Here is a 123,076-nt window from a genome sequence, read left to right as displayed (position 1 = left end):
CACGAGGTCAAGAGATCGAGACCATCCTGGCTACCACAGTGAAACCCCGTCTCTACTAAAAATACAAAAAATTAGCCGGGCGTGCTGGCGGGCGCCTGTAGTTCCAGCTACTCAGGAGGCTGAGGTAGGAGAATAGCGTGAACCTGGGAGGCAGAGCTTGCGGTCAGCCGAGATCGCGCCACTGCACTCCAGTCTGCAGCCTGGGTGACAGAGCGAGACTCCATCTCAAAAAAAAAAAAAAAAAAAAAAAATCATCGTGACTGAAAACTGCAATCCAGTAGAGACAATAGCAACAGTTTGGAAGAGATGATACTGATTGGGACCAGGAAGGAGCGATGGAGGTGAGAAGCAGGCAGGTTATAAATATAACTCAGTGATGTACGGGAGCAGGCTTGGGCTGGTTCAAGAGAGCCAACTGTCAAACTTTCAGGAATTTTGCAATCTGGTTGTTAAACTGTTGGAAGCTTGAAATTGGCCACATTGGGAGTATTTACACTACCAAAATTGACAAGCGCTATAAATCAGCCTTCTTTATCCTTTTGAAGAGTCAACTGTTATATATTTATCACCTCACCAGTGGACATAAGCACTTTGAAGGCATAATTGAATATTGCATGTAAATGAAAAAGAAATCAAGGAGGACTCCAAAGCTTTTGGACTGTCACAGCATTCCTGCCATGAGCAACAGGGTTAGGAAAGTTGCAGATTGTCAGAAACAACTAGTGTTTCCATCCCAGAGAGAGGAGGGAGAACTGCTTTCTTTTTAGGTGTGAGGAGTAGGACACTGTCTTAGTCCACGTGTGTTGCTATAAAGAAATACCTGAGGCTGGGTAATTTATAAATAAGAGGTTTATTTGGCTTGTGGTTCTGCAGACTGTACAAGAGCATGGTGTCAGCATCTGCTTCTGATGAGGCCCTTGGACTGCTTCTCCTCATGGTGAGAGACAAAGAGGAGCTGGCATCACATGGTGAGAGAGGAAGGAAGAGAGAGAGAGAAGAGGGAGGTGCTAGGCTCTTTGTAACAATCAAACCTTGTGAATACTAATCGAGCAAGAACTCAATTATTACTGCAGACAGCACCAAGTCATTCATGCTGTATCTGCCCCCATGACTCAAACACCTCCCATCAGGCCCTGCCTCTAACATAGGGGATCAAATTTCAACATGGGATTTAGATAGAACAAATATTCAAACTATCTTGGATGCTTAAACGAAGAAGAAAGAGAACTATTTTTTTTCCTTAAAACTGGGATGGGGGTTCATTTGTATTCAGGAGGCAATAGAGAACCTCAAAAAGGCTGGGGAGATGGAGTAGGCAGGAATCCAGAAGACAGAATAACTACTGAAAAGCTGGAGAGAGTCTGTGGTTTATGGCCTGTCTCAAATTGATGGATGCGAGGAATCCTGGTGTGTTCAGATTTGATGTGTTTCTCACATTCTAGGGGGATGCTATGAGTCATTGCCCAGAGCCCCATTCCTTGGCCCCTGCTCAGGACCATGTGTGAAGATTCCACTCTGGGGCATCAAGGTGGCAGAGACTGAGGGTTCCACATGGCAGGGGAGGAAGGAAGGAGCTATGGGAAAACACGTCCAGGTTTAATCATCTGCTCATCCTTCAAGAAATGTTTCCGAAGAGTCTGTTATGTTCCCGGTGCTGATCTCCTCCTGAAATGTCTGTGGTGGTTGGACAGGCAGCTCTGAGATAGGACTGTGCCAGCTCAGCCCTCCTCCTGAGTCCTGGCACCCTTTCCCGCATCCCTTCCACTCAGGCACTCAGAGGATCAGAGTGGGAACAGCTTTCAGAGTTGCCTATCTGGGGCTTCTCAGCATTACTCTACAGTGGGGATTCCTTAGAATGGAGTCCAGCATCAAATAATCTAGAGATGGCCTGTGAGGGACCACCTACAGAGTTGCCCCTCACTTAGCACCCTCTTCTCACCTCCCCAAGGCAACTAAGGCACCGTGGACACCTTTGAACAGCCTTGCTGTAACCCACTTCCTGCAGCACCCACATGCTTCCTGGGGCTGGGAGCCTCTTAGAGAGTTTCCTGAGACTCCCAAGGGTGCAGAGGGAGCTTGGTTACCTTCTCTAAACTCCACTGAGCCTGATGCTGCATGGCGTGTGAGCTGGGCCCTCCGGCTGGCCTTGCCCTTCGGCGGCAACCCTTGGCCAGCCCTTCTATCCCCACACTTACAGTCAGGCCTCCGCTTCAGTGGATGTTAGATGGCAGAGACATCAACCCCCAGCAGCACCCTGGGGCCCAGGAGGAGAGCTACAAGGAGTGGGGCAGTAGGAGCTGGCATGAGCCCTAGAAATCATGAGACTCCAGGAGGAGCCATGAGAGGGGCCACCTGGGATGGGCCTCCACTCACCCCATCCAAGGCTACCTGGGCCCAACAAGGCTCCAAAACTTTTGAATCTGAGTCCTTCCCTCGATGCCCTGGATCCAACCCAAGGCAGAAACCAGGGAAAGAGGCTCCTTCTGTCCAGTCACCCCATCTCCCGGTGCCAGGCTTTCCTACTGGAAGGAGGGTGTTGAGAGAGCTTGTACTCAGGTATTCATACATTGCAAGGAAGCCATGGACTTGTTTCTGAAAGGAGTGATGCCTCCTCAAGAAGAGCCTCAGGCACGTCCTTCAGGAGGGATTCCAGAAGAAGGCATTGTTCTCCTAGATGACAGCTCTAGGCCGGTTATGGCCCCCGAAGGCCTTCCAGTGGGACAAGATGCAAAGGTGGAAGACAGCACTATTGCTGATCCTGACCGTGTGTAGGCACAGGCTAATGTGTGTGGGATGTCTTCGTTTTTAACAAAGAAAGTTTAAAAAAGAAAAAAAAGAAGACAAAATTCTAAACTAGCAAAAACCTCATAGAATAAAGATGTAAAGAAAAAAAAGTTTTTGTACAGCTATAAAATGTGTTTGTTTTAAGCTGAGTGTTGTTACTAACAAGTAAAGTTAAAAAATTAAAAACTTTATAACATAAAAATGTTACAGCAAGCTAAGGTTAATATATTATTGAACAAGGCAAAATATTTTAAAAATCAATTTAGCATAGCCTAGACCAGGCATTGTGTCCCGTGTGTGTAGTCCCATCTACTCAGGAGGCTGAGGCAGGAGGATTGCTTGAGCCCAGAAGTTCTGGATTGAGTGTGTGCACTAAGTTCAGAATCAATGTGCTAACCTCCTGCAAGAGGAGGGACCACCAGGTTGCCTAAGGTAGAGTGAACCAGCCCAGGTCAAAAATGGAGCAGGTGAAAACTATCACACTGATCAGCAGTGGGATCATACCTGTGAATGGTCACTGCACTCCAGCCTGGGCAACACAGTGAGACCCCAGCTCTTTAAGAAAATTAAAAATAAAAAATGTATATACATTTGGTGTGGCCAAGGTGTATGGTGTTTATAAAGTCTACATAGGGTAGTTTCCTAGGACTTCACATGCATGCACCACTAACTCACTGACTTACCAAGAGCAACCAGTTCTGCTAGCTCCATTCATGAGAAGTGCCCAATACATGTGTACCATTTTAAAAAATATTTTTAAAAAAATTATTAAAAAATATTTTATATCATACATTTACTGCACCTTTTAATGTTTAGAAATGTTTATTTACTTACTTTTTTCTTTTTGACACAGAGACTTGCTCTGTTGCCCAGACTGGAGTGCAGTGGTGTGATCGTGGCTCACCACACCCTTTAACTTCCGAGCTCAAGTGATACTCCCACTTCAGCCTTCCAAGTAACTGAGATGACAGGTGTGCATCACCACACCTAGTTAATTTTTAATTTTTTTTTGTAGAGACAGGGTCTCACCATGTTGCCCAGGCTGATCTTGAACTCTTGGGCTCAGGTGATACCCCTTCCTTGGCCTCTCAAAGTGCTGGGATTACAGGTGTGAGCCACAATATCTGGCTAGAAATGTTTAGATACTACTGTGTTCTAATTGCCTACAGTATTCAATACAGTAAAATGCTCTACTGGTTTGTGGCCTAGGAGCAAGAGGCCATACCATATGGCTTAGGTGTGTAGTAGGCCATCCCTTCCAGGTTTGTGTAAGTACACTTTGTGATGGTCACGCCAAAACCAAATTAGCTTGTTGATAGCTGTTGTGAGACCTTGATTCTTGTCTTCTTGGTTTAAAAGAATTTAAACAAGAGACACACAGCAAAGAAGATGCAGCATAGAGTAATTTGTTGCAAAAGGAAAAGAATATTTTGAAAGTTAGGTGCAGAATAGACAGTACCTCCTGAGAGAGAGAGATAGGATTCAAGACGGGCTGTTCATAAGCATAAGACAGCAAAGACTGGCACTAGCGAGGCTCCCTCTATGGGAGTCTTCAATGATTATTCATAAGGAGGTGGAAAGAGGTGTTGCAAGTAAGCATGTTCTGGGCAGTCCTCTGGGTGCACCTGAGCAGTAGCTGTATGTGCTTGTTCATACATTGCATAGCTCATTAGCATCTTAACTCTCCACCCAAGGATGTGTTTTTTGCTATTATAATGAGCAAAGGGTCAGTTTGAGGACAGGTGAAGTCAAAATGCACAGAGAGGAAGTCCCTACTATAGATAGCTTTGCTTTAATCAGCTCAATTAAAATGCCAGTGCTGAGTCTTATTGTATTCGCTGTTCTGCCACCACTGTTGCTGCATCCTGAGAACAGGGTCACTTCCTTGACTACCTATCCTCCCTCAAGCTAATGACACATCTCTCAGGATGTATCCCCTTCATTATGAAATATATGAACATGTGAAGGAAATTGAATTGATAATTTTAACACTTCTGAAAATATTTCTTGAAGACCAGATACTTTCACAGGAATCTTTCTTTTTTTCTTTTCTTTTCTTTCTTTCTTCCCTTCTTTCTTTCTTTCTTTCTTTCTTTCTTTCTTTCTTTCTTTCTTTCTTTCTTTCTTTCTTTCTTTCTTTCTTTCTTTCTTTCTTTCTTTCTTTCTTTCTTTCTTTCTTTCTTTCTTTCTTTCTTTCTTTCCTTCCTTCCTTCCTCCCTCCCTCCCTCCCTTCCTCCCTCCCTCCCTCCCTCCCTTCCTCCCTCTTTCTTTCTTTCTTTCTTTCTTTCTTTCTTTCTTCCTTTCTTTCTTTCTCTCTTTCTTTCTTCTTTCTTTTTTTAACAGAGTCTTGCTCTGTTGCCCAGGCTGGAGTGTAGTGGCATGATCTCAGCTCACTGCAACCTCTGCCTCCTGGGTTCAAGCGATTCTCCTGCCTCAGCTTCCGGAGTAGCTGAGACTACAGGCACGTGCCCACCATGCCCAGCTAATTTTTGTATTTTTAGTAGAGATGAGGTTTCACCGTGTTGGCCAGGCTGGTCTCGATCTCTTGACCTCATGATCCACCCGCCTCGGCCACCCAAAGTGCTGGGATTACAGGCGTGAGCCACTGTACCGAGCCTTTCACAGGAATATTTTACCAAAAAATTAAAGAGGAATTAAAATCAATTTTAGCTCACACACACCACACAAAAAATAGCCATGAAAGAGATTTGAGAAAATTGTAAAATATACCCAATTTAGATGATATGAGGAAATTTTTGTTAATTTTATTAACTGTGATAACAATATTGATCTTGTAGAAAAACGTCCTCAATCATCAGATCACCCAGGATGGACTCCATTTGCTACTGCAGGCGCATGCATGACTGCGTGAGCAGTGGACGTGACTATGCACCTTCCATGCATCTCTGATTATAGGGGAAATTGTCCTTCACTTCCTGTCTTCACTCTTCCAGCAGGCAGGGACATGGACAAATCAGTGACCCAGCACAGACCCAGCAGATGAGGCTAATGTCTTAGGGCATGCAGGAGGAATCCGAGCCTTTGAAAAGTCTTCTGGAGCAGAGACCCCTCCTGGTATTGTATGAGAGGGAAACAGGACATATTTTGGTCAAAGAGAGGGGACTATCGGCCAACTTCAGATCCTTGGGACAACGTCTAGCAAAAGCGAATATTTCTCTAATTAGCACAAATTTGCCATATAGGCTGATAGTGGCCCTGTCTTCAGGGCCTCAGATTTACCTTGATTCATTTAGACTAATCACCTTGTCTAATGACAAGACATCTTCAACAACATCCCAACATCTCCCATTGTTCCTTAAGTTCTGAGTTTCCCTTCTGTAAAACTCCAAACTACTAGATGTTTGAAGCAGGAAAGGAGAGTATAGATGAACAGAAATTTGCACGTAGTAAATGTGCAGAGGGATGTTGTGGTTATTATTGGTCAAATATCAGCATCAGGACACAGAAGAGGCTCATGCTGTGACCAGTCACGGTCTCCAGGGGGCCTGGTCCAGTCTTAAATGCCTTTTCTGATTTTCCCACAGCAGATGCCAGAGTCTGCTGGGATGAGGTCGCAGATGTGATGGAAAAGTTTAGGACAGAACAAAAATGAGTCAGAGAAAGAATAGCAGGAGGGCTGTTCTGACAAGGAATGGAGAACATAAATAACCGTCTGAGACAGAAGGCAAAACACAGGACTCCATAAACAGATGATCTCCCTGCATCCCTCTTCTCCCTTTAATATATATTTGTGTCAAAAGATCTACCAAGTTGTGCATCAAACTCTTAGTAATGGTGACTCTTGGAGTGTGGGATTTGGGGTAGACAGCTGACTTTAAAAATCTACTCTATATTTATAGATTTCTAGGTTATTTTATAACAAGCATGACTATTACTATTAACATTACGGAAAAAGACAAAATTTTAAAATCGGGAGTAACCTCACCAAGGGTGGCCTCTGAGCTCTGCTCCTTCTGGTGGGCTGAGACCTCTAGGGCAAGGCTTTTGCTGACCACCAGCTGCCCATCATGCTCCACCTGGTAGGTAAGCACATCATCCCTGTGAGCAGATACATTCACCAGGAGCCAGCTTGTCCAGTTGTAGGTGCCATCCTTGTTCTCAATGAGGATGGAGGCTGTTTCTATCTGGGACACATTTCTGTTCTCCAACCAGGTCAGCTGTAGGTTCTAGGAGTAGAAATTCTTCACCTGGCAGGTGACGTTCACCTGGTTCCCTGCCTTTATGGGCTGTTGAGAAACCTCCAAGAAGGGTGAAACTGAAACAGCACAGGGCAGAAGCTCTGACCTTGTGGCACAGATAGATCACAGGGAGGGCTCCATAACTTAGCTCCCACCACCATGGTGAGGGCATCACCAGGACAGTGCTAGGCAGGCAGCAGGTGCTCAGACATTGAGGGTGCTCTTTGCATATGAGTGAAATTATTAAGCACAACACCTAGCACATAGTAGGTGCTCAAAGACTGGTAGCTCCTACTAGGCTAAGAATGAGTGAAATCTGCAAGCACAACCCCTGGCATGCAGTTGAAATGTCATAACTGCAGCAAAATCAATGAAATCACTAGGCACACAGGGGCTTGGCTCATGGTAGGTGCTCATTAATTGTAGTTGCTCTTGGTGAAATAAATGAAACTATCTAGCACAGAGCTTGGCACCTGGTGGGTAGACATCTAGCTGCTGCCATGAAAATGATAGTAAGTGACCAGTACATCTAGGTTCATGGAAGGTGGGCAGCACAGTTAGGAATCAGATTCCAGGAAATCCAAGCCCTGGAGTAAAAGCCAGAGAGGAGGAGCAGGCTTGGCAGCCAGATATGGGATTGGGCTGGGAGTGAGAATTCTGTACCTTGAATGGCTTCAGACAAGTTTTCAGCCCCACAAAGAGGGCCCCCCTGTAAAGTGATGTGGGCCACCTCACAGATGACCTGAGGACAAAGGTCTCTAGAGGCCAGCACCATCCTGGCTGTGCTGCAGTTGCTATAGGGCATTCTTTCTCCTGCAGGGTCCACGTTGATTTGGAAGCCTGAGAGCTCATTCCTATTTTTGGACCATTTCAGGGTGATGTTTCAGGGGGAGAAGCCGTGGGACTCACAGGTGAAGCTCACTGTGTGCTCAGCTGTGGTCCTCACTGCAGTGCATGATACCACAGGGGCAGAGGGTTTGGCTACAAAAGGAGCATCGATAAACAGGAGACATGACTGAGATGACCATCACTAATGATGAGTGTGTGACATGTTAAGAACCTTCATGGACATTAGTTTTTAATCCTTCTAATAATGTGGAGAGGGTGGTGTCCTCATTTTACAGACCAGGCTGGAAAGGCTCTGAGAGGTGAGGAAGTCCAGACCTGAGTTCAAAGTTCTCCTCTCTAAACAGGGTGACTTCCACCAATCTGGGCACAGGAACAAAGTTACTGATTGGTCTCCCTCTGTGTATTGACTGGTCCTAGCCTGCCTCCCCTGAAGAGTTCACCAATCTCAGAGAGTGCCGAGACCAGCTCGGTCGGGCAGACCCTAACCCAGCAGCGCTAGAGGAATTAAAGATACACAGAAAATATAGAGCTGTGGAGTGGGAAATCAGGGGTGTCACAGCCTTCAGAGCCGAGAGCATTGATTTACCCACATATGTATTGACAGCAAGCCAGTGATAAGCATTGTTTCTATAGATTATAGATTAACTAAAAGTATTCCTTATGGGAAATAAAGGGATGGGCTGAAGTAAAGGGATGGGTCTGGCAAGTCATCTGCAGCAGGAGCATGTCCTTAAGGCGCAGATCGCTCATGTTATTGTTTGTGGTTTAAGAACGCCTTTAAGCGGTTTTCCACCCTGGGTGGGCCAGGTGTTCCTTGCCCTCATTCGGGTAAACCCACAACCTTCTGGCATGGGCATCATGGCCATCACGAACATGTCACAGTGCTGCAGAGATTTTGTTTATGGCCAGTTTTGGGGCCAGTTTATGGCCAGATTTTAGGGGTTCTGTTCCCAACAAGAGAGGGCATTTACAGAAGCCAATACAGGGAACAATGGCAAAGTGGTGCCATTGTGAGAGCTGGAACCAGGCTGCTCAGCCCAGGAGACGGGTGGCCTGACACACCCAGCTCCTCATCTGTAAAATAGGACAGCATTTCTGCTTCCCAAGATGCAGTGAGGATTAAATGGGGCACTGTTTTCTTTGGATCAAACACAGAGGATGCTTCATACAAGTGAACACAGTTCTATCTTTAACCCAAATTTCATGAATACACAGAGATCTCTCCTAGGTATTTATGAATTTGTTCCATATAGTTCATTCTTTTCACAAATATTCCAGCAGGATCTGTGAAAGAAAATGAAGTAATTAAGGCTAAAGCTTTAACGTAGAGCCAAGAGTTTGTAAGAGCATTGCACCCACACCTGCTAAAGGTCAAGCCACAGGATGTTGCTGCAGATCTGAATAACAACTGAAGTCAAGGTACGTGGGATTTTGATCTCTCTCATCCTGGAGTACTTTAAGTAACCAATGAAAACAGGTTTGCAGTTTAGAATTTTTGCCCAGCCAATGAACTGTCTCCAAAACCAACTTTTTTCAAAATCCCCTATACAAAACCTTCCCTGCACTGTTGTATGAGACTCTATTCAGCGCTTCTCTGACTCTGTGTACTCAAAGTACAATTCTTTATTTCCCAAATAAATGCTATTTCTTTTGGCCTTTCTGCCAGTCATTTTGTTGTTGTTGTTGTTGTTGTTAGCAGGCCTAATCTGTGCCAAGTGCTGCCTTTCAAAAGAGTGAACGTTTTTGGAATCTGGGTCTTCAGTTGGGTCAGGTTTGGGTTTGGGTTGACAAACAAGATCACTGAGTACTGAGAAAGCCAAAGGTGGTTAATTTTTTCATCATTAGTTAATTACAAGAAACACAGACCCAGGCCATCTAAGCAGGCAGATGCTCATCCTGCGTCCTGAAAGTACACAGATTATAGAATCAGAAAAATGAAGGCAGTTTCTTTCCACAGAGAGGTCCTACAGGGCACCTCCAAATTGCGAATTACTACCCTATATCTTCTACAACAATCACCAGGAAGCATATATCACACATATTTGCCTTTGTACATATTAACCTGCTTCCTAACATGTGTCAGACATTTTGAGGGCACAGTAAAGAGGGTGTCACTTAAAGAAGAGAAGTTATCAAGACATCACCAGCATGGGGACCCTAACAGGATGAGAGGATGTAATCAATTTCCATTTATGGGAGCCTGGTGCTGCCTGCTCCCTCTATACCTCTCTTTAATCTTTTTAACCCCCCTCCGTCCCTGTGAGGGGGTCCTAATGTGAGCCCCTTTATAGGATGAGGCTCAGAGAGGAGGCCTGGCTGGCCAAGGGCCAAAAGTGGACACAAACCCCACCCTGGTAAGATAAGAGAAGACAAATGAAAAGCACAGAGCCTGGCAAGTAGTAGGTGCTTAACAAATGACACCTGTGACTGTTATCAGGCGGTTTGGTCATTACTGCTTCTGAATCTACACATTTATCCTTTAGGCAGCAGAACAAAGAGGAGCAAAAACACCAAAAAAATACTCAAACCCTGCTCCCTGAGGCTCATGACAAACCCAAATGACAAAAGGAGCAGAAACCACCAAGTGAGGATTCTCTTCCCTTTTCTGAACAATCCCCTCAGGAAACAAGTTTGGCAAATTGGCTTTCAAAACACAAACAAGATCACAGATGCCTCCCTCCAGAGGAGCTATTTGCAGAAGCTGGAGCATTTTGGAAGGAATAGGAAACAGACTCCTCCATGACATCTTGGTGTGTGGAGGCAGGGAGGCTCCTGGGGCTGAGGAGTGAGGATTTGCTGGGATTCCAGTGCTTGTTTAAACGCCAACATGTTAAAGTTGTTCCCAACACTGAGGCTGGGATCTGAGCAGGACTTAGACCAGGCTTCTCCTCCTCGGCCCCTAAGGCCTGCTCCATGGGAGGGGTCCTGGCCAGGCCACTGGGGCCTTCTGAGATGTCTCTGGCCCATGTTGTTCTGAAGCATTCACACCCAGAAAAGCTGCTCTCAATGCTCAACACAATGGGGGACCACTTTTGCTAGGGGGCTGTGTATTAGAATCTTCTGGAGTCATTGAGAACTTTGCATGCCCAGGCTCATGTCAGACCAATTAAACTGGCATTTTTTTAGGAGGGAGCCTTGGGCTGGATTTAAATTTTTTTTCAAATTTCCCAGATGATTCTAATGAGCAGCCAAGATCGAAAGCCACCAGACCCCACCCCAAACCCCATGTATCCTTGAGGCCTGGAGAAGCACTGACCCATCTGAGGTCTCGTAGCTTCGGCATCACATAGTTCACATTTATGGAATATTTACTGCACTCCAGGTGCTGCTCTGAGCATTTAACAGGATTTAACTCCTTCAGTTTCTGTTCCCAGTCTGTGAGGTCAGTGTTATCATCAACAGGTGCGGACACTGAGACTCACTGTGGTAGAGCACCTTGTCCCAGGTCACAGAGCCAGGAAGTACCAGAGCCCGGAAGTGGCCCAGGCAGTTGGGCTCCTGCCTGCCCCACACTAACCACTGTTCTGCGGAAGCTCAGTAATAACCTGAACACCACCACCATTCAGGACTCTGTGCACATCCTCTCCCATCCTCACAGAACCCACAGTGGGTTTGGTGCGTGATTATCAGCATTGCACAGATAGGGAAACTGAGGACTCAAGGGAAGGCAAGACTGGCCCAAGATCACAAGAAGTAACAGCTTGATTTAGGGGTGCCTACAATGTGCTAGGTGATTTACAGAGAGAACCTCAAGTCCTATCCGCTCTCCTAAAGGAGTCGCGATGATCACCATTTTACAGATGAGGAAACTGAGGCTGGGGAAATGAAGGCACTGCCTCCTTGTCCTCCATGTGTCCCAGTGGGCACTTCCTGTGTCCTACCAAGCACTCATGTCCATTAACAGAGCAGGTCCTCTGAATTCTTGAGCTCCAACACTGACCGCACACCCAGTTGTCCCTTTGAGATTCTTGACTTCATGCAATTCTAGAGAGAAGCCTCCCTCCTGGGTGCCCAGGCCCAGATACCCTGTAGCCATAAAACACTATGGGCTCCTGACAGCCCAAGGGGAGAATGGAAACTCTTGCTCACAGTGGCCCCACTCACCCACTATGAAATACCTCATCTCCTCATCCTTAGTCTTCAGCACCAAGAAGGGGTGGGTATGTGGTCTGCTGGGCTGCAGGAGGCCCGACTTTGCTCCATAGATGCTGCTGAGTGAAGGAGAAACAGCACAACACGGGAGAAGAGTCCTAAATGCTTCATGTGTGCTGAGACCTGTCCTTTAGGAACAGGCTTGACATACAATGAGCCATCTGCAGAATCTTTCTAAAGAGAGTGTAAAGACAGCCCCTCCTACCCCTACAGGAGTTTTTTTGTTTGTTTTGTGTTGAATGCTTTTTGCTGTAGAACAGAGCAACGCAAGAGTTTAGAATGAGGTTGGAGCATTTCTTCACACTTTAAAAAGCATAGCTGAGGGTTGCAGAGACAGGGGCTGTGAGTCAGGCTGGTGGGGATCAGACCTTAGCTCCCTGATCTGCTCACCACTCAGGTCTCCTCTCTGAGCTTTAGTGCCTCATCTTTAACCCATACCCTGTTTGCCCCAAGAATACTTTTGTCTCTAATTCTAATGTAACATCATATACATTTCTGTTACATTAGGATTAGAGACAAGTTCTGTTTAGAAATAACTCCAAGAACAGTTTTTATATTTTATTTTCACATTGAAAATCAGTAAGATTTGCTTCAACCTCAAAGAGCATGTTTATGTAAAATTAAATGAACTCTGGCAGTGAGCTGCACTTTTTTTTTTCTTTCTAAATGGGTTAAAAGAGGCAACAAATGGCTCCTCCTTCCTAGCACTGGTTATAAGGAGACTCTGGCACAGCTGCTGCTCCCTGCCTCCCTCCCTGCCTCCCTCCTTTCTCATCCAGGGCATCAATTAGGCTGATAATATGGCAAAGAGGAGTGAGCACTTCACTAGGAGGTAGCAGATTGGGGTCACACCTGAGCCACTTACTCGATATGATTGCCTAGGGTGGGAACACATCAGCTGGGAACTTGTGTCTTTATCTGTAATAACTGCAAAATCAGGATAAAGCCACCTTCTCCATCTATGTTTAATGGTTGTTAGGAGACTTGATTGCTAATCATCTAGGAAGGAAATTAGGCAGTATTCTTATATATGAGAACACACACACCCTCTGACCTCGCAATGCCACTTCCAGTGGGCATTTGTCACCTGAGTAGGATAACACACGTACAAGGTCACCCACTGCAGGGTTCTTTCAATAGTTCAACATTGGGAGCAACTTACATATTTATCAACAGAATACTGTAAAACAAATTTGATATTTTCATAAATTGGACTATTCTGCAGCTGTCAAAGAGTGGAACAGCTCTCTATGTCCTGATGTGGAATCTCGATAAGGAATGATAAGGCTTATGTTTGGAAGGGTTTTTCCAATCACCAATGGGCTTTAGTGTCTGAATGTGAGGTGCATTCTGAGCCTTTGGGAAACTGATGAAAAGGAGAATTGCTGGCTCTCTGGTCAGTGGTTTTGTTTGAGGAGCTTTTATTTAGCTCCTCGAACATAGTCCGTGTTGTTTCTCTTTGTCTAGTCTGAAATAGTTGTTACCTGGGGGAAGTAGCCTTCTCTTGGACTGTAGATTAATTCGTGGCCGGGTCCAGCTCCTCTGAACCATTGGACAGGCCCCACAGGGAAGAGGGAGGTCGCAGTGCAGTGCAGAGTGGACATCTCTCCAGCTGCGACTGACATGAACTTCTCAGGCTGAATCACCTGCAACTCCTCCTTAGCTTTCACTTTCATGACAAAGCAGTCATTTATTCATCCTTATGTGATCCTGTGTGTTTCCTCGTGTGTATCAAAGACTTTCATTGATCGGGTGCACATCAGGAGCAGAGCTTGAGCTCAGCACATTGCATATATTATCTCATTTAACCTTCACAACAAGCTTGTAGCTTGTTGTGACATGAGACTGTATTAGAAGTCTCATGAGACTGTATTAGAAGTGAGGACAATGAGGCACAGAGAGGTTCAATTTTAAGATAGAGCTTAAACACGAGACTGTATTAGAACATGAGACTATTAGAAGTGAGGACAATGAGGCACAGAGAGGTTCAATTTTAAGATACAGCTTTGGGTTGAGGACCTGAATGGAGCTCCTGAACCCTCCTTGGAAGTGTCATACTTTGCTAAATATTTTTGCCTTCACTTTCTGGCCATATGGAGTATTGCACTTTCTGGACCATTTCATTGACTGAGGTCATGTAACTGCTTTAGACCATTGAGTTGTGAGTAGAAATGATGAGTATAATACGTGGACTGTGCATTCAAATGCAAGAACCTCTATGGATCACCTTCTCCCTTCCACAGAGACCCACAAGGCTCTGATGGGGTCTGCGCCATCAGCCTGGATTCCTGAGCGACAGTGACATGCAGAATCCCCAACACACCATGAAGATGCAGCTTAAAAAGAAATAACATTGTTTTAAGCCCCTGGGAATTTTTCACCCATAGCATAAGTTTCCTAATGCTGATGTGACTAATTACCAAAACTTGGTGTCTTACAACAAAAGAAATATATCATATTGTAGTTCTGGAATTCAGAAGCCCAAAATTATGTGACTGCGTTACAATCAAGAAGAAAAGTCAAGTATGTAAAGGTGAAGAATAAAATGGTACTGACCAGGGTGAAGTGCAGGGAGGTAACGGTGAGATACAGGTCAAAAAATACAAAATTGAAGATAGGTCGGATGAGGAAGTCCAGAGATCGAACATGCCATATATCGACGACTAGAGTTAATAATATTGTATTGAATTTAGTATTTTTGCTTAAAGAGTATATTTCATGGGCTCTTGACACACACCCACATGCAGGGTAACTATGTGAGATGATGGATATGTTCGTTTGCTTGACTATAATAATCATTACACTATGTATGTGTATAGGAAAGCATCATGTGGTACACCTTACATATATACAATTTAAAAAAAAAACAGCTATGTTTTCTGGAGTCTCTGTTCTTTGCCTTTACTAATTCTGGAAGCCGGTAACATTTCTTTTCTCATAGTTACATCTTCCCATCACTCCAGCCTCTGGCTTGCATCCTCACATGTGCTTGTCTAACTCCTAATTTCCTGCCTCCTCCTTCTTATAAGGACTCATGTGATACATTGGGCCCACCTTGATACTAGACCAAGATGTTAAAACCGCTGTCTTCAACACGTTCAAAGAGCTAAAGGAAACAATAGACAAACAACTAAAATAATTCAGGATTATGATGCAGTAACAAAATAAGAACTGTAACAAAGAGAAATTATAAAAAGAAATCAAACGAGAACTTTAGAGTTGAAAGTATTACAACTAAAAGTTCATTAAAGGGGTTCTCTAACAAGTGAACAGGTGGGAAAAAAATCAAGAAACTGGAAGATGAAATCATTGAAATTATTGAGAGTGAGGTATAGATACAACAAAAATGAAAGATAATAGAATCTAAGGGAATGGTGGTACATTATCAAATTGATAAAAATACACATTACTAGAGTTCTAGGGGGGAAAAGAGAAAAAGAGAAAGGGGCAGAAGATTATTGGAAGAAATCATGAACAAAATTTTCCCAAACTTGATAAAATACATGAATCTACAAGCTTAAGGTGCCAAGGAAACCCAAATTTAACTCAGCGATAAAGTCAAAGAGACCCACATTAAGACACATTATAATCCAACTGTCGACAATTAAAGTCAAAGAAAGAATTCTGAAAGCAGCAAAAGAGAAGCGATTCCTCTCATGCGAGAGATCCTTGTAAGATTATCAGCTGAGTTATCAGAAGCATTGGAGGCCACAAGACAGAGGAATGATATGTAAAATGCTGAAAGAGGAAAAACCTAACAACCAAGAATTCTAAACCTGGCAAACATCCTTCAAACACAAGGGAGAAATTAAGATATTCTCAGATAAATCCTCAGCCATGGATCCTTGAGTGAATAGCACGATGTCTCCAGGCCCAAACTTCCCTGATCTGTAGAAGGGGTGGCATCAGGCCATGAAAATGAGCACCCACCACCACACCCAATTGGTGTGGTGAGAGTTTATGACCACTAAACCTTACCTATAAGAAACGCTAAAAGGAGTGCTTTGGGTGGAAATGAAAGGATGCTACATGGCACTCAAAGTTGTATGAAGAAATAAAGATGTCCAGTTAGGTGTACATTTAAAAAATTCATATTTTCCTGATGCCTCAACATCCCTGAAACAAGCTGTGAGCACCCTACCAAGTGACCAGGTACAGCAGTGTGATAAAGCTGGTCCCTGCCACAATTCCCCTTTTTGTCCTCCTCTGCTGTGACCTAGTAGAGTAGTGGCATTAAAACATACCAGTAAATCCGTCATGGTTTTTGTTTGTGTCCTCCACCCTAACTCCCAGTAAGACACTTGCCTGGGATTCCAATCTCTCTTGCTTCCCCATCTGCTTGGTTGAGCCTGCTTCACGGAAGCTCCTTCCATATGGCTTCCTACCTGGCATGCCATACCCCGCTCTCTGGGAACTATGAGTAGAATAAATTGTTCATCTTCATATGCCTCTCCAAATGAAATTTTCACAGCCATGTTAGAGTGTTCTTTATAGACCCAAGCAGCAGGACTTACTCTACCATTTTCAACACTAATGGCAATGAGAATGGGATCATTCTAAACTAGGGTGGAAAGTTCCTAGGAGATGCCCTTTGAATGCTCATGGCTTGCTAATTTGCTACTCTGATTGGCTCTACCATTTGAGAGAGCTATTACCCTGATGGCTTTCTTGTACTCTGCTTTCTTCAGCTTTGTGTTGCCTTTTGGGAGTGTTACCAAAACTCTCCATCCTAAAGTGGGGATCATGTCTCAATATCAATAATGGCATCCACCTTTCTTCAGGAGTGCAGAGATGACATTACATTGAAAACAACATCTTTAAAACAGATTCATTTGTCACACTGATTAATGTCACATAATCCAACACCTTTAAGTTTCTGTTAAATGCTAGTGGCAACATATTCTTTTACACATCATCAAAAACAATACTCTTGTTAGTGCCTTCAAACAGACAAACAAACAAAAATACCTCTTCTCTATAAAAATTTTGTCAACTTCTTTCATGCCTGTTGGAGTCTCTTCACCACTCATGTTGGCCATGAATTTCCCCAGGGCTTTTGATGCAAAAACAATGCCCCTCTTGGCCTCATGCTATACTCTATTAAAACAACAAATGACTGGTTACCTACTGGGATCTCCTGGTCTGGCGTACAGATCTACAAGGCATACTTTCCTGTTGCAATCATTAACCATAAATTGTCACACATCCAGGCTTTGCTCACCTGATATGAAGCACATTGGAAACTAAGCTTCCACTAGAACACAAAATTAAAATCACTGCCAGGTCCAGCTGCACACCATTCTGTTGACAGTTGGCATTATTACTACTAGGTTTGTTAATGCAACAATACTCAACCAAATACTAGCAAACTGAATTGAATAGCATAGTAGAAGGATGATACACCATGAGCAGATAATAGTTATTCCTGAAATCCAAGGATGTTTCAGTAAACAAATGACAACAATGTAATATACCATATTTATGGAATAAAGGGAAAAACACATGATTATCCATTTGATGCAGAAAAGCATTTGACAGATGTGGCTATCTTTCTATGACAAAAATAATCAATAAAAGAAATATATGTAAACATTCAAAATTATAAAAGTCATATACTCATACTTTCTTATTTTTTTTTGCACTATCTAATTTACTATTCGCTGTCTAATTTACTATTTTATTTACCTCCTTATCATGGGTATTGGTTACTGTCATTCTCCAGTGGATATAAGGAACAAAAGGGAAACTACTTTTTCTATTTCATTCACCAGTGCACCCAACATTTCTATGTCAGGTCCTGGAACATAGTAGATATCCAATAAATATGTGTATAATGTGTGAATTGCTCAGTGGGATACTTTCTTAAGAGACTGAAATCTTTCATTTTAAATGGATTGTTTCTGTTGAATTTGGAGCAAATAAATTTCCCATGTAGATGAGTTGGTGAAGAAAAAATCAATTTGCAATCACACAGAAAGCAGAAGAGCCCAGGAGAAGAAAACTACTCATCCTCTTCCTCGTACCACACCCCTGCACACACTCACACTAGCAGCAGTTGCAGAAATCTCATGGAATAGAATCAGGGCCAGAAGTATTTGGGAAGAGTAACAGTGAAACCTGTGATCTATAGATTAAGAGTGCCTGAGCTCAAATCATAGCTCTACCAGTTACCAATGAATGATCTTGGAATGCTTTGTGCTTCTGTTTCCTTATCTATGTGTGTGTGTGTGGTGGGGGGCAGGGGGTGATAAGAATCTCTACCTTGGATATAATGATCATCCAAAGTAAGAGCTGTAAGATGTTTCCAACAGTGTCTGCCACGTGGAGGGTGTTCAAAAATTGTAAAGTTGGCCAGGCACAGTGGCTCAAGCCTGTAATCCCAGTACTTTGGAAGCCTGAGGTGGGCAGATACCTGAGGTCAGGAGTTTCAGACCAGCCTGGCCAACATGGCAAAACCCTGTCTCTACTAAAAATAAAAATAAAAAAATAGCTGAGGGTGGTGGCACACCCCTGTGGTCCCAGCTATTCAGGAGGCAGAAACATGGCAATTGCTTGAACCCAGGAGGCAGAGGTTGCAGTGAGCTGAGATCGCAACACTGCACTCCAGCCTGGGTGACAGAGTGAGACCTTGACTCAAAAAAGTAAATAAATAAACAAAATAAAATTTTTACTCAGTAGATTTCCTGAAGCTTGGAGGCTTCAATGGACATTAGATGATGAGGATATAGATATGACTATGGATATAGATATAACTATAGATATAGTTACTATACAGATATAGATGCTATAGGCAGAAGTTTCTGTAACTTTATCCACTTCTTTCTTCCTCACACCTACCCTTCATGAAAGTGGGAACACTAATACAGCAATGCACAGAAGTTCTATTTTGAGGGACTATGCATTTTACCAAGAAGTTTGCTTATCTATTGCTTACTTTAACAGATTGGGGGACTTTGAGGGGTAAGATCAGAGAAGTAAAAAAGAAGAGAGAGTGTGGGCAACAGGGAAAACCAAACATCTTTTTAATGTGCATTTCATATAGACTAAAAAATGGTTAGAAGGGAATAATAAGAAAAGTCTTTAAAAAATCCTGTGTGTGTTTCACATAGTCAAGTGAGATTTATCCCAGGAATGTAAGGATGGTTCAACACTCAGTGATCTCTCCATGTGATACACTACATAAACAGAATGAGGGACAAAAACCATATGACCATCTCAACACAGGCCCCAAAAATGCATATGAGAAAATTCAACATTTTTAAATGATAAAAACTGTCAATGAATTACGTATAGGATGATTGTTCCTCAACATAATAAATGCCATATGGGACAACTCCATAAAAATGAACTCACATATTTACACTTAATTGACCTTTGATAAAAATTTCAAGGACACACAATAGGGAAAAGTCAATCTCTTCAAAAATGTTATTGAGTAAACTGGATATCCATGTATAGAGAAATAAAATTGGACCTTCGTCTCATACCACATACAAAAATCAACTCAAAATGGATTAAAGACTTAAATGTAAGATCTGAAACTGTAAAGTACTAGAAGAAAAGTTCTGTAACATTGGTCTAGGCAATCAGTTTCTAGATATGAGCCCAAAAGCACACACAACAAAAGCAAAAATAGACAAATTGAATTACAACAAACTAAAAAAGCTTCTACATGTGCATTTCTCATGGATATAGAAATGAATGTGTGATTACATACATAGCCAAAAAAACAATCAACAGAGTGAAGACACAACAAACAGAATGGGAAAATATATTTGCAAATTATACATTTGATAAGGAGTCAATACACAAAACGTATAAAGAACTCAAACAACTCAATTATAAGACAACAACTCAATTAATATATGGGCCAAAGATCTGAATAGACATTTCTCAAAAGAAGACATTAAAATGGCCAGCAGGCATATAAAAAATACCCAATCTTACTATTAATCAGAGAAATGCAAATTAAATCCACAGTGAGGTATCATCTCATACCTGTTAGAATGGTTATTATCAAAATAAGGAAATTTAACTAGCATTGGAGAGTATGTGGAGAAAAGAGAATCCATCCCACTGCTGGTGAGAATGTAAATTAGTACAGCCATTATTGAAAACAGTATGGAGTTTCCTCCAAAAATTAAAAATAGAACTATCATTAGATCCAGCAATCTCACTTCTGGGTGTATATCCAAAGGAAGTAACATCAGCATGTCACAGTGATATCTGCACCCATGTCCATTGCAGCATTATTTACAGTAGCAAAGATGGAATCAACCTAAGTGTCTATCAACAGATGAATGGAGAAAGAAAATGTGGTATATATACACAATGAAATTCTAATCAGCCTTACAAAAGAAGGAAATTCTGTCATTTCCAACCTGGAGGATATTATGCTAAGTGAAATAAGCCAGGCACAGAAAGACAAATACCACATGGTCTCACTCATACACTGAATCTAAAAAAGTTGAACTCATACAAGTAGAGAGTAGAGCCTATAATCACAGCAATTTGAGAGGCTGAGGCAGGTGGATCACCTGAGGTCAGGAGTTTGAGACCAGCCTGGCCAACATGGTGAAACCCCGTCGCTACTAAAAATACAAAAAATTAGCCGGGCCTGGTGATGGGCGTCTGTAATCCCAGCTACTCGGGAGGCTGAAGCAGGAGAATCGCTTGAACCCAGGAGGCGGAGGTTGCAGTGAGCCAAGATCTCACCATTGCACTCCAGCCTGGGCAACAACAGTGAAACTCCGTCTCAAAAAAAAAAGAAGTAGAGAGTAGAGTGGTGGTTACCAGGGGCAGGGGAGGGGGTGTAGTTGGGAGATACTGATCAAAGGATACAACATTTTAGTTTAGATAAGAGAAATAAGTTTAAGAGATGTATTGTACAATATGGTTTCTAGAGTGAATAACATGAATTGCATTGTTGAAAATTGCTAAGAGAGCAGAGTTTATAAGTTCTCACCACAAAAAGTGATATATATGTAAGGTAATGCATAATTACCTCATAATTAGCTCAAATTAGTCATGTACACATATTTTATAGTATGTTGTACATGATAAGTATACATGCTTTTTTCAAACAAAAATAAAATACATTTCTTTTCTGAAAAATTTCATTGCAAATAAAAAGATAACGATATCTTATGTACGTGTATGTACACTTATAGTCACTTATACACACATGTGTATATATGTATACTTATATATACACATGCATTCACAAATATATATAAAAGTTTGTTCTGTCAGTATGCTATATAAAGATGTTTTGTGCATTAAATAAAATTATGAAACCTGTTAAAATCTCAGTAAAATATTTGGCACATAGAAGTCATCCAACACATTTATAACAAATGTTGGGAGTATATACACCAGCGTTTTAACTCTGTGTTTCTCTTCTGTGACTGGTGTGATGGGTGATGATTATTCCTATGCTTGCTTCCCTGCATGTTCTAATATTTCTGCAAGTAGCATAACACGGCTGAAAGAATGAACTCTGGAGCTGGTCGACCTGGACTTGAATCCCAGCTGCTCCACTGACTGATGTAGGGGACAATGGACAAGTTCCTCCGTCTGCCTGACTCCCCGTTTGCAAATAGGAGTTAATAGGTGTAGCTTTCAAATAGGGATGTTGTGAGGATTAGTAGAGTTAAAATACACAAAATACTAAGAACTGTGTCTACTTTGTAGGAAGAGCTCAATTGCTGAACTCTTACCACTGTCATTTGGGTAAAGTGTATATGTAAGAAAAATAATTTGAAAAGTGAGAACCCTGTCTTCTAGGACCTGTGAAGTGACTTACAGCAGGGGCCAGTGGGGAGCAGGGAGGCTGCTGTGCCCAGCCCTGTGATTCTGGGGTCAGCTCCCCGGCCTGACTGGGGCGTGAGGACAGGCAGCCTGTCTATGGGCTGTGAGCAGGGCTCTCCCAGGCTGCACCAGGAAAGGTCCTCCAATCCTGCCTGTCCTGGGGAAGGGAAAACAAATTCTCCATGGTAAAATCGAAAGAACCAAGGTAGATTGTGGTACTTGTATGGACTGAATGTGTCCCCCAAAATGCATGTGTTGAAGCCCCCATCCCCAGAACCTCAGAATTTGACTGTATTTGGAGACAGGGTCTTTAAGAAGCAATTTAGTTACATGAGTTCATTGCGGGGGTCTTAATCTAACATGACTGGCGATCTCAGAAGAAGAGGAGATGAGGACACAGACACACTGAGGGAAGACCACATAATAAGGCACAGAGCAGAGATGGCCATCTACGAGCCAGTAAGAAAGACCTCAGTACAGACTAACCCTGCCAACACCTTGATCTTGCATTCAGCCTCCAAAAGTGCAAGGAAGTAAATGTCTGTAATTTTAGCTGCCCAGTCTGTAGTACTTTGTTATGCAAGCCCTAGGAAAGGATTACAGGGCCCAGAAAGCAGCAAATTCCTTCTTAAAGACGAAGAGGGCATAAAAAGAGGGTGGTAACACTGAGATTACAGAGGAGTGGGAAGCAGGGGGAACAGAGGACAAAGTGTGCAGCATCCTGAAGAGGGACAGTAGCTGAACATCCCCGGGAAACACTGCTCCCCTGCCCAATTCAGGCACTGTTTCAGACTTCACATCCTCAGGGTGCTGAACAGAGGGCTGGGCCTGGAGCCACACACCCTGTCAGGCTGTCTCTCAGCTCACTCTGTGGACTTGGGTAGATGGCTTTGCCTCCTGGAGCCTCAAGGCTCCAGGCTCAAGGCTCCTGCTACTCAGTTCGGGGCAGCAGTAGGGTTCACAAAACCTACTGCTCAATATTTGACAGGAACCAGGTCTGCTTCTGGTAAGGATTTAAATAATGATTCTTCTGTGTTTGTCAAATGAAATATTATTTTAAAAATGTAACTAATTATAGTGCTGGTTGAAGGATCACCTGATTCCATCCCTTGGTAGCCAGCTGCAGATCCACAGAGAAAGTGCTCAGCTCCCTGATCTTCTGCTCTCAGACAATGCCCAGTCCTTGGCCTACCTTGGGAGCACTTGTGTTTGTCTGGAATCCCTGAAAGCCCAGGGGCAGGGATTTCAGGGCTGCAAGCAGAGAGAAAGGGTTCTAGCCCAAGACAGTGCTCACCTGTGCATCCCAGCAGCAGAATCAGCAGCAGGAAAGGACCAGGAGGGTGGGGCCAGGAGGCTGGGATGGGTATCCTGGAGACCTCAGGAGCCTGCTCTGTCCAAATGTCTGTGCTGTGGAGATCTCAAACTTCTCTGAGGAGAGAAGACAAGCACTGCCTCCCTTGATTCAAGAGGAAGTGGCAGTGATAGAGTACAACAATGAAATAGAAATCAGGCACAGTAGGCAGTTACAACGCAAACAGTTACTCATGCTCCATTCTCAGGAGAATCAGACAGGCTTAGCAGAAATAGTGCTTCCTGCACACCTTGACCATATGTTCTCTCCACATGGCCCCTAACACCATCTTCAGGTCTTCTTGGTGATTCACCATTTGGGGCTATTAGTCCAAGAAGGACCTGTGATTAAGAACTGTTTTCTAAACTTTCCATCTCAAGACCCTAGGATGTTGCTGGCTTGTTGTCTTCTTCTGCACCAAGCCTCAACCAAGTGCTACTCAATTCGGGGCAGGAGAAGAGTTCACAAAATCTACTGCTCAATATTTGAGAGGAACCAGGTCTGCTTCTGAAATTGTTCCCTATTCCAAACTTTTATCAATATAACTGGCAAAACTTAGCCCAAATTCAGTCTAATCTGGGACCTTAGCAGCACTTTCATGTGGCTGCATCCAGCAGAAGGAATCATCTCCTGACTTCCTCCAGGAGAGGAAGTGGGTTTAGGTTAATAAGGATATGCTTTGTGGGCTGAGGTGGGAATTACGGGTTATGGGTTATGGAGAGGGGATAGGGTTATGATGGGGGGAGAATATGGTATGCAATTTCCTGGGGCAGTCACATCAATAGTCTTTGTTTTGCACACGGAGCACCTATTCCATCCACCACCTTCAGATTGGAGGTGAGGAGAGAGAAAGAATAAATACTCCAACCAAGAGGGTGTGTTAAGGATTTGAGGAAGTCACTGGGCCCTCCTAGGCTGTTTTGCTCTCCAAATTGCAAATAATAAGTCTTTCACTGCTGTGTTTTTGTGGATGTTAAAGGAGATAATAATTGTACCATACCTAAAACCCAGTAGGTCATTATTGATACCATGGTGCCAGGTGATGAGAAGGAACTCAAAATTTTTTCAATGGATCCCTACTGCAGGCTGAGTTTCCCACCAGTGGCTTTCTCCGAGATTTCCAGGCCCCTGAGACCCAGCTTATATGGTGTACTTGAAATATCCCTGCCACTCTGAGATCAGTTGCTCCCTCTGGATTCTCTGCACCCTGCTTCTTGTCAATGCATAAATGAATTCCTCTCTCACAATATTGAGCTGTGTGACTTTAAACAAGACACCTAAGTTCTCTGAGCCTTAGCTTGATTATATGTAAATAGAGGTTATAACATGTACCTTGTAAAGATATGGTAGGAATAATATAAACCATACTGAATGCTCAACTCATAGTTAATTATAACTAAAACATGGTGGCTATATTAATATTTTGTGTACAGCAAGCATTCACTGCTTCCCTGTCACACTTGTGCTTTAGAAAAATTACCCTGTTAGGAGAAATGGTTTCTCCTTCATCATGTGTGATTAAGAAAGTCCTGCGTGGAACACTCCCTGTCACGTGCTGGGGTTGAAGTCCTTCATCTCTCAGAAGTAACTGTCAAATGAAATTATAAAAATTATCATATTTCCATCCAAATTTCTTTTTCTATGTGGCAGATGTGCAGACAGTGAAATCTTCACCTCCTGCTCCATACTCACAGAAACGAAAATAAAAAATGATAAAATTATCTTAATCAATGTCTACACTTTAAAACAAGAAAGTAGTCTCTATATGCCACGAAGGAATAGTAGCAGCTATTATTTTTTGCAGATGTCCTGGACACCAGATATGGTATCCAGCATGTTATGTCAGTTATCTCATTAATTCAACACTCTGACCCTGAGCTAAGTGCTACCATTAACCTTCATTTAAAGGTGAGAAAATCTGAAGCACACAGAGAGTAGCAAGTTTGCTCAAGATCACTCAGCTTTTAGATTGAGATATAGGCTGTCACAGTCCACAGCCTTCGCTTTCAATGTTTGCACTATGACCACCTCTCATAAGAAAGGAAGGACATCCCTCTAGAAGTAAGCAGTGAAGAAGCCATAGACTCAGTTAGGAGCAGCCCCCACAGTGAGGTTGGGGCAGGTGCCATGCTTCACAAGGCCCTGACAACCCATGATCACATGGGGCATTATTCCTGCAAAGATGGCAGTGCAAGCAGAAATCACTAAAGATTTGGGGAACAGCAGCACTGCAAGAGATAGCTAACCAATCTAAGAACAATAACTTAAAAACAATAAAACAGTAATAAAAAGAACTTCATCCCTGAGAACATATTAAAAATTAAATATGAGAAGGTGTTCAAGATTAGAATATTTAATAACCTATAAACATAACAAAAAAAGCAAATTCACAGAACAAAACCAACCATGTATAAAACAACGATAGGCAGACATGAAGTACAACAGGTATCTTGGCAATGTAACAAAGCAGAGGATTTTTAAAATATATATAGGTTTTTAAAAATAACTAGGTTGACGTATTAGTTTGTTCTTGCATTGCTATACAGAAGTACCTGAGACTGGGTGATCTATAAAGAACAGGGGTTTAGTTGGCTTGCTGTTCCACAGGCTCTGCAGGAAGCATGATGCTTGTACCTTCTCGGCTTTAGAGGAAGTCTCAGGAAACTTACAAACATGGCAGAAGGCGAAGGGGAAGTAGGCTTATCTTAATGATCACAGCAGAAGGGATAGGGAGAGTAGGGAGGTACCACACACTTTTAAACAACCAGATCTCATGAGAACTTGCTTACTATCATGAGAACAGCACCAAGAGGGAAATCCACACCCAAGATCCAATCACCTCCCACCAGGCCCACCTCCAACATTGGAGATTACAATTCTACATGAGATTTGGTGGGGATACAGATCCAAACCATATCAGTTAAGTAAGCTGACTATACATAAATGAGTAGTAAGTAGTGAGCTGGGTCATCACATAGGGGCCATCTCCTAGGACACAGCACAAAGAGACACACCCAAACAAAGTAATGTAAACAGGTATAAATATAGCAATAACAAAGAAATACCATAACATACTTTGCAAAATTTTGTGCTAGAAATATTAATATCTTAAGAAGTATAATTTAAGGCAAAAAGCACAAATGGTTGAAAGAGGAATATTTCCTTTTATGAAAGTAATAACTACCCGGAAGATATGAGTCACAAAATATTATACCTCCAAAACTGTAATTTGGAATATATGACTCAACTATTGATAGAATAGTTTCAATAATTTGGCAGAATCTTTACTTGGAGCAGCAAAGTGACTTCCTGTGAACTCCAGTCCTTCAGTAAAGATGTATTAGATGCATAGCTGCTTATGTGAGTGAAAAAATTTTGTGGAAATCACGTGGAGAATTGAGTTTCAAATTTAAGTTGACTTCGTGCAGTACAGATACAGCCTGAATGTTTGAGAGAAGCAGGAGCCTGGGAAACCATAAGCTAAAATTCTCCTGCTAAATTTAGCCCTGCACTCATGACACAAGGTGCAGATAATGAGATATGGCTATGGGACAAGTGAGGAGTCAGTGGATGTTTGAGAAGAGCACAGTTTAAGCTTGTGGGCTTAGGAATCAGAACTTCTAGGTTTGAATTTAGTTCTACCAGTCCTAGCTGTGTGACCTAGGGGAACTTGTTTAACATCTCTGTTTCTTCAGTTCCCTAAAATGGAAATAATAATCATATCAACTTCATAGGTTTGTTAAGGCTGTAAAATTGATTAATATATGCAAATTACTTAATAACAGCTGACTGTGTTTCAAAAGTTAGATATGATTCTTATTAGGTGGTGTTTTGGTAATAGTAATAGTTTTAAAAAACAGACTCTCTGCCCTCAAGGATTTATGATGCAGTGCAACAACCCTGGCCAATGGCTGGGGGATGTGCAGGTACCACCACATGATGAGTGTGGGTCATGTGTCCAGCCTTATAATCACAAAGTCGTTACTAGCACCAGGGTCGTGGTGTAGGCTTGGCCTCAGGGGGAATCACTATGACTAGGGCAAGGCACATCCCAGTAAGTGTCTACACAGACGTTTATGGAAAAGGAGCTCCAAGTCTTGTCTCGTGCAGGGATGGGAGAGAAGAAAGCGCTCCCTGAGAATGTGACACCGGCAAAAATCTTCACATGAAAGGAACTTTTGCAGAGATTTCACCACTTTGAAAGTACAAAGGCGAAGAGCTGGCAAGATGGTCGAATAGCAACAGTGCCAGTCTGCAGCTCCCAGTGAGACCAACACAGAAGGTGGGTGATTTCTGCATTTCCAACTGAGGTACCCAGCTCATCTCACTGGGATGGGTTAGACAGTGGGTGTGGCCCATAGAGGGTGAGCAGAAGCATGGTGCGGCATCGCCTCACCTGGGAAGTACAAGGGGTTGGGGAACTCCCTCCCCTAGCCAAGGGAAGCCGTGAGGGACTATGCTGTGAGGGACAGTGCTATCCTGTCCAGATACTATGCTTTTCCCATGGTTTTCGCAACCTGAAGACCAGGAGATTCCCTTGGGTGCCTAGACCACCAGGGCCCTGGGTTTCAAGTACAAAACTGGGCGGCCACTTGGGCAGACACAGAGCTAGCTCCAGGAATTTTTTTTTGTACCCCAGTGGCACCTGGAATGCCAGTGAGACTGGAAAGGGGGCTGAGTAGTTTGTGCTGTTTCTCTTTCTCTGGTCTGAAATAGTTGTTACCCGGGGACAGTGGCATCCCTTTGGACTGTAGATTAATTTCTGGCCTGGACCAGCTCCTCTGAACCACTGGACAGGTCCCACAGGGAGCAGGGAGGTCACAGTGCAGTTCAGAGTGGCCATCTCTCCAGCTGCAACTGACACAAATGCCTCAGGCTGAATCACCTGCAGCTCCTCACCTGCCACCCCTAGAAAGTAACAGAGCAGTCATTTATTCATCCTTACGTGATCTCGAATGTTTCCTCAAGTGTTTATCAACGAACTTCAATGACTGGGTGCATACTAGGAGCAGGCCTTGAGCTCAGCACACTGCGTGTATTATCTCATTTAACCCTCACAACAAGTCCGTAACATAAGACTGTATTACAAGTGAGGACACTGAGACACAGAGAGGTTCAGTTTCATGGAAGAGCATGGGGTTGCTAACCTAAGTGGAGCTCCTGAGCCCCCTTTGGAAGTGTCATGCTTTGCTAAATATTTGTGCCTCCACTTTCTGGCCATATGGAATGTTGCACTTTCTTTTTTTTTTTTTTTTTTTTTTTGAGATGGAGTTTTGCTCTTGTTGCCCAGGCTGGAGTGCAATGGCATGATCTCAGCTCACCACAACCTCTGCCTCCTGGATTCAGGGGATTCTCCTGCCTCAGCCTCCCAAGTAGCTGGGATTACAGGCAAGCACCACTATGCCCAGCTAATTTTGTATTTTTAATAGAGACGGGGTTTCTCCATGTTGGTCTGGCTGGTCTCGAACTACCGACCTCAGTTGATCTGCCCACCTTGGCCTCCCAAAGTGCTGGGATTACAGGCATGAGCCACGCACCTGGCCACACTTTCTGAATCATTGCATTGGGTGGGACCATGTGACTGCTTTAGGCCACTGAGTCGTGAGCAGAAGTGATGGGTATAATTTGTGGGCTGTGCATTTAACTTCAAGAGCCTCTATGGATTAACTTCTCCCTTCCACAGAGATCTACAAGGCTCTGATGAGGTCTGCTCCATCAGCCTGGATGCCTGAACGACCATGAATTCTCCACACACACCGAACATGCAGCTTAACTAACAAGTACAACATTGTTTTAAGCCCCTGAGAATTTCTCACCCATAGCATAATTACATTACCTTAGGTTCCTAATGTTGATGTGACAAATTATCAGAACTTAGCGTCTTAAAACAAAAGAAATGTATCATCTTATAGTTCTGGAGGTCAGAAGTCCAAAATCATGTTACTGGATAGAATCAAGGAGAAAAATCTTCAAATATACAAAGATAGAGGATGACATGTTGGTGACCAGGAGTGAAGTCGGAGAGGTAATGGGGAGATGCAGGCCAAAAGATACAAAACTGCAGATAGGTAGGATGAAGAAATCCAGAGATCTAATGTGCAATATGAGGACTAGAGTTAATAGCATTGTATTGAACCTTCAGTATTTTTGCTCAAAGAGTCTATCTTAGATGCCCTACACACACACACACACACACACACACACACACACACACACACACATACACGGTAACTATGTGAGAGGGTGGATATGTTCATTTGCTTGACTGTAATAACCATTACACTATGTCTATGTATATGAAAGCACCATGTTTTACCCCTTAGATAAGAGGTGTCAGCAAAGCTGTGTGTATTCTAGAGGCTCTGTTCCTTGCTGCCACATTCCTTTCCTCACAGTTATATCTTCCCATCACTCCAACTTCTTGCTTCCATTGTCATATGTCCTACAAAGACCCTCGTCATATATTGGGCCCATTCTGACACTAGACCAAAATGTTAAATCACTGTCTTAAACATGCTCAAACAGCTAAAGAAAACAATGGACAAACAACTAAAGAAACATTGGAATATGATGCATTAATAAAATAAGAACAACAGCAAAGAGAAATTATAAAAAATAATCAAACAGAAACCTAAGAGTTAAACAGTACAATAACTGAAAAATCCACTAGAGGTGTTCTCCAACTGGTGTGAGCAGTCAGAAGAGAGATTCAGGAAACTGGAATATGGAATAATTGAAATTATTGTGACTGGGGAATAGAAAGAAAAAGGAATAAAGAAAAACAAGCAGAACCTGAGAACATTGTGGGACATTATCAAATGGATCAACACAACATTGTTAGAGTTCTAGAAGAAGAAAAGAGGAAGAGAGAAAGGAACAGATTATTCGAAGACATAATATCCCAAAACCTTTTGAAACTTGATAAAATACATGAATCCTCAAATTTAAGATTCTGAAGAAACTCAAGTTTAACTCAAGGAAAAACTCAGAGACCCACACTAAGACACATTATAATCCAACTGTTGAAAACTAAAGTCAGGGAAAGAATCCTGAAAGCAGCAATAGAGAATGGATTCCTCACATACAAGCGTTCTTCAATGAGATGATCAGCCGATTTCTTGTAGAAGCATTGGAAGCCAGAAGACAGAGGAGTGATATGCTGAAAATGCCGAAAGAGGAAAAACCTATCAACCAAGAATCTTACACCTGGGAAAACTATCCTCTAAACATGAGGGAGAAATTAAGATATTCTCAGATGAACAAAAACTGAGAGAGTTTCATTAAACCTTACCTACAAGAGTGGTTTCAGGTAGAAATAAAAGGATGCTACATGGCAACTCCAAGTTGTATAAATAAAAATGCCCAGGCTGGGCACGGTGGCTCACACCTATAATCCTAGCACTTTGGGAGGCCAGGGCAGGTGGATCCAAGGTCAGGAGATCAAGACCATCCTAGCCAACATGATGAAACCCTGTCTCTACCAAAAACACAAAAGTTAGCTGAACATGGTGGTGCATGCCTATAATCCCAGCTACTCGGGAGACTGAGGCAGGAGAATAGCTTCAACCAGGGAGTCAGAGGTTGCAGTGAGCCGAGATCGTGTAGCTTGAACCAGGGAGTCAGAGGTTGCAGTGAACAACCTCCACTGCACGCCAGCCTGGTGACAGAGTGAGACTCTGTCTAAAAAAATTAAAAAGTCCTGCTACATGTAAATTTATTTTAGTTCATATTTTTCTGATGCTTCAACATCCCGCAATCATGCTGTGAGTACCCTGCCCAGGTGACCAGGTGCACCAGTGTGATAAGGCTGGTCCCTGGCACAAATTCCCTTTCTTGCCCTCCCATATTGTGACCTAATCCCATAAAAAGACACCAGTAAATCCCATCATGCTCTTTGCTTGTACCCTCTACCCTGACTCCCAGTAAAGGCACTTGCTGAGGAATTCTTTCTCTCTTGCTTCCCCATCTGCTTGATTGAAGCTGCTTCCTAGGAGCTCTTCTCATATGGCTTTCTATGTGGCATGCCCTACTTCCCTCTCTAGGACCAGTGAGTAAAATAAATCATATTCCATATGCCTTTCCAAGTGAAATTTTCATGACCATCTTAGAGTGATTCATAAAGACCCAATAGCCTGACTTTAGCATTTTCAATACTAATGGCAATAAGAATGGGATCATTCTAAACTGGGGTGGAAAGTTCCTAGGAGATGCTCTTTAACTATTCATGGCTTACTAATTTGCTACTCTGATTGGCTCCACAACTTGAGAAGGCTTTTTACACTGATGGCTTTCTTTTGCTGTGCTATGTGCAGCTTCATGTTACCTTTTGGAGTTCTGCCAAGACTCTCTATCCTGAAGTGAGGATCCTGTTTAAATATCGATAATGACATCCACATTTCTTCAAGAGCATGGGATGGCATAACATTGATAACAACCTCTTCAAAGGAGATTCATGTGATGTGCATATTAACATCACATTATCCAGCATCTCTAAGTTGTTTTGAAGCGCCAGTGGCAACATATTCTTCTTTTACAAAGTTTATTTACAAATTAAAATCAATAGGCACCCCTGTTAGTGCCTATAAACAAAGAAACAAAAATATCTCTTCTCTATGGAGACTTTAGCAATTTCTTTCATGCTTTTTGGAGTTTCTAGACCATTCATGATGGCCATACATCTCCCCAGGGCCTTTGATGCAAAAAGAATGCCCCTCTCACCCTTGTGCTATATTCCATTAAAACAACAAATGCCTGGTTACCTACTGGGATCTCCTATCCTGGAGTCCAGATGTAGGAACAATACTCTCCTGTTGCAATCATGAATCATAGGTTGTCCCACATGCAACACTCTGCTCATCTGAAATGGGGTCCATTGGAACCTAAACTTCCACTGAAATGCAAAATTAAAATTTCCGTCAGGAGCAGCTGCACATCATTTTGTGGACTGTTGGTCTTATAATTTGTTGATGCAACAATTCTCAACCAAATACTAACAAACTGAATTTAACAGCATATTAGAAGGTTTCTACACCATGAGTAAGTGGAATTTATTCCTAGAATACAAAGATGTTTCAATATACAAATGATAATGTAATATATCATATTTATACAATGAAGAGAAAAAGACACGATTATCTCATTTGATGTAGAAAAGCATTTGACAAATTCGAACATCTTTTTATGAGAAAAATAATCAATAAAAGGAATACATGGATATTTCCACAACATGATAAAATCATATACTAATACTACACTATTTTATTTATCTACTTATCATGTGTATTGGTTATTATCATTTCTCCAGTAGAATATAAGCTCCAAAAGGTCAACCACTTTTGCTCTTTTATTCACCAATGCATGCCATGTTCTATGTCAGGTCCTGGCACATAGTAGCTATCCAATATATAGGTGTATAAGGTGTGAATTACTCATTAGGACACTTCCCTGTGACACTGAAATCTGTTTTAAGTGGATTGCATCTGTGATATTTGCTAGAAACTGAGTTTCCCATGTAGATGACTTGGTTTAAAAAGCATTCATTTGCATACACAAAGAAAGCAAAAGAGCCCAGGAGGAGAAAACCACAAACCTTCTTCCCTACACCACACCCCCCCTCACTCCCAGGAGCAGTAGCTGCAGAAGTCTCATGGCATAGCATCAAGGCCACAAGTATTTGACAAGAGCAACAGTAAAACCTGTGATCTCTGGAGTCAGAGTGCCTGAGTTCAAATCATAGCTCTACCAGTTACCAATGAGCATCCTCACAGCACTTTGTGCTTCTGTTTTCTTATCTGTGAGCAGTGGGAGGAGGTTAAGGGGAATATCTATTTTGGGCATAATGACCATCTGAGGTAACAGCTATAAGGCATTTCCAACAGTGTCTAGCACATGGTGAGTATTCAAAAATTGTAAATTATTACTTTTTAGGTTTTCTAAGTCATGGAGGCTTCAATCGACGTTACATGATATGCATATGGATACAGCTATTGATATAACTATAGATGTAGATAACATAGACAGAGCTCTCTGTTTTATCCCTTTCTTTCTTCCTCACCCCTACCCTTTATGAAAGAAGGAACTCTAAGACCGTAATGCACAGAAGTTCTGCTTTAAGATAAAACTCATTTTACCAAGAGAGAAGTTGCTTACCTATTGCTTATCTTAACAGATTGGGAGACTTTCAGTGGTAATATCAGACGGTAGAAAAGAGAAGAGAGTGGCTAGGCAACAGAGAAAACCAAACATCTCTTCAATGTGCATTTCATGTAGACTAAAATATGAGTTGAAGAGAATGTCTTTTTAAAATTCTGTGTGTTTCAGCATGATTAAGTGAGATTTTTCTCAGGAATACAAGGATGCTTCAATAAACATAAATCTATAAATGCAATACACTACATGAGCAGAATGAAGGACAAAAACCATAGGACCACATCAACAGTGACAAAAAAAACATATGACAAAATTTAACATTTTTTTATTATAAAAATGCTCAAAAAATTAGATGTAAAATGAATGGTCCTCAGTACAATGAAATCCATATAGGACAAATCCACAGCTTACATGATATCCAGTGAAGAAAAGTGAAAAGCTTTTTCTCTAAGATCAGGAACAAGACAAGGACATCCTGTCTCACTGATTCTATTCAACATAGTATCAGAAGTCCTATCCAGAATAATTATCAAGAGAAAGAAATGAAAGTCATACAAATCAGAAAGGAAGAATTTAAATTGTTGCTGTTTTCAGAAGACACTATCTTATATATAGAAAATCCTAAAATGTCTAAAAACAATTAGAGCAAAAAAGCAAATAAAGTTGCAAAATAGAAAATTAGCATGCAAAATCAGTGCATTTCTATACACTTATGACAAATTAGCATAAAAAGATTAATAGAATAATCTCATTTACCATTGCTTCAAAAAACTAAAATATCTAGGAGTAAATTTAATCAAGTAAGTGAAAGATCTGCCCACTGAAAACTATGAATCACTGATGAAAGAAATAGAAGACACACAATGAAAAGATATGTGTGTTTAGGGATTGGAGAATTAATACTGTTTAAATGTATAATACATATTTCCCAAAGAGATCTACAAATTCAGTTCAATCCTAAAAAATTTCAATGATATTTTCCACAGAAATTGACAAAACAACCTGAAATTAACATTAACTACAGAAAACCATGAATAGGTGAAGCCATCTTGAGCAAAAGAAGAAAGCTGGAGGCACAAGACTGCCTTATTTCAAAATCTGGTACAATGCTATAATAATTAAAATAGCATGGCATTGGCATAAGAATAGACACATAGATCAATGGTGCAGAATAGAGAGTCCAGAAACAAACTTACATATTTATGCTTAATTGACTTTTGACAAAACCGTTAGACATACAATGAGGAAAGACCAGTCTTCAAAAACTGGTGTTGGCAAAACTGGATGTGCACATGTAAAGGAATAAAATTGGACCTTTATCTTATACCACATAAAAAAACAACTAAAATGGATTAAAGACATAAATGTAAGATCCAAAACTGTAAAAGTACTAGAAGAAAAGTGCCATGACATTGGTCTGGGCAGTTAATTTTGGGATATAAACCCAGAAGGACAGACAACAAAAGCAAAATAGATACATGGGATTCCAACAAACTAAAAACTGTCTACACAGGCAAGAAAACAATCAACATGGTGAAGAGACAATCTTAGAATGGGAGAATATTTGCAAACCATACATCTGATAAAGAGTCAATATATAAAATATAGAAGGAAGTCAAACAACTCAATAGTGAGAAAACAACCCAAAATATAAAATACAGGCCAAATATCTGAACAGACATTTCTCAAAAGAAGACATTCAAATGGCTGTAGGCATATGAAAAAATATCCAACATTACTATTCTCCAGAGAAATGCAAATTAAAACCACAGTGAGATATCATCTCACACCAGTTAGAATGGCTATTATAAAAACAATGATATTTAACTAGTGTTGGAGAGGGTGTGCAGAGAAGGAAACTCTTGCATACTGTTGGTGAGAATTTAAATTAGTTCAGCCATGATAGAAACAGTATGGAGATTCCCCAAAAATTAAAATAGAACTACTATGATCCAGCAATCTCACTACTGGGTATACAATCAATGGAAAAGAAGTCAACATGTTACAGAAATATCTGCACTCCCATGTTCACTGCAGCACTATTTAGAATAGCTGAGATATGGGATCAGTCTAAGTGTCCATCATCAACAGACAAATTGATAAGGAAAGTACACAATGGAATTCTAATCAGCCTTACCAAAGAAGGAAATCTTGCAATTTTTGACAACATACATAAACTTGGGGGACTTTATGCTAAATGAAGTAAGCCAGGTGCAGAAAGACAAATACCACATGATCTCACTCATATGTGGAATCTAAAAAAGTTGAACACATAGAAATAGACAGTAGAATGGTGGTTACCAGGGGCTAGGGAGGAGGTGTGGCTGGGGAGAGATTGGTCAAAGGATACAAAATTTCAGTTAGATAGGAGAAATATGTTTAAGCGATTACTTGTACAATACAGAGTCCATATTTAATAACATCCATTATACTAAGAGAGCAGATTTTATGAGTTCTCTCTGGAAAAAAATGATATGTATGTAAGATCATGCATATGTTAATTAGCTCAATCTAGTCATTTCAAAAGGTATACATATTTCATAATATGTTGTACATATGTATAATTTTGACAAATAGAAAATAAAACTACGATTTTTTGTTAAAAATTTAATTTAAAATAGAAAGAGAAATAATAAAAAATAAAAACTCCCGTGTGTGTATTCTTACACTCATATACACAAATGTGTATACACACACCCACACATACACGCATTCATAAATACATATAAAAGCATGGCCTATCATGCTAATATACAAGGTTGTTTTGTGCATCGAATAAAATTGTAACACTTTTTTTTTTCGAGACAGTCTCACTGTCCCTCTGCCGCCCAGGCTGGAGTGCAGTGGCATGATCTTGGCTTACGGTAACCTCCACCTCCTGGGTTCAAACAGTTCTCGTGCCTCAGCCTCCCAAGAAGCTGAGATTATAGACGTGCACCACCATGCACAGCTAATTTTTTTTGTATTTTTAGTAGAGACAGGGTTTTTCCATGCTGGCCAGGCTGGTCTTGAACTCCTGGCTTCAAGCAATCCACTTGCCTAGGCCTCCCAAAGTGCTGGGATTACAGGCATCCCGCCCGACCTAAATTATAACACATTTTACAGCCATCCCGCCCGACCTAAATTATAACACATTTTAAAAGCTCAGTAAAATATCTGGCACATAGAAAGCATCCAACACATTATTAACAAAAGGTTGGAGTGCATACAACAGGGTTTTAACTCTGGTTGTCTCTGACTGGTGTGATGGGTGGTGATTGTTCCTCTGTTTTCCTCCCTGCACTTTCTAATTTTTCTGCAATTAACATAAACTGGCTTAAAGAAGGAACTCTGGAGCTGCTCCATTGACTGAGCTAGGAGACAATGAACAAGTTCCTCCCTCTGCCTGACTCCCCTTTTGCAAGTAGAGGATAACAACTGTAGCTTTCACACAGTGATATTGTGAGGATTAGTCAAATTAATACAAAATGCTAAGAAATGTGTCTGATCAGAAGAGTTTAATTGGTGAACTATTATGGTGGTAATTTCACTACAGTGTATGTGTAAGAAAAATACTTCTAAAAGTGGGACCCCTGCCCTTTAGGATCTGTGAGGGGACATCACAGCAGGGCCCAGTGGGGAGCTGAGAAGGCACTATGCCCAGCCCTGTGACCATGGGGTCAGCTCTATGATTGAGAAAGGGGTGAGGACAAGCAGCCTGGCTCTCGAAGGCTGCAGCAGGTAAGGCCCTCCAATCCTGCCTGTCTTGGGGAAGGGGAAATAAAATCTCCACAGAAAAGTCTAGAGAACCAAATAATGTTATGGGGAACTGTTACGGGCTGAATGTGTCCCCCAAAATGAATGTGTTGAAGTCCCAATCCCTAATAGCTCAAAATGTGACTGTATTTGGAGATAGGGTCTTTAGGAAGTAATTCAGTTAAATGAGGTCATTGCGGATAGGTCTTAACACAATATAACCCGTTTTCACTACAAGAGGAGCTGAGAATACAGACACACACAGAGGGAAGACCACGTGCTAAGACACAGGGAAGAGATGGCCTTTTACAGCCAAGGAGAGACCTCATTAGAAAGTAACCCAGCCGGGCACGGTGGCTCACGCCTGTAACCCCAGCATTTGGGAGGCCGAGGTGGGTGGATCATTTGAGGTCAGGAGTTCGAGACCAGCTTGATCTACATAGTGAAATCCTATCTCTACTAAAATACAAAAATTAGCCGGGCATAGTGGCGGGTGCCTGTAATCCCAGCGACTCGGGAGGCTGAGGTAGGAGAATCGCTTGAACCCAGGAGGTGGAGGTTGCAGTGAGCTGAGATTGCGCCACTGTACTCCAGCCTGGGTGACACAGCGAGACTCCATCTCAAAACAAACAAAGAAACAAACAAACAAAAACCAAAAAACAAAAAAACTAACCCAACTGACACCTTGATATTGGACTTCAGACTCCAGAACAGCGAGGAAGTATTAGCCTCCCAGTCTGTAGTAATTTGTTATGGAAGCCCTTGCTAACAAACATAGGACCCAGTAAGCTGAAGATGTGGAATTTCTTAAAAAGGAACTGGCCACAGAGAAATGGGTGGTAACACTCAGATCGCAGAGGAGGGAGGAATGGTGGGAACACAGGGCAAAGGGAGGAGCACCCTTAGGGAGGATGGTGGATGGAGGACATCCCCAGGAAACACTGCACCCCTGCCCAACTCAAGCAGGCACCATTTCAGACTTCACATCTTCAGGACGGTGCACAGAGAGGGCTGGGCTTGGAGCCACACAGCCTTTTCAGGCTGTCTCTGAGCTCACTCTGTGGCCTTCAGCGGGTTGCTTTGCCTCTGGAGCCTCAAGAGTTGCAAGGATTTAAATAATGATTCTTTTGAATGTGTTGTGTAAACTGAACTATTAAAAAATGTAAGTAATTGTTTTGGTGGTGGTTGAAGCATCATGTGGTTTGATGCTTCTGGTAGCCAGCTGCAGATCCACAGAGGAAGTATGCACCTCCCTGATCTTCTGCTCTTAGACAATGCCCAGCCCTTGACTTTCCTTGGCAGCGCTTGTGGTTGTCTGGAATCCCTGGAAGCCCAGGGGCAGGCCATGGCTCAGTGGCGAAGAAGAAAGCGTTCTAGCCCAAGGCAATGCTCACCTGTGAGTCCCAGCAGGAGAGTCAGCAGCAGGAAAGGACCAGGAGGGTGGGGCCAGGAGGCTAGGATGGCCATCCTGGAGACATCAGGAGCCTGCTCTGTTCAAACGTCTGTGCTGGGGAGATCTCAGGCTCTGCTCTAAGTAGATAAGACAAGCGCTGGCTCCCTCGATTCAAGAGGAAGTAGCTGTGATGAAGTGAGACAGTAACCTGCTTCTAGATTGTGACATAGAAACCCAGGCACAGCAGGCAGCTACAAAGCAGAGTTCTCATGCTCCATTTTCAGGAGAATCAGACACACTTCGCAGAAATAATGCTTCCTGCACACCTTGGCCATGTTCTCTCTCCCCACATTGCCCCTATCTCCATCTCAGATATTTTTGGTGATTCCCCAGTTAGGGGTTTTAGGCCAAGAAAGATCTGTGATTGTGAGCTATGCCCTAAACTGTCCATGTCAAGACCATAAGATGTGGCTGGCTTGCTGCCTTAGTCTGCACCAGCTTCAAACAAGCGCTCCTCAGCTGGAGGCAGGAGGAACATTTACAGGACTTGCTCAGCATTGGAGAGGAACCAGATCTGCTCCTGAAATGATTCCTTATTCCAAAAGTTTGTTGATGTAACTGGCCAAACTTAGCCCAAATTCAGTCTAATCTGGGACCTTAGCATTTTCATGTGCCTGCATCCAGCAGAAGGAATCATTTCATGACTTCCTCCAGGAGATGAAGTGGGTTTAGAGTAATAAGGATCTGCCTTAAGAGGTAGGTGGGGATTATGGATTCCAGAGATGGGACAGGGTTATGATGGGAGGAGAATAGGTGGACATGTTCCTGGGGCCATCACATCAATTTCAATACCCTTTGTTCTGTAAACAGAGCACCTATTTCATTCACTACTGTGTTTAGATAAGACCTGAGGAGGGAGGAAGAATAAATGCTTCAACCAAGAGGGTGTGCTAAGGAGTTTGGCAAGCTACTGGGCCCTCCTAGGCTCAGTTTTGCTAAACTGTGGACAATAAGTTCAGGATAATATCTCCTAAATGTGGATAATAAGGCTTTCCCTGCAGATGTTATGGTGGAGACTAAAAGAGATGTTATAACTATACCATGCCTGAAACACAGTTGGGCATTATTGACACTCATGATGCCATGTAAACAGAGGGAACTCAGGTATTGATTTTGAATGGATCCTTACTGCCTGGCAAGTTGCAGTGACTTTCTCCTATCTAACTCCCTGGTCCTCCTGGGACCCAGCTTACATGAAGCACTTGGACTACCCCTGCCATCCTGAGATCAATGGCTCCCTCTGGGATTTTCTTCATCCTGCTCCCTGTCAATCCATACATTAATCCCTTCACTTATAATTTCCAACTGTGTGGCTTTCAACAAGACACTTTACTTCTCTGAGCCTTAGTTTGATTGTATGTTAATGGAGGTTATAACATGCACCTTGTAGAGATAAGGTAAAATAATATAAGCTATACAAAATGCTAGACTTCTACTTAATTATAGCCAAAAAACTGTGGCAATAATTATTTTTTTGTGTAGAAGAAGTATTCACTGCTTCCCTGCCACAGCTGTACTTTAGAAAAACCACTTTATTGGGAGAAATGGTTTCTCTTCCATCATCTATGACTAACAAAGGCCTGTACAAAAACATTTCTGTTGCATGCTGGGCTTTCGATTCTTCATCTGTCATGAGAAATTGTCAAATAAAATTGTAAAATTTATCATATTTTCATTCAAATGTTTCAATGTGGCAGATATGCACATGGTGAAATCTTCCCCTCTCTGTGATTCCACACTCACAGAAATGAAAATGAAAAATTATATAATTATATTAATCAATGTCTAATTACACTTATGAACAAGAAATGAGTCTCCACATAACATGAAGGAATAGCGGCCTCATCATTTATTGAAGATGTGTTATGCTCCAGATACTGCATCAAATATGGTATGTCAGATCTTATTAAATCATTACTCCAAACCCATGAGGTAAGTGCTACCATTAACCTCCTTTTACAGGTGAGGACACCTAAGGCAGATAGAGAGTAATGAATTTGCTCAAGATCACCCAGCTTTCAGAATTAGAACATAGACTGTCACACTCCACCGCCTTCACTTTTAATGTTTGCTCTATGACACTTCTCATAGGGAGGTAGAGTCTGTTAGTCTGTTCTCATACTGCTATAATGACAAACTTGAGACTGCGTAATTTATAAAGGAAAGAGGTTTAATTGACTCACAGTTCTGCAGGGCTGGGGAGGCCTCAGGAAACTTACAGTCATGGTAGAAGCGGAAGCAAACACATTGCTCTTCACATATGGTGGTGCAAGAAGTGCTGAGCAAAGGGAGAAAAGCCCCTTATAAAACCATCAGATCTCATGAGAACTCACTCACTATCATGAGAACAGCATGGGGGTAACGGCCTCCATGATTCAATTATCTCTCACCAGGTCCCTCCCATAACATGGAGGGATTATGGAAACTACAATACAAGATGAGATTTGGGTGGGGACACAGCCAAACCGTATCAGAGAGACATCTTTCAGGAAGTAAGCAGAGAAGAAGCCATAGCCTCAATTAGAAGTAGCCACCGCAGTGAGGTTGGGGCAGGTGCCATGCTTCATGAGACCCTGACAACCTCTAATCACTTGGGGCATTATTCCTGGAAAGATAACAGTGCATGCAGGAATCTCCAAAGATTTGGAGAACAGCAGCACCATGAGAGATAGCTAACCAATCCAAGAACAACAATAACTAAAAGCAAAAACAGCAATAAAGAGAACTTCTCCACGGAGAAAACATTAAAAAAAGTCAATGTGAAAAGGTCTTTAAAATTAGCATATTCAATAACCTTATAAAAAAAACTGAAGTAAATCCATAAAACATCAGGTATTTATGAAACAAGAATAGGCAGGCATGAAATAAAAACAGGCATCTAGGGAAAATACCAAAACACAGACTGGAAATGAAAACATAATTAGTGCTGAATTTTTTTAATTAATAGGTTTAGTAGCTGAGATATATGAATAAGTAGGAAGTTGATGAGCTGGGTGATCATGTGAGGGAAATCTCCAAGCATCCAGCACAAAGAGACACACCCAAACAAAGTAATATAAATAGGTAAAAATATAGGAATAGCAAAAGATATACCACAAAAGCTTTTCAAGATGGCAGATTAGAGGCATTGCTAGCATACTTCTCCCACTTGGAAGGACAAAATAGTGTGTAGAGATTCATACTGAGAACTTATTTCCAAGAAGCGACACAGGAACTGAATAGGAAAACCGAAGGACTCGACAGACCTTTTGAAGGAAGCAGGAGGCTGCCGCCTACACTGTGAGTCAGGCAAGGGCTGCGAGTCCCCAGAGTGAGAGGAAGGGAGAGACTGCCTTGGGGATAGACACCCCCACCAGGGACCCTGAAAGTCCAGGCAACGGGGGAAGGGTCTAACCCCAACCAGCGCAGGAACCGACTTGGGGAGGCCTGTGGAATATAAAAGTAGGAGCAACGGCGGGAAGACCCGTGAATGCACTTCCAGATCCTCGTGTGGACCGATGGAAGAGATTCCCTACTGTTCCACACAGGGGACTCTGCGGAGGACAGCTGAAAATTTCAAGCAGCTGGTCTAAGGTTGAAGGAAGCCCCCAAGGGGGTTTCACAATAGAACCTTGGGTGGGGATGAACTCCCTTGGCCAGGACCAGGGCAGGGGAGAGTGAAAAGTGGGCTGCAACCGCTAGTGCGAGTGCAGGAGCCAGGCACCAGGCTTTGCAGTGGATGGGGAGGGGCGTGGTCTGAAAGCGGCTGTTATTTTCACACGGGCAATTGGAGTTCTGAGTGCAGGCTGACTGGAACTTTGCTCACTGCTGCCAGTGTAACACTGTGGGAGTGGATCTGCCTCACCAAGTGCGTGGGAACTGTGTGGGGGCTTACTGCTGCCTGCTACTCACCATTCCATGTGCGAACCCTTCTGTGCAGCACAGGCAGCAATACTCCCCTCCGGAAGGTCAACCCCGTGACCTGAGACCTGCTCCCATCCCCCCAACACCCACAGGGGCTGCTGTGTGCCCTGCCAGCAAAGACTCAGAGTGCAAACCCACCTGACCCAGCTCCCACCTGGCTTTGCTCTGCCACTTGCCCTGGTAGCTTCACACAAAGGACGGAAAATCTTGAGAACTATATGCCTCTCCCCTTTGCCTGAGAAACCAAAGTACCCCCACTGGGCAACATAAGGCAAGCAAAAATCCTACTGCTACTACAGCAGCTGGTGCTCTTTTGCAAGCGTCACTTCCTGGCTGGAAGTCAACCAACACAGTCAGTCCATGATAGCATCTCCTGGTGGAATAACACTGCACCCAAGAAGGAGAAGACAGCTGTAAAATCTCAGCTATCACTACTGCCTGCACCACTCTGGCTAACCAGGAGGTCCTGAGCCTGTCCGTATGATCAGATCATTCCACTCTAACTGGTATTCAAGAAAGTGAGCACACTAAGGCTATCAATAAACAAGGAATCTCACACAGTCTACATCACTCACCTGCTACCCCCATTAGAGCTAGTGCTGCTACCCACTGCTGGGAGACTTGAGGACAGGTTGTATCACCAGATCCCTTGCAGACATTCCCCAACATGAGCCTGGAGTGTGGCAACTTCACTGGATGGCTAGACCCAGAGGAACAATAACACTTACAGTAGCCTGGCTCCCAGGGATCCCCACTCCTAGGAGAAGGGGGAGTGCACCACATCAAGGGAACATCCTGTGAGACAAAGGAATCCAGACAACAGGCCTTGAGCATCAGATATTTCCACTGGTGGGAAGTTTAGCAGAGGCACAATTGCAGTGCTGGCCTCAGCAGGGAAAATCTTCAGCTCTAGCCCAACAGTCAGACAGCCTTGGTGCACATGAAGGGCTTTGGATAAGGAAATATCTTTTCTCCCTCGTCTACCACCACAGGCACGGTTGGGGCTTCTACCATGGGAGCTAAGTGTGGGTTAAACTATAGACACCCTTTCTGGAACATGTCAGGGTGATGGCATCCTCACAGGAGGAGCATCCTCCAGGTGCCGGCTTGCACGAGAGACAGAGTCACAATTCCTCTCTACTTGAACATCAACACTCCTACCCATGAAAAGAGGTGCCTGTCTGATCTGAATGCTGGAGTACTGGGACGGGAGTGTGTCTGAGAGGTGAATAAATTTCCTGCTGACCTGGCAGGGGAGCTAAGGTGGCTTTAACCCTTCCTTCTGATAAGACCTCAGTGCAACTCACTGAGAGCTCCTTCAAGAACCTCTGTCAAAACTGGGACCTCTGCCCACCATTGGGTATCACATTTGCCCATCTGCTGTAGCCACAACTAGTTCCTACCCAGGGACATCTCCCCTATTGGCCCCTACTACAACTAGCATGTGGGAAAGCCATTATACAAAGACTTTATAACCAAAGAACTCTTACAGTCTTCATCCCTGGAAGCACCAAGAACCAAATTAGGCTGTAACTAACTATAAGTATTAAAGCCTCATCCTTAAGGGGAAAAAGAAATTAAAACAAACAAACATAGTCAAATCAAATGTAAATTCAAGAATAGTTAGAAGAAATAGCCTACCCAAATAAGAAGGAACCAGAATATAAACTCTGGTAATATGACAAAATATGGTTCTATAACACCTGCAAAGGATCACACTAGCCCTACAGCAATGGATGCAAACCAAGATGAAATATTTAAAAATACCAGATAAGGAATTATTAAGCTACTCAAGGAGATATCAGAGAAAGGTGAAAACCATCATAAATTTTTTTTTAAGTTTAGGATATGAATGAAAAATTTTCTAGACAGATAGATATCATCGAGAAAAACCAATTTGAATTTCTGGAAATGAAAGACACACTTAGGGAATTACAAAATGCAGTAGAAACTTTTAACAATACACTAAAACAAGTAGAAGAAAGAATTTCAGAGCTTGGAGACAAGGCTTTTGAATTAATTCTACTAGGCAAAAATTTTTTTTAAAAGGGTCAAAAGAAATGAACAAAGTCTCCAAGAAATACAGGATTATGTAAAATGGCCAAATCTAAGAATAATTGATGTTCCTGAGGGAGAAATGAAAATAACAAGTCTGGAAAAGATATTTGAGGGAATAATTGAGGAAAATGTCCCTGGCCTAGCTAGAGATCTAGATATCCAAATCCAAGAAGCTCAAAGAACTCCTGGGAAATTCATTGCAAAAACATCTTCACCAAGGCATATAGTCATTAGGCTATCTAACGTCAACATGAAGGAAAGCATTCTAAAAGCAGTAAGACAAAAGTATCAGGAAACCTACAAAGGAAAACCTATCAAACTAACAGCAGACTTCTCAGCAGACACCTTACAAGCTAGAAGGGATTGGGGTCCTCTCTCCAACCTCCTTAAACAGAACAATTTTCAGCCAAGAATTTTGTACCCTGCAAAACTAAGTTTAATAAGTAAAGAAGAAATAAAGTAATTTTCAGACAAACAAATGTTGAGGGAATTTGTTACTACCATACCAGCACTACAATAAATGCTAAAAGGTGTTCTAAACCTTGAAACAAAAACCCAGTATGCACCAAAATAGAATCTCTTGGAAGCCTAAAACTCACAGGGCCTACAAAACAATAACACAATGAAAAAAAAAACTATCTAGGTAACATTTAACATGATGAAGAGAACAGTACCTCACTTCTCAATATTAATGTTGAATGTAAATGGCCTAAGTGCTCCATTTAAAAGATACAGAATGGCAGAATGGGTAAAAAATCACAATCCAAATATCTACTGTCTTCATGAGACTCACCTAACATAGAGGGATTCATATAAACTCAAGGTAACATGGTGGAAAAAGATATTCCACACAAATGGAAGCCAAAAGCAAGCAGGAGTAGCTTTTCTTATATCAGACAAAACAGACTTTAAAGCAACAACAGTTATAAAAGGACAAAGATGGTCACTATATAATTATAAAAGGATCAATCCAACAAGAAGATATTACAATCCTAAATTTATAAGCACCTAACACTGGATCTCCCAGATTCATAAAACCACTACTAATAGATCTAAGAAATGAGACAGACAGCAACACAATAATAGTAGAAGACTTTAATATACCACTGACAGCACTGGGCAGATCATCAAGATAGAAAGTCAACAGAGAAATAATGGACTTAAATTACACCCTAGAACGAATGGACTTAACAGATATTTACAGAACATTCTACCGCCAAACTGCAGAATATACATTCTTTTCATCAGCACAAAATAGACCATATGCTAGGTCACAAAACAAGTCTCAATACATTTTTAAAAATCAAAATCATATCAAGTATCATCTCAGACTACAGTGGAATAAAACTAGAAAATAACTCCAAAAGAAGCCCTCCAAACTACACAAATACATAGAAATTAAATAATCCCCTCCTGAATGATAACTGGGTTAATAATGAAATCAAGATGGAAATTAAAAAATTATTTGAATTGAATGATAATAATGACACAGGTTATCAAAACCTCTGGGAAACAGCAAAAGCAGTGTTAAAAGGAAAGTTTACAGCACTAAAAGCCTACATCAAAAAGTCTGACAGAGCACAAATTGACAACCTAATATCATGTCTCAAGGAACTAAAGAAACAAGACCAAACCAAACCCAAAGCTAGAAGAAGGAAAGAAATAACAAAGCTCAGAGCAGAACTAAATGAAATTCAAACAACAATAACAAAATACAAAAGATCAATAAAACAAGAAGCTGGCTCTTTGAAAAAATAAACAGAATAGATAGACCATTAGCTGGATTAACCAAGAGGAGAAAAGATACAAATAAGCCCAATTAGAAATGAAACTGGAGCCATTACCACTGATACCACAGAAATGCAAAAGTTCATCTGAGACTACTATGAACACCTTTATGTACATAAACTAGAAAACCTAGAGGAAATGGATGAATTCCTGGAAACATACTACCCTCCTATATTAAATCCAGAAGAAACTCTGAACAGACCAATAACAAGTAGCGAGATTGAATTGGTAATCAAAAAAATGGCAAACAAAAAAAAGGTCCAGGACCAGATGGATTCACAACTGAATTCTATCAGACATTCAAAGCAGAATTGGTATCAATCCTACTGAAACTATTTCAAAAGTTAGAGAAAGAGGGAATCCTCCCTGAATCAGTCTGTGAAGCCAGTATCACCCTATTATCAAAACCAGAAAAGGACATAACAAAAGAAGAAAACTACAGACCAATTTCCCTGATGAACATAGATGCAAAAATCCTTAACAAAATACTGACTAACCAAATTCAACAGCACGACAAAAAGATAGTTCATCATGATCAAATGGATTTCAACCCAGGGATGCAGGGATGGTTTAACATACACAAGTCAATAAATGTGATACATCACATAAACAGAATTAAAAACAAAAGCCATGTGATCATCTCTATAGATGCAGAAAAAGCATTCAACAAAATCCAGCATTCGTTTATGATAAAAACTCTCAACAAACTAGGCATAGAAGAGTCCTACCTCAAAAAAATAAAAGCCATAGATGACAAACCTATGCCAATATCCTACTGAATGGGAAAAAGTTGAAAGCATTCCCCCAAGAACAAGAACAAGACAGGGATGCCCACTTTCACTACTTCTATTCAACATAGTTCTGGAAATCCTAGCCAGAGAAATTAGGCAAGAGAAAGAAATAAAGGGCATTCAAATGGGAAAAGAGGAAGTCAAACTATTGCTCTTTGCCGATAGTATGATTATATACCTAGAAAATCCTAAAGACTCCTCCAAAAGACTCCTAGATTTGATAAATGAATTAGATAAAGTCTCGGGTTACAAAATCAACGTACACAACTCAGCAGCACTGCTGTACACCAACAACCACCAAACTGAGAATCAAATGAAGAACTCAGTCCCAAACAACTGCAAAATAAAATATCTAGGAAAAAAAACAACAGTTACAAAATAAATAAAATACATAGGAATATACTTAACCAAGAAAGTGAAAAATCTCTACAACAAGAACTACAAAACACTGCTAAAAGATATCATAGGTGACACAAACAAATGGAAACACATCCCATGCTCATGGATTGGAAGAATCAATATTAAGGAAATGACCATACTGCCCAAAGCAATCTACAGATTCAATGCAATTCCCATAAAAACTCTAGCAGCATTTTTCACAGAATTAGAAAAAACAATCCTAAAATTCATATAGAAGAACAACAAAAAAAAAACAGCCTGCATAGCCAAAGCAATACTAAGCAAAAAGAACAGATCTGAAGGCATCATATTACCAAACTTCAAATTATACTACAAGGCTATAGTTACCAAAATAGCATGGTAGAAGTATAAAAGTAGGCACATAGACCAATAGAACAGAATAAAGAACCAAGAAATAGAGCCCAATATGTGCAGCCAATTGATCTTCAACAAAACATGCAGAAATATAAGTTGGGAGATGGACACCCTATTTAATAAGTGGTGCCAGGAAAACTGGCAAGCTACATGTAGAAGAATGAAACTGGATTCTTATCTCTCACTTCATACAAAAATCAATTCAAGATGAATCAATGACTTAAATATAAACCTAGAACTATAAAAATTCTGGAAGACAAGGTTGGAAAAACTTCTAGGCATCAGCCTCAGCAAAGAATTCATGACTAAGACCCCAAAAGCAAATGCAACAAAAACAAAAATGAATAAATGGGACCTAATTAAACTAAAAAGCTTCTGAACAGCAAAATAAATAATCAGCAAGTAAACAAACAACACATAGAGTTTGAGAAAATATTCCCAAGTTGAGTTACAATTGACTGGTAAGGATACTGAGGCCCACGATGGTGGAGTGCCTTGTCCCAGATCACAGAGCTGGGAAATGGCAGAGCTGAGATGTGGCACAGGTGATGGGGTTCCAACCCATGCTCTCCTAATCACTGTGCTACTGACACTCAGTAATAACCCTAACACCACCACCATCCAGAACTCTGTGCACATCCTCTCCGATCCCCACGGAGTCCATAATGGTGACCATGATCATCACCATTTCACAAATGGGAAAACTGAGGACTCAAGGGTAGCCAAGACTTTACCAAGATCACACAACCTTGGGAAAACAACCCCATCATTTACTGAAGTCTATTCTCTCCCCAGGTTCGCTGTATCCTCTTAACATCCTGGAATGGTTGGTATAATTATCTACACCCTACATATGAAGAAACAGGCTCAGCAAAGGGAACTGGGTTGCCTGAGATCACACAGCCTTGAAATAACACGTGATTTGGGAGAGTGCCTACAATGTGTTAGGTGATTTACAGAGAGAACCTTAAGTCCTTTCCACTCTCCTAAAGGAGTCCAAGATTGTCATAATTTTACAGATGAAAAAACTGAGACTAAGAGAAATGAAGGCACTGTCTTCTCATCCCCCATGCGTGACTTGGGCATTTCCTGTGTTTTGCCAAGCTTTCCTGTTCATCAAAGAGTAAGCACCAGAACTTCAACATCCCCAACAATGACTGCCACCTCCCTTGTCCCTTTCAGATTCTTGACTTAATGCAATTCTAGGGAGAAGTATCCCTCCTGGGTGCCCAGGGCTGGTTACTCTGTAGTTCTCCCCTTGGGCTCCCTATGGTTACTCTGTACCCACAAACAGAAGACCTTGGGTTCCTAATAGCCCAAAAGAGAATGTAAACTCTTGCTCCCATGGGGCACAAGAACTCTAGGAAATGTCGCATTCCCACATCCTTAGTCTTCAGCTCCATGAGTGGGTGGGCACGTTGTAATGGCCCAAGTGGCACACCTTGCCCATTGCCTAGACAGAGTCGATTTATTAAGACAGGGGAATTGCTTGAAAGAGTAATTCACACAATTCTGGCTGTGCAGGAGACCAGAGCTTTATTATTACTCAAATCAGTCTCTCCGAGCATTTGGGGAGCAGAGTTTTTAAGGATAAGTTGGTGGGTAAGGAGAAGCCAGTGAGCCAGGAAGTCTGATTGGTCAGGGATGAAATCATAGGGAGTCGAAGCTGTCTTCCTGAGCTGAGTCAGTTCCTGGGCAGGGGGCCATAAGATCAGATGAGCCAGTTTTTTGATCTGGGTGGTGCTGGCTGATCCATCAAGTTCAGGGTCTGCCAAATATCTCAAGCACTGATCTTAGGAGCAGTTTAGGGAGGGTCAGAATCTGATAGCCTCCAGCTGCATGACTCCTAAACCATAATTTCTCATCTTGTGGGTAATGTTAGTCCTACAAAGGCATTCTAGTCTCCAGGCAAGAAGGTCTGCTTTGGGAAAGGGCTGTTACTGTCTTTGTTTAAACTATAAACTAAGTTTCTCCCAAAGTTAGTTCAGCCTACATCCAGGAATGAACGAGGACAGCTTGGAGGTTAGAAGCAAGATGGAGTCAGTTAAGTTAGATCTGTTTCACTGTCTCTCATAATTTTGTAAAGGTGGTTTTAGTGTGGTCTGCTGAAAGGCAGGAGGCTGGACTCAGCTCCATGGATGCTGCTCGATGAAGGAGAAATGGCACATGTAAGAAGAGTCCTAAATGCCAAGACATATCTTTTAGGACAGGTTCAACATTACATATAATGCCTGCAGGATCTTTCTGATGGGGGTTGTCAAGCCAGCCCCTCCTACCCATACAAGAAGAAGCCTTTTTTTGGTCTTTTTTTAATGTCTTTTTTTTTAATGAACAGAACAATACAACAGTTTAGAACGAGAAGGTTGAAGCATTTCCCTACACTTCAGCAAGCACAGCTGGGTGTTGCGGAGAAAAGGGCTGTGTGTCAGATAGCTGGGGGTCAATTGGCTCTTCTACCTGCTCACAAGTCAGGTCCCCTCTTTAAACCTGTGTCCTCATCTATAAATGAGGCAGCAAATGGTCTCCCTCTCATAGCACTGGTTATAAGAAGAAAATGCCAGATGAAGACACAGCATCTGGGACAGCTGCCACTCTTTGGTCCCCTCCTCACTTTTCTCCAATCTCATCCAGGGCATTGTTTAGGTTAATGGCTTGGAAAAGAGGAATGAGCACTCTACTAGGAGTTAGCACATCTGAGTTACTCCTGAGCCTTAATAAGGGCTACACCCTTAATAAGGGTGCCTGCCTAGGCACAATATGAACCATCATGGAATTTCAATGCCTTTGTAATATCTGCAAAATCAGGGTAAAACCACCTTCCCTACCTATGTTCAAGGGATGTAAGGTGGTGGTGGTAGGGGGGTGCTGATTATTTCAACATCAAGAAGAAAACATTAGCAATAGCTACATACCTTAAAACACACATACCCTCTGACCCAGCAATGCCACTTCCAGTGGGTATCTTCCACCTGAGCAGGATGATGCATGTACATGTACAAGGCCATCCACTACAGCGTTGTTTTAGTAGCCCAAGGTTGGGGACAACTTACATATCCATTAACAGAAGACTGTAAAATAAGTTTGATAGCTCCATAAGTTGGAGTACTCTACAGGTATTAATTGAGCAGCTGTCTATGTCCTGATATAGGATCTTTATATAAAATGAAATGGGTCAGATGTGGTGCCTCATGCCTGTAATCCCAGCACTTTGGAAGACTGAGGTGGGTGGATCACCTGAGGTCAGGAGTTCGTGACCAGCCTGGCCAACATGGTGAAACCTTGTCTCTACTAAAAATACAAAAATTAGCCAGGCACAGTGGCAGGCACCTGTAGTCCCAGCTACTCAGGAGGCTGAGGCAGGAGAATCACTTGAATCTCGGAGGTAGAGGTCGCAGTGAGCCGAAATGGTGCCACTGCACTGCAGCCTAGGTGACAGAGGGAGACTCCATCTCAAAATAAAAATAAAATAAAATAAAATACTTACTGTTTTCCAGTCAGGCTCAGGGTCTGAATGTCAGGGGTATTCTGAACCTTGGGAAGGTGATGAAAAGGGGAAGTGCTGGCTGCCTCTCAGTGGTTATGTTCAAGGAACATCTATTCAGCACCTAGGATGCACCAGGTTCTTCTGTGGAGACGGTGTCTAACACCAGGGCAAGAAGGACCTGCCTGGAATTGGATCCGAGCTCTAATTTGGATCCCATCACTAACTGGTCCTGTGACTGTGGGCAAGACCCATGTCATTTCCTGGCCTCAGGCTCTTGTCTGTCAACAAGGGGTTGGACTGGCTGGTCTGAAGATCCCTCCTGTGCTAACATCCCAGGATCAGGAGTTAGATTGTGAATCTAGATCTTTGGCAGGAAACCCAAAGTGAGTATCTTTGTTAACTCCACTGGGGAAATTCTAAGTCACTCACATGGGAGGCCTCTTTCCTGGAGTGAGGGATATTCTGAGATGATCCATCTCTGACTGCAGCCTACAGTACCTGTGTAAGTCAATGCCTGAATCACACGAGAGTTTCTCTAACAGACCCACAAACACCAAAGCTCATGGCATCTATGCCCACCAGGGCCATCAGATTAAACAATGAATCTGTGCCTCTCAGAAATCTTCCCAATGTGATGTTTTTTGAAGATTAAACTAAGAAAAACACAATCCCCCTCCCATCCTGAACAAATTCCTTCTCATTGGAAGGAAAGAGAGGGTAAGTTTTGTGAGAGAAGAGTTTTTCCGTGTTTTGTTCGTTGCAGCTTACACAGCAACCAGGGCAGAGCCTGGCACATAGTAGGTTTTCAGTGAGTACCAGTTATATAAAAAGGAGACACCGCCACCCAGAGGGGGAAAATGCTCCATGGAGGCAGAAGGCAAGATCTGGCCTTGTGCCTGGACAAGTCACCCAATCTTTCAGTTCCCTCATCTGTAGAAACCAAAGGCTGGGCCAGATGAGAAGAGACAAGTTGTGGAGAAGGCAGACAAGTGTTACAGACTTTACCCACCATTTACAGGCCATGGGTGCCTGAGTGAATAGCATGATGCATCAGGCTTTAACTTAACTGATCTGTAGAAGGGGGTGACACCAGATCATGAAAATGAGCACCCACCACCACACCTGATTGTTGCTCAATGAATGGAAGGTGTTACTATTGACTTATTGTCACACACCGGGGGACGAAGGAGGCCCACACTGTACTCACTATGCACAGACAACTCAGTGCCTGGTCCAGATTTAAGCTCCATGTCAGGGCCCCCTTTCCAGAACTTCACACAGTTGTAGGTGCCAGTGTTGGCTCTTGTGATGCTAGTGATGCACATGGAAAAGTCTGTATTGTTTCTCTTTGTGATGTCTAAAATGCAAGCTATCTTGGGAAAGTGGCCTTCTTTTGAACTGTAGATTAGTTCCTGCCCTGTTTCAGTTCCTTTGAACCACCTGATGGGCCCCACAGGGCAAAGGGAAGTCACAGAGTGGTCAAACCTCCATCTGTGACCGACACTGACTTCTCAGGCTGAATCACCTGCAGCTCCTCCTCACCTGCCGCTCCTGCAGGGAAACACAAAACAGTCATTTATTCATCCTTATGTGATGCTTATGTTTTCTAAAGTGTTTATCAATGACTTTCATTGACTGAGTATACACCAGGAGTGGGCCTTGAGCTCAGCACACTGCATGTATTATCTCATTTAACCCTCACAACAAGCCTGTAACATGAGACTGTATTACAAGTGAGAACACTGTGGCAGAGTCAGGTCCAGTTTAATGGTAGAGCATGAGGTTGAGGACCTGAGTAGAACTCCTGAACCCTCCTTGGAAATGTCATGCTTTGCCAAATATTTGTCTCTCTACTTTTTGGCCACATGGAGTGTTGCTTTTTCTGAATCATTGCATTGGGTAGGGCCATGTGACTTCTTTAGACCATTGAGTTGCGAGCAGAAGTGATGGGTATAATTGTGGTCTGTGCATTTAACGGCAAAAGCCTCTGTGGATCAACTGCTCCCTTCCACAAAGACCCACAAGGCTCTGATGGAAGCTACTTCCTCACTTTGGATTTCTGAGCGACTATGAAATACGTGACTCTCAATGCACAATGAACATATGGCTTAAATAAGAAATAAAACATTTTTTAAGCCCTGAAATTTTTTAGCCATAGCATAATCACATTACATTAGATTCCTAACAATGCTGTGACAAATTACTACTAAATTTATGTACCACAACAATAGAAATGTATTATTGTACACTTCTGGTGGTCACAAGTACAAAATTGGAATTGTTGAGCTGTAACAAAGAAAAAAGAAAAGAACTCAAATATGCAAAGGTGGAGAATAAAACTTTGGTTTCCTGGAGTAGGGTTGGGGAAGGTTATGGGGAGATGTAGGTCGAAAGATACAAAATTGCAGATAGTTAGGATGAAAAACTCTACAGATGTTATGTACAACATGAAGACCCTAGTTAATAATATTGAATTGTTCTCACAATTTTTACTAAAAGATAAGATTTTAGATGCACTTGGCATACACACAAAACAAGGTAACTATTTGAGATGATGGTTATGTTCATTTGCTTGACTGTAACAATATCTATCTACCTATATATATCTCAAAGCACTTTTAAATATATACAATCTAAACAGGTATCAGTAGAGATAATATTTTTAGGCTTCTGTCTCTTACCTGTCCAGTTCTAGAGGTTGTTCACCTTCCTTTTTTCACAGTTTCATCTTTCCATCACTTCAACATCTTGCTTTCATTATCACATGTCTTTCTTTGACTCTTACTCTCCTGCCTCCTACTTATAAGGACTCTTGCAATATATTGGTCCCATCCTGATACTAGACCAAGACTTTAAAACAACTGTCTTAAAATGCTCAAAGAAAGCCAGGTGTGGTGGCTTATGCCTGTAATCCCAGCACTTTGGGAGGCTGAGGTGGGTGGATCACCAGAGGTCAGGAGTTCAAGACCAGCCTGCCCAATGTAGTGAAACCCCATCTCTACTAAAAACACACCAGCTACTAGAGAAGCTGAGGCAGGAGAATCACTTGAACCTGGGAGGCGGAGGTTGCAGTGAGCCAAGATCACACCATTGCACTCCAGCCTGGGCAACAAGGGCAAAATTCCATCTAAAAAATGCTCAAATAGCTAAAGGAAAACATGGACAAAAATCTAAAGGAAATTAGGAAAAGATGTATTAACAAAATGAGAACATCAGCCAAGAGATAAAAAATATTAAAATAGAACCAAACAGAAATATAAGAGCTGAAAGTCATGATAATGAAACATTCACTAGAGGAGTTTCATAATAGATTTTAGCAGGAGGAAGAAAGAACCAGAAAACTTGAAATGAAATTATTGAGTCTACAGGATAGAAAGACAAAAAAGAACAAAGAAAAAGGAACAGAACCTGAAGGACTTATGGGATACCACTAAGTGGATGAACATACACATTATGAGAATAACAGAAGAGGAAGAGAAACAGAGAGGAAGGAGAAGATGGTTATTTGAAGAAATAATATCCAAAGTCCTCCCAAAGTTGATTAAATATGTGAATCTACAAATATAAGTTGCTGAACAAATGCCAGGTAAGATAAACTCAGAGACCCACACTAAGATATATTATAATCCAACTATTGAAAGCTAAAATGAAACAAAGAATCTTGAAAGCAGCAAGAGAGAAGCCATTCCTCACATACAAGAGCTCCTCAGTAAGATTGTTGGCTGAGTTCTTATCAGAAGCATTGGAGGCCAGAGGCAGTGGGATGTTATGTTGAAAGTTCTGAAAGAAAAAAAAAAGCCATCAACTAAGACTTCTATACCTGATAAGACCATCATTCAAAAATATGGGATAAATCGAGATATTCCTGGATACACAAAAGCCAACAGAGTTCATCTCCTCTAGACCTGCCCTACAAGAAATCTTAAAGGGAGTTCTTTAGGTTGAAATGAAAGGATGCAACATAATACCTCAAAATTGTCTGAAGAAATAAATATTTTCGGTTGTGGTGTAAAATTTTAGAGCTTCATATTTTTCTCATGCCTTGATGTCCCCACAAACAGGCTGTGAGCCCCCTGCCCAGGCAATGAGGTGCCAGTGTGATAAGGCTGGTCCCTGACACCAGTTCTTGCCCTCCTCTACTGTAACCTAGTGATATTCAAACACACCAGTGAAATTCCCTCATGCCATTTGCTTGTGTACTTTACTGTGACTCCTAATAAAGGCATTTTCCCAGGGGTCCACCCAGTCTCATCTCCCCACCTGCTGACTTGAGCCCTTTCTCTAGGAGCTCCTTCTAAATGGCTCCCTGTGTGGCATGTCATGCTTCACCTTCTAGGAACTATGAGTAAAATAAATCATTTAATTTTATATGTCTCTTCAAGTATGACTTCTGCAACTGTGTTGGAATAATCCCCAAAGATCCCACCAGTGACACTTACTCCACCATTTACAACACAACTGGTGATGAGAATGGATCATTTAAAATGGGTAGAAAGTTCCCAGGGGATGTTTTTTAATTGCTCATGGCTCACTATTTTGCTATCCTGATTGGCTCCACTAATAGAGACGACTTTATATCCTGCTGGCAAGATGTGCACTACTTTGTGTTTCTGGCAAGACTTTCCATTCTATAGTGTGGATCCTGTCCCAATCTCAATAACACACCCCAGGATACCACTTTCTATCCATGATTCCAGCAGGAGGGGGATACTTAAACTATCATTGCCAGGGATCTGAAGTTACTGGGCTATGTGGATTGGCTATTTCTCAGTGTACTTCGGAGTGATTTTGATTTGAAGAAGAACTCCTGCTGATAGAATGGAGATTTTCTTTGGTGCTGAGTGCATATCACTCTGTTCCAGTCTAAGCAATAAAGACAAGTTGAGGAGTCCAGTGGGCTACAGCTTGGGTGGGTGGCCCTCTCCCCACTGTTCAATGTGTTGTTGAATTACAACAACACAAATGCTTCTCAGCTTGTGATGAGGTTATATCCCAGTAAACCCATCCTAACTTGAAAATATTGTAAGTCAAAAATGCATTTAACATACCTAACCTACTGAACATCATAGCTTAGCCTAGCCTACCTTAAACATGCTCAAAACTTAAATTAGCCTAGAGTTGGGCAAAATCATCTACACAAAGACTACCTGATAAAAATGTATTGGATATCTCCTGTAATTTATTGAATACTGTATTGAAAGTGAAAGAATGGTTGTATGGGTACTGGAAGTGTGGTTTTTGCTGAATGTATCACTTGCATGCCATCGGAAAGTAAAAACTTAGAAATCAAATCATTGTAAGTCAGGGACCATTTGTAATTTCTTCTCTTCTCTCTTGGTGTCAGGCAGCCCTCCTTTCTCAGAGAGTCCTCCACAGCACCTCATAAAGCTCTGTGCCTCCAGGGCTGGTGAGAGCTTCTCTGTTGCATCCCTTGCTGCTGTTGCTTTCATATCCCAACTCCATTGGCTATCTCAGATCTCATCCATGGATATAGGTGCCTCAATGTTTTTAAAAAGCAGAGAAAAGTGGGAAGGGGCACTTTGATCCCACTCCCCCTAAGATGCTTGAGGTTTCTTAGATCACTTGAGATTATAAATCAGGACAGGAAGCCACTCAGGACTACCAGGGGCTTGTCAGGTAAATATCCAAAGAGAGTGGGGAAACCTGTATCCACTCATAAATGCAAGTCATTCTAAAATATTTTGCATCCTGGGCAACATGGCAAAACTCTGTCTCTACAAAAAAAAAAATACAAAAAATTAGCCAGGCATGGTAGACCATGCCTATAGTCCTAGCTACTTAGGAGGCTGAGGTGGGAGGATCACCAGAGCCTGGGAGGAGGAGGCTGCAGTAAGCCATGATCGTACCACTGCACTCAAGCCTGGGTGACAGAATGAGACCCTATCTCAAAGTAAATAAATAAATAAATAAAATATTTGCTGAAGAGAAAAGAAAAGGGAGGGGGATGGACTGATTATATTGGAGTCATCAGGGCCATCCCAGAGACAGGCTACTGCCTAGAGGTGCTATCCTGTTTCTCTTTTTCCTCTTATTAACCAGAGACAAAACTAAAGACATAGCTTTCAGAGGCAATAATCCCAAAATAGGAAGAAAAAAAAAAAAGAAAGAAAAAGGAGGAAAGGAGAGATTTGCTGATTTAGGCACCCACAAAGCCAAGATGGAAATGAAAATGTACGTTAACACTTATGTACTGAGCAAGTGTTAGGTTTAGAAAGTGTCACACACGTCCCTGTGAAGAGACCACCAAACAGGCTTTGTGTGAGCAGTCAAGTTTTTTAATCACCTGGGTTCAGGCAGGCTGAGTCCGAAAACAGTCAGTGAAGGGAGATGGGGTTGGCACTGTTTTATAGGATTTGGGTGGGTAGTGGATAATTACTGTCAAAGGGGGTTTTTCTCTTGCAGGCAGGGGTGGAGGTCACTGTGGGGGAGCTTTTGAGCCAGGAGAAGGAATTTCACAAGGTTAATTGCTCAGTTAAGGTGGAGCAGGAACAAATCACAACGGTGGAATGTCATCGGTTAAGGCAGGAACCGGCCATTTTCACTTCTTTTGTGATTCTTCACTTGCTTCAGGCCATCTGGATGTATTCATGCAGGTCACAGGGGATATGATGGCTGAGCTTGGACTCAGAAGCCTGACATTCTTGTCTTCTTATATCAATAAGAAAAATAACATAAAATAGTATTGAAGTTTTGGGGCAGCAAAAATTTTTAGGGGGTGTTATGGAGAGATAATGGGCTATGTTTCTCAGGGCTGCTTCGAGCGGGATTAGGGGCAGCATGGGAACCTAGAGTGGGAGAGATTAAGCTGAAGGAAGATTTTGTGGTAAGAGGTGATATGGTGGAGTTGTTAGAAGAAACATTTGTCATATAGAATGATTGGTGATGGCCTGGATACAGTTTTGAATGAATTGAAAAACTAAACGGAAGACACAAGGTCTGAATAAGAGAAGGAGAAAAACAGGTATTAAAGGACTAAGAATTGGGGGACCCAGGACATCTACAATTAAAGAGTGCCCAAGGGGGTTCAGTGTAATTACTTGCTTGGTTGGCAAGTTTTTTGGGCTCTATTCTTGGGTTTTTTTATGTTGTCATACACCAGGCCAGATTGATTTAGGTAAAAACACTTTTCATTTAAAGATATACAGAGTCCTCTTTTTTTAGCAGTGAGTTAAGTCGAGACCTCAGCAATTTTGGAGGAAAGAGAAATGCAAAGCCAGCAATTGTTTGTTAAAGAAGGATTAGAAATGGCTAGGAGAGAGTGAGTGAGATTGATAGTGTGGTGGAGATAGCTGAGGAGAGGTAGAGGGTGGCATAAGAATGGGAACAAGAGTAAGAGTGAGTATAAAAGTAAAGAATAGGACTTCATCAGGGTGAAAGTATTGGAGTGTACCCTGTCAGCAAAGATCATTTATCCACTTTAAGAGAGACTTAAGGGTGGCAGTTTGAGATAAAACCAGGAGCCACTGAATATTAAGAGCCTGAGAACTGCTTGAGTGATTTGACTAATAAAAGGCCAGTTCATTATCAGACTGTTTAGTGGTGGGAAAGCCAAACCGAGGAATTACGTCTGACAGTAGGAAAGAAATGACTGCAGTGGCCTTCTGAGACCCTGTGGGAAAGGCCTCTACCCACCCAGTGAAAGTGTCTATCCAGACCAAGAGGTATTTTAGTTTCCTGACTGGGGGCATGTGAGTAAAGTCAATTTTCCAGTCCTGGGCAGGGGCAAATCCCCAAGCTTGATGTGTAGGGAAGGGAGGGAGCCTGAACAATCCCTGAGGACTAGTAGAATAGCCGATGGAACACTGAGAAGTGATTTCCTTGAGGATAGATTTCCACAATGGAAAGGATATGAGAGGTTCTAAGAAGGGGGATAGTGGCTTGTAATCTACAAGGAAGAGGTTATGAAATGACGACAGAATAGAATGGGCCTGTGAGGCTGAAAGGAGATATTTCCCTTGGTCTAAGAACCATTTGCCTTGTGTGGGAAGAGATTGATAGGTGGAAGTTTCAGTGGCAGAGTAGGTGGGAGTGACTGATGAGGAGAAAAACTGGCTGTGAAGGACTGAAGTTGGAACACTAGCTGCTTCTTTAGCTACCTTATCAGCATAAGTGTTGCCCTGAGTGATGGGATCTGATGCCTTTTGATGGCCCTTGCAATGAATGACTCCAGCTTCCTTTGGAAGTAAAGTGGCTTTGAGAAGAGTTTTATTAAAGAGACATTAATGATGGAGGACCCTTGCGTAGTGAGGAAACCTCTTTCTGCCCATATAATAGCATGGTGGTGTAGGATATGGAAGGCATATTTAGAGTCAGTATAAACATTGACATGTAGTCCTTTTGCAAGAGTGAGGGCCTGAGTTAAGGCAATGAGTTTGGCTTGCTGAGAGGTAGTGGAGGGGGCAGAGCAGTAGCCTCAATGATAGATGTGGAAGATACTATAGCAAAGCCTGCCTTTGCTGGTGAGTGGCGATTAGGCCTGGTGGAACTGACATCAATAAACCAAGTGTGATCAGGATGAGGAACAGGAAAGAAGAAAATATAGAGAAATGGAGTAAATGTCAGGTGGATCAGAGAGATACAGTCATGGGGGTCAGGTGTGGTATCTGGAATAATGTGGGAGCCAGCCTAAAACAGTGAGGTCAAGTAGTTTGGATAGGAAGGCTACAGGGCACGGTCCTGCCTCTTGTGTAAGAATTTCAACCACACAGCCCTGTGCTTCGGCTGTGTGTAAAGAAAAGTGTTGGGATGAGTTAGGGAGAGCTAGTGTGGGAGCAGCTTCTAGGGCTGTTTTTAAGGAATGGAAAGATGAGTGGTGAAAGGATTTAGGATCTATGGGGTCAGCTAGGTTTGTTTTTGTGAGTTTATATAATGGTTTAGTCAGGATGGTAAAACTAGGTATCCAAAGTGAAAGTATCCAACCATGCCCAGGAAGGAAAGGAGTTGTTGTTTTGTAGAAGGGGTTGGGGTTTGAGAGATTAGCCGGATATGCTCAGCAGGGAGAGCATGTGTGTTTTCATGAAGAATTATGCTGAGGTAGGTAATGGATGAGGAATAAATTTGAGCTTGACTGAAGTAATGGGGGCTGTCTGTGAAGACTTGCAGCAGTACAGCCCAGGTAATTCGCTGAGCCTGTTGAGTGTCAGGGTCAATCCAAGTGAAAGTGAAGAGAGGCTAGGCTGAAAGTTACAAAGGAATAGTAAAGAAAGCATGTTTGAGATCCAGAGCAGAATAGTGGGTTGTGGAGGGAGGTATTGAGGATAGGAGAGTATATGAGTTTAGCACCATGGGGTGGATAGGCAAGACAATTTTGTTGATAAGGTGCAGATCCTGAACTAACCTGTAAGACTTGTCCAGTTTTTGGACAGTTAAATGGGGGAAAAGCAAGGGGAGTTTATAGGCTTTAAAAGGCCATGCTGTAACAGGCAAGTGATACCAGGGTTTAATCCTTTTAAAGTGTGCTGTGGGATGGGATACTGGCATTGATCAGGTAAGGGTGATTAGGTTTTAGTGGGATGGTAAGGGGTGCATGATTGGTCACCAAGGAGGGAGTAGAGGTGTCCCAAAATGGTGGATGAAGGTGGGGAGATACAAGGGGAGGATGTGAAGGAGGCTTTGAACTGGGGAAAAGGGCAGCAATGAGGTGTGGCTGTAGCCTAGGAATAGTCAGGGAAGGAGATAATTTAGTTAAAATGTCTCAACCTAATAAGGGAGCTGGGCAGGTGGGGATAACTAAAAAGAAGTGCATAAAAATTTTTGTTCAAGTTGGCATCAGAGTTAGGGAGTTTTTAAGAGGTTTAGAAGCCTGGCCGTCAATACCCACAACAGTTATGGAGGCAAGGGAAACAGGCCCTTGAAAATAAGGTAATGTGGAGTGGGTAGCCTCCATACTGATTAAGAAGGGGACGGACATAACCCTCCACTGTAAGGGTTACCCAAAGCATCTGTGATGGTCCAGGAGGCTTCCGAGGTGATCAGGCAACGTCAGTCTTCAGCCACTAAGCCAAGAAGATCTGGGAAGGAGTCAGTCAGAGAGCCTTGGGCCAGAGTTCCAGGGGCTCTGGAAGTGGCTGCCTGGTGAATTGGACAGTCCGATTTCCAGTGGAGTCCCAGACAGATGGGGCACAGCTTAGGAGGAATCCTGAGCTGCAGGCATTCCTTGGCCCAGTGGTCAGATTTCTGGCACTTTAAGCAAGATCCTGAGGGAGGAGGTCCTGAAGGAATACCTGACTGCTGTGGCTTAGGCGTTTTGAAGTTCTTGTGTATTGGAGATGTGGCTGGGGTTTCTCTCACAGGGGAGGCAAGTAATTGCAACTCTTTTCTATTATTGTACACCTTGAAGGCAAGGTGAGTTAATTCCTTTTGTGGGATTTGAGGGCCAGATTCTAATTTTTGAAGCTTTTTTTAATGTCAGGAGCTGACTGGGTGATAAAATGCATATTGAGAATAAGATGGCCTTCTGACCTTTCAGGGTCTAGGGCTGTAAAGCATCTCAGGTTGCTGCCAAACAAGCCATGAACTGGGCTGGGTTTTCATTTTTACTTTGGGTAGTTTCTTTAAGCTTTGTTCTTTAACTGTTCTTTAACAGCTTTGTAAGCTCCTTTTTAAACCCTTCAACTAGGCAGGAAATTATGTAATCTCACCTAGCTATACCTGGGGAATCTGCCTGATAGTTCCATTGGGGATCCTCTTGGGGAACTGCTCTAATGCCTTCCTGGAGGTCTGGCTCATGAAACCAGCACTTGTCAGCGTGAGATTGGGCTAGAGAAAAAACTCTTTCCCATTCGTCTGGGGATAGGGTAGAAGTTAGGATGACATTTAAGTCACTCCAGGTTAAATTGTAGGACAGAGTTAGATATTGGAATTCCTGTATATATTTAGTGGGGTCTGATGAGAAACAGCCTAAACACTGGCTGATCTGAGAGAGGTCTGATAGAGAAAAAGGCACATGTACCCTGGCTATGTCTTCAGCTCCAGCCACCTCTCTAAGAGGAAATTGTTGGGCAGGTGGGGGAGGGCTAGTCTCAGAATGAAACTGTAAGCTGAACCGGGTGTGAACAGGGGAGGTGATAGAAGGATTATAAGGTGGAGGAGCAGAAGCCAAGGAAGAATCAGAGCCTGATTTAGCCTGGTGGGGAGCAACCTAAAGAGGAGCAGTCTGGGGAGGAGGGGAGAGGTCAGATGGGTCAGTAGAAAAGGAAGATTGAAAAGACTCAGCACTGCTTGGGGTTGGGACTGAGGGAACAGGCGGGAGGGAAAGAAGGAGGATTTGGGATAAGTCACATTGGGAACAGAGACTAGGGAGGGACCGATGTGTAAAAGAATGCCTGGATGTCAGCCACCTCAGACAATTTACCCATTTTATGATAAGAATTATCTAGATCTTGTAGGATGGAGAAATTAAAAGTGCCGTTTTCTGGCTATTTGGAACCGTTGTTGAGTTCGTTTTGGGGTCAAGTGGCATTGCAGGGGAAAATAAGATGTTTAGGTTTTAGGTCAGGTGTGAGTTGAAGAGGTTTTAAGTCTTTGAGAACACAGGCTAAGGGAGAAGAGGGAGGAATGGAGGGTGGATGGTTGCCCATAGTGAAGGAGGCAAGCCCAGAGAAAAGAGAGGGTAGAGACATGGAGAGAATGGGTGGGGGATACTTGTGCCCCAGCAAAGTGGTACTTGCCACTAAGGTGAAGGATCAAGGCAGGTGTCCCTGCAGTGACCAGACACCTCTGAAACATGGGTGAATCATCAGGCAGGCGTCCCGCAGTGATTAAACACCAAGAAAAGACTGTCTTCCCGAATCTGTGACTGGCGCCGGAGTTTTGGGTTCATGGATAAAACGCATCTCCTCTGTCTCTACCAGAAAAGGAAAGGAACTGAAATTAAGGGAAGGGAGAGATTGAAGGGTGGTGCCAAGATTGAAAGGAGAAAGAGGTTAAGGGATGGTGAGAGAGGTTGGAGAAGAGAGTAAAAAGAGGCCACCCACCCGATTTAAAATTGGTGAGATGTTCCTTGGGCTGCTTGGTCTGAGGACCCGAGGTCATAGGTGGATCTTTCTCACAGATCAAAGAGCAGGAGGACAGGGGATTGATCTCCCAAGGGAGGTCCCCCGATCGGAGTCATGGCACCAAATGTCATGCGCGTCCATGTGAAGAGACCACTAAACAGGCTTTGTATGAGCAATAAAGCTTTTTAATCACCTGGGTGCATGCAGGCTGAGTCTGAAAAGAAAGTCAGCAAAGGGAGATGGGGTGAGGCTGTTTTATAGGATTTGGGTGGGTAGTGGAAAATTACAGTCAAAGGGGTTTTTTCTCTTGCAGGCAGGGGTGGGGGTCACAAGGTGCTCAGTGCCGGAGCTTCTGAGCCAGGAGAAGGAATTTCACAAGATTAATCACTCAGTTAAGTTGGGGCAGGAATAAATCACAATGGTGAAATGTCATCAGTTAAGGCAGGAACCGGCCATTCTCACTTCTTTTGTGATTCTTCATTTGCTTCAGGCCTTCTGGATGTATTCGTGCACAGGGGATATGATGGCTGAACTTGGGCTCGAGGCCTGACAGAAAGCATAATGCTACCCTTAGATTACATAATGATTTAAAAACAATACACAGCAGGAAAAAGTAAAGGGTAATTCCATAAATTCTGGGTACATCCGTATTGTAATATAAATTGCACAAAAACCTTTTAATCTGAGGAATGCGATGCCCCCTTCAATTATCAGGCCCAGAGAGGCACTGGAATGAGAAAGCAGTCATGTCCCACTTCCCTCCTTCAGCTAAGTAACCATCTCTTGAGGCTGCTTGCCATGTGGACTCTAGACTGACTAATGCCCCAGGTAGCTACAATTTAATGTAACAATGCCACATGCGGACACTATAAGTCATACTCTATAGTTAAATAATGTATAAAGGTTACTAATCAATGTTATTTTTGTAAAGCAATGAGAATTCCTGACAAAAACTTTTGTAATCATCCCCTCCCCTGGTTTGTCCTTTTTCCTTAAAAGCTCGAGTCTGTTCTTTATTCTCCAAAGTGACTTGGAGATGTTTCCTGGGTTACAGTCTTCAAATTTGGCCCAAATAGACCTTCTACTTATATTAACTTTATCTAAGCTTCTTCTCTTAGGTAGACATGTCTGCTATAGTTAGCAGGATTCAGAGGGACCTCCCAACACTGAACATGCTGCCTTCCCTCTTGGGCTTAGTGCTTGGTACCAGCATTGATGCACTATGTTCCTCAGACTCCAGAGGTTTCACAGGGTGCAAAATGGTGAGTCCTCCTGAAATCAGATCTCCTTTTCTTTTTTGGTGAGGTTTTGCCTTTATTTGAGCTGTTCTCTCCAACTGCCTCTCTTTAGAATGGAGGTTTTGATCTCTGTCTATGGGCAGGAGATTCTGGTTTCAGGAATAAAACAAAAGATAACTGTCTCCTCTGCTGCTATTTCACAGCAGGTGTTCCAGGTCGTAGCATTGGCAGTCTAGCATAAGTAGTTTCATTTCTTTTGGCCTAAAATTACATAGCATGCTGTTAAAATTGTAGCTGTTCCCTATTGCATGAAATTCAGACTTGTAGTTTCATTTGTGACCAATTCCTGTTTGTTCAAAACCAAAGGAAACATGAAGATGAGTTCAATTCTCCTGAAGAGAATTGCATGAACAGTTGTTACATGCAGGAGAGGGACTCATGACTCACTGGTGACACTTTGTGGAGTGATGCTCACAAAGCAACATACTTTGACCTGATACACTGTCCTAGCCTTGGACACTTTTGAAAAGGAAATTCTAAAATTACGGGAAACTGCTGGACGAAACTGAGCTTTCCTTTAAGGGGCAACCATCCTTAGGAAGACCAGCTGCATTTATGTATAATACATACTGTATTAGTCTGTTCTCACACTGCTATAAAGAAATACCTGAGACTGGGTAATTTACAAAGAAAAGAGGTTTAGTCAGCTGGGTGCAGTGGCTCATGCCTGTAATCCCAGCACTTTGGGAGGCAGAGGCAGGGTGATCACCCGAGATCAGGAGTTCAAGACCAGACTGACCAACATGGTGAAACCCCGTCTCTACTAAAAATATAAAAATTAGCAAAGCATGGTGACACGTGCCAGTAATCCCAGCTACTCAGGAGGCCGAGGCAGGAGAAACGCTTACACCCAGGAGGGAGAGGTTACAGGGAGCCGAGATTGCGCCACTGCATTCCAGCCTGGGTGACAGAGCAATACTCCATCTCAGAAAAGAAAAAGAAAAAGGAAAAAAAAAGAGAGGCTGGACTAGGTGGAGCACACAGATTTTTAGGACAGTGAAACTATTCTGTACAATACTGCAATGGTGGATGCATGTCATTATACATCCATAGAGTGTACAACACCAAGGGGGTATATGGGAACTCCCTGTACTTTCTGTTCAATCTTTTTGTGAACCTAAAACTTCTCTAAAAAGTAGTTTAGTAGGTTTTTTAATGTGTGTGTGTGTGTGTGCGTGTGTGTGTGTGTATAAGTCCCTCTAGTAACCAGGCACGACGGCATGCACCTGTAGTCCCAGCTACCAGGGAGGCTGAGGTGGCAGGATCACTTGAGCTCAGGAGTTCAAGGACAGCGTGGGCAATACAGCGAGACCCTGTCTCTTGAAAAAACAAAGTCTCGGCACTTCCAGAGCCCGGTGCCGCCCGCCGCGGGAGATGAGTGCTGAGTAGGGAGACTTCTGTTAAGAGTCCCTGTCCTGTGACGTCGCCCACCCGGGAGGAGGCGGCTTCTCGGTTTCTCAAGGCCCCTGGGAGTCCGAGCCTGGGCAGGAGGCTGGCAGCCGCGTGGTGACCCAGAGGGCAGAGGCGGTCTGCGGGGCAGCCCTGGGACTCCCTCCCTCCCTCCCCTGCTGCGGACGCTCTGTGATATGGGGGCCGTGGATGTGGGTTGCCGCTGGAGGTGTGGCCCTGTGTGGTCTATCTGGCCACAGAGGACCGTCCCCCCGTTCACCCAGGCCGGTACCCTATTGAGCACCTATTACGTACAGTGCTATTCTGGGTTCCTGGGATGCCACTGAGTGAGACGGACACACAAACTCTCAGCCCAGAGAGGAAAAGTCCCTATTAATCAGGTATGATCCTCCCTCTGCCCGTCGCCTAATAACCCCATTGTTTCCAGACAACAGATCAACAACTTTCTTCACGTGCAGGCGGCCTGGCATGCCTGGCATCTTCCAGCACACTCCCCTTGGCTCTGCTACAGCCTCTTTGGCCTTTTACTTCTTGAACGTGTGGTTCCTTGGGTAACCATGCCCTCTTTGGTCTGATTAATTCCCCTCCTTAGGATTTCTTGTGTTAGGGCAATCCTTGCTAGTTTCTGTGTACAATTTACCTCTTCATGGGTTTTTCGGACTGCCACATACTCGTTCCTAGCACTTAGCACAGGTGTAACCTTACAGTTATTTGAGTGCAAGTTACACAAGAACAAGAATTTTTCCGCCTAATTTCTAGTACCAACCACATTGCTTGGCACAGAGTATGGTTCAATGAATATTTGTTGGCTGAGAGGCAAATGTGTTTGTAATTATCATGTGAGATACCTGGTGTAAGAAAAGGGAATACCTGCCTGGCAGATATGACTTAATTTGCATCCTCCAGGATATGGCTTTTTTTTTTTTTTTTCAGAGTCTTGCTCTGTCGCCCAGGCTGGAGTGCAGTGGCACTATCTCCAATCTGCGCTTACTGCAACGTCTGCTTTCCAGGTTCAAGTGATTCTCCTGCCTCAGCCTCCCGAGTAGCTGGGACTACGGGCGTGTGCCACCACGCCCAGCTAATTTTTTGTATTTTTAGTAGAGACGGGGTTTCACCGTGTTAGCCAGGATGCTCTCAATGTCCTGACCTCATGATCTGCCTGCCTCAGCCTCCCAAAGTGCTGGGACTACAGGCGTGAGCCACTGCGCCCGGCCAGGATATGGCTTTTAAGTTGAGATCTTCAGAGTGAGCCGAGCAGAAGGCTCCCTGGAAGCCAGGAGCTCAAGCACGGCCTGGGCAAAATAGTAAGACTCTGTTTCTCCAAAAACATATGAAGTTTAGCAGGGCATGCTGGCATGCACCTGTAGTCCCAGCTACTTGGGAGGCTGAGGTGAGAGGATCCTTGAGCCTAGGAGTTTGAGGCTGTATTGAGCAATGATTATGCCACTGCATTCCAGCCTGGAAGACAGAGTGAGACCTGACCATATATGTGTACATATATGATTATTACACAATTGGAGATTGAAATATAATCTATAATCAATTTCTCATTTACTGTATTTGAATATTTGCCTATGTTGCAAAATATTCCACAATATGGTTTTTAATGTTTAGCTTATTTTTTTCCAATTTATACCAAATTGTTGGATATAAAGTTAGCATTTTTGATATTATAAATAACTCTGCAGTGAATATTTATGAGCAGAACTCTCAGATAAACTCAAGTTGAGATTTTTAAATTTAAAAATTGGTTTTAAAATTTGGATACTTAAACAGTATATATGTACCTGGTAAGAAAAAGAGTTACTTAAGATTGTATGGTTAAAAAAGCTCCCTTGTCTAGGTGCGGTGGTTCATGCCTGTAATCGTAACACTTTCGGAGGCTGAGGCAGGCAGATCACCTGAGGTCAGGAGTTTGAGACCAGCCTCGCCAACATGGTAAAACCCTGTCTCTACCAAAAATATAAAAATTAGCTGGGCGTGGTGGCACACACCTGTAATCCCAGCTACTCAGGAGGCTGAGTCAGGAGAATTGCTTGAACCCGGGAGATGCAGGTTGCAGTGAGCCAAAATCACACCACTGCACTCCAGCCTGGGCAACAGTGAGATTCCATCTCAGAAAAAAAAAAACCTCCATCTCTACTTAGACCCTTAGCCCCACTCTCCAGAGGAGACCACTGATACGTTTTCTAAATGAGAGCAAATCATATGCACTGTTCTGAACCTGCCATCTGATGCTTAATAGTACAGATCGAAACATTCTTAGGTAGGTATTTCTGTGAAGGAAAAGTTGCAGCAGTTTACACTCCTGCCAGCAGATAATGGGAGTCTGGTTCCTTGTACTTTCTCCAGCTTGAGGAATTATCACTTTTTAAGTTCTCAATTTGATGGATAGAAAATTACATTTTATTGTTTTAATTTGCCATCTTTATTTACTAGAGAGTAAGAAGCTTTTTATATGCTTATTGGTTATTGATAGGTGAATTGATCACTTGCTATGGTTTGGATGTTTGTCCACTACAAACCTCATGTTGAAATTTGATCCCTGATATGGTTTAGCTGTGTCCCCACCCAAATCTCACCTTGAATTGTAATAGCCCCCACAGGTCAAGGGTGGGGCCAAGTGGAGATAATTGAATCATGGGGCCAGTTTCCCCATACTGTTCTTGTGGTAGTGAATAACTCTCACGAGATCTGATGGTTTTATAAATGAGAGTTCCTCTGCACAAGCTCTCTTGACTGCCGCCATGTAAGACATGATTTTGTGCCTCCTTTGCCTTCTGCCATGATTGTGAGGCCTCCCCACTCATGTGGAACTGTGAGTCCATTAAACCTCCTTTCCTTTATAAATTACCTAGTCTTGGATATGTCTTTATTAGCAGTGTGAGAACAGACTAATACAATCCCCAATATTGGAGGTAGGGCCTAATGGAAGGTGTTTGGATCATGAGGGCAGATCCCTCATGAATAGATTAATACCCCCCCTGTAGAGGGTGGGGGGGTGGGCACAGTGAGTGATTTCTTATTATTTTAGTTCCTACAAGAGCTGGTGGTTCAAAAGAGCATGGCATCTCCCCTGTTCTCTCTCTCGGTTCCTCTCTTGACATGTGATCTCTGCACATGCCAGCTCCCCTTCACCTTCTGCCTTGAGTGAAAGCAACCTGAGGCCCTCACCAGATGCAGGTGCCTAGCCTTGATCTTTCCAGTCATGAGCAAAATAAACCTCTTTTCTTTTTAAATTAAAAAAAGTAAAAACAAAATCTCTCTAGTAATATAAAATGATAAAACATAAAATTGAATCAGATGTAAAGTGTGTTGTGGACCCCTGATGTTTTTGCAACACTATCAAAACCCATTTCCTATCTCTTGCCAGCAGAGGAAATGGGTTTAGTTAAACAAGGATGTGTTTTTGGAAGAGTTATTTGGAAAGGGAGGAGAAATGATGGGAGGAGAAAATGATGATCAGACCTCTGTGGGAGAGACGGTCACACAGATTTTAACACTTTTATCATGGGAGGTCACCATTCCCATCTACTCCTCATGTAGGCAGAGAAATGGGGAGAGGCAGAGGAGAAATGCCCAGAACAGGAGGGAATGGCCAGGAGTTGGGCAAGTCAGTTGGCCCCTTCTGGGCTCAGTTTTATCCCCTGTAAACCAGAAGTAGCAATACTTACCTTACACTCTTTTGTGGAGATTAAATAAGATGAAGTGTTTGTTATGCAATGATGCTGAATAAATAGTACTAATTGTCATACCTGATGCTTGGCAAACAACAGGAAATTGCTAAGCGTTGAATGAATCTTACTGTATATTGCCAGTCACTGACCTCTGGCTTTTCCAGGTGCTGTGGACCTACTGACACTTTTTTTTATCTGGTGTTGTAGAATTTCTCTTGCCTCTCCAAGGCCAACTCCTCCCTCTGGGATTCCTTTGGTCCCTCCCACTTGTTAATCCACAGAACTGGCACCCTTATCATCAGTTATGGAAAGCCTATGCCTTGGTTTCACTGGAAGAGTCTCAGGTTATTGCTGTTGTCCTCATGTTTTGCTTGTTGGGTTTTTGTCCTTTTTATTGTTGTTTTAACAAAGTATTATTGTCAATAGTTGCATTAACTGAAGCTGAAGTGGATTTAGTAAACCTCCACTTTGTACTTGCAGCTTCTGCCGTGCTCTCACCTTACAGGCTGTGAGATATATGTGTAGTGAGCAAAGTGCTTTTTTTAGCACTTGGTCACAGTGTAACTAACCCCTCCTTTTTGAGAACAGCCTGAGGGGCACTTAATGATAAAGCAAAGTGCAGTCTCATGCCAGCAGCCTAGAAAAAGCTTGATTAGATGGAAATCAGAAGACACAGATTGCCAATCACAAGAACCATCAGCATCTACTTCAAAAGTTAATAGCTACATTAAGAAGATGGTGCTAAAAGATAATGATTAAAATGAGGGCTACAAAAGGTGAGCCTACATATTACTCTATGAAGCATGACTTCATTTAGATCAAAAGACTGTTCTTCTAAGTTAATTATACTCATTACTGTCTCCAAGTTTTTTTATGCACACATGAAAAGTGAAGCAATGGTTGTTAACGTGTTGGCTCCATTAAGAGAAGTCAACAGTTAAATGATGCCATCAGAGGATTCAAATAGAAAATCATGATTTAATTTTTTTCATTTAATTCATGAAATCAAAAGTCTTTTGGAAATTCACTCTTGTAGTTTAAGCATTTGACATTATTGTGATTATTATTGAATTCAGTTGACAAGTGCAACACTGAGGTAAATTTACTTATATTGGTAAAAATAATGTTCTTACTAAATTAAGAAACCTGTAACTAGAAATGCACTTGGACTTGGTTGTTGCATGTGCCTAATTTCTAACCACATCCAAATAAGCTGCACCGTTCCACCATTTGAAATAGAAAGTACAGTTGTCATAATTTACAAAGATTTTATACAGTTAGATTAACTGAACTAAAAAAATTTATGACAAAGCTGAACATGAAAGGATATTTCCTAATGGCAGTACATGTTCTGTGTCCCCTTTTCCAATTACAAAACAACTTCACATTTTCTGTTATAAAATATAGTCATTTGTTGAGAACATAAAGCCTAAGAAAATGGATATTTTGATACAAACTCCGAACAAAACACCACCCCTGCTACTTCCTGCACAATGATTATGTTTAATGAATAGCTCATCATCCTGTACACAAGCTATTTCATTCATGAGAACTGATGCTGCTTAAAAACATTCATAACTTTCAAATTCCCCAGAAGAGGTCTTATATATAGGCAATGTATAGGATATTTATTAAATTGGTGTCATATACACTTAATATTACATATCCAAGAAAAGAAATTTGAGAAAGAGAAATTAAAATGCACTTGTGCATTTTTTTCTTGCAACCAGTGTTAAATTCAGCTCTTTACCTATAGAATGCAAAACAAGACACCCAAGAAGAACCCCACTGTTGTTAAGTTACAAATTGCTGTAAGTAAGAAACAGTTTATTTGAAGGAAAATGCACTTATTTTTAAGTTAGTATCACACCATGTATAACCTAAAGTTAGAAAAGTCACTTATTTGAAGGCACAATTCTATTCCAGCTCATATACAAATCAAAATCTTACAGACCTCACCTGGCAAGAAAAATGAGTTAACTGGTCTATCCTGTGGCTCCAGAGCCTATGTCACAGTCACACCCAGGCCTCCATGAGCAGTCTCTAGTTCTGTAAGACAGAAAGTTCTATTTCTTTCTTTCCTCTTTCTTTCTCTGTCTTTCTCTTTCCTTCCCTTCTCTCTTTCTTTCTTTCTTTTTCCCTTCCTTTCTTCCTTTTCTTTCTCTTTCTTTCCCTCCCTCCCTCTCTCTTTTTCTTTCTGTCTTTTCTTCTTTTTCTTTCTTTCTTTTTATTTCTCTCTCCCTTTCTTTCTTTCCTTCTTTCTCCTTCCTTCCCTCCTTCCTTCCTTCCTTCCTTCCTTCCTTCCTTCCCTCCTTTCTTCTTTTTCCCTCCCTCCCTCCCTCCCTTACTTTCTTCCTGTTATATTCACCATGTGAAAAGATTCTGCAGCCTCCTCCAGGCTTTCTTCATTTTATCTGAAAAGGCAAATGACTTCACTTTCTAAAGTACCATCAGCAACCACTCTTTTGTGGCAGGAGGAACAGGAATTGAAGACCCAGCAGAAAGCAAAAGTCAGCTGCTATAGACAGCCTTGACATAGCTTAAGCTAAAGGCTTTGAACGAGAATAAAACAAAATACATAAGCCCTCCAACATGTCAGAAGAAGATAGATTTTTAGAAAAAATAAGGTTGCCCTTTCCTTTCATCTGCTTAAGGAAAAAAAAAAGAGAGTGGGTGGGGGCCGTGACTGGCTTCATCACGCCAGTAAAAGACAATGAAGGTACATAAAATACTCTATGGTATTACTTTACTTCAAAATAGTAGTTTTCCTCAGGCCACTGAAAAACGGTAGCAACCTATAAATGTATACATTTGAAAAAAAAAGTTTAGATCCAAGGTAATGACTAATCTCTGAGTCTGTGCCTATAAAGAGAAACAATGATTATGACAAAAGAAGATGTTAGAAAAGGAAAATGGAAAAACTTGAGTGGAAATGTACACGCAAGTGCTCCCCATTCTGGTCTCATGCTTCTAAGCAGCCTCTTCCCTGAAAGCCTTCCAAACTAGCTCTGCTTGGGCAAGATATATGTCTAAATACTTTTTCTTTTATCAGCTGTCAAGAACATAATGTTGAGTTCAAATGATAACCAAACCTTGAATCTGATTAGCTTTTATTCCATTCTCACTTGCAAAAATCATGAACTAAGCTTTATTTAGCAGTTCACGGGGATATCTGTAACGACATGGATCAGACTCTTTGAAGTGACTGGGATGTGGCCAGACTTCATAGAAAACTGTGTTGGCTGATGGAGACTCTCAGCATTTATAGGAAAGTCGTGTGTAATGAGATGGAACTTCTACAGATGAATTGTCCCACCACTGGAGGAAGTGCAGCTGCACTGGATGCAGCCCTGCCTCTTTCTTTGCTCTGCTGCCTTAGGCCATTGGAGTTACCACTTCTAGTACAAGCCCTTCTGTTCTCCCAAACCCTTGGCATAAGTGTCAAGGTCTCTGAAGTGTTGTCTGAAAGTTCTCTTGGTTGGTTTCAGGTGCTTCCCCCTCACTCCTGACCCTGAGGATGGGAGGAAAATTGCTATAGCCCTTAACAACCCCTTCCAAAGATCTTTCCTTTCCCTGCTTCTCTGTACTTTTTTTTTTTGTAGCAACTTTATTCATAATAATCCCACACTGGAAATAACACAAATATTCATCAGCAAATACATAAACCAATTGTGGTATATTACAATGAAATACTATTCAGCAATAAAAACAAAAAGCTACAGACATATGCAACAGCAAGTATCTCTAAACATGTTAAGCTAAAGAAACTAAACACAAGAGTATATACTATCTGATTTAATTTATATGAAATTCTAAATCAGGGAAGAAAACTAACTTTCCAGTAACAGAAGGTGGATCAGTGGTGACCTAGGGCTGGGGAGAATGACTGCAAAGGGAGAGGAAATTTATTCTGGTAAGAAAATATTCTTTACTTTGATTGGGGGTGTGGTTACATGGATGTACACGTTCATCAAAGATCATTGAACTCTACAGTAAAAATGGCTACACTTAATTATAGTAAATTATACTTTCATTAAGTTGATCAGAAAGAAAAAACGTCCCAATGAAGCAATAGTCAAAAGTCACCACACCAGTGTCTGTCTTAATATTTGAATATGCACTAAATTTCTAGGTTTCTATTTGTTTCATAGCACATGTCAGGGGGCCAAGTTTCCATCTAAATAAATGGCTTAATGAGTTAAATTATAATGGAGGAAGATACTTTTATATATGTATACTGTTTTTATTTTCAGACATAGGGTCTTGCTCTGTCACCCAGTGTGGAGTACAGTAGTGCAATTATAGCTCATTGCAGCCAGCCTAAAAGAGGAAGATATAACAAAATTTTTCAAGAAATGAATAAAAGCCTATGGTATGAATGCTTTCCAACTGAGTGATTAACTTTTGATATGCTATTTTGTGTTTATGTTTGAATCGTGAGTTGTCAAGTGTTTAGAAAAATCTGTCAAGTACACAAGTCTGCCTTTTTGGTAGTTGGATCAAAACGTTAAATCTCTTATCAAATGTTTAAGAAAATGTGATTAACAAAATATGTAAGTGGTATTAAATGTTCAGGATAATTGGAATTTACAAATTGTTAAAGAAATGGGAATGTAATTTCTCATTTTTATCAAATTTACTGTTCTTATGATATCTTCAAGTTGAGCTTAGAGATTTAAAAATGCTGTATTTTAAAAGTAAAACTAACATTGTTAACATTATTTACTGTAAGTTATCTTTGTAAGAGTGGTAAAATACATACATTATGTGTTGTTACATAATTTCATTTAAAAAACTCATCACTTTGTGTGTTTTTATATTGCTATAAACTATAAGGCCAGTCTACAAGGTTTGTAGATGAAATAGAAACATACCTTCCTTGAAAAGCAGAATAAATTTCTTAAAAGGCAGGAAGGAAGTGTTTGAACTATGTGTCAACAAGCTTTACTGTCAAAGCAGGCTTTTGGTATGGAAAGAAAAATACTTACAAATACTTGTTTTATTATTTGCTTTATTAAAATACATTTAAAATACAGCTTCTCTGTACTCTTCAACTTCTCATGTAGGTTGGAGGTGGGTGGTTGCTAATGCAGGCATGACTTGTTTTTGCAGCCTCTTCCTATGTTCCGCTTAGGTGGTCTAGGGTCCTGGAGGTATTTGCCATGAGCTCAACTGTCCTTGACCTTCTCAACTTGTAAAGACAATAGAAATATTTGCTTCTAACAAAATTTCATTATTCACATAGCAACTTATCTTCTTGAGGAAGTATTCAAGAAGCCAGACTGCTGTCCTTAGAAATGTGTGCCAACTTCATGCATGCATGTCTGAAGGTCCTCATTATTCTTCCCTCTTGAGATGGGGGAGACCCTTATTATTCATTCACAATCCTGTGGGAAGTGCAGGGAGCCTTTCCTTTAGAAAATATGCTATTTAAAGGTGGAGGTTTGAACAACAGAGGTTTTTAAGCATCACACTCAGAAACGGAAATGTTATGAGACAATAGGGTTTCCAATTACAGCCCTAAAACTCAACATGTTCAAAACTAAACGCCTGATCTCCCCATCCAAAGGCGCTCCATGTGCTGCTTTTTCTAACACACTTGACGGCAATGTATTATTCCAGTCTCTTAGGCCCAAAATCTTGGGGACATCCCTGACTTCTCTCTCTCTCTCACTCTACAGATTAGCAAATCCTATGAGTTCTTTTATTATTATTATTATTATTATTATACTTTAGGTTTTAGGGTACATGTGCGCAATGTGCAGGTTAGTTACATATCTATATATGTGCCATGCTGGTGCACTGCACCCACTAACTCATCATCTAGCATTAGGTATATCTCCCAATGCTATCCCCCCCCTCCCCCCCACCACACAACAGTCCCCAGAGTGTGATGTTCCCCTTCCTGTGTCCATGTGTTCTCATTGTTCAATTCCCATCTATGAGTGAGAATATGCGGTGTTTGGTTTTTTGTTCTTGCGATAGTTTACTGAGAATGATGATTTCCAATTTCATCCATGTCCCTACAAAGGACATGAACTCATCATTTTTTATGGCTGCATAGTATTCCATGGTGTATATGTGCCACATTTTCTTAATCCAGTCTATCACTGTTGGACATTTGGGTTGGTTCCAACTCTTTGCTATTGTGAATAATGCCGCAATAAACATACGTGTGCATGTGTCTTTATAGCAGCATGATTATTAGTCCTTTGGGTATATACCCAGTAATGCGATGGCTGGGTCAAATGGTATTTGTAGTTCTAGATCCCCGAGGAATCGCCACACTGACTTCCACAATGTTTGAACTAGTTTACAGTCCCACCAACAGTGTAAAAGTGTTCCTATTTCTCCACATCCTCTCCAGCACCTGTTGTTTCTGAGTTTCCTGACTTTTTAATGATTGCCATTCTAACTGGTGTGAGATGGTATCTCATTGTGGTTTTGATTTGCATTTCTCTGATGGCCAGTGATGGTGAGCATTTATTCATGTGTTTTTTGGCAGCATAAATGTCTTCTTTTGAGAAGTGTCTGTTCATATCCTTCGCCCACTTTTTGATGGGGTTGTTTGTTTTTTTCTTGTAAATTTGTTTGAGTTCATTGTAGATTCTGGATATCAGCCCTTTGTCAGCTGAGTAGGTTGTGAAAATTTTCTCCCATTTTGTAGGTTGCCTGTTCACTCTGATGGTGGTTTCTTTTGCTGTGCAGAAGCTCTTTAGTTTAATGAGATCCCATTTGTCAATTTTGGCTTTTGTTGCCATTGCTTTTGGTGTTTTAGACATGAAGTCCTTGCCCATGCCTATGTCCTGAATGGTAATGCCTAGGTTTTCTTCTAGGGTTTTTATGGTTTTAGGTCTAACGTTTAAGTCTTTAATCCATCTTGAATTGATTTTTGTATAAGGTGTAAGGAAGGGATCCAGTTTCAGCTTTCTATATATGGCTAGCCAGTTTTCCCAGCACCATTTATTAAATAGGGAATCCTTTCCCCATTGCTTGTTTTTCTCAGGTTTGTCAAAGATCAGATAGTTGTAGATATGTGGCGTTATTTCTGAGGGCTCTGTTCTGTTCCATTGATCTATATCTCTGTTTTGGTACCAGTACCATGCTGTTTTGGTTACTGTAGCCTTGTAGTATAGTTTGAAGTCAGGTAGTGTGATGCCTCCAGCTTTGTTCTTTTGGCTTAGGATTGACTTGGCGATGCGGGCTCTTTGTTGGTTCCATATGAAGTTTAAAGTAGTTTTTTCCAATTCTGTGAAGAAAGTCATTGGTAGCTTGATGGGGATGGCATTGAATCTATAAATTACCTTGGGCAGTATGGCCATTTTCACGATATTGATTCTTCCTACCCAGGAGCATGGAATGTTCTTCCATTTCTTTGTATCCTCTTTTATTTCATTGAACAGTGGTTTGTAGTTCTCCTTGAAGAGGTCCTTCACATCCCTTGTAAGTTGGATTCCTAGGTATTTTATTCTCTTTGAAGCAATTGTGAATGGGAGTTCACTCATGATTTGGCTCTCTGTTTGTCTGTTATTGGTGTATAAGAATGCTTGTGATTTTTGTACATTGATTTTGTATCCTGAGACTTTGCTGAAGTTGCTTATTAGCTTAAGGAGATTTTGGGCTGAGACAATGGGGTTTTCTAGATATACAATCATGTCATCTGCAAACGGGGACAATTTGACTTCCTCTTTTCCTAATTGAATACCCTTTATTTCCTTCTCCTGCCTAATTGCCCTGGCCAGAACTTCCAACACTATGTTGAATAGAAGGGGTGAGAGAGGGCATCCCTGTCTTGTGCCAGTTTTCAAAGGGAATGCTTCCAGTTTTTGCCCATTCAGTATGATATTGGCTGTGGGTTTGTCATAGATACCTCTTATTATTTTGAGATACGTCCCATCAATACCTAATTTATTGAGAGTTTTTAGCATGAAGGTTGTTGAATTTTGTCAAAGGCCTTTTCTGCATCTATTGAGATAATCTTGTGGTTTTGGTCTTCGGTTCTGTTTATACGCTGGATTACATTTATTGATTTGTGTATATTGAACCAGCCTTGCATCCCAGGGATGAAGCCCACTTGATCATGGTGGATAAGCTTTTTGATGTGCTGCTGGATTCGGTTTGCCAGTATTTTATTGAGGATTTTTGCATCAATGTTCATCAAGGATATTGGTCTAAAATTCTCTTTTTTGGTTGTGTCTCTGCCCGGCGTTGGTATCAGGATGATGCTGGCCTCATAAAATGAGTTAGGGAGGATTCCCTCTTTTTCTATTGATTGGAATAGTTTCAGAAGGAATGGTACCAGTTCCTCCTTGTACCTCTGGTAGAATTCGGCTGTGAATCCATCTGGTCCTGGACTCTTTTTGGTTGGTAAGCTATTGATTATTGCCACAATTTCAGCTCCTGTTATTGGTCTATTCAGAAATTCAACTTCTTCCTGGTTTAGTCTTGGGAGAGTGTATGTGTCGAGGAATTTATCCATTTCTTCTAGATTTTCTAGTTTATTTGCATAGAGGTGTTTGTAGTATTCTCTGATGGTAGTTTGTATTTCTGTGGGATTGGTGGTGATATCCCCTTTATCATTTTTTATTGCATCTATTTGATTCTTCTCTCTTTTTTTCTTTATTGGTCTTACTAGCAGTCTATCAATTTTGTTGATCTTTTCAAAAAACCAGCTCCTGGATTCATTAATTTTTTGAAGGGTTTTTTGTGTCTCTATTTCCTTCAGTTCTGCTCTGATTTTAGTTATTTCTTGCCTTCTGCTAGCTTTTGAATGTGTTTGCTCTTGCTTTTCTAGTTCTTTTAATTGTGATGTTAGGGTGTCAATTTTGGATCTTTCCTGCTTTCTCTTGTGGGCATTTAGTGCTATCAATTTCCCTCTACACACTGCTTTGAATGCATCCCAGAGATTCTGGTATGTTGTGTCTTGGTTCTCGTTGGTTTCAAAGAACATCTTTATTTCTGCCTTCATTTCGTTATGTACCCAGTAGTCATTCAGGAGCAGGTTGTTCAGTTTCCATGTAGTTGAGTGGTTTTGAGTGAGATTCTTAATCCTGAGTTCTAGCTTGATTGCACTGTGGTCTGAGAGATAGTTTGTTATAATTTCTGTTCTTTTACATTTGCTGAGGAGAGCTTTACTTCCAAGTATGTGGTCAATTTTGGAATAGGTGTGGTTTGGTGCTGAAAAAAATGTATATTCTGTTTATTTGGGGTGGAGAATTCTGTAGATGTCTGTTAGGTCTGCTTGGTGCAGAGCTGAGTTCAATTCCTGGGTATCCTTGTTGACTTTCTGTCTCGTTGATCTGTCTAATGTTGACAGTGGGGTGTTAAAGTCTCCCATTATTAATGTGTGGGAGTCTAAGTCTCTTTGTAGGTCACTCAGGACTTGCTTTATGAATCTGGGTGCTCCTGTATTGGGTGCATATATATTTAGGATAGTTAGCTCTTCTTGTTGAATTGATCCCTTTACCATTATGTAATGGCCTTCTTTGTCTCTTTTGATCTTTGTTGGCTTAAAGTCTGTTTTATCAGAGACTAGGATTGCAACCCCTACCTTTTTTTGCTTTCCATTTGCTTGGTAGATCTTCCTCCATCCTTTTATTTTGAGCCTATGTGTGTCTCTGCACATGAAATGGGTTTCCTGAATACAGCACACTGATGGGTCTTGAGTCTTTATCCAATTTGCCAGTCTGTGTCTTTTAATTGGAGCATTTAGTCCATTTACATTTAAAGTTAATATTGTTATGTGTGAATTTGATCCTGTCATTATGATGTTAGCTGGTTATTTTGCTCGTTAGTTGATTCAGTCTCTTCCTAGTCTCGATGGTCTTTACATTTTGGCATGATTTTGCAGCGGCTGGTACCAGTTGTTCCTCTCCATGTTTAGCGCTTCCTTCAGGAGCTCTTTTAGGGCAGGCCTGGTGGTGACAAAATCTCTCAGCATTTGCTTGTCTGTAAAGTATTTTATTTCTCCTTCACTTATGAAGCTTAGTTTGGCTGGAACTAAGCTTCTGGGTTGAAAATTCTTTTCTTTAAGAATGTTGAATATTGGCCCCCACTCTCTTCTGGCTTGTAGAGTTTCTGCCGAGAGATCCGCTGTTAGTCTGATGGGCTTCCCTTTGAGGATAACCTGACTTTTCTCTCTGGCTGCCATCAACATTTTTTCCTTCATTTCAACTTTGGTGAATCTGACAATTATGTCTCTTGGAGTTGCTCTACTTGAGGAGTATCTTTGTGGCATTCTCTGTATTTCCTGAATCTGAATGTTGGCCTGCCTTGCTAGATTGGGGAAGTTCTCCTGGATAATATCCTGCAGAGTGTTTGCCAACTTGTTTCCATTCTCCCTGTCACTTTCAGGTACACCAATCAGACGTAGATTTGGTCTTTTCACATAGTCCCATATTTCTTGGAGGCTTTGCCTGTTTCTTTTTATTCTTTTTTCTCTAAACTTCCCTTCTCACTTCATTTCATTCATTTCATCTTCCATCGCTGATACCCTTTCTTCCAGTTGATTGCATCAGCTCCTGAGGCTTCTGCATTCTTCACGTAGTTCTCGAGCCTTGGTTTTCAGCTCTATCAGCTCCTTTAAGCACTTCTCTATATTGGTTATTCTAGTTATACATTCTTCTAAATTTTTTTCAAAGTTTTCAACTTCTTTGCCTTTGGTTTGAATATCCTCCCGTAGCTCAGAGTAATTTGATCATCTGAAGCCTTCTTCTCTCAGCTCGTCAAAGTCATTCTCCGTCCAGCTTTGTTCCATTGCTGGTGAGGAGCTGTGTTCCCTTGGAGGAGGAGAGGCACTCTGCTTTTTAGAGTTTCCAGTTTTTCTGCTCTGTTTTTTCCCCATCTTTGTGGTTTTATCTACTTTTGGTCTTTGATGATGGTGATGTACAGATGGGTTTTTGGTGTGGATGTCCTTTCTGTTTGTTAGTTTTCCTTCTAACAGACAGGACCCTCAGCTGCAGGTCTGTTGGAGTACCCGGCTGTGTGAGGTGTCAGTCTGCCCCTGCTGGGGGATGCCTCCCAGTTAGGCTGCTCGAGGGTCAGGGGTCAGGGACCCACTTGAAGAGGCAGTCTGCCTGTTCTCAGATCTCCAGCTGCGTGCTGGGAGAACTACTGCTCTCTTCAAAGCTGTCAGACAGGTACATTTAAGTCTGCAGAGGTTACTGCTGTCTTCTTGTTTGTCTGTGCCCTGCCCCCAAAGGTGGAGCCTACAGAGGCAGGCAGGCCTCCTTGAGCTGTGGTGGGCTCCACCTAGTTCGAGCTTCCCACCTACTTTGTTTACCTAAGCAAGCCTGGGCAATGGCGGGCGCCCCTCTCCCACCTTCGCTGCCACCTTGCAGTTTGATCTCAGACTGCTGTGCTAGCAATCAGCGAGACTCCGTGGGCGTAGGACCCTCTGAGCCAGGTGCAGGATATAATCTCCTGGTGCGCCGTTTTTTAAGCCCGTCGGAAAAGCATAGTATTCAGGTGGGAGTGACCCGATTTTCCAGGTGCCGTCTGTCACCCCTTTCTTTGACTAGGAAAGGGAACTCCCTGACCCCTTGAGCTTCCCGAGTGAGGCAATGCCTTGCCCTTCTTTGACTTGCACACGGTGCACGCACCCACTGACCTGCACCCACTGTCTGGCACTCCCTAGTGAGATGAACCTGGTACCTCAGATGGAAATGCAGAAATCACCCGTTTTCTGCGTCGCTCATGCTGGGAGCTGTAGACCGGAGCTGTTCCTATTCGGCCATCTTGGCTCCTCCCCGCCTATGAGTTCTATATGGAAAATATATCCAGGGAAATTCAGCTTCTGCTTAGGATGATAAAATTCAGAAACAGTGTCATCTCCACTCTTATAACAAAAATTTAAAGTTGTATAACCTGCAAAATAAAATATTTTCTTGAACTGATCAGAGAGCTGAAGTTGCAGGGCAATTGGCTAATCTCAAATCTAAAGGAAAACAGATGCCTCCAAGAAGACATGAGCCATGCGCAAATGCCTCCCTGGGGCAGAGGCTGGACGCCAAATAAACTGGTAAGAAAAATTCAAAGATCTTTTTGCCAAATTGCTAAAGTGAGTATGTGTGGGCTAACATGAGAATATAGAACCCCAGAGATCTGTGGACATAAAAGAAATTTACATGTACATGCAGGCTCTTCTCCACAGACTTTACTGGATTCTCAGAAAGGTTGGGTCAGGATGAGAGTTCAGAGAAAGGTTCCTTCATGGTGCAAACCTAGGGGACGTGGGCAACAGCTACTGTAGGAAAAAGCCCAAAGCACCACCCAGATCCTTCACATCTGTCTCCCATATGGAATAAAGCATTAAGCAGCTGGAAAGAATGCAAATCTGCTTTTCCTCAGATAAAGGAACAGAAAGAAAACCCTTTTGTACCACTGGGGAAAGGATAGAAAAATGTCCTGGGCCTAAACCATTAGAGATCTACTGAGATGCCCAAGGGAAGGACCACTGAGAAGTTTCCACTTCTAGAACCCTGGACCGTAGTGACTAAGACTGTGACTGAACCATAACAACAGAGCTCCCTGTGCGTACACCCCCCCTCCCCAACCAGGTTAATAGGTCCTGAGTAATAAGTAACAGCAGTCTACTACTGATAAAGAGGAGATACAAAGAAGGACTCCCTCTGAGGTGCAGGTGTGCAAAGGAAAGACCTAAAGCAGAGGGTAAAGCACCCATTGAGAAAAACCTCCTGCAAACAAGTCCATCCAGAACACAAGGCAACAGAGGAATTAGAAGCCTGGGTGCACTGAAAGTAAATACAGCATTAACAGTACCCAAACTTAGGGTACTGTTCATCTAATAACTAGATTGACTCAACCCCACATAAAAACTGCCTAGTAAGGGTAATTGGCAGGCCATATGCAGAAGATTGAAACTGGACCTCTTCCTTACATTATATACAAAAATCAACTTAAGATGTATTAAAGACTTAAATGTAAAACCTAAAACTATAAACTATAAAAACCCTGGAAGATAACCTAGAATATACCATTCTGGATATAGGGCCTGGTAAATATTTCATCATGAAGACTCCAAAAGCAACTGCAACAAAAATAAAAATTTACTAATGGGACCTAATTAAATTAAAGAGCTTCTGCACATCAAAAGAGACTATCAAGAGAGTAAACAGACAACTTGCAGAATGGGAGAAAATATTAGCACATTATGCATCTGACAAAGGCCTAATATCAAAAATATACAAAAACTTAAACAAATTAACAAGCAAAAAACAAACAACCCCATGAAAATGTGGGCAAAGGACATGGACAGACAATTTTCAGAAGAAGACATACACATAGCCAACAAGCATATGAAAAAATACTCATCATCACTAAACATTAGAGAAATGCAAATCAAAACCACAATGAGATACCATTTCACATCAATCAGAATGGCTACTATTAAAAAGGTTAAAAAAAAACAGATGCTAGGAAGGTTGTGGAGAAAAGGGAATACTTACATGCTGCTAATGGGAATTAGTTCAGCCATTACGGAAAGTAGTCTGGCAGTTTCTCAAAGAACTTAAAATTGAATTAGCATTTCACCCAGCAGTCTCATTATTGGGTATATCCAAAGAAATACTTAACTGTGAAGCAATAGTAACCAAGAAAATTTAGTACTGATAAAGATAGACATACATATCAATGGAATATAATTGAGAGTCAAGAAATAAACCCACACATCTGTGGTCAACTGATTTTCAACAAGCATGCTAAGACCATTCAATGATGAAAGAATAGTCTCTTCAACACGATTCTGGGACAACAGGATAGCCACACACATATACAATATAAACAATTTAACTCAAAGTGGATCAAAGATTTAAATGCAAGAGCTGAAACCGTAAATCTCTTAAAAGAAAATGTAGGGATAAATCTTCATGACCTTGGATGATAAAGTAAAAAAATACTTCGCAGAATGGGAAGAAATATTCCAAATTATATACCTAAGAAGGAACTGGTATCTAGAAAGTAGATATAGACAGATAGATGATAGATAGATAGATAGATAGATAGATAGATAGATAGATAGATAGATTAGATAGATAGATAGATAGATGATAGATAGATAGATAGATAATCACTTACAACTCAATAATAAAAATACAAATAACTCAATTTTTAAAAAGAGAAAGTAAGTAGATATTTCTCCAAAGATAAGCTCATGAAAAGATCCTCCATGTCATTAATAACTAGGAAAATGCAAATCAAAACCACAATGAGATATCCTTACATGGTAGTGGAAACTTAAAATGGTATTCTTGCTTTGGAAAATAATCTGGCAGTTCCTCAAGTGTTTAAACATAGAATTACCATATGATCCAACAATTACACCCCTAGAGAATACCCAAGAGAAATTTTTAAAAATGTGTCCACATAAAAGCCTTTGGGTTATTTAGCAGTGTATTGTTTATTTTCAAATTTCTTGTTATCTAGACACACACACACACACACACACACACGCATGAAAATGAATATGTGAGATACAGCTAAAGAAATGCTGAGAGGGAAATTTCTATCTCTAAATTCTTAATTAGGAAAAAAGATCTCAAATCAATAATCGAAGCTCACACATTTAAAAGCTAGAAAAAGGCTGGGCACAGTGGCTCAGACCTGTAATCTTAACACTTTTGGAGCTGGGCATATCATTTGCAGTCAGGAGTTTGAGACCAGCCTGGCCAACATGGTGAAACCCCATCTCTACTAAAAATACAAAAATTAGCTGGACGTGGTGGTGTGTGCCTGTAGTCCCAGCTACTCAGGAGGCCAAGACAGGAGAATCACTTGAATCCAGGAAGCAGAGGTTGCAGTGAACTGAGATCATGCCATTGCACTCCAGCCTAGCTGACAGAGCAAGACTCTGTCTCAAAAAAAAGAAAGATTCTAGGAAAAAATAGCAAAATAAACCCCAAACGAGCAGAATGAAGATGCCTGGCTGATTCTATGTTTGAAAATCTGTCAGTATAGTTCATTGCAATAACAGTCTAAAGAAGAAAAATCAGATGACTGTATCAAGTTATTAGAAAAAGCATTTGACAAAATTCTACACCCTGTCATATTAAAAACTCAGAAAGCTAGATATTATAGAGGAACTTTCTCAACTTGATAAATAACATCTACTAAGGAGACATCATGGCTGACTAGAGATGCCCAACACTCACCTCTTTCACAAAGAAAGATCAAAACAGAGAGTTGACAACCACATATTGAATAGAGTGTCTAAGAGAAAACACTGGAATTCATCAGGGAAGTGACAGGAACCCTCTGAGGCACTGAAAGAAAGGGAAGTGAGCAGTTGCCCCGGCTGGGATCAGCTCAGTGCCAGGAAGAACTCCCCATTGTGGGAAAATGGTAAGCAAGAGATTCACAGTGATGCACATTCTCACCATGGACACCTATAATCCTAGCCACAGGAGAACCTCTTGGCCCTTACAGGCCATAAGCCTAGTATGGGAGCTGCCTGGAGTTCATGTGACTGCATTGTTTCAGGGAGAAAATTCACACTGGATCCCACTCACCTCTCAAGACCCAAGATGCTTAAGGGAATTCTACATTTGGAAGTTAAGGGAAAACATCTACCATCATGAAAACACACAAAAGTGTAAACATCACTGGTAGAGCAGATAAACAAATGAAAAAGAGAAAGAAATAAAATGTTGTCACTGCAGAAAACCACCAAATCACAAAAGTAACCAATAAGAGAGGAAGAAAAAACAAAGGATGTACAAATCAATCAAAAACAAATAAGAAAATGACAGTACTTCCTCACCTATCAATAACAATCTTGAATGTAAACAGTTTACATATCCAGTTAAAAGATATAGACTGGCTGAATGGATAAAAAAGACAAGACACAATTATATTTTGCTTACAAGAAACTCACTTCACCTGTAAAGACACGTAGATTGAAACTGAAGGGATGAAAAAAAATATTTTACACAAATAGAAATCAAAAGCAGGTAGGATTAGCTATATTTGTATTAGATAAAATAGACTTTAAGTCAAAAAACATAAAAAGAGATAAAATGGTCATGATACTGGTATAGAAATAAACACATAGACCAATGTAATGGAATAGAGACCCCAGAAATAAAGCCAAATACTTACAGCCAACTGATCTTTGACATAGCAAACAAAAACATGTAAGTGGAGAAAGGACACCTTATTCAACAAATCGTGCTGGGATAATTGGCAAGCCACATGTAGGGGAATGAAGCTGGCTCCTCAAATGAAAAAGGAGACATTACGACTGATACCACAGAAATACCAAGGATCATTATAGACTATGATGAACAATTATATGCTAACAAATTGAAAACCAAGAGGAAATAGATAAATGCCTGGATGTATACAACACACCAAGATTGAACCAGAAAGGAACAGAAAATCTGAACATACCAATAACAAGTAACAAGATTGAACCAGTAATAAAAAACTCTCCCAACAAAAAAAAGCCCAGGACCAAACAGCTTTACTGCTAAATCCTACCAAACTTATAACAAACTAACACTAATTCTTCTTAAACTGCTCAAAAAAATTGAAGGGGGAATTTTTACTAACTCATTCTATGAGGCCAGCACTACCCTGATACAAAACCAGACAAGGAAACAATAAAAAAGAAAATTACAGGCAATATCCCTGATTAACATAGATGCAAAAATCCTCAGCAAAATACTAGTAAGCCAAATCCAACAACACATCAAAAAGATAATACATCATGATCAAATAACATTTATCCTAGGGATGCAAGGATGGTTCAACACACACAAATCAATAAATGTGATACATCACAGCAGCAGAATGAAAGACAAAAACCATATGATCATCTCAATAGATGCAGAAAAAAGGATTTGATAAAATTCAACATCCCTTCAAAATAAAACTTACTCTTAACAAATTAGGCACTGAAAGAACATACCTCAACATAATAAAGGCCATATATAACAAACCCACAGCTACTGAATGGGGAAAAGCAAAAGCCTTTCTTCCTTTATGCACTGGAATAAGGCAAAGATGCCCACTTTGACCACTCCTATTCAATATAGTAGTGGAAGTCTTAATCAGAATGATCAAGCAGAAGAAAGAAATAAAAGATCCAAATTGGAAAAGAAAAAGTCAAATTGTCCCTCTTTGCAGATGATATGATCTTATATATAGAAAAAAACTAAAGACTTCACCAAAAAACCTCTTAGAACTAATAAACAAATTCAGTAAAGTTGCAGGATGCAAGATCAACACTAAAATTAGTAGTTTTTTATACACCAACAATAAATAGCTGAAGAACACATTTAAAAAGCAATCCCATTTTCAATAGCTATAAAAATAAAATAAAATAAAATATCTAGGAATACATTTAACCAAGGAGGTGAAAAACCCTCCACAATAAAAACTACAAAATACTGATTAAAGAAATTTAAGAGAACACAAAATAGTGGAAAAACATCCTGTGCTCATGGATTGTAAGAACCGATATTGTTAAAATGATCATACTACCCGAAACAATCCACAGATGCAATGCAATCCCTATCAAAATACCAATGATATTCTTCACAGACATAGAAAAAAACCCTAAAATTTGTATGGAACCACAAAAGATCCTAAATAGCCAAAGCAATGCTGAGCAAAAAAACCAAAGCTAGAGGTATCACACTACCTTACTTCAAAACATACTATAGAGCTGCAGTTACCAAGACAGCATGGTATTGGCATATAGACACATAAAAAAATGAAACAGAATAGAAAACCCAGAAATAAATCTGTGTATTCAGCTGACATTCAACAAGGCACCTAAAACATACATCAGAGAAAGGATATCTTATCAATAAGTGGTGCCAGAATAATTGGATATCCATATGCGGAAGAATGAAACTAGACCTCTATCTCTCACCATACACAACAATCAGCTGAAAATGGATTAAAGACTTAAATGTAAGACCTGAAGCTATAAAACTACTGGAAGAAAATATAGAGGAACTGCTTCAGGGCATTTTTATAGCCATAGATTTTATGGATAAGACTTCAAAACCACAGGCAACAAGGCAACAAAACAGACAAATAGGACTATATCAAACTAAAAAACTACTGCACAGCAAAGAAAACAATCAGTAGAGTGAGGAGACAACTTGTAGAGTGGGAGAAAAGTTTGCAAACTATTCACCCAACAAGGATCTGATATTCAGAATATACAAGAAACTCACACAACTTAACAACCAAAAACAAATAACCCAATTTAAAAGTGGGCAAATTATCTAATTAGACATTTCTCAAAAGAAGGCATACAGATAAATGGCCAACAAGTATATGAAAAGACGTTCAACATCACTAACCATGAGGAAATGCAAATCAAAACCACAATGAGATATCTCACCCCAGTTAAGATTGGCTATTATCAAAAAGACAAAAAATAACAAATGCTGGCAAGGATGTGAAGAAAGGGAAATTCTTATACACTGTTGGTGGGAATGTAAACTAGTAGAGCCATTATTGAAAGTAGTATAAAGACTTCTCTGAAAACCAAAAATAGAACTACCATACAATCCAGCAATCCTACTACTGGGTATTTATCCAAAGGAAAGGAAATCAGTTTCTCAAAGGGATGCTCATGTTTATTGCAGCACTATTCACTATTGTAAAGGTGTGGAATCAGCCTAAATGTCCATCAACAGATGAAAGAATAAAAAAAAGTGGTATTATGTGCACAATAGAATACTACTCAGCCATTTAAAAAAAAAAGAATGAAATCCTGTCATTTGCAGCAACATGGATGAGCCTGGAGGACATTGTTAAGTAAAATAAGTCAGGCGCAGAAAGGCAAATACCACGTGTTCTTACATGTGGGAACTAAACAAAAAAATGGAGCCCATAGAAGTAGAGACTTATGGTTATCAGAGGCTGGGAAGGGTAGGAGGGTAGGAAGGATACGGAGAAGTTGGTGAATGGTTACAAATTTCAGCTAGATATGAAAAATAAGTTATGATGTTCCACAGTACTGTAGGGTGTATATGGTAAACTATAAGTTACTGCATTTTTCAAAAAGCTAGAAGAAAGAATTTTGAATGTTCCCAACACAAAGAAATGATAAATGTTTGAAGTGCTGGATATCCTAATTACCCTGATTTGATCATTATACTTCATATGCATGTTTCAAAATATCACTCTGTGCACCTTAAATATGTATAATTATTATGTGTCAACTAAAAATTTTTTTAAAAAGAACATCTACAAAAACAAAATGCTACAGCTAACATGCTTAATGATGAAATATTGAAGGCTTTCTCCCTAGATAGGGATAGAAACAAGAATGTTTTCTCTCATCACTCTTTTTTTAAAAGCAGGAATAAACAAAATATTAATGATTGTTTAAAGGATAATACTTAAATATTTACAAAGTTAAAATTTAAAATATCTTGACCAGGGTTTTCTATATATTATATTACCATGATGACTCTGATTTTACCTTTCCTAGAGCCGTTGCTTAGAAAGAAAGTAAAAGAACTTATAACAGTCTCCAGGGCTTGCATTGCCTTCTCAGGCCTGTTGTGCCCTGGCAGATCAAAGCACTGAAATGAAGAAGCGGTGTCCTCACCCCTCTCTCCTCCTCGCCCTTCTCTCTTGCCCCTTTTGTTTTTACTTTTAGTATTTCTGAACAATAAATGCAAAATTAGGTTTGAATATAAACCAAAAGAGCCAGATGACCACCCCAATTCAAGATTGCATTTCATTCCAGTAGACCTGGCGCAGAAAGGATTACCCTTCATCTACAGGGATACTGCGACCGAAATCAAAGATCATACATAAATGTCATTTGTAGGCTCTGAGCAAAGACAAACCTAGTACAAATTCATCTGCAAGTGAGGAGATTTGAACCGGGTGGTCTGTTATGTCCCATCTAGCCTGGCAAGCCAGAGTGAAAGCTCAGATCTTCCACCGTGAAAGGACTTGCCCTCCCTGCTAAGGTGGATGCCGAAAGGAAAGACCATCACACTGTGGCACCAACCTTCTAATATAAAAAAGAACGATGTTGGGGTTAAAGTACATCAACAAAGTACAAATTTTTACCATACTTACAAGATAAATTAATTCTTAATAGTTTGAAATTTATGTATGCCATAAAACTGTGTCAAACTACATACACCAAAGACTTTCCTGTGGGTATAGAAAATCTGAGTAAGCCAAGCAAATTACTTGAAACCCTGAGAGGCCATACATAATCTTCTGCATCCATTATGCCTCTCTATTATACGTTCTTTACCAGGTCACTTGAACAAGAGTATTTCTTATCTCAGAGGGTCTAAAACACTTTTTTTATTTTTTTGAGATGGAGTCTCACTCTGTCGCCCAGGCTGGAGTGCAGTGGCACCATCTCGGCTCACTGTAAGCTCTCCTTCCCGGGTTCACGCCATTCTCCTGCCTCAGCCTCCAGAGTAGCTGGGACTACAGATGCCCGCCACAACGCCCGGCTAATTTCTTGTATTTTTAGTAGAGACGGGATTTCACCATGTTAGCCAGGATGGTATCGATCTCCTGACCTCGTGATCCGCCTGCCTCAGCCTCCCAAAGTGCTGGGATTACAGGTGTGAGCCACCGCACCTGGCCCTCTAAAACACCTTTAAAAAAAAAAAAAAAGCCTCCAGAAATTATGATTCAAGGATTTGAAACCGTAATGTTACAGGCAAAATCTCATTTTTATAAAATATAAAATGCTTTGTTTCTTTCACACCTAATAGCTTGTCAAGAGAAGTCACTACTAAATTGCATTCCTGCAGCCTTTCCAGGTAGTGGGATACTGCTTGTTTGATCACTGAACCCCGTACAGGAGTGATAAGTTTCATGTTTTGCAATTCTGCCACTCCATTTATTCCAGGGTTGGAGCCATCTGCAATTTGATATCAGGATGATTATCCTGTTATGCCTTCATTATTTGGGGTGTTGCTTTAACCTGTTCCTTTTTTTTTTGAGAAGGACAAGACTTTCCAGATTCCATCTTCTTGGCCGGCTCTTCTGCTGATGTCATGTCAGTCTTAGCAACTAAAAAGTCAGAGGTAATTCCTTCCATGGTTTTGTTTGGGTCTTGCAAAATATTAAGAACAACATCCTGTAACACTTGTGTTGGTATTGCCCCATTTTTAAAGGCCTTTTCATATAGCCCAATAGCATCATAGGTGCCTTTACTGGCTAACAACTTTGCTTTGTAGAACCAGAATTTAGCAGTTCTTCGGCCTCAGGAATACTAGACAATATGGCAAATATTTCATTAAAAACCACACCCCTTTCAATGAGCTGCAGACATTCTGTCAGAGTGTTGTTAGTTTTATTGAGCAGTTGAAGCTGTGCTTTCTTTTCTTCCTCTTTTTTTCAATGGTCTTCCAGAATATTTATTTTCTGTATTATTTTTCTTTCTGTTTAACGTGTCATAGGAGGCCACTTATAGATTTTCCCCTTAGATTTCTGTCATTCTTCCAGTTGTTTCCTTTGATCCTCTGCTATTGTCTTCTTTTCTGTATTTGGATTCATTTGCATCCCTTTTGAGACTCCTTTTCCCTTCATGATTGTGTTACCAGCTTGAGTTTTGGGAGCTCTCTTGTTTAGAAAACGGAAGAGCCTTTTTCAACTTGGAGTCCAGTGCCTGTGCTTTGTATTGTAAGCTGTTGTGGCATTTGCTCCCATTAGTTCCATTTGCTCTTATGCCATGGGCGCTGGGAATGACTGAATTTAAGCTGCCAACTGTCAAACTAGGCCTCTGGCTTATAGCTTTTGATTTTTGCAGTGCACACGACCAAGGCCCAAAACAAGGTTGAATGGACTGCTGATCTTGCTTAATGTTTAAATGTCTGTTACTATATCCTCCCCGAAACGAACTGGAGTAGGTCCTGGTTTTGGTATGTTTTACTTCCTGTTCACTAACTTATACATGCTCTTTAATAATTAACCCTATTAACCTTTGTACCCTCCACCATTAATTTTTTTTTTTTTTTGATGCTTGAGTCCTACTAAGGGTCTGAACAAAGAGAGAGGGAACTGTCTTGGGGGCTTTTCTTCCAATCTTGCAAGATCTCCTTGAGAGAGTTGCTGTGACTTTACTGACAGAAGCTTGACTTGTGTTTCTCCAACAAATTGTTTATGAACTCTGTCTTTCAGGGCAGCACTAGTCACTGAATATCTGCCCAAGGCTTGTTTAGGAACCAAATTCCTCTTGGTTCAATTATGAGAGTTATTCTTTAACTTCTTTATAGCACATAATTGAGAATCTGGCTTCCTCTCAGGGTCTGACAAGGTTTGAGGCAAATTCTCTTCATTAATCTCTTTTAGAAAGCTAACCAAAGATTAATTTTCAATGCGGGCATTTCCTATGGAGTCTGTACACTTAACATTCCTTGATATGTTAACTGCTGCTTTGTAGTCTTCAAATCCTGTGCATTAAGTGACCCCTGGGTTTTCTTGACAGCTCTTCCGTGGTGAATGATCCAGCTTTGTGCTGCTGTCAGCTACCGCTGAAGGCTTACAGTTTGGTTAGAAGGAACATATTCAGCCTTTTGCCGAGTTTTAGTGACTTCAGCTTTGGCTTCTGGGACCTTGTAATATTGGCTTGTCTGGCCTGGAGTTTAATGCTGATGGGCCTTATGCTTTAACAGGCAAAACAGCATGATTGATAACATTCTCTTGGATAGATTTGGGCAATTATTTTTGGCTTTTAGATAAAGCTCAGTGTTTGGCACTTGAAGTTCCTTTTGACTTCTAGGTACTCCTGGAGCTTTCTCTGTTGTTCGGTGGCAGCAGTGGTGGTGGTAGGCCCTGGCCTCACCATGACTTCTCAGCCACAGTGTTTCTTCCTCTCTCACCACTTTTATTGAGTATAGTACTGGAAGTCCTAGCCAGGGCAATAAGCCTAGAAAAGGAAATAAAAGGCATACATATCAGAAAGAAAGAAATAAAACTATCTCTATTTGTAGATGGCATAATAGCCTTTGTAGGAAATTCTACAGAATCTACAGAAGAGACTCTTAGAACTGATAAGTGAGTTCAGAATGGTGACAGACTACATGATCAATATGCAAAAAGTTAACTTTAATTCTTTTTTTTTTAGATGGAGTTTCACTCTGTTGCCCAGGCTGGAGTGCAGTGGCATGATCTTGGCTCACTACAACCTCCGACTCCAGGGTTCAAGTGATTCTCCAGCCTCAGCCTCCCAAGTAGCTGGGACTACAGGTGCATGCCACCATGCCCAGCCAATTTTTGTATTTTTAGCAGCGACAGGGTTTCACCATGTTGGCCAGGCTGGTCTCAATCTCCTGACCTCAGGTGATCCACCCACCTTGGCCTCCCAACATGCTTGGATTACAGGTGTGAGTCACCATGCGCAGCCAAGTTACCTTTAATTCTATATACTAGCAATAAACCCATGAAAACCAAAATTTAAAATATAATACCATTTAAATTGCTCAAAAATGAAATAGCTATAAATTTAACAAAATATATATAAGACTTGCATGCTGAAAATTGCAAACACTGATGAAAGAAATCAAAGAAGATTCAAATAAAGAGGAATATATTAGTCAGCATTCTCCAGAGAAACAGAACCAATAGGATACATATATCAATAGATGGATGAGATGGGATTTACTATGGGAATTGACTCATGTGATCATGGAGGCCGAGAAGTCCCACAATATGCTCTCTGCAAGCTGGAGAACCAGAGAAGCTGATGGAGTGGCTCATTCCACACTTGAAGGCCTGAGAACCAGGGGAGCTGTTGGCATATCTGTCAGTCAGAGGCTGAAGGCCTCAGACTGTACAGAGGTAGAGATTGGGACTGGGGAATCTCATAGCACTGGTATAAGTCTTGGAGTCCAGTGGGCAGATAACCTGAGTTCTGATATCCAAGGGCAGGAGAAGATTAGTGTCCCAGCTCCAGAAGAAAGAGTGAATTCACCTTTCCTCTGCCTTTTTGTTTTATCCAGGCTCTTAACTGATCAAATGGTGCCCATCCTCATTAGATGAGGGCAGATCTTCCTTACTCAGTCCACTGATTCAGACACTAATCTCTTCCAGAAATACCCTCAGAGACACACCCAGAAATAATGTTTTGCCAGCTATTTGGATATCCCCTAACCCACTCAAGTTGACACCTAAAATTAACATCACAGGGAGATATGCTATATCAATAGACTGGGAGCCTCAGCATAATAAAAATGTCAATTCTATCCAAACTGATATATAGGTTTAACACAATTTCCATCAGAATTCTAGACATATTTTTGTAAATATACATAAGACTATTTTTAAATTTATATGAACAAAGGGAAAAAAAGAGAACTAAAAGAGTCAAAACAGAATGAAGTGGAGTGAACCAATATACCTGATTTTAAGACATGATAAAGATGTAGTAATCAAAACTTCGTGATATTGGCAGAGGAACAGACACATGGATCAATGGTACAAAATAGAAAACCTGGAAACAGCCCCATACAAGTACAGACAGTTGATTTTTCAGAGTAGCAAAAGCAATTCAATGGAGGAAGGATTGATTCTGCAAGTGAAAAAATCTTTTCAACAAAAGGTGCTGGATATCCATAAACAAAAAATGAACCTCAACCAAAACCTCATACCATACATTATACAAAAATTATCTCAAAATAGATCATAGGTTCAAAGATAAAACATAAAACTATAAAATGTTTAGGAGAAAATCTTCAGGATCTAGGGTTTGATGATGAATTATTAGATCTGACATCAAAAGCATGATCAATTTTAAAAATTGATAAATTGGATTTCATCAAAATTTAAAACTTTCGCTCTCCAAAATACCATGTTAAGGATGAAAACAAAGCTACTGACTGGGCGAAAATATTTGCAAACCACCCATCTGACAAAGAGTTCAAATCTAGGATATCTCTCTCAAAATTCAACAGTTAAAAACAACAAAACAAGACAAAAACTTCCACTACAAGTGGTTAAAGGTGGAAAAGCTGAAACTGTTTTTCCTCTGCACTCATATAGCAACAATCAACACAGAAGACTTCTGTGACCAAATGTGGGAGATTTCTTCCCCACCAACAAGCAAGCAATCAATTCTGCAGCAGACACCAGCTGAGTGTCCTCAATCCAATTCTAATCTGATGCTATCTGGAGGTAACGTCAGATACCACGGGGATGAGCACTCAGTCCCATGGAACTTCTCCCCACTTCCAATGCCAATTGCAAGGAATGTGCTTCTGACTCACCAGCTATGAATCAAAGATCTCACGACCTCTTCCTTGTGTTTAATTAATTTGCTAGAGTGGCCCACAGGACTCAGGGAAACACTAAGTTTACCAGTTTATTATAAAGGATATAGATGAAGAGATGCACAGAGAGAGGAATGGGGAAGGGACACGGAGCTTCCATGACCTCCGCAGGTGCAGCACTTTTCAGGAACTTGTATGTGTTCAGCTGTCCAGAAGCTCTCTGAACCCAGTCCTTTTGGGTTTTTACAGAAGCTTCATTATGTAGGCATAATTGATTAAATCATTTAATCGACTTACTCTTCAGGTCCCCTGTCTTTAAAAATTGGACTTTCTGGTGACCAGTCCCCATCCTGAAGCTACGTAGGTGCTCCCAGCCATCAGTCAATTCATTAAGACACAAAGACATCTCTTTGGAGAGTCTAAGGATTTTAGGGGTTGTTTGGCAGGAAACAGGGTTGAAGACCAAATATATATTTCACAATATCACAATGGGTGAAAGACATAAAGAGACATTTTATCAACAAGGATATATAGGTAGAAAATAAACACATGAAAGATGCTTACATCACTAACCATCAGGAAAATGCAAATTAAGATCATAGTGAGATATTATTACTATGTACCTAATAGAAGAGTTATAGTAAAACATAGTGACAATATCAAATGCTGGCTAGGATGCAGAGAAACTGAATATCTAATACATTGAAAATGGAAATGTAAAATAATACACCCACTCTATAAAACTGGTTGTCAACTTCTTAAAAGGAACTAAGCATACACTCACTACACTACATGAACCAGCAATTGCCCTCCCATGCATTTGTCCCAGAAAAATGAAAACTTATGTACACACAAAAAACCATGCACAAATGTTTGTAGCAGATTTATTTGTAACAGGAAAACACTGGAAACAACCAGTGTAAGACAAACTTGTCTTACAAGTGAACGGCTAAACAAACAGTATGCATCCATACAATAAAATAACACTCAGCAATAAAAAAAAATTATTTATATATGCAATAACTTGTAAGGATCTCAAAGGCATTATGCTGAGTGAAAAATCAAACTCAAAATATTACATACTGTACGATCCCATTTATATAACATTGTCAAAATTACAGAGATATAGAAGAGATTAGCATTTGCCAGAGACTTAGTATGGTGAGGGTAGGTGTCACTATAATGAGGTAGCACCAGGGAGACTTTTATGGTTATGGAATTGTCTGTATTTTGACTATAGTGGTGCTTACACAAACATACACAGGAGAGACTGAACATAAGCAAAAGCTAGGAACATTACCAGACCCAGCTGAAAATAATGTTCAGCCGGGTGGGGAGGTTCATGTCTGTAATCCCAGCACTTTGGGAGGCTGAGGCGGGTGGATCAATTGAGGTCAGGAGTTCGAGACCAGCCTGGCCAACATGGTGAAACTCCGTCTCTACTAAAAATACAAAAATTAGCCAGCCGTGGTGGTGCACGCCTGTAATTCCAGCTACTAGGGAGGCTGAGGCAGGAGAATTGCTTGAACCCAGCGGGCAGAGATTGCAGTGAGCCAAGATTGCACCATTGCACGCTAGCCTGGGCGACAGAGTGAGACTCCATCTCAAAAAAAAAAGAAAGAAAGAAAGAAAGAAAGAATATTCAAACACTTATTACGATATAGACATTGACTCTTAAATTATCCCAAATTATGATATAATCATATTCAGTTGATGGGGAATAGAAAGTGTTCACGTGCGGCATTAAGTCAGCAGTGGCGGAGCATTATATTACCATCTGCAATTGTGGGAAGTCAAAAATAATGCCTAATACTGAAAAATGAAGAAGTGGCGATATGAACATGTTATATGAGATATGGCAGTAAAAATCTAAGATAATCTATTAAAAGTTGAGAATAATTGCTTCTGTGAGGTAGAATATGGTTGGATGTTAGGGAGACTCCAATTTTTATATGTAAAACTTACATAACTATTTATTTGACTCTTAGTGTGTACATGTAACTTTGATAAAGATAAACACTAATTTAGATCATTTCATGAATGTTATAGGAGTTACACACAAAGGCCAGGTGCGGTGGCTCACACCTGTAATCCCAGCACTTTGGGAGGTGAGGAGGGCTGATCACTAGAGGTCAGGAGTTCGAGACCAGCCTGGTCAACACAGTGGAACCCTGTCTCCTGGCATGGTGGCATGCGCCTGTAATCCCAACTACTCGGGAGGCTGAGACAGGAGAATCGCTTGAAGCTGGGAGGCAGAGGTTGCTGTGAGCCAAGATCACACCACTGCACTCCAGCCTGGGCAACAAAGCAAGACTGCATCTAAAAAAAAAGGAGTTGTATATAAAAAGAATATCCATACTATTAGCACTAGTAAGAGAATTTCATAAGCTTTCCAGCTATAAGATTGATGTTCAAAACTCAATTGCAATCCTATTCAGTAGTCAACAACCACTGAAAAAAGTAATAATACATTTTAAAGATTCCATAAACTAGAATATATTAAAGGTTTCTCTAACTAATGATTCATAAGACCATTATAGAGAAAAAAACTGTAAAATTGTAAACTGAACTTCATAAAAGAAAACCTAAATAAATAGAGGCATACCATGCCCATAAATGGGAAGGCTCAATACTGGAAAAATGTAAATATCTCCAAAATAATATATGAATTCCATGGAATCAAATAATAAATCTAAAAGAATTCTTCATGAAACTTGATAAAGTGAGTCTAAAATGCATTTAAGCCAAGAATAGTCACAACAATTTTGGATAAGAAAAGGTGAGATGATTTGCTCAAAAGATATCAAAACTTACCGTGGAGCTATGCTAAACCAGGTACAAGCATACCTCGGAGATACTGCAGGGGAATGTTGTGGCTAGTTTGATCATCTATCGAGACCACTAAAACTTTCTCCTTATCAGCAATAAGACTGTGTTGCTTTCCTATCATTCATGTGCTCACTGGAGTAGTATTTTTAATTTCCTTCAAAAACTTTTCCTTTGCATTCACAGCTGGCTGAGTGTTTGGTGCAAGAAGCCTAGCTTTCGGCCTGTCTCAGCTTTGGGCAAGCCTTTTTTTACTAAGCTTCATCATTTCTAGATTTGATTTAAAGTGAGCGATTTGCAACTGTCGCTTTCACTTGAGCATTTAGAGGACTTTGCAGGGTTATTAATTGGCCTAATTTCAGGCCAATGTGTCTCCCTGTGCCTCAGGGTAAGTATGGAGGCCTGAGGAGAGGGAGCAAGATGGGGGAACGGCCAGTAGGTGGAGCAGTGAGAACACACAAGACATTTTTCCATCAAGTGTGCTGTTTCATAAAGACGTGATTCGTGGAGCCACAAAACCATTACAATAATAACATCAAAGATCACTAATCACAGATCATCAGATCAGATATAATAATTATTAAAATTTGAAATATTTCAAGAATTACCAAAATGTGACAGAGACACGGAGTGGGCACATGCTGTTGGAAATAATGGCATCAACAGACTTGCTCAATGCAGGGTTGCCACAAACCGTCAATTTGTGAAAAACACAGTATCTGCGAAGTGCAACAAAGTGAAGCACAATTTCATTTGCCTGTATTGACAGAGAGCTAGACAAGTAGAGCAGCGGAACAAAGAGCTCATCGAAGGAACCACAGATTTATAGACACTCACTATATAGCAAAGGTGGCAGTGGATATCAGGGGGTGCTGGATAATTAATCCTTCTAGAAAAAAGATAAGATTCCTATCATCTATAAAAAAATAAGATTCCTACCATCTATAATGCATACACACACGTGTGCACACACACCACCAGAAAAATATAGCGAGATGTGATGATGTGCGCCTGTAATCCCAGCTCTTTGGGAGGCTGAGGCAGGAGAATTACTAGAACCTGGGAGGCGGAGGTTGCAGTGAGCCTAGAATGCGCCACTGCACCCCAGCCTGGGCGATGGAGTGAGACTCCATCTTTGCTTCAGCCAGTGTCCAGAAGAGCTTTTCCCAAGTTTTCTTCTTTTTATAGTTCCAGATCTTACATTTAAGTATTAAAAAGATAAATTTAATAAAAGTGCACAAGGTTTATATTAAAAAACAAAGCTGTTTGTAAATGACATAAAAGACAACATGAAAAAATATAAAAATATACAGTGATCCTGAAAAAGAAGTCCCAATATTTATACCACTGTATGTACGTATGTATGTATATATAATATAGGAATACTCTGGCTGTGCACATCCAATTCCCTCTCCCAGCCTTTGTGCCATTGTATCAGGTATTATATGATATTAATGCGTTATTATCATAACATCCACACTGCGTTATTATTTTTAGCTTTAAACATTCACTTATCATCTATAGATTTTGTTTAAATGTCTTTTAAATTTATGCATCTATTTACTTTTTCTGTTCCTCATTCTTTTGTATGGATCCAGATTTACATCTGGTGTCATTTTCTTTGTGCCTGAAGGGTGTCCACTAGTATTTCTTATAATTCATGTCTGCTGGTGATGATTTCTTTTGCTTTTGTTTGATTTTAAAATACATTAATATCGGAATAGAAGAAAGGAATACTCCTTAACTCTTTAACTTCCTAAAAGGTATCTATTTAAAAAATGCAATAAACATTCAAAAATATTATATATATGTATATATATATGTAGTGAGATGAAAGGGATAAATGGAAAGAGTAAAACTTAAGCAACAATTGGAAATTTTTTTTATGTAACAAAAGCTCCCAAATCATACCAATACTGCAGGTTTGTGCACCAAGCTAGAGGAACAACGCAGACTCTCCCACACATGCCCAGGGAAACAAATAAAAGAATGTTTGTTGCAAAGTTGTACTAGCAAAACACTGAATGAAGCTTCAAAATCCGTCTTGAGAAGAATTGATAAATTTTGGCATATTCTTACAATAGAAGACCACAGAACAGTGGAAAATTAATAAAATGTAGCTCCATATATCAACAGAAATAAACCTCACAAACTGTGTTAAGCATAAAAAATAAAGTTCCAGAGTGCTGTGTGCAGTGTCATAGCATTTATATAATGTTAAAATATGAAAAGTAATACTATACATTGCTTAAGGATTTATACATATGTTATGAAGTTACAAAATCATGCTTGAGAATGATGAACAAATTCAGAACTGTGTTTTTTTGTTTGTTTGTTTGTTTTAAAAGAACTGAAGATCATAATGGCAAATGTTACTATTTTTAAAAGATAGGATGGTAGGTCCATGGGTATTGTTTGTATTTTTTCTGTACATTTCAGAAGAGAAAAATGCTTATGCAACTTACTAGTGATTTCAAAATATATGTGTGTTAAAATGAAATCATATTTTCAAAAGCCCTGCACAGAAGTAAAAACTGCTCTGAAAATTAAGGATTGTTCATGACCGAGGGCAGAATGGAAACTTCTTTTCTTGATCAGTTTAATTCTCTTGGGTGGAAGCAGGGCCAATTTGAAGCTCAGTACATCAGGGTCAAGACATCCCTGGAGTCCTCATGAAGAAAATCCTTCCCTGACTCAGCTCCAAAGCTCTGAGGGAAGGAACACCAGGAAGGTGTGTGGAAGGGAGCGTGTCCATGATGGGGGTGGCAGGGATGGAATAAAGGGGTCTTTAGTGACCTATAAGTCCTTGCAGCTTCTCCCTGCTTGAACCCCTTGGAGAGGGCTGGAGGTAATGTATCACAGGGCATGCAGGGGCTGTAGAGAAAAAAAAATCATTCATTCCCGTGTTTGTTTATTCATGTATTAATTTCACAAATATTTATTGAGCACCTACTATACGGCAGGTATTCTGCTTGGTCTGGATTCGTGGCACAGATCAGAAATAAAGCCCCTACTCATTACACCCCAACGCCACTTTCTGGGTTCTAAACTCTCTCCCATACCCACATTCATCTTTGCCGCTAGTCAGAACCTCCAAGTCCCTTGAGTAGGTTCTATTCATTGATTTTAGCAATACTTTCCTTATGCATCCCCAAAATATTTCATATGAAAACTGAAACATGTAACAGTGTATTGGGGGACTCTGGAGTTTGGGTCTCAACATTCATACCACTACCATACCTTGGACCCCCTCCTCCCATCTCCAGGGTCCCAAAGAATGGAATTTGAAACCTTTCCACCTCCAGGGCACTACACAATGCACGGAGTTGAAAGACTCCAGGAATCCCAAAAAACATTTGGAGAAAATAAAGAGTGTTCCCAACCTTCCCTTGAGGCTGGATCACTCTTGAGGGCCCCAGTGACTTTGTGGGCTTGCCCTATAGGCCTCTTGCCAGTCTGTCACCCAGTACTGAAGACTAAAGCCCATCCTATGCTCACCTATCACAGGTTCCACCTCCTGCAGATGTAGGTCACTGTGAAACTCATCACCAGCAGCACCTTGAGGCCCAGGAGGAAAACCACAAAGATAAGGGCAGGCATCTCTGGACCTGGATGCCAAAGGATAGAAGGAGCCATCACACGGTGGCTCTGTGAGTTTAAATGCCCTCTCTGAGGTCATGTAGTCAAGAAGTTCTAGAGCTTGCAGGTTGCACCTGATTCTGATTCCAAACCCATGTCTTCTCTCTACATTTAGTTCTCTCTTGGAAATAAGAGTTGACCTTGACCTGTAAGCCTCACCTTGAATTTGGCTCAACAAATGCTGATTTGAATATCTGACACATACCAGCCACTGTGCTAGGCTTTAGAGGCACAAACCTAAGTATAATATAATCAGCTCCATGTCCTGAAGGCCTGTAGTCATTTAATCTAACTTTGCTACAATCTTAAGAGTTTGGTATCATTAGCACCATTTTCTAGATGAGTAAACTGAGGTTATGGGAAGGTAATTGACTCAGCTGCCTAAGTTTACAAAGCTGTAACTACTGGCAACTAAATTTTAAAATAATCTTACCTGAATTCAAATAATAGATATCAATAGCTGACATTTATTGTAGACCATACATAAAGTTTACATGTATTAATTCATTTAATCTTCATAAAGACAATGAATTAGGAACCTTTATTAGACACTATCTACAGATGAGCAGACTGAAGCACACAGGGGTGAACTGCCTGTGCAAGAATCAAGTGGAAGAGGCTATTCTATCATTGGAGCAGACATCATGCAAGCAGGTTTTATATGCATGCAAGCTCGCCTCCATATAACTGAAACAAATATTTTAAACAAGACAGCCTTGCTGACAACCATCTCAGAAGCACCAGTAGTGAGTGCACTAAGCTGAACTCTCTCTTGGGAATTTTGAAGAAGATTGAGCCAGGAGATCACTCTTTCCACAGAAATTAAAGAACCTTTCAGGATGGCCAGATTTAAAGGAATTCACTGGCCAGAAACCATTCTGGTTATTTAAGGAATCACAGACTCTCAAGTGGGATAAGACCTCATTGATTATCAAGCTCCCTCTCCTCCCAGTACCTTCTGAAATCCACTCAGGATACAGAAGTGACCCCAGGTGCTCATAAAAGAAGAAGTGAACTTACCTGTGCTCCCAATGGGCTTATAAGCGGTGTGGGCTGCTGTGGACAGTATGAGGTTGGCCCGTTTGGGAGGCTGTCCCTCATGTTCCACCATGCAGGTGAGCACCCGCTCAGGCCCCTGCACTGATGCATTCACCAGCAGCAGGTTTTCCAGGGTGTAGGACCCATCATCATTCTTCTTTAATGTGGGTTGCTCAGTGCCTTTGAGTGTATGGCAGTCCTCTAGCCAGGCGAGGTGCACGTTTTGTGGATAGAATCTCTGCACGAGGCAAGTAGCAGCCACCAAGCTGGAGGAGGTGGAAGACTGGGACACTGTCACTGTAGGAGGAACTGACAAAGCCCAGAGAAAGCAAACAGTTATTGTGGGAAGCCATCTGTAGGTGCCTGGGGGCTCCCTGAGGATGAAGTCATCTGCCTAGAGCCTAACCAGAGCCTGCCACAGAGGAATACTTTAGGTATTGGTTAACAAATGCACACATAAGGAAATGCATGATTGAATGACAGCACAAATTCATGAGTGAACGCATGCCTGGATGGATGGATGGATGGATGGATGGATGGATGGATGGATAGATAGATGGATGGATGGGTGGGTGGATGGATGAGCGGAAGGATGGATAGATGGATGGATGGATGGGTGGGTGGATGGATGAGTGGATGGATGGATGGGATTGAAGAAAGTCATTTAATCTTTCTTTTCTTTTCCACTTTGGTCATTAAAGATGAAAAGATGAGGTATGAATTCCACTGAAGAAGCTACAAATCATTTAACTTACTCTATGACTAGATAATTTTAAGATTTGAAGATTCATAGACTCTAAGTCTTAGAATCCAAGATATTAAAATTGTACATGGGAAGGAACTTCAGATTATGGAGGTTAAGTAACTTGCCTGAGGGCACAACTAGCAAAGGTGGGATTACACCAGAGACAGTAGGTTTTACCTTTGTGCTATTCAAACACCCAAACTATAAGGCTATAAGCATTTATGATTCTAGGCTTCCAAAATTATGATCTAATGACTTCTAGAATTTTTTCAGCCAGATTTTCAGCTATGCAATAGAATGTATTCACAATAAGGAAAACAAGACAAAGTTGAAGTCCTATAAAACACTAAATATTTCGATAGACTTCTTATGAACGCACAACACGATGCAGCTCTAACACTAAACTGAGGGCTGGGAGATCTGGATTCTGGTCCTTGCACTGATACCATAGCCAACTGTGAGCCTATACAAGTCACTTTCCCTCTGTTTATAAGACTCTAAAATTATGAAATTCTCTGAGGTCAGATCAGCTCTCATGGGCCTAGTTAAGAGAGATTTCAGCTCTTGGTCTAGGGTAGAGGAAACAACTCTTTCTGTAGTGCAATTTGAAGGAGTTACAGGAATCCAACTCCCAAATATTCTTTTCTCATCCTCAATCTACCCAGACTTGTAAAAGTCTATCAATGATGTTGCTAATGGCAGCTGAGGCAGACACCCTCCCTGAGCTTATTACCTGCACTTAGTCTTTCCCTTTCAGCACACAGGGAGAGCACAGGGATCTCACCAAGAAAAGAGCAAAGCCTGAGAATGGAGGACTCTGGGTGTTGAAGCCCTGGTAACTGGGGTGGTGCCCATGGAGAAGAGGGCAGGGTAAGGTGCCTCCACACAACTGTCATGAGTTCTAGAAGGTGGCAAGGATCAAAAAAAATAAAAAAGGACAAGAGGCTGAGATGGCCCATTTCAACCGCTAGTGAGTTTTCCTGGCTGTCTGGTGTCCAGGCCAGTGTTGGGAGGACAAAGGCCTGGGCACAGCTGATGACAACTGCTCCCATCCTCTGAATGTCAGTGTTTGAGGCAGTGTGCATGCATTCTCTTATTCAATTCTCACAAAACCAAATAATGTAAACACTGAAGCTACTTGGTGTCAGAAAAAAAGGTGCCACTTAGAAGCAGCCTATACAAAATCAGGCCTCAATTTCATAGAAATTGTAAAAAAGGAATTGGTTGGAACGTCATCTTGAAAAGCATTTAAATTTTAAAAAATTTACTTAATTTATATTTGCATATAAATATATAGTATAATTGCAAAGAGGCACCAACTCTTAGAAGAATAATTGTTAGGAGTGGATGGAAGCTGGCATCATTTTTTTTCCAGAATTTATACTATAGTACCAACAAATCCATCATTTCACATCTCACATTTATAGCACTATCATTAAAGAGTAATTTTGAAAAATCATTTGAAATTATTTGAGTGTTCTATCAATTTTCATAGGGGCATCTTTTAATCGAAGTGCTCTCTTTTGAAGTGCCCACAGTATCATTAGCATCGTGAATTTTTTCTTATTATTATGATTCCATTTTTAACACTCAAAGGCTTTGCTTGTGATCCTTGCAGCTCCCCAATATCACCTGCCTCAACTTCTTGAAGTACAACTTTTTCAAGATCTCAGATTGCACTTTGCAATGGATATGGATTCTATTTGCACAAGATGGTGTGAGGTTTGCCACACATCAATCAACGCAAGACCAACCTCCTATAGCAGAGGGTTTCTGGGCTCCATGCCTCCTCTCCCAGCTGCCTGACCTCAGCACAGTGGTGCAAGACAGTACTACTCACACCAAGTCCCACCTTGGGCTTCCAAAACCCTTTCCTCTTCTCTGCCTCGGATTTCTCTGTAAACATGAAATGCCACCTCCCCGCTGCAGGCACATCCCCACCTCTCCTCCTTCATGAGACAATTCTCAGGCATAGTCTACCCAGTTCTTCAGAGGGTCTCCAGTGTCATTGGGCCCCAGTTTTCCACAGGGCCATCCAGCTCAATAACTCACTCTTTCTTGGCCGACCCCCTGCAAAGCTAGTATCTCTCTCTCTGCTCCCCCATCCCAACCTCTCAGCATCACTCTCCAACCACCTACCCCCAAGTCCTGGGTTCAGGCTCTGCTTTCAGGGGAACCCAAATAAAGACACCCACAAAGATATTTCCACGAGAGGAAGCACAGCCCTGAGATGCATGCAGTGTTGAGTAGGGAGGGGCTTGGAGTGGGAGCTAATTTTATATGTAATCGATTTATTTTTGAAAATTTGTATTTTCTATAACTTTTGCTTCTCAACACCATGTCCAAGCTCCAGAGAATTACATGATAAATACTCAGATAAGGAAGATTCCCTGAACTATAATTTCTCTATTTTACAGACAAAGATACTGAGGATGGGAGAACATAAGCAACTTGCAGGAGATCCCACAACTGGTAAATAGAGCAGAGTTGGAAGCTGGAATTCATGCCAAGGTTTCTCACTCACCAGCTTTACAACCTTAAGCAGCCTTCACTTCTTTGAGCCTCAGTTTCCTTCTGTAACCCACAAATGGCACAAACAGTATAGGGAAGTTCTATGCATTAAAGTCCATTCACATGGGTGTGCTTTACTGTCTGTGTGCTGTAAACGTTTGAGACGTTACTACCAATATTTTCCGCCATGTAACATGATGTGTTTACTTCCCAATAGCACACTTCTCCCCCTATTTTGTGAATGAGAAAATGAAGAGAGATATAGTTTGTAAATTTTAAAGTCCAATATACATTCAAGGAATTAATTTTACTGCTATGCAAGCTTGGACCACTCACTTGCCTTCTCTGACTTTTACAGTTGTCAGAACAATGGGATGATTGTTAAGATTTCTTCTAGGCATGATACTTTATGACCTCACGGAATTCACAGATCTGCCAAGCATTGGTTCAACCCATCTAAAGACACCATAGGCCCTAGAATTTAGTTTCCCAAGCCCTTCAAGTCTTCTTCCTATAAAATAATGATAATAATAAAATTGAATTCCCAGAAGATATCCTGTCTCCATTTTACAGATGAAAGAAGTGAGTTCTGAGAAGTGCTGTAAATAATAATAATAACAACAACAACAATTGCCACTTCTGGGTAGTTAGTATGAGCAAGGCACTGTCTTACATGCTTTACAGGTATTATTTCATTAAATTCTTGCCTCAGTCAAACAAGGGATGTGCTTGCTTATCATTAAAGGTTCTTCCTCATTTTTCATTGAGGAAACTGAGGCTCAGAGAAGTCCCCACCCCAACGCTGCACTACCTCAGCTGAGCAGAGAGAGAGATCTTACCCCGGAGGTACTGGTCCAGGCCAATGGTTTTCTGGAAAAACCGCATCAACTTGTGCTCGACATGGCAAACGACGTGGGAGAACACATCATCATCCGTCAGCAGGACAAGCACACTGCTGGTCACATTGTAGGTGTGTCCACTGTACTGGACGCTGGTCTGGGGGTTTGGGAGCTCGTGTTTGTTTTTAAGCCAGGTCACAGTAACCTGGTGTGTCGAGAACCCAGAGGATGTGTAGGTCAATCGGATCCTTGTGCCGGGCTCAGATCGCTGAAGGGGGCCTTGCAACTTGTAAGGCTGGACACTCTGGCCTGCAAGGATAGACCCCTCCCATGAGAGGGCACAGAGGTGCCTGAACCCCAGTGTGAACAAATACACAACATCTGCCAAGAAGCCCATTGCTTCCTCTTTCATAAGATGTAAAGGTTATGTTCTGATAGGAACCAGTTTCTGAATCTGATAACGGAGGCCAGACAGTGAAACTGTAGCAATGGGCAACAGCAGTTTGTAAGGAGGTCAACTCCTACAGATACTGCGTAGCGAACACTCACTTGGCACTTACCCTGCCTACAGGCTCTTCCCTAAGTCACTGAGTTCTCACAGCAGCCCTCAGAAGTGGGAGCTGTTACTATCCCCATTTCACAGATGAGGAAACTGAGGCCAGGCAGGCTAAGTAACTTGTCTAAGGTCCATTAGTCAATGGCAGAGCTGGGATCTTAGCCAGGTAGTCAGTCTCCAGGGTCAGCACCCCTTACTGTCACTCAGCCCCACCCTCAGTCTTTGAAAATGGAAGAGAACCTCATTTCTCAGAGGCCGGGGTCATGGAGAAGAGGTTAGAACCATAGAGAAAAGGTTGGGAGCACAGGCTTTAGGATCTCACTCAACCCAAGTTTACATTTCCACTCTCCACTGGAGCCCAAGCAACTTAACTCTCTGAGCCTCAGTTTTCTCATCTGTAAAATGGGAGTGATTTTTTTTAATAGAAGAAGAGTGGCTTAAATTTTTTAACAATTATTCATCCCATTTTGATATCTGGAGTATAATTAAATTCAGATTTCCTTTGTTTATTTAGCCATTAGGTTTGATGAAGTACATTTTTCTTTTCTTTCTTTTTTTAAATTTTATTTAAGTTCTGGGATACATGTACAGAATGTGCAGGTTCGTTACATAGGTAAACATGTGCCATGGTGGTTTGCTGCACCTATCAACCCGTCACCTAGGTATTAAGCCCCGCATGCATTAGCTTTTGGTCCTGATGCTCTCCTTCCCCTCACCCGCTGCAACAGGCCTTGGTGTGTGTTGTTGTCCTCCATGTGTCCATGTGTTCTCATTGTTCAGCTCCCACTTATGAGTGAGAACATGCAGTGTTTGAGTTTCTCTTCCTGCATTAGTCTGCTGAGGATGATGGCTTCCAGCTTTATCCATGTCCCTGCAAAGGACACAATCTCATTCCTTCTTATGGCTGCATAGTATTCCATGGGGTATATGTACCACACTTTATTTATCTAGTCTATCACTGATGGGCATTTGGGTTGATTCCATGTCAAGGAATTAATTTTACTGCTTTGCTATTGTGAGTAATGCTGCAATGAACATACCCATGTATGTATCTTTGTAATAGAATGATTTATATTCCTTTGGGTATGTACCCAGTAATGGGATTGCTGGGTCAAATGGTATTTCTGGTTCTAGATCCTTGAGGAATCACCACACTGTCTTCCACAATGGTTGAACTAATTTACATTCCCACCAACAGCGTAAAAGTGTTCCTATTTCTCCACAGCCTTGCCAGCATCTGTCATTTCTTGAGTTTTTAATACTCGCCATTCTAACTGCTGTGAGATGGTATCTAATTGTGGTTTTGATTTGCATTTCTCTCAGAGTTAATTAATAAATTAAGTGATGTAAGTAGTGTAGAATATGTGGCACACAGTAATCACTATATAAACGGTAGCCCTCAGCACCATATACTCACAATGACCATCCAAGGAATTATTATTAATCATATTTTTAATATTAACAGATAAAGAAAAGGCCCAGGGAGGGTTAGTGACTCATCCAAGGGCCTCACAGTGAACAGAACTGACATTGTAACCCAGGAATTCTGACTCCAAGTCAAGGCCTTTTTCTGTTACATCATAGCTACCTCTACTTCTGCACAGTTGGCTCTATATTAACCAATGACCTTTAATATTGTCCTACTTGCAGCTCAGCTCTGGGCTAGGCACTATGGAGACTGCAAACAGTCACTGCAGAGAACTTGCTATGGGCCCCATTGTCCAGATGCCAGGCAGGAGTCAAGGAAAAGAATCTTAAGCAGGGCTCTTTGAGGTGGGTATAACAATTGTCATTGCACCGATTGAAAACTTGACTCAGAAAGGGAGTTGCGGCCAGGTGCAGTGGCTCACACCTGTAACCCAGCACTTTGGGAGGCTGAGGCAGGTGGATCACCTGAGTCAGGAGTTCGAGACCAGCCTGACCAACACGGTGAAACCCCATCTCTACTAAAAATACAAAATTAGCTGGCCATGGTGGTGTGTGCCTTGGTGTGTACTTGGGAAGCTGAGGCAGGAGAATCACTTGAACCCTAGAGGCAGAGATTGCAGTGAACTGAAATCACACCATTGCACTCCAGCCCGGGCAATAAGAGCAAAACTCCATCTCAAAAAAAGAAAGGGAGTTGTTTTGTCTTAGGTCACATGGCTGGGGACACTGATCTGTTTGACTCCAACGTTTGGCCACCTCGAAACATAAAAGCCAGTCCCTGCTTCAAGGATGTGAGAGTCTAATCATGGAAGATGGGTGTAAATGGAATAAAACCCCAGGTCGGGGGACTTTGGGAATGCCCTTGTAGTTTAAGTACCAATTGTGAGAACTAACTGGTATGGACAGATAAGACCACACAATTCAGGAAGAAATAAATACCAGAAATAGAGCATTTAAAATTGAGATTTGAGAAGAGACTTGAGATAACACTAAGCTTTGTATTCTCGGGCAGGACAGGAAAGAAAAATGCAGAAAAACACATTCAATTTTTGAACAGACATGCCTGCATTCTAACCCCAGCTATGCTGTTTGGAACCTCTGAGACCTTGGTTGCTGTGCTAGCTCTGGGCTCTGTTGTAGGATCAGATAATGTATTTGAGGATGCCTGGTGTGCAGTAAATGCTCTACGGGTGTCAGCCAGTAGGAACAGAGACACAGAGTGGGGAGTGCATAACAGGTGAGGGTGCTGATGAAGGCATTTATGGGCCAGGTTGGGGAAGGATAGCTGCAATGCTTTGTTAACACCAAATAGAAAGGGGCCTAAATGCCAGAAAAGGAAGGGGCTGCCCTTCCCCCTGCAGACCACGGGGCCCCACAAAGCTACATAGCGGAGCTGTATAATCAAAAGGATGCTCCCAGGGGGTTAATGTTGCAGCAGTGGGCCAGATATACTGTATGCAGGCAAAAGAGAAAAATAAAAGAAGAAAAAACCAGCATGAGTCAATAAAGAAATATTGTAACTTGCTTCTGATCAGAAAGGACCAGTTTTGAGTTTTTCAGCCAGACCTGTATATCCTGCTGGGTGAGTGTTTTTCTTATTTCTGCTGGACAACAGACAAAAAGGCACGGGGAGATTGAAAGCTGAGTGGCGGATCATTCCCCTTAAGAATTCTTACAGCAGCCAGATAAGAGGCCAATTCCGTCAGGGAGAGAGAGAATGCGAGGTGGAGGGCCCTGGTGGGAAGATGGGCTGTTGTTGTCGGTCCGGCACCCTTGCTCTGGCAGTGGCCTGCGCTGTAATACTCGTACACAGAAGCATACACCCTCACTGCCCACAAGGAACTGTCCTTTCTGACTTCACGTGGTTCTGGAGGGCTGTGAGTCCATATTGCTGGCTTACCCCTAGCTCACAAGGCCCAGCCAATCCTAACAACCTCCACCCACCCTCTCAGACACTGTCCGCCCCCACCACCCAGCCGGCCCACTCTGGGCCAGTAATTCATTCTCCCAAGCTCATCCAAGCTGGACCGAAGGAAAGCAGCCCGCGCTCTCTGGGTCTGAACTGCCAGCAGACAGCTCCCTCTTGTGGAGAAAACAGTTTGAGGACGCAAAGAGTGAGACAGACGGAGGTAGAGGAGATTCCAGAAGGCAAGGTGGGCCAGAGAAACTATCAGCAGAGCCAACAGACGACCCACAAAATGGGAGAAAATATTCGCAAAGTATGCATCCGACAAAGGTCTAAGATCCACAATCTATAAGGAACTTAAATAAACTAACAAGTAAAAAAAAAAAACACCATTAAAAAGTGGGCAAAGGATGTGAACAGCTACTTTTCAAAAGAAGACACACCCGCGGCAAACAAGCATGTGAAAAAATGTTCATCACTAATCATTAAAGAAATGCAAATAAAAACCACAATGAGATACCATCCCACACCAGCCAGAATGGCTATTATTAAAAAGTCAAAAAATAACAGAGGCTGTACACCAAACTCCTCCACACACAATTTACCTATATAAAAACCTGCACGTGGGCCCCGACCTAAAACCAAAGTTAAAAAAATAAGAAGAAGATAATGTAAAAACACTCAAAAAAGGGAGAAAGTGAAGAGGACAAGGAAAAAGAGAAGGATGGAAGGAGAAGGAAAGTGAGGGGGAAAAGGAAGGGGAAAGGAGGAGGAGGATCTGTTCTGACCCCATGTAAGGGCCTGCACTGACTCAAAGGGCCTGTCCTGACTCCATGTAAGTGCCTGTCCTGACCCTATGTAAGGGCTTGCACTGACCCCGTGTAAGGGCCTGTCTGACCCCGTGTAAGGGTCTGTCCTGGCCCCGTGTAAGGGCCTGCCCTGACCCTATGTAAGGCCCTGCATGGACCCTCTTTTCCAGCTAAATTCAGAATTCTGGCCTCTGTTTAAAGTTGCCATCCAGGAACTTTCAACTGTGCCAGTCTTGATTAATAGCCTTTCTAGAAGGCACTTTGGTGCTCAGCAGTCCTTAATCTCTGCCATTTCTTGCAGTCAAGTGTTAAGGTGGAGACTTTCAACGTCAAGAATGCATGGAATTAGGGAAGGGGAGTCCCACCCTTTCTTCTTGGGGAGGGTGTGGAGGAAGGCATGAGAAGTGGAGTCTGGGGGCGAATGTGTGAGAGTTGTATCACCAGCTGAGGGTACCCTTCCTTCCTTCACCATCATCCAATGCCGCCCTGAGTCTCTGACCCTCCCCAGCCATGCTGCCCACAGGGGATGTCCAGAGGGGCTGGGCCAGAGGCTGCACCCACCTTTCCCCTGCCTGTGCAGCCGGGCTTGCAGGGCGACGTTGGTCTTGAGTGGGGGCTGCTCATCGTGGACCACCCAGCAAGCAAACTCACGCTCCTCCAGCGTGGCCTCTGCCTGCCACGTGTGCTCCAGAGAGTATGTCCCATCTGGATTTCTGGTGACCTGAGGGGACACCAGGGTCTGGATCATGCGCCTGTTCTCCATCCAGGTGAGTCGCAGGTGGGTGGGATAGAAGTGGAGGACATGGCAGGTGAAATTCACTCTGTCTTGCACATGTACATGGGTCCCAGAGGGTTCAGTGGTGATCTTCAGGGTGGGGACAACTAGACAGAGGAATAGGAAGTAAGATCTGGTGAAATCAGCCCCTGCCTATGGCCACCCATGCTTCCCTCTCCCAGGGAACAGCCTCAAGTTCTCTCGCCTTTTTTTAAAGTAATAATTTTTTCTTGTATGCACAATGTAAAGCAAATAGGGCTAAATGTTAATATTCATTAAATATGGGTAAGGGGGGGCCAGGCGCAGTGGCTCATGCCCGTAATCCCAGCACTTTGTGAAGCTGAGGTGTGCGGATCACGAGGTCAGGAGATCGAGACCATCCTGGCTAACATGGCGAAACCCCGTCTCTACTAAAAATACAAAAAATTAGCCAGGCATGGTGGCACGCACCTGTAGTCCCAGCTACTCGGGAGGCTGAGGCAGGAGAATGGCATGAACCCGGGAGGCGGAGGTTGCAGTGAGCCGAGATCACACCACTGCACTCCAGCCTGGGTGACAGAGCCAGACTCTGTCTCAAACAAACAAACAAAAAATATATATGGGTAAGGATACATGGGTGTCTGCTATATTCTGTATTTTTGAAATATTTCATATCAGAAAATATAATTTTAAGAATTAGTAAAAGGTGATGCCCATGACGACAGGGACTTTATTCTGCTCATTGCTGCATCCCCAGCACTGAGCACAGTGTCTGGCATACAGTGGATATTCATTATTATTAAATGAATAATAAACATTTTAAATAAAAAAAACTGTAACAATGACATTAATAGAACAAAGATGTTTAGAAAGGGAGTCTGGGACCAGATAATAACAAGATCAAACATTCATAAGTAAGTCACTGCATGCCAGGCACTGTTTTGTGTGTTTTATAAGGAATAATTCATTTAATCTTCACAGGACACCTATAAAGTAGGTCCTCATTTTATTCCTATTATATAAAGAAACCAGCATTAAATAGTCAAGTAACTCGCAAGATCCCACAAGTTTTAAAGTGGCACAGCTAGGATTAAAACCCAGACAGTGAGCCCCTGGAACCTGCGCTTATAACCACAATCCACATGATCAGAAATCCGTGAGGAATTTCATTTCCCCATTTATGAAATGAGGCTTTGGGCAAAAACCCTGAAAGCTGGATGCTTCCAGGGTTAATGTCCACCCCACTTGACTGCCCATTCACCTCGGAGCACTTGGGAGAGATTCATGGTTGTTTTCAGGGGGTCTGCCAGGGCCCTGTGGGTGACTTTGCAGGTGATCTCAGATGAGACATCCTGTCGCGTCAGTGTCACCCATGCCTTGCTGGTGATGAAGTCATTGCCTCCATTGTCAGGCACCAGGCGCTGAGCTGAGGCTGGATGTTCATCACTGTCCTTCAACCAGGTAACATTGAAGTCCCGGGAGAAGTTCTGGGAGTTGAAGGGGCCAGCAGTACAGTTGAAAGGCACCGAGTCTCCAGGGCTTGTCCTCTGAGATGGACCAGTCAGAGAGATGAAGGGCTGTCCAGCTAAGGAAAGAGCAACCGTGACTGCACATTGAGAGTGGGACACACCCCACAGGCACCAGTGGCACCAGAGCTGTGTCAGGCCCTGGGGACCTACTAGGTGCTGTGTCTGATTCTGTCTTCAGGCAGCATATCGGCATTTGATCACGAGAGAACAAGCAAATGCAAATGTGATTACAACTGAGCCCAATGCCATCAAGGAAACCCAAAGAGTGCACAGATGGAGAATACAGGGAGGACTTATTCTAGAAGGGCAGCTGGGGAAGAATTCCTTGAGGAGGTGACATCATTGAGCTGAAACTCAGGAATGAATAGGAGCCAGCCATGGGAAGGGACAGAGGAAGGACATTCCAGACAGCGGGGACAGCAGGAGAGAAGGACCTTGGGCAGGAAGGGCTTGGTGGGCTTGAGAAACTGAGAAGTCTGTAGGACCCGTGTCATGGCAAAGAGGTCCAGAGTGAGAAGAGCCTGGGGACCATGGTGATGATCTTGATTCTATTCTGAGAGTGATGGGAAACCAGCAGAGACTTTAACAGAGGGGTAAAGTGGTCTGATGTACATTTTTTAGAGGATAACTGGGGTTGTTGTGTGGAGAATGGGAAGGAGCGTGGCAGGAATGGAAGCAGGGAGACCAGTGGGGAAGCTGGTACAGGCCTCCAGGCCGAGGCGGTGGTAGCCTGGACTAGGATGGTGAGAAAAGGAGACTCGAGACACATTTGGAAGATACAGCCCACAGGACTCAGTGATGGGCAGGATGGGGGGTGAGGGACAGAATGAATTATGGATCAACAATTCCCAGGTTTTCTCTAGAGCAGCTGTGTGGGTGGTAGCTCTACTTTTTGAGATGGGAAGATCTGGAGAAGGACCAAGTTGGGATAGGAAGGGAATGGTGATGAATCAGGATTTCCATTGTGGATGTAAGTTTATAAGGACTTGAGTGTGAAGTCAAGAATCACCCCAACAGGGATGGCTGGCCCTCCTACTCGAGTCCCTCCCATCAACACCTCGCTAGACTCCCATTGTCTGCTTGCTTACCTGCAGTGACAGGGAGCTGTCTCCATGAGAAGCAGCTCCATTCACCCTCACACCTAGCTAGGACTATGACAAAATATTTCCTCCTTCTGGGATATAACCTGGGATCTGTCTCCCAGAATTTTCCCAGGAAAACTGCAGGATGAGACTCACCCCTCCTCCTAAGGACAGCCCTGCAGAGCTCTGGAGCAGGAACTTCCCCAAGTCTTCACAGCATTCCCTAAGCCCCTGCTCTGCACCAGATCAAGAGCTGGGTGCTGAGACCACAGAGATGAGTCAGACAGGACCCCTACCCTTGAGAAGCATCTGGTCAGGTGGGGGGAAAGGCAAATAAACAACCAATGACAAGCAGGATGACAGGCAGAGGGCAGCGCAGGAGGCCATAGGAATTTGTCCTCTTAGCACACAGCTCTGGTACCTTCTGAATTGTGCTCTGCCCTCATCACCCACCCTGCACGCAGCACTGTGTGGTTCAAAAACATTTTCAGCCATGTGTGCTTCTTTTCTTCCACATCTCAGCTATGGGAGGCTGGTATTATTGTCCCCACTTTCCAGAAAAGGAAACAGAGATTCAGAAAGGTCTTGTGACTTGCTCAAGGTCACACAGCCTATCAGTGGCTAAGGAGGGAGGGTAATAAGAAGGCCTGTCTGACTTTGGGTCCAGGACTCTTCCATGCCTCCAATGCCAGAGGCTCCATCACTCCAGTGACTTCTCTCTCTCTCTTTCTTTCTCTCTCTCTCTCTCTGTCTTTTCCACCCTTACACCCTCTCTGACCCAGAACAGGTAGCTACCCAGACTAGAGCTGACATTGGGAAAACTGGGAGGTGGGCTCCTCTTTTACCCCCCCGACATCCCCCGAGCCCCTCACCCTTAGGTCACTTCCTCTTCTGACCCCCAAGCTCCCACCAACTCCCTTTATCCACAAGGTCTACATTGAAGAAAAGATGAAAAACAGCACCTGACTGGTGGGAAAACAGCTCAGTCACCTCCTCTGAGCCTCAGTCTCCCTTCAGAAAGACACAGTGGCTGGATTTGGTCATTCCTGGGGGTCTCCTTGCCTGCCCTGAGGGTCCCTCTGGGCAGGAATCAGCACTCACCTGTGAGTCCCAGCAGAAGGGTGGGCAGGAGGGAGCCCAGGGCCCGCCCAGGTGTGGTAGCCATGGTGAGAGACTCACAGTGCTCCTGGTCTGTTCCTGGTGGCAACCACTGGATAAGGCCCTGAAAGAGCCCAGGAGCCACTGACTGGCCTCTGACAGCCTGGAGCAGGCTTTATACTTCCCAGCTGCTCACCCCACCCCATTCCCTGCCACGCCTGGAGCAGAGTCTTGAGTCACCGTGAGAGAAGTGGTCACTGTGGCCAAGGCCTCCTTCCAAGCCCTAAACCTTCAGGCCTGAGGTGTCTAGCCAGGGAGGCATCTGGAGCCTTTCAATGGGTTCCGACTGTCTCTGATTCCCCATGAGCAAGACCAGGAAGTGGCTGAGCTCTGCCTCAAGCTTCAAGCCACAGAGCTGGCCTCTGATAGGCTGAGCCTTGCTGTCCCTTCTCCTGGAGGCTCCTCCATGCTGAACAAGCAGCATCAAGAGCCTGCCCTGTCCGAGACCCAGACACGGCTTCTGGGAATGCAAAATGGATCAGATATGGGCCCAGAGGGTTGAGAAGTGAGCCTTGACATACACAACCACGTGCAACCAAAAAAGACCCTAGACTTTGAAACCCAACCCTTGCCTCACGGCTTAACTAGGCTTGAACAATGGTGATACGGATTTCCCATGGCCCAGAATTGTCTACTAGGCTCCATGCTGGGGAAACATGAATTTGAAACACAGCCACCAGTTTGCCTGACCTCCCTATGAAAACAACCTCTCCCTTTGGTCTCTCTTCATTTCCTTACCCTACATTACTTGGCTTTCCAATGGTTAGCCCTGATGTGTACTTATTTGTTTTTATCCATTTCCCTCATGAAAAACAAATGATTTGCCCTGAAGACTACTGCTTTTTGTTCATGGCTGTAACCAGCAGCCACACAGTGCTGGGCACAGAAGAGATACTCGGTAATAACAAATGAAACTTTGGGGCCAGGTATGTTCTCAAGACTGATTACAAAGCAGCCAAGCCCGGCCTGCTCCCTGGCCATCCCATCTCTTTGGGGTCTTATGTTCAGCTAAAGTGGAGAGAGAGGCCAGAGAGGAGTTTTCAGCCTGGCGGAGGCTGTTATGGAAACTCCCCTGACCTCACAACTCCCCACCACTACTTAGCCAAGCAAGGCACCCCAAAATGACTCCTAGATATTAGGTGCCTGCAGGAGGAGGAGGCTGGCTCCTCTTTTTCCAGGTGTCTCCTGAAGCAACAGTGGATTTGCTGATCCACCTTGATGTTGCTCTGAGCAAGAGAAAAAGGAATTGAAAAGAGACAGCAGGGTAGAGTGATGGGGTGGTAGGGCAGCAGCTTAAGCTTCCTCCATGCAGAGTGGCAAGGGGGTGAGGTCCATGGAGAGACTCCCATTGAAAGGGGGAAGCCGACCTTAGAGCATCCCACTCAAGAGAGATGACCACTGGCAAGAGGGCCTAGGAATAAGAGACTGCAGCATGGACTCCAGTGGGGAGCTGTGAACCTGGATCAGATCATGCATAAGAGAGATTGTGCAGCAGACTGTGTACCCCCACAGCATACACAATTGGGCACACACACGTGCACATGCATGCACACATCCACACATTCAGGATCCTCCTAGGAATCCACACCTGTGCCCTAGGAGGCAGCTGGCTTCCAGAGTCCAGCCATAGTGAACAGAGCATTGTTGGGTAAAAAAAGTCCTCCTTTTTTCATCTCCCCTCCCAGGCCCTAAGACACCAGATGATAGACAGACCCAATTCAGGGAAGGAGGAGGAACAAAAGAATGCTTCATCTCCATCCCTTCCAGATCCCTCAGCAGGGACTTGGGGGCAGCACTGGGCTGGGGTGAGAGGAGGAAGTGGATGCTGAACTAGATGTAATGTTGGCATTTTCAACCAGACTAGTTTGGACTGGGCAGGGCCTGACACAGAATAGTTATTTTATAAAGTTTGATAAAATTATTCATCTACCCTCAGTTCCTTGGTGACACTAGCCACATTTCAGGTGCTCAATAGTCACATGCGGCTACTGGCTACCATAGTCGACAGTGAGGTCTTGGGTGAAACATTCTTCATCAGGGAAGTCTTTTCTACCCTAATGTCTCCCCGTGGGTTCAAATACTTCTCTTGCAGAGCATTTATCACAGTTATAATTAAATTGTTAACTTGAAACTAGTTGCATAATAACTCTTTCCCTTATTAGACTGTAGGCTCTGGAGGAGAGGGACCATGTCCTTGGTCACTAGTGTAAATAAGTGCTGGATGAATGTTTGTTGGATGGATGGATGGGTGGGTGGATGGATGGATGGATGGATGGATGGGTGGATCCATGGATAAACAGACTAAGAGGAAGGTATGTGCTACAGGGCAAGAGAAAGAAAGAAGCACTCCCACTGAGAAAGCAGAGAAGGCTTCCTGGAGGAAGTGAGCTTCCTTCAGGGCTCCTGTCTCAGCCCTCCAGCTTAATCATACCATCTACACAGAAGGAGAAAACTGGCAACACTAGGGCTAAGCTGCAGTGGGTGGGTAGCCATGGGTGGCCTGCCTTGTGGGGCTGGAAGGCTGAAGGGGAAGTGGAGAAGATGGGGTTTTCCAAGGGGTGGCCTGAGGAATGCCAAAGTACCCACAGGGCTCGCCCAGGCTGGGCCATGTGTCCACTAGTTAAGGCTTGGCTTCCTCTGAGTAAAGTCACGTCAGTCTCTTTCCTTATTCTAGCACCGGCAAGAACTGGCTGTCACCTACTCTATAAGCACAACCTTTTATAGGAGCTGGGGACCCAAGAGCCCTCATCATGAATATGGGCCCCTGTGCTGGCCTAACAGGCTGAGGGCTCAGAGAGGACAGAGAGCTGCTAGCTCTTCAGAAAAGGGACACTAGGCCAGGTGCAGTGGCTCATGCCTGTAATCCCAGCACTTTGGGAGGCCGAGGCAGGCGGATCATGAGGTCAGGAGTTCGAGACCAGCCTGACCAACATGGTGAAACCCTGTCTCTACCAAAAATACAAAAATTAGCTGTGCGTGGTGGCATGCGCCTGTAATCCTAGCTACTCAGGAGGCTGAGGCAAGAGAATCGCTTGAACCCAGGAGGCAAAGGTTGCAGTGAGCCAAGATTGCACCAGTGCACTCCAGTCTGGGGACAGAGCGAGACTCTGTCTCAAAAAAAAGAAAAGGACATTGATGCCCCTAAAATCCAACTCCTTGCTGCAAGGACCCATGGATCTTTTACCCTCACCCCATCTTCTTAGACTTACCCTTGACAAGCTACACATGTCACTCTGAGCCTCCTGCGAACACAGGTCCATGTTTCCCCAAGACAATGATCAGCCTCCTTGAGGACAGGCACCCTTCCTTGTCCACTTGCTCCATGTCTGAGACCTCAGTGCCTCGCACAGCCCCTGACACTGAATAGCCCCTGAACATGCATGTGTTAAATAAATGTGTTTCATTATTGTTTTACTTATTCCTACAACAATTCTTTATAGAGTGTCAATTATGTGGCAGGCATCATTCGGGGCACTGAGCAAGTGAGCAGTGAGCAAGATAGTAAAAGTAAAGGAATAACTAGGCAGTATAATTCCAGGGAGGTTAACTGGTACGAAGAAAAATAAAGAAGTCAGGGGATAGACAATGGCGGGGTATATTTTGGACAGTGTGCACAGGAAGCCTTCTCTGGGGAGGGACCTATGAGCTGAGACCTGAAGGAAGGAAGTGGAAGTCATAGGGAGTTCTAGGAGAAGAATGTTCCAGAGAGAGGAATGCACTTGCAGGGCAGGCATGAGCTGGGCACACGTGAGCCACAGCAAGGTCACTGTGGTGGGGGCAGAGTGAGGGGACAGACGGTCATGGGACAAACTGCAGGACTTGATCTTGGAGGCTGTGCTGATGAGGTTAGAGTGTAATCTGTGTGCAATGCCTGGGGCAGAGAGCAGTACCGAAGCAGGATCCAGGTCACAGATTGGAAACTCACACTCTGGTGGCTGTGTGTATGTGTGTGTTGGAGGAGGGACAGGCTGGAGGGGGGTAAGGAAGGAAGCAGGGGAGAAGAGGAACCAAGAGGCCACTGCAGTTGGGGATGGCTGGACACAGGACTCTGGAGCTGGGGGAGAGGTAGGTGATGGAGACGGGGGATACATATTTGCAAATTGTCAACATGTGGATGGTTTCCACATGGACATTGCATAGGATAAGACCACCTCAGGAAAGAAGAGACTGGGGGAGAGGGAGAAGGAGGGTCCCAGGGCTGGGATTCTGATCTGGCTCTGCCACCAATTTGCAGGGTGAGCTTGGGCCATCTCTCTGGGCTTTGGATTCTACAACTGGACACGGAGGGAACTGAGCCAGGTGATCTGTAAGGATCCTTTCTCTTTGAATATTCACAGGCCTGGTCTCATTTCCTGTACCCAGGAGTTTCAGTCTGGGCTGGGGCTCCACTCACCCCACTGCTGAGCCTGCTGGCTATCTGACCCCTGCATCGCACAGGGCCCCACTCTCAGAGGGGCCCGCACTTGATTTACTGCTCTGCTGTTACTGTTTTGAAACATTTAATTATTCTAGGATATGCTCTGCTAATTATGTGGCCAGTGCTACCATGTGCCCTTGGTCTACTGCTGTGAGGTGAGGGAGGAGAACGATTTGGCTGGTGGGAGGTCCCCCAGGTTGTTGGGTGCCGGGACTGAGGGCCCTTGCTGGACCCATCTGAGGACTCGCAGTCCATGCTGTCACCAATACCACCCTCCAAATGCCTCCCCAGACTCTGCAATCCCAGAAAGACAACCTTGGCATTCCTGAACTTCCTTTTCCTCTTTCCTTCAGAAGCCGAACAAATAGTCAAGGGTAAATGCCAAAACCGTGGAATTCTGATATAGACCAGGATTTCTGAAGATATGAGCCATGGACTGACATGCAGATCACAGTCCTACTCCAGATGTAGAATCCTACAGAGGTCCTAAAATCTGCAGTTAAACAAACTAAACAAAACAGCATTCTGACTGAGTTAAAACTTGAGAACTACTGATTTAAGCTAGTGACCCAGATGAGTTCAGGAAGATGACTTGATGGGGGCATTGATGCTGCCTGGATTGGGAGGTGGGGAGAAGGAGCGAAGCCAGGGAGAGATTAACTACTCAGCCATATGCTCGTTGTCCTTCAGATCTCAGCTCAAATGTCCGCCCCCAGGAAGCCTTCCCTTGACTCCAGCACACAGTGAGCTGAGACCCTGCTACAAGATCCCTCAACTCCTGACCTTAGCAGAGCACCTTCTTATCGTTGGTGATTGTCACTACTGCTAGACTGCATGCACCATGGAGGCCAGGAATGGGGACTCTCTTGGTCTCCATGGTATCTGCAACACCTAGCACAAGGTGTAGCACAAAGAAGATGCTCCGCAAATACTTGTTCAATGAATGAATGAAGAGAGAGTTTGGATGTATAGGGCCAAGGGAATCTTCAGTCCTAGGAACCTGACACTTACCTTGGAGTGAAGGCTGGTTACTGCCTCTTGCCTGAAGAGACCCTATAGAGGGCTAGCACTAGAATTCCCCTCCCCTGGCTGATCTTAAAGTGATGGAAAAAAGACTGGCAGGGGAAAATTTAGACTAAGGTGTTAAAGGCTAACATACAATTTCACCCTTCAATATTGGTTGTGATTTCCAAAATGCTATTTGCTAACCCCACTGAGCAGCTCACTGGGAAGATCCAAGCCATTGAGGAAAGAAAATAAGCAAAAGAGATTTAAGGGCTAAAGAAACCCTCTTTTGATATTTCACATAGTCCCAACAAACTTCTCTGCTGCAGGAGATGAAGAGTTCAGCCACTACAGGTGGACTGACCCCAGTGACCCCTGTCTCCATGAGTGCAAGCAGATATAATAATGGGAGATTATGGGTGAAGATAAATGCCTTAATCCCGAAGAATGGCTTTAATGGTGGACTTTTAGGGTGTCAGCACTTAGGCGGGGCACATCTGTAGGAAGAGGAGAAGAAAAGGAAACTCAATGAGATGAGGTGATTTGCTTGATAACTTACAGAGAGACCAGCAAGCTAGACAGGAACAACTAAGACCAATGAGGAAGTTACAAGAGGCTCATTTCTGCTTAAGAGAAGGAAGAACTTTCTAACAATAAATGCTGTCCAGCAACGAAACTGTTTATCTTTTGGGGGGAACTTCCTTTCATCAGGGAAGTGTAAGTATAGAACTCCAGTTAGAGATGCTGGACAAGGAGTCTAGTTAGACTAGATAAGTCATTGTCAAACCATAGGTCACAATGCCTTCATGAGGCATGAAATCAATTTAGTGGACCTAAACCAGCCATTTTTTTAAATGGAAAAGATAGAAGAGAGAGGAAAGAAAAGAAGGAAAGGAGGAGAAGGGAAAAGTTAGAAGATAGAAGAGGAGGTGAGGCGAAGAAAGAGAAAAGAAGAGGAATTATGTGAGTTTATCCCACATACGAAGGGCAAGAACTGTTCACTGAAACTTTCAGTGTGTGTGTGTGCGCGTTTGTGTATGTGTGTGCGCGTGTGCGCACACACACTAGGTGGCAATATAAAGTATATTACTAAGTGTGGGTGATAGTCAAAAAGATTGAACACCTCAGGAAGTTGATCTCTAAGATCCTTCAAACTTTGCAGTTATGTGACATGAGGTCCTTAGGTTTTATGTATCAAATTATGAGAATAGGATTCTAAGATTCATTTATTTTGTTTTTTATTCATTTACTCCACATTTATTTAATACCTATTTTAAGCCATACTGGGTGCTAGGGGCAAAGAGATACATCAGAATCAGTTCCTGCCCTCAACTTAAGAGATGCAGATGAACATTTATACAGATCATTATAATACAGTGTAGTATATGCTTCAGTAAGCATTTGGCTAAGATTTATGCACCTTTCACCCAGCCCCCTGAGCAAACTTATTTTCTTATCTCCATTTTACAGATGGGAAAAAAATCAAAGCTCAAATGGTCACACAAAGGGTGAATCAAGGTCCACCCAGCAGAACAAGAATTTGAACCTAAGACCACCAGGAGAGCCCGAATTTCTAACCGTTGGACTCCACTGGGGTGTGAAGGGCAGGTGGGTGGGATATGGAGGCTCAGAGAAGGAAGGCTGACTGCAGCAGCTGGGGGTGGGGTGGGGAAGAAGCCAGGGAAGGCTTCATAGACAAGGGATCATTGAGCTATGTCTTGAAGGAAGAGGAGCTGGATGGCTTGACAAGGGGGCAAAGGTGTCACCTTCCATACAGCCAGCAGAAGCCGCTCGAAGAATAGCAAAAAGTGTGGGATGTACAGCAGGCAGAGCTGGTGTGAATTTTAGTTCCAGCTTTTACTACCTGTGTGACCCTGGATACATCGCCTAACCCCTCTAAACCTCCATTTCTTCATGCATTAC

The 123,076-nt window shown here is 42.2% G+C and overlaps 1 pseudogene and 1 gene segment (V, D, J or C); both read right to left on the bottom strand.

Moving 5' to 3' along the window:
• Positions 1-2,220: 2,220 nt before the first annotated feature.
• Positions 2,221-55,113, bottom strand: LOC112130318 (signal-regulatory protein beta-1-like; annotated as a pseudogene).
• Positions 55,114-99,599: 44,486 nt separating this feature from the next.
• On the bottom strand, positions 99,600-116,158 carry LOC100443722 (tyrosine-protein phosphatase non-receptor type substrate 1-like). The segment is given in 6 exon segments: positions 99,600-100,611; positions 101,236-101,295; positions 102,397-102,723; positions 111,770-112,090; positions 113,224-113,547; positions 115,675-116,158. Coding segments are annotated over 6 exon segments (1,182 nt in total).
• Positions 116,159-123,076: the final 6,918 nt, after the last annotated feature.

Source organism: Pongo abelii, chromosome 21 (genome assembly GCF_028885655.2).
Source record: "Pongo abelii isolate AG06213 chromosome 21, NHGRI_mPonAbe1-v2.0_pri, whole genome shotgun sequence".
Classification (NCBI taxonomy): domain Eukaryota; kingdom Metazoa; phylum Chordata; class Mammalia; order Primates; family Hominidae; genus Pongo; species Pongo abelii.
This window is presented reverse-complemented; position numbering and strand designations above follow the sequence as displayed.